A 143,736-nucleotide genomic window follows, 5' to 3' on the forward strand; every position below is an offset into this window, starting at 1 on the left:
GTATCTGTTTGTCCTTGGGTCACAGAAAATCTACCAACAGCTAGTAGATCGCAATGATTCAAATCACAAATGGCAATTAGGCAAAGTGTTTCAATAATTTGCCAAACAATTGAAAATGAATAACCATAGGATAGAAATGAATTGACTGAAAGGTCGAAACGAAATGACCTAATAGTCTGAACCCGTTTGGCTTTTCAGATGAAGGTTTAAAATATATAGGTTTAAAGACCCATATATGACGACTACTGAGATTTTGGCCATGTGGACTGGCCAGGTCCGACACAACTACTTCTCAGTCACTCGGAAATACTTTTCCGAACTTGGTAATTCTTGATCACTAGCTGCAAAAGGTACCTCTGTTATAAAATCTCCATTTTTTTTTTTTTTTTTTTTTTTTATATCTAAAATCTATCATTGAGAATGTTCTAGAGATTCTCAAGATTGAAGTCTATTTTCTATAATCAACATCATTTCCTAAAATCTTCTATGAGCGAAGTAAGACCTTTCAACAGTATTCAAACTTACTCAACAATCTAAACGATCTTAATATGTTACTTCTAGCATTGAGCGTTCATTCTCATAACGCTTGAAATGTGACCATGTAAATTGAAACACTAACGTGCCCTTGCGAAGGACCTTCTGAATCATGACATCTTTCATAATGAAATAGATTTTGCTTCTCTGAGCATCTTATTTAGTATGGATCGCTACACATAATACTAAGTCATGGAACGACTTTAGTCAACGCCTTCATTCTGGTCACTATGTTGATCGTCTAACCCGAGATGTTGTAATTGGGGCGATGTCTTTAATAGAGTAAGGTATGTATACTTAACTTGAGTATACTCTTAGGATCTCGTTAGAATCTCAATCCTTTAACCCCATCGTCGAACCGTTGCCGACATTTCAAGCTCTTATTAAACTTGCAACCATCCTTGGGAATTTATCCCATTTTATGCATTTGCATAGATTTTTCTTTTGTCAATCATAATGGTTGGTAACTGCTAGTATCCATGTCACATCTCGTCTTTTGGATTCGTAGCACGTGATCATAATCAATAAGGGTTCTCAACCATGTCTCGTGTAATGTAATAGGTAATGTAAAAGGTTCCGTATATCAGGAATTGCAAGCTGAAAGTTCTAGTCGCAATACTATATCATCATTAAACAAAGCGTTATGACCCGATGCGAGTCTAACTCTAAAGGTTGAACATAAATCATAAAGGTTCTCTTCATGCCATACTAGTGATAATCGAGGCTAGAAGTGAGTCTTAACTTATTAGGGATTAGCTAACTGATTACATAAGTCACACTCATCGCTATAAGCAATATCATACTTAAACTATCATTGAATAAGGCAATAGTCGATTAGGTGTTCCGTCTCGCGTGAACAACCTGAATGAAGAACTATGCCTGCTTCAGTGATTCGTGCGTGGCACTCTGCTTGCACTGCTTTCATTGGATTCTCTTCCTCTTTCTCAGCTCTTCACCATGGCTATAGTGAAATATAACTGAGTTTCTAGTTTCTATTGTTCTTCTCGTAACAGTGATCATGCATTCTTAACGCATCTAAGTTCATTGAGATATCTAATCAATCAATAATGCATAAACTTGAATGTAAGCATCAGTACATTCATATAAAACGTGAACTTCTCAATGTTTTAAAATCATTACCACCTTCTTTCTTGCTGAGCATGACGATGTGATGAAGTGATGAGCTTTGGCTGACTGACTCATATATACTAGTGATCATACTAGAAAAATGGGCTAACTCTAGGGTTCAGAGCAAATGAACTGCTCTGATACCACTCTGTCACGACCGGACATAATTAAGGATAATTAAGCCGGGGAAACCGTGACTAATGGAGGGAGATTAGAAGCGGGGTAGAAAGGGAAATAATCAAACAAGAAAGGATCGCAGTATCATTGTTAACAACAGGGATATTTATAATATAACGGAGTTTTAGTCGTATAGACTCAAATAACTAGTAAGTTCGGATAACTCCGACTTATCCAAAATAACATAAAACTTCTGAGTACGCAGCGGAATAAGGTTCTGATTACATGTATGAAGACATGTAACCCTAGAGTTCATTAATACATAATAAGACAAAAGAGTCCCGCTCGTCACTTCATCACCATCGGCAGCTGCTCAACCTGCACATTTAGAAATATATGCAGGGCTGAGTACAAAAGTACTCAGTGGGCACATATGCCTACTATGAAATATAACATGCTTCGTAAAGTTGTAAATTGTCATGCCATCATAAACAGTACAGCAAGGGAGTTTTTCGCTAAAAAGGCCCAAGCTTACTAAATTCATTTGTGATTCTTAAAGTTCGTCTGCAGACTAAGTTCTCTTGTAATCTATCATATATGGAACTGTGTGCCGGAGAGGTGGCCACCTCTCACGGTCACTTGACCGGCCAACCCGCTAGATGACTCACGGTCACTGGTGTACACTAGCCCTGGCAGGATAGCTATCAACTGCTCAGGACCCGAATTCGATTGCATAATAACTGGCGAAGCCACATCAGATAGATATCATACTGAAATTTAACATTTTATGGCAAGACAATATTTGAAATAACTTCAATTAATTTAGTCATGAAATAACTTGCTTGAACGTAACATTTAAACTCATTTGATATATATGAAAGTAATGCCCACCTGATAGCAAAGCTTTGCTACAGATTAGTGACTCCTTGACGAGCTCTTATTCTTGCGCTCGACCTTTAATCCGAGAAAATAACGTAAGACTTTAAATCGAGGGAAAATTCTCAATTAAATGAGAATGTGTAATTAAACTATGCATGAATCTCGTATGCATGAACTATTATTCTGAGATAATAATCAGGGAATTTCTATTGTTAATCCAGGCTATCGGATTTAAACAAAAGCTAAGTCTCGTCTCATGAAGCCGGATAATTAACAAAAATTAATCCGTTCTCTTCGGGGTGTTCTAATCCGTCAATTAAATAAACTCCGCTCCTCGTAGTCAATAGAAAATAAATAAATACTTCAGCTTATTCGCTTTATAACCTCATAATTAATCGGCTTAATAAATAGGAATAAGTAATGTTATAAGATTAAATAATTAAAAGGCTCAACATAAGGCAACCTAATAATTAAGTAAAAGTGGGCTTGAATAATTAACATGAGAGGCCCAATTGAAATAATTCATCGGCTCAAGTAATTAAATAAATCTTGGCCCAATAAATAATTATTTAATTAGCTGGGCTCAATTAAATAAATCAAAGGAGGCCCAACGTAGATAATATAACAGCCCAATTAAAATAAAATAGATGGGCTTCTATTTAAATAAATTCGGCCCAATGAAATAATGTAATAAAAGCCCATCTGAGTAAAATAAATAAATTCAGAGGCCCAATCAGTAAATAAAATCGGCCCATATAAATAAATTCAGAAGCCCAATTCATAATTTAAAATCGGCCCAAAATTAATAAATAATCCAGCCCAACTCAAGCCCACTGAAAATAAATAACAAAGCCCAATAAAATAATAACTAGAAGGCCCAAATCAATTAAATAACAAGCCCATTAAGCAAAGCCCAATTTTCATAAATGAAAGAAGCCCAATTAAAAATACACTCGGTTCTCTCTCTTTCTAAACTCACGTTTCTCTCTTTTTTTTTTCTTCAGATACATTGTCCCTCTCTCTTTCAACTCAATCCCTCTCTTCTTCTCAAAAATCATTCGACTCTCTTTCTTCAATGAGGGTTCGCCGCCGCTGCTCCGAAATCCGGCGAGGTCGACAGCCGCGCCAAGGTCCGACGCCTCCTCGCCTCTCTTCTTTCTCTCGTTCTCAGCCCACCAAATCGGGCTCCATCGATTCAGCGCCGCCGTCTTCCGATTCAGAGCAGTCGCCGACTCCCTCTCAAGATCTGTTCGTCTCTCTCTCTCTCCCGAAGTCACCGCCGTCCGAGCTCGCCGGAGCGAGCGGCGACAACCACTGCTCCTTGGTTCTCTCTTCTTTCTCGCTGAAGCAGGCCCGACATCTCTCCCTCCGCCGACCAACCCCCGCGTCCAGCCGCCGTCCACCCACTGCTCTCTCTGAATCGACGGGCAGCAGGAACACCTGGCCACTGCCGCCGTCGATTTCCCGAGCCCCGACGCCGCTGCTACTGGAAGGCCGGCTTCGCCGTGTCGCTGCTTCGATCCGCCACCGCCGCGGAACCGGCGAGCGGCGCCGCTGCTGCTGTGCAATTTCCAGCGAAAGGTGTCGCCTCGCCTCCTCCTCGGAGCCGTTCAGTTCTGATTCAGACGTCAAGGCAGGGAGTCGAGCCCTGTCTCTTTTCCACCTCCGCCACCATGGTTCTGCCGCCATCTCCTTCGCGTTCCTCCGGCGACCAGGGAAGAGTCCGCCGTTGCTATCGCTGTTCCCGGGGTCGATGAGGTTCGAGTTATGCCACGCCGCTGCTGTTGCCGTTCTCGGACTTCACCGTGACAGCAAGAACTGTCGTCTTAATCTTCGTCACAGCTCGGCTGAATAGGGCAGTCGCCCCCTTCCCATTCGAAGCTAAGTTCTACAATCCTATGATATTCTATTTTCGATCATATATTATGCACTTCGATCTGCTGCTATTCTCATAGCTCGTGAAATCATGGTTATTCTATACTCTTGTTATGAAATGCTGTGGTTTTGCTACTGATTATGCAAATTCTCAATGCAATTGAATTGTGTGGAAGCTTATAGGTTGTTGGTTATTCTAGGTGACTACCGATTATGCTGTTCTTTCTGTACTAACTCAAGCTCATTCTAGATTACATAAGTGTGTGACTTTGCTAAGTCCATTATGCAAATATACATCTATACAGTCTGCTCTTTCTAATTAATCAAGCTTATTGGATGATATGCGAACTGGATGAATATTTGGTATAGAATTAATACCTTGAAGTATAATTGTTGGTTGACTGTTGTTGCTGAGTTGAATGAATTGGAACTCCTTTGAAGTTGGCAGTAGTAAATGAAGTCTTTCTTCGATAATTGCAGGATGGTGGAGATGATGATTAATAGAGGATTGGCAAAGTATAGTGGTGGGCAAAATATAGTGGTGGGCAAAGTAGTGGGGAGCAAAGTAGTGGAAGATAAAAAAATAATAATAATGTAGTGTAGGATTAATGATGTATTTTCTATGTCTCGGTGATTCTGTAACTGTAATAAAATACTGGCTTCGATTCTGCTTGATACTGTATTTACATAAATCTCGATTTCGACATGTGATATCTCTCTAAAATCGATAAGTTATAAAATGAATTTAAATTAAATCCGTAGATTTAATTCGTTCGTTGTTCTGATATCTAAATTAAATCCGCAGATTTAATTAACTTCTTGAGTCGGAAATAACTCACGACCTAAGTAAAAATAAAATAAAATTCCATCTCGCTTAAATAAATAACGTGACTTTGCTAAGTCAGTTATAACTCTGAAATAATATCATTGACTGCTTTAACAATATAAATTCAGGATCATAAGCTGAATTCATATCAGGATAATAACCGTTTTCATTTACTGATGAACAAAAATAAACACTCATTACTGGATTTAAAATATATAAAAGAGCGGGTCACTACATAAAATGAATCATACGATGGGACATCGATCGAAAAACTAAAATAACATATACTTTACTTAACGCGATATAATAATAAGAAAATGAAATACTATAGTGTCAGTAATGAGAAAAAATAAAATAAAATGAATCATACGCATAGATTTTGCTCGTAAAACTATATTACATATACTTTATTAAAAACGATATAACAATAAGAGAATGAATGAAATAATATAGTGTGAGTAATGAGAAAAAATAAAATAAAATGAATCGTACGCATGTGATACTGCTTGTAAAACTATATAACATATACTTTATTTGAATACATTGTAATCTTGTATTGTATCGATATGAGAATAATAAAATGAACCACGATTGTGTGAGTAACGAAGTCGAATTAATTATACTCAATAAAATAAAGTTTAATTGATTAGTTGAAATTTAATTAGTGATTTTTTTTAAAAAAAAGATGAATCATATGATGCGATTTTTGCTCGAAAAACTATATAAGAAAAAAAAAACCAAAAAAAAGGAAACAAAAAAAGCAAAAAAAAAATAAGGAAACAAAATGAAAGAAAAAAAAAGGAAAACTATATCAGCAAAAAGAAAACCAAAAAAAAAGGAAACAAAAAAAAGCGAAAAAAAGGAAACAAAATGAAAGAAAAAAAAGGAAACAAACTAAACGAAAAAGAAGGAATCAAAAAGGAACATAAAAAAAGGAAACAATAAAAAAAATCATTAAATAATATGAGGGGTTAATTAGTAAATACAAAAATTCCTCTAAACCGGCCCATTTGGGTTAAATGCAAAAAAACCGGTTTTATGCAGGTGTCCAGGACACCAAGTGTCCATTTATCATCATGGAATTAAATTTTAAATACTATTCCATAGTTAGTTAGTTACTATAAATTTTGTAATTAATATGGAGTATGTCTCTCCTTTAAAAATGAGAGACCATTATACGAATCCCAATTCCTCTATCTTTCCGACCTCTATCTTTATTCGAAAAAAAACTCTATAATTACTAACATCTCATATATGATATGTTTAGTTGAACGACAATCTCTTAACTTAAAAGTTCATGAAATTGAATATCACTCTTCCTTAAGGTGTTTTAGATATAGGTTAATAACTAGATTACTAAGGGAACGTTTACTTTGTAGGATTAGACTTGATAGATAAAAATAATAAGGCTAATCATTTATTTACTTTGATGAATTGAAACTTTTGGATGTCTCAAGGCCCTTGATTATTTTTATCATTTAAGCTAGTTTTAATTTGTTTGATTCTTATTACATTTAAAGGGTGGGATTAGAGTAATCCTACTCTTGATGATAAAAATACTCAATCATGCAAAGCAAACTCCCCTAAGATGATTGGAATTTTTGAGATATCCCAATATCTTTGATAATTCTTACCATGTGAGATTGGAAATAGAAAGAAAGTGAGTTTAATTGGGAAAAAAAAAACAGTAATATCATTTGAGTTAATTTTACTTGATTCGTATTCCATTAAAAGCATAAAATTAAAATATTCTAAGAATAAAAATAAAAATAAAACTATTAAATTATATTCTTCCAATTCCATAAAAATGTATCATTTTTTTCATTTTCGTATTTCCCTAAAAATTTATCACTTCTATTTTGATACATGAAGGCCCACAACTTTTTATATTTTTATCTCTTAAAAATACTATACCTAAAAAATAATGGGGTTCTTTTTTCACTAAACAAATTATCTATCAAATAGTATTTTTTAAAATTCATGCCATTCCTCAAGTGTTACATTTTTATAGGAGGAAGAAGTATATTTTATGAATCATAAAAAATTAACTCCACTTAAATCTAAATAAAGTATCCCAATTGCGGTGGATTTCCATCCGTGAGGGAACCTCAAAATTTCCTATATTTAGGGAAGTATTGATGTTGGGCCAAAACCCATATTACAAAACTTTTTATGAGTTAAAGTGAGTGGTGCTGATTACTTCTCTTTTTTTGTTGCATGGTGATGATTGCTTTTTGAATGTGTTATCACAACAAATGCCGCGTAGGGTCTTCATGCCATGCATATGCTCAACTCTCACTTGTTATATTCGTCGACAGGGCGGATCCAGGATATGAGGTTAGGGAGGTTGAATTTATTGATCTACGACCTTTGAAGACATTTATGCGATCGAAGCAATTTTTTGAGCATTTCGTACACTTTATTTTCATGCATTTTTATAACAATCATTTAATATAACGGATAAATTGTTTGCAATTCAATAAATTCAACATCAAGTAGATTGAAAGCATACAAAAACATACTTTTATGCATTCCTTTCAAAAAATATATTTCATTTTCTAAACAAATAAACTAACTTTCATTGTTAATAATTAGTAATTTTACTTTTAACTTTAGAATGGACTCAAATTCAACATAAAAAATTAAATAAGAAAAAAAAGGATAAAAATAACATAAATGTAACAAATCAATGTCCAATGTAAAATAACAAATATGGATAGTTGGATATACTATAAATAATGTATTATATTTTTTCTTCTATTTCTTATTTATATACACATATACATATATATAGATATATAAAATAAAATGGGGTGGGCTACCGTGAGAGCACATCTTAAAATAAGAAATAAGAACAATTTTTAATGTATGAATTTTATGTAGAACACGTATGAATTCGCTGTATAAAGGTATGAATTGTGAAAAATAAATTTTTGCTACCTTTGAGATTCGAACTCAGGACCATAAATCCATCTAACAGGATTACGAATTAACCGTAAATCTTGATGATCTAAGGGCTGAAAATAATTCTTATTGTATATCTTAAGAAATGCTCTTATTTTAGCCCTTCCCTAAAATAAAATATATATCTATATTATTTTTTAAAAAACTCAAAAAATGGGAGGGGGCTTCAGCCCCCCCTGAATCTGCCACTGTTCGTCGATATATATATATATATATATATATATATATATATATGTGTGTGTGTGTGTGTGTGTGTGTGTATGTGGTTAGATTTTATTGATAAATTAAATATTTTGAGAAATTTAAAATTGTTGAATATAATTAACAATTTTGATGAATAAGTATTTTGGTTTGGGGTTTGAATCCTGGAGCGACGGGATTTTCTAAAATACGTCTGTTCATTAAAATTATTGATCCATTTCGCAAAATATCTAATTTCTTAATGAAAACCTTTCTCATTTTGAAAATGAAAGTCACTGGCACTTAAAAATAATTCTTAGGTTTTTTTTTTTTTAATTATTTTTCTTGAAGGAAAAAAGAAAATGGGTTGTTGATAGTCAAAGAGACATTTTACATGACTTTGGTCTTTTCAATTGCAGGAATCTACAAATGTTCAGAATTTTGAGTTGGATGATAATGTGAATGCTAGAAACTGTGAACTCAACCGTGTTACATATATATAATATATACTTTATGGTTGGATTCCACTTTCCGAGTCTCTAGTGCACTTTCATTGATCTTTTTACATATGTTTTCATACAAACGAATTAATCAATTTCATGTATGCATTTTTCTATCACCAAATTTATCATGATGAGTAGAAATCCACATCTACTATATATGTGGGGTGAACTCTAGATAAAACTCACTCTTATTTTTTTTGATCAATAGATAAAACTCACTCTTATACACATCAAGCTTCAATCCACATCTATCCAAAGATGAATTGTAGTAGAACTATTTTGATTGCGCAACAAATTTGATCTAAAAGATGTTGGCGATCATATTCAAATTTATGCAGTAATATTTATTGACCATTTTGAAAGTGTACATGCTCATATTAACATCAATTCCTTTTTATGATGGATTGTCTATCTGAAGTGCGCTCACATCGAGTAAATTTTTGCTCTTATATACTCCTTCGTCTACGAAAATAAGTCTTAAGGGAGGGCAACACGAGTTTTAAAAAAATGTTAACTATTTATTTAGTGACTGATCGAATAAATGATTCCACAAATTAAAGAAAAAATAGAGAGTTAGTGAGAGAGAGGACCGGCCCCACAAATTAAAAATTAGTGAATTCATGAATTACAAAAAAAGTTAGAATATATTTATATAAACAGATGAAAATGATAAATTTAGATCTATTTTTGTGGAAAAAGTAACTCGTAATCATAGAAATGGTAAATCACATTGTAATAATAATAATTATAATATCAATAATAATGATGAATTACACGTGCATCGTGCTTATTATTAAGCTAGTACTAGTATTAGTTATTTTTTCTTTTTTTAATTCATTAAGCTAGTATTAGTAATATGCAAAGAAGCAAGCAACTAACACGCACATACACTCGTGCGTCACATACACTAGTTAAAACTGATTGATCACAAAAAATTATCAAGAAATGGTAGGTCAGAATTGGCTGGTAAGCATTTAGGAGACAATGCATCAATATCTTTACATAAACACACACACACACAAACACAAAAATATGTATGTATGTATAATTAAAATAAAGGAACTGGTAGCTTAGAACTGACTTTGGGAAGAGATATAGAAGTAGCCGTGGTCAGTTGGCCTAGACGAAGTCATAGATTCGGATTATTTAATATGCTATAAATAAACATTCTGTCGGCCCCACCACTCCAAATCCATCAAAGTTTTTAATTTCTTTCCTACTCAGTGAAGAAATTAAATTCAATCATGCAAGCAATTAATCATATCACTTGAAAGTTTGTTCAAGTTCAACTAGATAAATTTATCATCAAACTACTAACTTTGATAGAGAATTCAAAATCTTGTTATTATTCTAGGCTCAATAAGCACTAAAGGATAAAACACATTAATTAATTATTTTTTTCTTAACTATTCTATAGCTACTCATGTTAATCTCAACTCATTCAAATTTGTCTATGCAAAATACAATGAATCCACATGCATGCATTAATAATAAGGGTCAAATCATAAATGTGTTCCAAACATTCAGCGTTCTTTCTTCAAAAAAAAAAAAAAAAACTCAGTATTTTTTTTAAAAAAAATTCCCCAACTTACGTGTTTAGTTCAAAAACTCTCAATTATGTGAAGAGTTTGATTTATATCCCGACTTATTGAATCCGACAATCCTCGCCAAATTTGAAATTTTATATTGAATATATAATGCAGATTATGGCAAGGTGACTCATTATTCCGTAGCTAGATTATATAAGACGTGACACAATATTTTTTTTTTAAATTGAAGATTTTTTAAGTGAAAATGCAAGTTGAATACACTTTATTTTTTTTTTTAAATAACTGTGCGACCTCCTGACACTGTATGTGAACAGTGAGGTCCCGGGTTCAAATCCCACTGCTCCCCCTCCCCAACTCCCCCAAGTCAAAAAAAAAAATATAACTGAATGTATGTGACAAAATACATCGATTAACCGTGATAGTAAACATATCCAATCTATAACAATAACTCATTTTATTAGGAACAATTCTACACTTAGTCAAGAAGTTTTATATTAGATGGAGTTAACCAAAACACGCATATAACATTAAATTATGCTTAAAAGAAAGGGGAATTTTTTCAATTTATATTTACGTAGATTAAGTTGAAAAAGTGTTACAATCATGATTACTGTTGAAAGTGTAGTGTTGAATCAGAGATGGGCCATGCTAGCTTAGTGAGTCTACAATGGTGAAGAAGTCTTGTGATGAAAAGGAAATTAATTAAGTCCTTGCACACAACTCATACTAATTTATCAAAACGGTTTAATGGAAACTTATAATAATCGATTTCCACTAACTAAATTGACGTAGAATTCCCCAAATTCCTGGACAACGATGTCATGTATGGCATCACCAATCTCTAATCTACTCAAATTTTACAACACTATATTATGCATCATTTTGGCATGTAGCTATATATATATATATATATATATATATATATATATATATATAGGGTGTGGTTATAATGAGAACCACACTTATCGTGAGAACATAAGAACCATTAAAATCAATGCATCTGCTATATAAATTAATGCATTCGCTATTAAATTTAATGCATCCGAAAATAATAAAAATTTTGCTCCCTTCAGGATTCGAACCCAGAATCTGCATTCATCCACCAAGATGATGCATCCACCGTAGATCTTGATGATCGAATGGCTTAAAATGGTTCTCCGTTCTAATTTTATTTAGTGGTTCTTATTTGAACCTCTCCCTATATATATATATATATATATATATATATATATATATATATATATGGGTACAAGATAAAATCAAATTCTATTTTAAAATATAAACTAAACAGTTTTTTTTATATTATCGACCGTAATGATTTCCGATGCAACTATCACTTTACTTAATTAATTTGTGGTCCTAGGTTCGAATCATATACAAATAAAAAAATTATTTTTTTTATGAATTTATCATTTTTCACAACAAATTTATCATATTTCACATAGAATTCATTTATCTTCACAATTCGTAGTTTATATATTAAAATGAGCATGTAGCCTAACTCTAGGAATACATCATTTATTTAGCTTGAAACCCCCAATAATTGTTATTGACATCATTAATTTTATAAATTACATAAAAATTAAAGCTCCTTTCGTTTTTCTATTCTTGTATTTGAAGTTATAGGAAAAATGAACAAATTGAGCTTTGATTTTACGTAATTTATAAAATTAATATGATTTAATAATACCATCTAAAGTGTCAAGGTGAATCGGCACTAATTTCTGGATTCAAATTCAATAACAACTCAAACTAAAATGATGTTAAATGTTGGTAACTCTTTTAGCTCCTCATATCTATCTGGGCCTCAATGGAATTAATTCCCTTGGGCTTCAAATTTCAACTTTATGTTTTATCTAGGTGAAATTTCAATTTTATGTTTGATTACAATTAGATCTATTAATATAGCTCTATATTCTCTTTTAAATAATTGTTGATGTTTGTCAATACCACCTCTAAGAAAACTCTTTTATCCCAATGAAATAAAATACTTGTTGTAAATATTTGGGCCCAGTAATTACTTTATAATTGGGCCTCTTGCTTATATAGCCCTATAGTCTCTCTTGGAAATGTTCTCTAAGTCCGAGCAATAGAATCCATTGATAGTTCCTATCACTTGGGCCCACTACTTACTTAGGTTTATAAAAAGTAAATATGGTCTATGAATAGAATCACCCTAAATAAATATATTTTGAAAACTACTATCCATCGAAATAACTTCCTAAAATATACCAAGTAAGAGGCCCAACTATTATTACACCGCTATAATTTAAAAATAAAAAATAAAATACAGCAGCTATCTTCTCTTTTGTCTTTCATAATAAATCATGTGTGCCAATACCACCTCTAAAATACCCTTTACCCCTTGGCAAAAATCACACTGAAAACGAAGTATTTATATCTATTCTTGAATATATATTTTTTAAATAATCGTGCACGTTACCTTGGGGCGGCTAATTACTTATAGTTGGGCCTTTTGTTTGGTTGTTGTGAATAATTGTTTTTGTTTGGACTCAAATACAAATAGTGTAAGTTGTATTATATGTGAAAGCCCTTTTCTTCCGAAAAAAAAAGGGAAACATATAAAATGGCAACACTTACAACGTAAGGGTTTGATATAAAGACATTTTAAGTTTACTAGCGGTAAGAACGTGCGATGCACGTTAAACACGTGTGTTTTTGTACTATGTAAATATAATTGATAGATATTATTATATAATTTTGAATATTTGTATTTTTTTATTAATTTGATTTTTACTATGTAAATAAAATTCATAGATATTTTTATATAGTTTTGAATATTTGTATAAATTCATTTGACTATAATTGTTATTTAAAAAAGGAATCAATGCAACTATTAATGAATAAATTTAAATGCAATAAAGTAATATTCATAATATACCTCTAAATAAAAATGGAAAAAATTCTACGATAAACATCCTAACTTATCTAAATACGGAGCAAGACGAATTTTAGATCTTCTCTTGTTTGATTTTGATGATTGGGGATGTCTTCTTCTTATTTTTGGTTTTCAAATGAATGTTGTTCAACGGTAGATCGTCGTCACTTGTAATCTCAATGTAGTCATCAAACTTTTTCTTGGCTACTCTTCTTTTTTTTCTTTGGCGGCTCTGTGGGTTGCAACTCCATCGTAGTTTTTTTCTTTCTAGACGGGTTTATCTTTTTTGATTTCTCGGGTGAGTGTTTCTTTTCTTCCTCTTGAGTGGGCTCTTCTTCAATATCTCCAACATTGATGCTTTCCATCGGTTGCGTCTTTTGGATTGCATTTGCTACAATATTGAGATTTCCCCGTTGATCGAATTTTATAGACTTGAGCATCATCATGAAGCGTATTTCTGTGTACGCTTGTGTGCTTAATCCTCTATAGTATGTGGAGGTTGTTTCACCCTGTGGAAATGTTTAATTGTTATAATTATGTAATGTCGAATTTTGTAATATGAATTATTTAAATTATAGTAAGTGTAAGTAAGAAATCTTAATTTACCTCTTTGATTGAAGAAAGATCGATATTCATCCATAGAGCATCCTACACATACCTCTGCCGCTTGATCGAACAGTGTAACACGAGCATTGCAGTCGCCTTGTATAACATTTATTGTGATTCTGTATCTAGAAATATATGAAATGATAAAAATTATTATATGTTTGTTATTGTGTCATTAACTAATTTTAATTGGTAGTGGGTTTAAATTTGATAATTACCTAGGCGACGTCTCAATAACTTTTTAATTGCATTTTTTGCATATTGCACTCTCATCAATTTTGGAGAAAGATGTGTTGCAATTTTTACAAGAATCATACCATATTGTTGCTTTATTTTCAACTTTGTCAATAATTCCCGTAAAGCAAAACGAAACACCCTAATATATGACAAAAAATAATATATTATAGAAATAGTCGATTATGTACTTTTGAAATGCATCATTAATTTTTTTTTATCTCGTACCTCCAATAATAAATGTTGATTGTGTCTGAGATCTTTAAGAGTGACTTCCTTTATTTGTTTTATTTTTTGTGCCATTGCTAATTTAGCAATTGCTAATGCATCATCATCAACATCAGAACACATGTATATATATTAAATGATATGTTAGAATTCTTTTTTAAAATATATAATTTATTTATTTTTTGATACGTATGATTGCATCGGCTGAATCTCTTTGCATGTTGGTGTAATTTGCAAGACGGATCTCATCGTATTTTGCAAGAGTATACCACCTAAAATATATATATATATATATATATATAATATTGTTAAGTATGTAGTATTTTTTTTTTGTTTTGAAGGGAAGTATGTAGTATTTTACAAGTAAAAAGAAGTAAGTATTATTTTAAGAAAATATATATAATATGTTTGTTACCAACATTTCTTTTTGCTACGACATAGGAAATCGCAACAGTTGGCTTCTGTGCAATTATTTGTTCAAGGTCATCTCCTTCATTTTTCGCCATATCTTCCCATAAAGATATTTCTACAATTTCAGATCTGCGAAAAATATTGAGTAAATTCAATTATAGTTATTTTTCTAAGGTTATGAATGAATTATAGTATATGAAACATTAAATAAAAATAACATATGGCTATATATATATATATATATAGGGGGCCGCTCCAATGAGACCCCCTAATTTTAGTGAGATCTAGGGCACGATCTGGTGCATTTATTTTATCAATCCTATGGCTGATATTGTATCTGGAGGGTGATTTTTTTTCGCATGGTTCGAATCCTGGAGGGAGCAGAATATTTTAAATTTTGTTATTCATCAGTATATACTGCATTATTCATCAGTATATACGGCCCTGTTCATCAGTATATATGTCTTATTCATTACGAATTTTTTAAATTTTATTTTTCATCAGTATATACATCTTGTTCATTAGATATACGTTTTGTTCATTAGTATTATATGTCTTATTCACTGTCCTAGTGTTTCACGAAAAATATGGGGTCTCATTGGAGCGCGCCCCTATATATATATATATATATATATATATATATATATATATAGGGAGAGGTTCAAGAAAGAACCATAAATAAAAAAAGAACGGAGAACCATTTTCAGCCATTCGATTATCAAGATCTACGGTGGATGTATCATCTTGTTGGATGAATGCAGATCCTGGGTTCGAATCCTGAAGGGAGCAATTTTTTTTATTTTTTTGAGTGCATTAATTTTAACAACGAATGCATTAATTTTTACAATGAATGCATTAATATATATATAGGGTTGAGTTCAACAGATTATCTTTTTCGAGAGAACGAACAAATCTATATATTTTACGAACAGATCAACATAAGTAATGAACAGACGTATTTAGTAAAAATATAGAAAAACTCGCCACCAGCAGGATTCGAACCCGGGGCAAATAACAGTTCATGGGTACATTGATCTGTTCATTAAAATTATAGATGTGTTCGTTTTTATTTTACGAATTCTCTATTCTCCACAATATTTAGCTTCTCTGTTGAACCCTTCTCTCTCTCTCTCTCTCTCTCTATATATATATATATATATATATATATATATATGCATTGGAAATTGAAAGATGGATGCGAATAATAAATAAAGAACTTACTTTTTGTTCATGAGAGTTATGTTTCACACAGCTTTTATCACTCATTTGATAGGAATCTGTTGACTTTTTTGTACTTGTACTAAAATTCCAGAAATATCTGTTACAATTTTTTTTGTTTTATTCATATAATTATATATTTAGACTTTAATGAATGTTTTATTTGAAGGAATATTTTAAACTAATTTCACTTACCAAACTCTTCTTCCTTGTCAAGCTTTTGTTCCACATCGTTGAACACCACAAAATTATATGGTATTTTATACTCGATCTCGTCGAATGCTTCCTTTATATCAGAGTATCTGTTGAGTATGAGCTCTTTTTCTCTATGGATGCTTGCATACATAGTATTAACGTTTCTAACCTCTCTATTAGAGATTAAATATGTTTTGTTGGATTCAAACTTTTTTTTTTAAATTTGCTTATTTCATTATTGAACATTGTCAGTCCAATTTGGATACCCTACAAATTGTGTGATAAATATATAAATTGTAAAAATTAATATATATGTATTTAATATGTTATATGTGTAAATAATATGTATCATAGTAAAATAGAACCAAGTTTATAAGTTGAACTAAATTTGTGACTTACCTCTTTGTCAAACATTATCAATTTTCAGAATTTTGTGCCTCTAAACACTTTAAATACAAATCAACACATTATCGATTCAGCTTATTCATAGGTAGGATTTATAGATTATGATTGAGTAGGGATTTCATTAAGACATATGCATAATGAGAAAAGTAAATAGCCTTAAGCTAAGGTGGAGCATAAATATTTGCAATTTGTAATTGTAAAATTCTGAAAATCAATTTATATTATTGTTTACATGATTAGTATACTACAGTTAATGGGTGGGAATGAAAAGAATGTTCTCTACTCATAGTGAATTATAATCTCATGATTGGAATAATATAACTTTAGAAGAATAAAATTAATAGATTAGTCCAAAAGTTTAATATTACAATTCAAATTAGTAAAATCAATTATAAACATTATAAAAATTTTAAATATGATAATTAACTAATTTAAGCATCAATCAATTTATAAAAAGTTAATAGAGATACCTTATTCTTCATTGGAGATAATATCGCCTGCAGTTATGGTTCTTGCTAATGAAGTAGAAGTAGAAACCGAATTTGTGTTATGAACCAAAGATGCTGGATCAATCTTTCTAATGTTTTGATGACAACATGTTTCGCCCATTGGAAAAATAAGTGGATATTGCAATGGATCATAACATCCATAATAATGCTTTATTCTATGTCTGTCGCCGGAATGAGGATGAAATTGATGGGTAATCTTTCAATCTTCGAAAGAATTTTGCATATGGGTTGATCTCTAAAATTTTCATGAGCATCTGTACAACTGCTTCTGACAAAACTTGATTTTGCATTACGTTAATTCTATTCTCAACCTCATTTTGTGTGTCATGAAAGTATAGCTGAAAAAATATTGGAGACGTATATTGTGGGATCAATCCCGGAAGATCATGATAAACCATGCCTTGTGCTCGAAAAGAATAAACTCCTCGTCTTGCAAATGCCAATTCTTTGTCCAATTTTACACCGAACGAAGTAAATGAGAATATACTATTATAAGCACGAATATTCCTTCTTAAATTAATAGCTTCTTCTGACTGAGCTGTAAACAATTCATCCAACTCCGGAGAAACTTCTGAAAATGTAAGTTTTACTTTTCCATTATCACAACAAAAAGTAGGAGGTTCATATTCAAATTTTCTTGCACCACAATGAATGCAATCAGGCACATTTTTCAATTCATGTAGCAATGAACCTAAATAGATAAACAATATAATTAAAAAAATATTAATAGTTATCATAATGTATTAAACATATTTTAATCTTAAAAGAATGTAATACTTACAATTCAAATTACTTGCATTTCGTTTACGTTTCTTTTGCCTTTGTAGATTTTTTCTTTGTCTATATACTTCATTAGCTATATTATATAAATATAAATATATTAATTAAAAAAATATTTTGATTTGTGCTCATGTTGTGTGATATGTGGTGATTATAACATAGACAATATATATATATATATATATATATATATATATATATATATATATATCCCTTGATATAAATACTTAGAATCTTGTGCGCTCATGCTATAGATAATACCTGAAAATGAGATTGTTTTGCGCAATGTAACTTCCATGCTCATAATTAGTGTATCCTATAAATAAATATTTATTTTGTAACACGACAATAATAAATAATAATAAATAAATAACAACAAAAAGGAATGTTAATAATAATTATAAGTATAACTATAATCATATTGATATGGCAGCAAAACAATTACTATATCATTATATTTTATTAAGTAATTAATATGTTTGATGTATTAATTTATTCTAGAATATGTTAATAATGGAGATTCACAGATGTTATGTTAATAATATAGATTCACAGATGCATGGCACTTATGCTCGAAAAGTAAATCTACCTTCATTTTTTCTTTAACATTTATTTTAATGAATTTTGTGAATTAAAGCACATGAAGGTGCTAAAGCAGGAAGCTGTAATGCCTTCTTTGCATGCTTAGACAAAGGACATCTCAGATGGTTTTGCACATCTCAGATGGTTTTGCATTGTATGCATAAGCTCTCGCATCTTTTTATCGCTGCAAACACAGAAACATGCTTTCTCATGATTTGTTAGATTCTGAGGAATTTATTCACTACTACATTTAATGGATCCAATTCTTTCTTCCCCTCTACTACATAACTGATACAAAAGAAGATTAGATGCTGGGACAGTCACCTTTAGAAATCATTCAGCTGCCATTTTACTTTATGTGAAATCGTTCTTATCCCTTTTGTCAACTGAAGAAAATCCATTATGTGGTTCTTGCTAAGCAAGATGAAGCTCTGTTAATAGGCTTCATTCTTTAACTATTCTAGGAGATGCTTTTCAAATTTCAAAGAAACTTCATAAATCAGGCTAAATACTACCAAGAATGCATCGGGTTTCGGAATATACTCACGGGAATATAGTGGAAGATGTAGAGAGAGAGAGGCAACCTCGGAGAAGGTGTGCAGTATGAATAAACCACCAAACATGATGATAGGAAGTCTCTTAGGAGCTCGAAGGGGTTAAGCAAATTAAATAATATTGAAGCATTTGTTATATTTGTGGAATGCACTCAAAGAAATCAACGTGCTCATGTCTTATATAAAGAAATAACAGTTTGTAGTTTGAGGGCTTACCTACCTGACTGGAGAGCGACATATAGAGCCCTAGACGGTTGACGGCGAGAGGGCGAGACAGCACATGGGAACGGCAGCGATTCGTTAGCCGGCCGGAGGTGCCAACGGCGTCGACGTGAGCAGGTGCGCGCTGATTGATCAATATGTGGTTTCGCCAGAATTAGATTATAAACCAAAATCACAAACTTGAAGCTTGGTTGGCGGCGAGAGGGCGAGACAGCGGATGGGAACGGCAGCGATTCGTTGGCCGGCCGGAGGTGCGAACGGCGTCGACGTGAGCAGGTGCGCGCTGATTGATCAATATGTAGTTTCGCCAGAATTATTAGAATTCTAAACTAATGCTAATCTATTTGATGTATCCGATAACTAATGCAATAAGCTATTAAAGCTTTAGAGAGAGAATCCTAATGCAATTAGAATTCTAAAGTAATGCTATGCATTAGAATTCTAAAGTAATGCTAATCTATTTGATGTATCCGATAACTAATGCAGCTATGCTAATATATTTGATGTATCCGATAACTAATGCAATAAGCTGTATTAAATTTATTTTATAAATATTATAATATAAAATATATGATAGGGGTAAAATAGGCAATCCACAAGTTGTCCCATAAAATGCTTAGGCTCTTTTTCTATTAGTATAGATTGATCATTCACTCCACAAACAAGACCACCGAACATAGCACATGGGGCCAACCGATTTCACAAAATTTACTAAAATTCATTTTGTAAACTTTACGAAAAATATCCACATATTTTACTTACGAAAATTTATTAATAGACTTATTTTTTTTGATTTGGGGGAGTTAAGGAGGGGGAGCAGTAGGGTTTGAACTCGGGACCTTACTGTTCACACACAGGAGGTCGCACCGCTTGGTGTCCCCTTGTGGACATTAATAGACTTATTAAAGATGGGCATTGTGTAAACTCTCATATTTAAGCCTATATATATATATATATATATAGGGGTGAGCAAAAACCGAGCCGACCGAAAAATGACCGAACCGATCGGTTTTCGGTCGGTTTTTTTGTACTGGGCGGTCGGTTCGGCCCAAAATATACAGAAATTTTGGTTTGGTCGGCCGGTTCGGTTTTCTCGATTTTGGCCGGTCGAAAACCGAACCGACCGACCATAATATAAATTACTAGGGTTTTTTTTTCCCCACTAATTCTCCTTCTCTCCCTTACGGACCTAACCTAATTCTTCTCCAATTTCCTCTCAGTGCGCCGCACCCCGCACGCCCTTAGCGCCAGTGCGCCACTCCCAGCCTCCCCCCCATTCCTAACCCTACCCGGCTCACCCCTACGGACAACCACCGACCGGCGAACCCGAACCCCAGCCCAGTCCGAGGCCGCGCCGAACAGCAGCCTGGAACTCGCAGCCCTCGCTGCGAAGAAGCCCACAGCCGTCGTCGCCGCGCCCAGCCCGCAGCCGTCGTCGTCCAGAACACAGGTGAGTTTCTGTTCGTCGCCGCGCCCAGCCCATTTCCTTTTCGTTTAGTTTAGTTTTTGTTGAATGTTAAGAAATGAGAATGTTAAAAAACTGCACAGGGGCGGCCGGTTCGGTTCGGTCGGCCGAAAACCGACAATTGGCCAGTTCGGTTTTCGGCCGGTTTGAATGTGGAGTTTCGGTCGGTCGGTCTGAATTTTTGTGGGCCGGTCGGTCGGTCGGCCGGCTAAAAAACGGTCGGTCGGTGGGCCGAACCGACCGATGCTCACCCCTATATATATATATATAGGGTTGGGTTCCGGTGGATCCCTATGCTTATAATAGATCCGTAGATCCAAATCTAGACCACACATTTATGACATGTGGCGCATCAAGATGGTGACACGTGGCAAGGCATTTCAAGGCAAAATCTGGAGAGGGGTAAAATTGGAATGTAATTTTCGAAATTCAAAAAAAAAAAAAATTAGATTTTCTCAAAATAGGTATATTTTAAATGCATAAAGTTTCATACGAGAATGCATGAACTTTCATATAAAAATGCATAAAGTTTCATATAAATATGCATAAGATTTCACCCCACCCCAACCCCACCCCCCACACCCCAGAACCCCACCCCCACCCCAGAACCCCACCCCCACCCACCCCCTACCCCCCCACCCACCCCCCCCCAAAAAAAAAATTTATTTTTTTTATTTTTTTAAAAACTGATTTTCTGACCACTGACCCACCCCTACCCCACCCCCCCACCAATTTTTTTTTTTTTTTTTTATTTTCTCAAAAACTGATTTTCTGACCACTGACCCCCCCCAGCTCACCCACCCCCCACCCCCCCCACCCCGCCCCCCCCCCAAATTTTTTTTTTTGAAAATCAGTTTTTAAAAAAATAAAAAAATAAAATTTTTTTTGGGGGTGGGGGTGGGGGTGGGGGGGCAGGGGCAGGGGTGGGGTGGCGAAACTACCAGATTTATTAAAATGAAATGCATTTTTTGTATAATTTAATGCATTTTTATGTGAAAACTTTATGCATTTTTGTTTGATTTTATATGCATGTGAAACATGCATATTTTTGGGGGGGTGGTAATGGGGAGGGTTGGGGGGTGGTGTGGGCTGGATTGGGGGGTGGTATGGGGTGGGGTGGTGAAAATACCAAAACTGGAAAAATTAAATGCATTTTTCTGTTCAAAGTTATGCATTTCATGTGAAAACTTTATGCATCTTTGTGTGAAACTATATGCATCTAAAATATATCTATTTTGAGAAAATCTAAAAAAATATATATATTTTTTTAATTATTAAATCCGAAAATTACATTCCAATTTTACCCCTCCAGATTTTGCCTTGGAATCCTTGCCACGTGTCACCATTTTGATGCGCCACATGTCATAAATGTGTGGTCAAGATTTGGATCTAGGGATCTATTATAAGCATTGAGATCTATATGATCTCATTCCTATATATATATATATATATATATATAGGGGAGGGATCTATAGAGAATTAGTGTATAGTAAAGAATAGAGAATTAATATATACCGTCTGATCCAGCAGATCCGATGGCTTCAATTAAATCAGCTTTTTAATTTAAAAACGCGTTTCATTAATTTCGTCCAATTTTTTATAGAGGCGAAGGGGTTATTCGGAATTTTACCACGAAGGTAAATCTGGAAGATTCTATTTCTTCCATCTTTCACGCTCAACTTATCTTTGATCTTGAGGAGTAGATTAGGGCATTCCGAACAAAAACAATTGATATGCTACAATATTTTATGCAGATTGACGAGTAGACTTGAAGTTCATCTTTGTTTCAGAAAATTTTTCAGATAATCGACATTGGTAAGTTCGAAGATTTTGCAGTAGTAAGTTTAACTCCTTATTCGAAAATAATATAATAATTTTATGTCGTTTTGAAAGTGAACGAATCTCGATCTGGAAATTCTTCTTGTTTTAAAAAGCACATTCATATCTTTCTTTACTAAACAAATCATACCATCAATATAACCGGTTATAGAAATTTCTGGAAAAAAAAAACAGAGTTATAATTCTGTGTTTACGTAAAATCATAACCCGTAACAAAATTGAATAAACAAAAAATAAAATTGAATAAACAAAAATTAAAATTGAATATCTAAACCTGTCCGCTTCATAAACGAAAACACATTAAAACTTAAAAAAAGAATATGAGATACATGCTGCAAACAGCAATAGCAATACTAAGATGTTTGTTTGTTTGGTTCATTACTGGGCATTATTACAATCCAGATTATATAATTGTTTGTTTGGTTCATCTTCAGTTTTAACTCCTATAATGATTTTTTTTGGAATGATGTTTGTTTATTCAATATTTTTGTATTTTTATTCATTGAAAAAGAAGCACAGCACAAACATTCAATATTTTTATATTTTTATTCATTAAAAAATTGTGAATATTCGTTACATATAATCACGAATAATATTACTTTATTCACCTAAACATTTTTCGTATCATTTTCGCTATTCACAATTTACGACTAATAGAAACATTATTCACCAAACTATTTTGAAATAATTATAATATTTATAAAAAGAAAAGACTAACATGAAGCTTTTTGAATAAATATAATAAAATTAAGGATAGTGATACCTGATTGAAAATTGTAAAAATATTTAAAATAAAACTTTTCGAACAAGCGTAACAAAATTACAAATATCTAAACAAAATTTTCGAACTTTTCTTGCTCGCATAAAATATTTCGAACGAGCATAAGAAAAATTACAAACACCTAAATAAAATATTCAAAATTTTCCTTTGAGATATAACTTTTCGAACAAGGGTAACAAAATTATGAACATATAAAAAATAATATTCGAATGTTTAAATAACTGAATTAAAATGTAAAAAATATGTAACATTTTTTCGAAAATAATAAATACCGATGTTCATGCATGTATCTCTGTAAATAAATTTTTCCCGTTGCGATTTTTTTTAAAAATTGAAATACATACCTATATTCATTTAATCAGTGGATGAAATATTAAACTATGTTTTAAAATTTATTCTCTGCGAATTGTGATAGAATTATTTTGATAGATTATTGAATTCACTCTAATAACGCATTAAAAATAAAAGAAAGAAGAATAAAATTTGTTCAATGATATCAGTTTTATAATTACCGAAAATAAAGAGATTTGGTTTAGATTGACAACTAGATACACGGTTACAAAAAATGAGCATTTACATAATTAGCCTTAAACATAATTAATCACTTAATTCACATACTTAATCAAATAATACACGGTTATGCTATAAACCGTTAGATCTAATAAATTCAAAGGATGTGATTAATTCTTCATTCTCAAAATACTTACCATTCTCTATGGATCTTCTCCCTATATATATATATATATATATATATATATATATATATAGGGTGTGGTTCTAGAGAGAACTACATTATTTGTGAGAACGTGAGAACCATCAAATCTAATGCATCCACTGTAAAAGTTAATGCATTCGCTGTTAAAATTAATGCACTAAAAAAATAAAAAAAATTGCTCCCTTCAGGATTCGAACCCAGCAGGATCTGCATTTATCCAACAAGATGATGCATCCACCGTAAATTTTGATGATCGAATGGCTGAAAATGGTTCTCCGTTCTTTTTTTATTTAGTGGTTCTTTCTTAAACCTCTCTCTCTCTCTCTCTCTCTCTCTATATATATATATATATATAGGAGAGGGCTAGAATAAAAACACTCTTAAGTGTATAAAATATAAATAATTTTCAGCCCTTAGATCATCAAGATCTACGGTTGATTCGTAACCCTTTTGGATGAATTCGTGGTCCTGGGTTCGAATCCCAAAGGTAGCAAAAATTTATTTTTCACAATTCGCAACCATGTTGGATGAATTCGTAACCCTATTGGATAAAATTCGTACATTAAAAAACGTTTATATTTATATTTTAAGAAGTGTTTTTACTGTAGCCCTCCCATATATATATATATATATATATATATATATATATATATATATTAGTGCGCAGACTCTTGGAATTTTATTCACTTTTAAAGGAAAAAAACGACACTAACAAATTAAATATAAAATAATAATAATAATAATAAAAATAATTACTCCCTCCGTCAAGCTTAAACAATTTCTTTTCGACACGAGTTTTAAGGAGTTAGTATTTTGTGTGTTAAGTGTGGTCGTTAAAAAAATAAAAAGATAAATAAAGGGAAAAACTTTTACCATATAAGAAAATGTTCAAATTTCGCGGAACAATTCAAAAAGAAATCATGGACAGAGCCACACTATGAGGTGGTGGGGCAATTGCCCCCCTAAAAAAAATTAGTATACTTATTATATTAATATATGTGTATAATTATTAAAAAAAAATTGCCCCACCAAAAATTTGAGAAAAAGGGGCAAAATATGGAGATTGGAAAAAAAATTGACTTTGATAAACTACATTCTTTTTCTTTTGTCTAACGTGGAGATCGAAAAGAAGATAAAGAAGTTAAATTTGTACAAATTAGGAAGTCTTGCAATGGAGATGGTGAAGACAAAAAGAGCTATTGTGTATTTATTGATGTATAATCTTATTAAATTTGCACTTGTTTTACCTGTGACAACTGCAACTGTGGAAAGAGCTTTTTATGTCATGAAGATTGTCAAAAGTCAGCTTCGAAATCGAATGGATGATCGTTTGATGAATGATTATTTAGTTACTTATATTGAGAAGAAGAAAAAATTGAAACAGTTGATATTACGTCGCTTTCAGAATATGAGTGATCGTAGGAAATTATTGTAAAAATATTTTATTAAATAATTTTTATAGAAATTATTTTAAATTTTCTTTATCATATTTTGCCCCCCTTGTCTTTAGGGGCTTGGCTCCGCCCCTGAAAGAAATACTGCTCAAATTTCGCAGGACGGAAGGAATATAACTAAGACTCTTTATATATATAATATAGGCGTAGATTTCCATAAAAACAGCGTGGGTGTATTAGCTTTTTACCAAAAAAAAGAAAGAAAAAAAAGACACAAACACAGCCTATTACTACTAGTAATAGATGAAAGGCTTTCTATGAGAGCTTTTTAATGTGAGAGGCTTTTGAGTAATTTTATATGTAACATACTAAAGAAACATTTAAGAATTTCATGTGCTAATTTTGCTTTGAGAGGGATTTCATGTAAAAGTAGACAAACAATTCAATAAGGTTTGTATCATGGGGAATTAATGACAGCTCATATCCTGTACCTACCCCCAATAATTAAGACCAAGTACGATATGCTTGGAAAACGTTGACAAAATATTTCAAGTTCGAGAAATGGAATAAATCAATTGTGATACTACTCCCTTCGTCCCATGAAGCAAGACCAAATTCTTTTTGACACGAAAATTAAGAAATTGATATTTTGTGTGTTAAGTGTGGTAGGTGAAAAAGTGAAAAGATGAATAAAGAATAAATTTTTTATTACTTATAGAAACTGGTCTTATTTCGTGGAACAGACAAAAAAAAAACTTGATCTTGCTTCATGAGATGGAGGAAGTAATTTTCTACCGAATTGAATAGCGAAGTTATCAGGTTTTGGCATCATTTGACTGCCAGGCTAGCTAGTTGACATTTCGTTTTCCCTTTAACCAAGTGTTTAAATTTAGGTATTCTCGAAAGCAAAGAAAAAAAAAGTTTATGATTGTTTAATGACTCATAGCGTGTTATTGATAAAATCAACTTTAACACATACCTGTATTCATACACCATAGTGTTCGTTTAGTAAATTAGATGAGACTTAATTTCATGATTGACTATGTCCTACACTCTCCTCAACTGAAAGCAGTGTAGGGATACTAGAGTATGCTATTCTATTCGTGGATGGTTCACCGGAAGGATAAAGCTTCTGCGATCCCTCTGTTCCCACTTCAAATGGCCGAAAACTATAGAATTATTCTATAATTTTGAACCATTTGAAATGGGACGAATGGAGTATCATGCATAAGATCAATCTTATCTTATAAGTCTTGGCTTCCCTCTTTATGATTCGAGCAATCCAACCACAGATAATTTTGAATCAACTTAATCTCGAGTAAATGAACATCTGACATTGAGTAATAAACGCTGACAAAAAGTCTCACTTTCTGTTTGTTCCATTCTATACTACTTTTTTTTTTTTATCAATTTTAATTTGTTGTGCTTTAGTTTAATTTTGTACATATTAATAAGGGTTAATTATACCAAATTAGAATATGTAATTAATTTTTTAACATTTAACTATTTTACTAATTAATTAATAATTAATTATTAGGTTGTTAAATCTATAAGTAGGGTATATTTAAAAAAAAAATCAATTTTTGATTATAAATGCTAAATGCAATTTATTATACTTCTTCGGTCCCTCATATTTATGCATACATTTCTTTTTTGGTGCGTTCCGCAAATTTATGCACACTTTATTTTTAGACACTACCCACACATAATTTTCACAATTTTACTCTTTTTAACTTACACTATTACTCATAATCTACTTAACAATATCCGACCTAATGGTAAAAATAGGACCGTAACTTTCAGGATTTTTAGAAAAATGACTATAAGTTACAGATTTTGAAAATAAGGACTATAATTTTATTTTTTAACATTTACACTCCTGTTTCGGGCCCAAAATTAATTGTTCGGGCTTTTGATGCCACGTAGAGCCCGTTGCTGACGTGGACTGCCATGTCAACTTTTTTGCAAAAAAAAATTTTGTTTCTTTTTTGTATTCTCGTTTTAACAATTAACAATTATATATTTTTTTTAGGAAAGTTAACAATTATATTTGTTTTATCTTAATTAATTTAATATCCTAAAAGAAAGCTACATATATACGTTCATTATAATGTTAAAAGACATGTATTATTTCTTTTTTACATTTAATTAGAAGAATCAATTATAAAAAAATATGCCATCAATTTTGAATAGTGAGAAGAGATTTTGCAGTATGGCAGATTTGCAAGCAAGGAAGAATTGATTAAGCTTTCTTTTAGCATTATAATGAACGTATATATGTAGCTTTCTTTTAGGATATTAAATTAATTAAGATAAAACAAATATAATTGTTAACTTTCCTAAAAAAAATATATAATGTCTTTTAACATTATAATGAACGTATATATGTAGCTTTCTTTTAGGATATTAAATTAATTATGATAAAACAAATATAATTGGTAATTTTCCTAAAAAAAATATAACTGTTAATTGTTAAAACGAGAATACAAAAAAGAAACAAAAATTTTTTTTTGCAAAAAAGTTGACAATATGGCAGTCCACGTCAGCAACAGGCTCTACGTGGCATCAAAAGCCCGAACCATTAATTTTGGGCCCGAAATAGGAGTGTAAATGTTAAAAAATAAAATTATAGTCCTTATTTTCAAAATCCGTAACTTATAGTCCTTTTTCTAAAAATCTTGAAAGTTACGGTCCTATTTTTACCATTAGGTCACAATATCCTTATGGGGCGTTTACTTTGAAAGATTAGCCTTGATAGATAAAAATAGTAAGATTAATCCCTTATTTACTGGGATTAACAATATCCTACTCTTGAGGATAAAAATACTCAATCATTAATGTGAGATTTTTTCTTCACTAATAATACTTCAAACAATTAAAACTCGTGCCGTCATCAACTATGCACATATATGAGAGATGAAGGAAATATAATATTATAAAAAAATTCTTTTACAAATATATATTATTAAAATAATAAATTTGATAGTGAGATAGGAATGAAATAACAACATGATTAGTAAGTCAACTCTACTATTTGCTGCATGCCAAAAAAGTCAATGAAAAATATAATATTAAGCCAACTTCAACCGACTAAACTTGATCTATTTAAAAGATCGAAGAGGCTGAAAGCATTGATCGACCGATCAAGATGGCGGCGGAGGCGGCAGTGTCCACGGCGGTGCTAAAGCTGGGGGATTTGCTGACGCGGAATGCGGATTTTCTACGAGGCGGCGGCGCCATCGGAGTGGGCCAGCAGCTGAAAGATGAGCTCAAAGGTCTGCAGTGTTTCCTCAGAGACGCATCGGGAAAGCAAGCTGACGACGTGGCAATACGCGATTGGATAGCCGAGACCGGAGAGGTGGCTCACGACGCGGAAGACGCCGTCGAGGTATTCATTTTTAAGGTTGAGAGAGCAAGAATTGTGCTTGCGAGTTTTGCTTCCTCTCTCAAACATAAGTATCTCCTCAAAAGATTCAGTAGATCGATCAATTCCATCCGGAAAAGGCTCCGAGGCATCGAGGGACGACGTTCGAGTCTCGGGATTCAAGATCTTTGTTGGGTATCTTCGCCTTGCCGGGATTACTCCTCTTGGTTCCCGAACCTCCGGTCCGTCTCACTTCGTGCTCAAGCACCAAATTCACTCTGAACTTCTTTAGGACTTCACTCTTCCTTTCCAGATCTTCTACCTTCAGCTCCAATTATTCTTCCGATTATCTGTACTTCAGATCTGCACAAATAAAAAGTAAAAGGAGCAAAAGGGACAAAAGAAAAAAAAAAAAAAAAGAGATAAGAAATCAGAGAAGGGAAAAGGTGTCCTCGGGACACTTGGCTCAGATTTTCCCTTTTTGCAGCAACACACTCCGGCAGCTTTTGGAACCAGGGCTCAAGGTGGACTGGAATGCAGATCAGAGCCCAACACAGCCGAACCACGCCGCCTCAATTCAGGAATCCGATGGACAGGACTCCGGCGACACCGAGAGCTCAGCAATGCCACCAAACAGGAAACCCTCTCAGGTAACCGGCGGCACAGCTCTCAACTGGGAAGAAGTTCTCAGATTCAAGCCACAGCACCACAGATCGACTGAATCAGGAGAAGGAATAGCAGAGCCTTCAATATTGTGAACTTTTCCTCTTCGAACTTCTACCCACAATTGAGGACTTTATAACCGAGATGGGGACAGAACAGGGAAGTAAAGGGAGGCATCGGGAAGGAGGGGGAGAATTGCGGCGGAAGGAGAACCGAGGAGTCGGGCGGCGGAGGGGAAATGGAAAGGCGCAGGTGAGTGAGAGAGAGAGATAACAGAGCGGCGCAAGGGAAGTGAGGGAATAAGGGTTTGGCTAAAAGGGGGTTGGGATTATTTAGGGAGATGGGCTTGGTTTTGGGCTTAAGGAGGTTTTGGGCTGGGGAGGAACAATTGAAGAGTATTGGGCCAACAATCCACATATCCACCTTTGGCACAATAGTCTTCAAGTCACCAGGGAGTGTGTTGCCTTTGATACGAGCTTATCATCACAGCCATTTTTACTATCATCCTATCACAGAGACAAGATAATAGAGGGTGAGAAAAAAATATTATACATATTTAACTCAATCTCTACACCACAGAGACCAACCCAAGGGAAATCACCATTTCTCAAACCCAAAGGGTTATCATTGAAGACACAACAGACACACACACACATGCACTCAAGCAACATCACACAAGACACACACAGAAGGGACAAACAGACCAGAGCAGACAACAAAGAAAAAACAAAGCATAACAAGGCAGTCACACACACACAGGACAAGGAGACATAAACGGAAAAACTCACACTGGACAGCAGTAGGTACACAGACCAGAACACAGCATGCAGCTCAAGGACAACAAACATCATGCAGAAAAAGAAGTAACACAGACAAAGAAGAGACAAGCAGCCACAGAGGCTGAACTTGTCACACAAAGACACAAAAGAAAAGTTAACCAGGACCAATATTCAAAGTTTCCAAGCAAGATTCCAGCTTTGCAACTGGAAGGCACTTGGTGCCCATATCTGCTGGATTGAATTCAGAGGGAATCTTATCAAGCAAAACATCTCCTTTTTCAACTACATCCCTAATGAAGTGATATTTAACAGCAATATGCTTAGTTCTATCATGGAACACAGGGTTTTTGCATAGTTGAATGGCAGATTGACTATCAGAGAAAACAATGGGTTTATCATCAATGTATCTAATTTCAGACAGCAATCCATCAAGCCAAAGAGCTTCTTTCACAGCCTCAGTTGCAGCAATATACTCAGATTCAGTAGTAGACAAGGCAACAATGTTTTGCAATTGAGATTTCCAACTAATGCAGGCATTACACAAAGTGAATACATAAGAAGTAGATGACTTCCTACTATCTATATCATTTGCATAGTTAGAATCAACATATCCAACACATTTAATGCCATCTTGAGCCTTAGCAAAATTCAGACCATAATGCATAGTAGACTTCAAGTATCTGAGCAACCATTTCAAAGCTTCCCAATGAGAAGCACCAGGATTTGCCATATATCTACTTAAACAAGAAACAGCATAAGCAATATCAGGCCTAGTACTAATCATCAAGTACATGACAGAACCTATAGCATTAGCATATGGAATGTTTCTCATTTCTTCAAGTTCAAGATCAGTTTTAGGGCATTGTTTTTTACTTAATTCAAAATGAGAACCAAGAGGCACAGTTACAGATCTGCAATTTTCCATATTGAATTTCAAAAGAACTTGTTTCACATAATCACTTTGATGCAACAGCAAGGTGGATTTCTCCCTATCTCTTTCTATGCTCATGCCCAAAATCTTCTTGGCATCACCAAGATTTTTCATGTCAAAATTTTCACACAACTTTTTCTGCACATTTTCAATGGTTTGCAGACAAGGGCCAAGTAAAAGCATGTCATCCACATATAATAACAGAAACACAGGAGGTTCAGAATTTGAGTAATACAAGCAATGATCATATTGACTTCTAGAAAAGTTCAAGTTCTGCATGCATTGGTCAAATTTGAGATTCCATTGTCTAGGAGACTGTTTAAGACCATATAGAGACTTTTTCAGCAAACACACATGATCAGGAAACTCCTCACTCACAAATCCCTCAGGTTGTTTCATATAAATGTCATTCTCAAGGTCACCATGAAGAAAAGCAGTAGTAACATCCATTTGCTTCAATTCCCAATCAAAGTGAGCACACAAGGCAAGCATAATGCGCACAGTGGTGAACTTAACAACAAGAGCAAATATTTCATTATAGTCAATGCCTTCTTTTTGAGTAAATCCTTTAGCTACAAGTCTAGCCTTGTATCTAATGTTATCAGTTTCATGCTTGACCTTAAACAACCATTTGCATTCAACAACAGAACAATCATCAGGTTTCTTGACTAAAATCCAAGTTTCATTATCATGCAGAGATTTCATTTCAGAATTCATAGCAGTCAACCACTTGTCAGACTCAGCAGAATTAACAGCATCAGAATAATTGCAGGGTTCAGAGTAATCCACATTGTTGAACACATTGAAAGCATACAAAGACAAGTTATAATCATCAAACCTAGCAGGAGGTCTGATAATCCTCCTTTCTCTATCCCTAGCAAGTTGATAGTCATTTAAAGGGTTATTATCAGGAGGTGCAGGGTTGGTGGGATCAGTGTTGAGTTCAGGGTTGGGAGTGGGGTCAGTTTCAGCTTGCTCAGTATGAGGATCATTGGGCAGAGGATCCACCTCAGGAGGATCCATGGGTGGGATGAACATAAACTCATATCTGTTGTAGTCATAGCCATGCATTTTCTCCACCTCACTTGGAGTAGCAGAGTGTGAGGATTCAAGTAAACAAGGAAAGTTAAACTCATTGAAGGACACATCTCTGCTCACACAAGTTTTGAATCCAGGAACTGACCTATCCCACAACCTATAGCCTTTTACCCCTTCTGGATAACCAAGGAATATGCATTTCTTAGCCCTAGGTTCTAATTTCCCAACATTTTGGTGAACATAGGCAGCACACCCAAACACTCTCAAATGTTTCAAACAGACAGGTTTATCAAAAAACACAGATTCAGGGAGTTTGCCAAGTAAGGGAACAGAAGGAGATCTGTTGATTAAATACACAGCAGTCATGAGTGCCTCACCCCAAAAATGTTTAGACAAACCAGATGCAACAAGCATGCTCCTAACTCTCTCAAGGAGAGTTCTATTCATCCTTTCAATCACTCCATTTTGCTGTGGAGTGTAAGGGACAGACTTATGCCTCATGATACCAGACTCAGTGCACCAATTATCCATAGCATGATTACAGAATTCAAGACCATTATCAGTTCTAAGACATTTAATCCGTTTTCCAGTTTGATTTTGAATCTGCGCAGCCCACTTTGACAATTTTTCAAACACATCAGATTTGTTTTTCATTAAAAAGACCCAAGTTTTCCTTGAAAAATCATCAATGACAGATAGAAAATACATGTTTCCACCATGAGTGGGCACTTTAGCAGGACCCCAAACATCAGCATGCAGGTATTCAAGAATCTCAGTGCTAACATGCTTCCTAGGATAAGGAACAGAAACTGGAAAGGCAGACTTATGATGTTTTCCCATCACACATGGTTCACAAAAAGGAATTTCAGAGATCTTATCATTGCCAAACACACCAGACTTTTTCAGAATTTCCATGCCTTTGTTACTCATGTGTCCTAATCTAGCATGCCAGAGTGCAGATTTGTCCTCATGGACCACATTAGCAACAGGTAAAGGAACTAATTCAGCACTTACAGCATACAAGTCCCCCTTTCTTGGAGCAGTAAAGTAAAGCATAGAATCTTTTTCAAATTGGAATCTCAAGTAGTTCACAGAACCATTTAGCATTTTATCAGCAATCTTAGACACTGAAAGCAAGCTAAATTTCAAGTTTGGGACAAATCTAACATCATTCAAGGTAAGAAGACTCCCATTTTCAAATTTCAAGCAAACATCACCCTTACCCAAAATATCACAACTTTGACCATCAGCCAAAGAAACATGCCCAGACTTGACCAACTGAAGGTTTTGAAACATATGCTCAAAAGGGGTCACATGAAAGGTACAACCAGAGTCAATCAGCCACTCATTTGAACTTACAGATTTAGACACAACATTTGAGTAATTTATAAACTGAAAATCATAGTCATGTACCATATAGACACCATCTTCTTCAAACACATTGTTTGCATGCTGTTTAGGCTCATTAGGAACAAAGTTCTTATTCTTTTTAGGCAACTTGCACCTATTTATGAAATGCCCAGGTTTCCCACAATTCCAACATACTTTTCTAGGTTTCTGATCAGGATTCTGATTCCTATTTTGATTCTGATTATGATCAAACCTATTATCTTCCCTCTGTTCATTTTGAGCAGCATTTTTATGATGATCTGACTTCTGGCCCTTAGAAAAATGATGATGAGGGTTTCTTTGATTATCTTTATTCAGATACATAACCTCACCCTGAAGAGACTTGGTTTTTTGCAGTTTAAGTTCATTTTCTTTGGTCTTAAGACCATTGATAATCATTTCACAAGAGACCTTAGACCCACCATATTTTAAAGCTGATTTTACTTCAGAAAAAGGCTCAGGAATAGAACTTAACAAAATCTGAGGGGCATACTTCTCAATATTGTCATCACCAGCAATTTTCAAATCATGCAACAGTTTGTGAAAATCATCAAGGTTTGAATCAACATCCTTTGAAGGATCCATTTGAAAATTCATAAATTGGTTTTGTAAAGACCATGCAGACTCTTCAGATGAAGTGGAGTAAATTGAGTTCAGATCATCCCATAAATCCTTAGCACATAAGTGATGAGACACTTTCCTAACCACAGAACTGCTCAGATTTAACAAGATAGTGGCCCTAGCATTATCATTCATATCATGCAGTTTCTCATCAGTCACAGATTTGTCAATTTTAGACAACAGAGCTTTATTAACCTTTTCTTTAACTAAAATGCACTCTATTTTGGTCTTCCAATCTTGAAAATCATCTCGGCCATTGAATGGCACCAAATGCATGTTGTTCATGGTTAATGCAGATGCAGCACTTAAGCAAACACACTTTTCACAGAAAACCACAACAACCACACCAGAGTAACAGGTCAGTCAGACCACAGAGCATGTAACACCACAACAAAAGGTCACTAGGACCTCAAGGAAGGAAACTTCTGGAGTTCAGGAGCAGGGAAGAGCCCAGATCTCAGCACAGATTGATCTGTGGAGCAAGGTTTCACACTGGTCCCTCCAAGAAGTTCCAAGAGGACTATCTGAGTCCAAAGAAGGGTAAAACTCTCAATCCAAGAGAGCTTTTACAGAACAAAGCAGAAACACCAGAGAGAGCAAAACAATCAGCGGAAACAGTAAGGAACCAAAGCACACACAGCCTGTCTAGATAGCCCCCTTTCTCCCTTGATTTCCAGGGTACTCGCACGAGGAGACTCCTTTAAAGGAGAATCCAGACGAACTGGACCAAATGCAAGGGAGAACCTTACTTGGCTTTGAATGCCAGGGGTTTATCGAGATGACAAGGCAACACGCGGAAGCAAAAAGGGTAACATGATCGCAAGATACCAGACAAAAACAGGTAAAAGAACAAAAAACAGCAGGCAACCCAATCCTAATGACTAGGAGTTTTAGGGTCTTAAGCCAATTTACCAGAGCCGACTTCCCAGGTAGGGAAAGAGTCGGTCTTACCAAAACCTTGCTCGTCGGGAGCGAGTCGGCGCAGCCAAAGGGCGGCGGGGTGAGAGGGATGTGTTCGGGGGGAGCCCCGGCAAGGTCCCCGTGGCTCTGATACCACTGTTGGGTATCTTCGCCTTGCCGGGATTACTCCTCTTGGTTCCCGAACCTCCGGTCCGTCTCACTTCGTGCTCAAGCACCAAATTCACTCTGAACTTCTTTAGGACTTCACTCTTCCTTTCCAGATCTTCTACCTTCAGCTCCAATTATTCTTCCGATTATCTGTACTTCAGATCTGCACAAATAAAAAGTAAAAGGAGCAAAAGGGACAAAAAAAAAAAAAAAAAGAGATAAGAAATCAGAGAAGGGAAAAGGTGTCCTCGGGACACTTGGCTCAGATTTTCCCTTTTTGCAGCAACACACTCCGGCAGCTTTTGGAACCAGGGCTCAAGGTGGACTGGAATGCAGATCAGAGCCCAACACAGCCGAACCACGCCACCTCAATTCAGGAATCCGATGGACAGGACTCCGGCGACACCGAGAGCTCAGCAATGCCACCAAACAGGAAACCCTCTCAGGTAACCGGCGGCACAGCTCTCAACTGGGAAGAAGTTCTCAGATTCAAGCCACAGCACCACAGATCGACTGAATCAGGAGAAGGAATAGCAGAGCCTTCAATATTGTGAACTTTTCCTCTTCGAACTTCTACCCACAATTGAGGACTTTATAACCGAGATGGGGACAGAACAGGGAAGTAAAGGGAGGCATCGGGAAGGAGGGGGAGAATTGCGGCGGAAGGAGAACCGAGGAGTCGGGCGGCGGAGGGGAAATGGAAAGGCGCAGGTGAGTGAGAGAGAGAGATAACAGAGCGGCGCAAGGGAAGTGAGGGAATAAGGGTTTGGCTAAAAGGGGGTTGGGATTATTTAGGGAGATGGGCTTGGTTTTGGGCTTAAGGAGGTTTTGGGCTGGGGAGGAACAATTGAAGAGTATTGGGCCAACAATCCACAATCTTGGCGACAGGTAGGGTTGTAAATGAGTCGAGTTAGTTTCAGTCTATTTAAAAAATGATTATTATGTTTTGTGTTCAACTTTCAATATTTTTAAAAAAATCTCAACTTCTGATTTCTCATAAATCTTACCAACTTTTAACTTTTTTCATAAAATGCTGCAATAGAAAATTCGGTCACTGAAAATGAGTCATCTTGTCAGATTCTTAAGTGATTTTTCTTCATCCACACCCTATTAAAACTTTGTCATTTCAACCCAAAAAAAAATAAAATCGTCACCCCTAACTCTAATACTTACTCATTAACGTAACAAAAATTCCCTCGAATTTTTTTTTTCCACCTAACAGTTCAGAGAGGTGAATCATGTTAATTTGTGTCGCCGAATATTATATCGTCGGATATTTTCTGAAAAGCTCTGAAGTTAGGGATATTTTAAGAGATGAGTTGGACATTTCTTTAGAAAAAAATAGAAAGTTGGAGCACAAACTATTTGTATTTGAACTTGTTAATTTGATCATCATAAATATTTGGCTGATAGTGTATATATGTTGGCCTAGCGGTATAATTAAGTGGTTAATATCAATAGCCAAAGGTCTTGAATTCGAGTCTATGGTAGTACGGTTTTTAAATTCCTCTCTTTACTTGTTAATTTATCAAAAAAAAAACAAAAAAAAAAAATTAGATTAACACCAAAGTCTCAAATCATGTAATTTGATTGGATTTTCAGGCCTAGCGACGGAGTAGAGTCGCCAAAGAGATTACCAAAATTGTCTGAATGGCAAAAAGACAAACACATAGTGGGCATGGAGAAAGACGTAGAACTGGTGCTTGAGAAGGCAATCTTGAACGAGGGATACGACATTTCCATCTCCGCCATCGTAGGCGAGGGCGGTACCGGCAAGTCTACACTTTCAAGGGTTTTATTTAACCACGCGGCCGTGGGGGATCGATTTGAGCGGCGTGCTTGGGCTGTGGCTTCGAAGGAACGCAGGCCAAGAGACATAATCAAGGACATATATTTGCAGGTTAAGAGTGGAGAAACGATGGAGTGGGAATTGATACTTTTGGAGAGATTGGATTTGTCGGAGATTAAACAACGGCTGGAGGGCAAAAGATATTTCATAGTTCTGGATGATATGTGGGACGATCCGCAGTGGAACGACGCCATCGCCGGAGGTTTCCCAGATGAAGGTACTTATCTACATAGAGTATTTATATGTAAAAATAGGCTATTTTTTTGGATTTATTGAACTAAATCAAATATTTTAAATTTCACATCCACGAGTTATATTTGAGCCAAATCGGACTAGGTCAAAATAGGGATGAGATTTTTATGTGTGTCACTGTGTCCCATTCTTATATCTATTATTTTAAAAATATTTTTTATAAAAATAAAATTTATTATGATACTATGAATTATATTTAATTTTTATGTAAAAAAATTAAAATTTTTAAAAAATATATACCATGACTTTGAATTTATCAACCTATTATGAACTAATAAAAGTGAAATTAAATGATAAAAAATAATTATATACCCTAGATTGATGGAATAAACCCTAGTTAATAGTCACAAAATTAAACTAAAGCATATAAAGTTGAAATTGAAAAAAAAATATATAAGAAAATAAATAAAATTGAAAGTGGGACACAAAGTGTGGTACACTGAATTTCATTCCATCAAAATATGGCTTATATATGCCGAATTAGACTTAAATGAGGCCCCAAAAACATCAAATTTAAAATAATTAACCTAAGTCTAGAAGCCTGGAAAAATAGGCTAATTTTTTTCTTATACGGTTATACCTTAGAAATCATGACTGTGGCCTCCTAGGGGATACCAAGTAGTGCGACCTCCTGTGTGTGAACAGTGAGATCCCGGATTCAAACTTCACTGCTCCCCCTCCCCAACTCCCCCAAATCTAGAAAAGAAATCATGACTGTGATTATCGAGTTGACAAATATCTTTCCGTCTTCTAAAATTGCGTATATGTTTTCCCTTTGGTATATATGTCCGTCTAATATGTGTATTTTTTATTTTTGGTCGTTACCCACACATAATTGGACATTTTTACCCTATAATTTATATTTATTTAGTCACAATCAAATTAACAATATCATTAACGTGAAACCCTTTCTCCACTATTAATACATTCAATATCTATTTATTAAAACATGTACCAAACAATTCCCCGCATAATTTTAGGGAACAAAGTGAGTATAAAAAATGAAAAATTAAAAGGAAAATGCTAATTATACTACATGTCACTGATGCTCACACCCCAGTTGTAGATGCTCTAACTTAATTTGACATAAATAGCTCAAAAAAGTTATTTTATCTTTTCAAATTTACTATAAACAACTCACTCTACACTTAAATAACTCACCTTTAATGTGCGTGTGTTGGCATGGTTAATGTCTAAGATCAAAGGTCTTGGCTTCGAGTTTCCTGTGACACGGTCTTTAAATTTTTTTATTTAATACTGTTATTTTATAAATAAAAAAAAATCACTCACCTTAATATTTGTGACTAAAATATACTTGAAACTTTGAATTATTCCAAAGCACTTCGTAATTTCCATCATTTGTCCGGCTAGCTTTACTTATCACACTAGTTTTTGGTCAGACAGATACAGGTAGTAGGTTTCTGCTTACACTTCGTACTCCAGATCTTAAAGACAACTCTGGATATGTTCATACTATGAAATGTTTAGACTCAGACGAAAGCTGGATCTTGTTCATGAACACCGTATCCGGTGGAAAATGAGTAGATCAAGATTTGGAGGATATAGGAAGGAAAATCTTGAACAAATGCGACGGCCTTCCATTAGCAATTACCTTGGTAGGAGGCCTACTGATGAAGCTGAAGAGGTCCAAGACTGAATGGGAGAAAGTTCTAGAAGAAATGGAATCTCATCTAAACAGAAGCAGCAACAACACCATGCATGCAATGTTAAAACATGGTATTATCATAATGCAGAGAAAAATAAAGAGAAGCAAATGATTGTTATTGTATTACTTGATCTATCTTCATATTACACTGATATCTATTTATAGAATACAAAATGAAGCAAAGTCCTGCAAAATCCCACTAAAGTCACACACAATATATCTTTTGACTTTTGCTAAATATTTCTATACTTCTAGATGTAGTTGTTTCTTGACTTTGATTAGTATTTTCAACACTCCCCCTCAAGTTGAGTAACGGGAATCCCGATATTCAACTTGCCAAGAACTTCTGAAAAACTCTTGGAGTTCACAGCTTTGGTTAAGATGTCAGCGAGTTGATCTTCGGATCTGACAAAGGGTAGGGTCACGATCTCTCCTTCGATCTTCTCTTTGATGAAGTGCCTATCAACTTCAACATGTTTGGTTCTATCATGTTGCACCGGATTTTCAGATATGCTGATGGCGGCTTTGTTGTCACAGAACATTTGGCATGTTTTTGTTGGATGAAGACTTAACTCCATTAGTAGCCTTCTCAACCAAAGAACTTCAGTCAGCCCACTCTTGATTCCCCTGAATTCTGCTTCTGCACTTGAGAGTGCCACTACCTTTTGTTTCTTGCTTCTCCATGATACAAGATTCCCTCCAATGAAGGCAAAGTACCCTGCTGTTGATTTCCTGTCAACTGGGTTTCCAGCCCAGTCAGCATCAGTGTAGGCTTGTATCTCGAGATGTCCAGTCTTCCTGAACAGTACTCCATAATCAAAGGTTCCTTTCAAGTATCTCACAATTCTGAGTGCTGCTTCCATATGGTCAGCTTGTGGTTGGTGCATAAACTGACTCACAACTCCAACAGCATATGCAATATCAGGCCGAGTATGGGAAAGATATATAAGTTTCCCTACCAAACGTTGATATTTTCCTCGATCCGCCAATTCAGCTCCCTTCACAATCTGTACCCCATGATTGACAGCCATAGGCGTCTCAGCTGGCTTGCAATCTAGCATCCCAGTTTCTGCAAGAAGGTCAAGAGTATACTTCTTCTGATTGATAAAAAACCCTTTCCTCGATCTGAGTACTTCGATCCCGAGGAAGTACTTTAGTCTCCCAAGGTCCTTCATTTCGAACTCCTTGAAAAGATTTGCTTTCAACTTCTGGATTTCTTCTAAGTCATCCCCTGTTATGATCATGTCATCAACGTAAATGACTAAGCAAGAAATAAGATCACCTCGTTTCTTCAAGAATAAGGTGTGGTCTGAATTGCTTTGCTGGTACCCGAACTTCTTCATAGCTGTGGTGAATCTTCCAAACCAAGCTCTGGGAGACTGTTTGAGTCCATATAAAGTTTTTTTCAATCTGCATACCTTCCCTTCCTCGAACTCATCTGAAAAACCTTGGGGTGCATCCATGTATACCTCCCGTTCTTCTTCAAGCTCACCATGAAGAAAGGCATTTGTAACATCAAACTGATGAAGATCCCAATCCTTGTTTGCAGCAATGGAGAGGAGCACCCTGACAGTGTTCATCTTTGCCACAGGCGAGAAAGTTTCTGCATAGTCGATCCCATATGTTTGTGTGTAGCCTTTTGCAACCAGCCGAGCTTTGTATCGCTCAATAGATCCATCGGGTTTTCGTTTGATTGTGAAAACCCATCTGCATCCCACAGTTTTCTTCCCTTTTGGCAACCGACACTTCTCCCATGTGTGATTCCGGTTTAGGGCTCCTATCTCTTTCTTCATAGCATTTCTCCAACGCTCGATCTTCAGGGCTTGCTCTGCTGTTTGTGGAATCTCCTCATCATATAAGGCCGCTTCATAGGCTGTGGCATTTTTGGACAAGTTTCCCTTGGCGATATTCCCAATTGAGTATCGCGAATTCCTCACAATTTTCTCTGGGGTATACCGTTTAGGAGGTACACCCCGATTACTCCTGGGTGGTAGCACATATCTCCCAGTATCTCCATCTACTGTATTATCCTCCTGTTCTTCTTCAATGACTTGAGAAATATTATCAGCAGAATCAGAAGCCACAATAGTAGGTTCAGAAGATCTTACCTCAGATATCAGTGGCGGAGAAGATATAGGCTCATGCAGCGGACTAGATTGTTCTGGAGTGGATGAAACATGCTCGGTGGTTAGGTTAACTTTTTCTGTTGGATCTGCTTCCGGGACTGGCATTGGTAACCAACTTAACAAGTCGATCTCACTCTTATTCTCACTTTCACTCTCCCCCTGACTGTTAGGGTGGTTACTGTAAAAATACTCGAGAAAGTCACAGTTCATAGTGGTCACAATTTGACGGTTTTGAGGGTTGTAACATCTATACCCTTTTTGATTGACCCCATAGCCCACAAACACACACTTGATAGCGCACGGAGAGAGTTTTGTCCGCTCATGTTTGGGAACATGAACGAATACGGAACAACCAAATATTCGTGGTTGCAGCGTAAGGGCAGTGGGTATATTAGAAACAGTGGATAATTTCTGTAAAGGAGTTTGAAGTTGGAGGGTTCTGGTGGGAAGGCGATTTATAAGGTAAGCAGAGGTGGCGACAGCTTCAGGCCAGAAGTGGGTGGGTACCTTAGACTCAAGCATCATAGCACGGGTCATTTCAAGGAGAATTCGATTTTTTCGTTCAGCAACACCGTTTTGTTCGGGAGTATGGGAACAAGTGGTTTGATGAATTATCCCTCTTTGTTGACAGAAGTCTTGCATGGATCGATTGACAAACTCCCCCCCATTATCGGTTCTAAGGGTCTGGATATGTTTTTGAAATTGAGTTTGAATCATTTTAAAGAAATGAGTGAACTTTTCAAAAACTTGAGATTTATTTTTGAGAAAATACACCCATGTCATCCTAGTGCAATCATCAATAAAGAGTAGAAAATATCTAAAACCTTGACCCCCCACAACAGGTGAAGGACCCCAAACATCAGAATGAACAAGAGAAAATATGGAGTTCACTTGTGTGTCATTAGGGACCTAATGGTAAAAACAGGACTGTAACTTTTAATATTTTCAGAAAGAGGACTATATATTATGAAATTTGACAATGAGGACTATATGTTACGGAATTTGAAAATGAGGACTATAACTTTCATTTTTTACATTTACACTCCTATTTCAGGCCGTGATGAAAGCTATAGTCCTTATTTTGATGTGTTAAATAGGAGTGTAATTATAAAAAATGAAAGTTATAGTCCACATTTTCAAATTTCGTAACATATAGTCCTCATTTTCAAATTTCGTAACATATAGTCCTCCTTCTGAAAAATATTGAAAGTTACGGTCCTACTTTTACCATTAAGTCGTCATTAGGCTTAAAAGTTTTTCGGTGGCTTTTAGCTAAAACACAAGTCTCACAAGATAGAGTCTCATTTTTTACTAATTTAGGAAATAAAAGCTTAAGATACCCCGTGGATGGATGCCCTAACCGACGGTGCCAAAGCCAGGCTTCCCGGTCAGCAGTTCCGTGAGCCAGCATCACCTTGCCTTGCTGAGCTATCTCATCCACATAGTACAATCCATCCCGCTCAGTGCCACGTCCAATAATCTCCCTCGTCCTGATATCCTGAAGAAAACAAAAGTGGGGATGTATTATCATGCTACAATTGAGCTCTTTTGTAACATGGCTAATAGATAACAGTTTATGGGAAAGAGATGGAACATATAGACAATTTGAGAGACGTAGTGTAGGAGAAATTTCTATAGTTCCGGCTCCTTCAACACGAGTCAAATCACCACTTGCAGTTTGAACATGTGTTCGGTGGGATATTGATGACTTAATAATATCAGTTTTATCAAAGGTCATCGAATCGGTAGCTCCACAATCAAAAATCCACCCTTCCTCTCTATCCCTATTATCACAAGAGGTTTGATATGCAGCGGAAAAATTTAGGGACACTACTACAAAATTACACATACATAACACTTCATACATAACGGTTTTTTTAGAAAACCGTTATGTATGAGCGCATTTTTTGAAAAGATAACGGTTTTGACAAAAAACCGTTATCTATGTACTGTTGTCCATTGAAATAGATAACGGTTTTAGTGAATCCGTTATGTATGAGCGTTATCTATTAATTGCATACATAACGGTATTATCGAACCGTTAAGCCGACCGTTATCTATGAGCGTCTTTTTATAACGGTTGTTTTAACCGTTATATATGAGTGCTTCAACACTGTTATGTATGAGTATTCTTTACATTTATCTTTTATATTTTTTTTTGATCTCCTCAAGATAATAAAATCCTAAATCTTCTTCTCTTCGTTCCCGTAAGCCCTAAAATCCTAAATCCCAAAAACACCACCTTCAGCCGCCCCCACAAATTCTCCCTCTGGCCTCCGTGGCAACGACGAGAACCCCGCCGCGACTCGCCACCTGCCCCCGCCGCGTCCTTGCTTCCTCTGCCACCCACCGCGGCCCGCCACTCCTCTTTTGTGATAAAGCCCTAAATCAAAACTTAATTCAAATTCGAGTTCAATCAAACTCGTCACTCCCCGTCGCTGCTCTGTTCTGTGGCTCTCGAAGTCGCCGGCCGCCGCTGTCCATACCTCCCCCCCCCTGATGATTCTCGTATCTCTCTCACTCTTCCCGGCGCAGCAAATTAGCTCCACTCGTCCCCGACCCAACAAGACAGTAGATCGATTCCACTCTGCCCAGTCCCGTCGTTTCCTGCGCCACTTCGGAGCTCCGATGCTCAGCCCTTTCTCGTATCCCCGCCTCCGACGCGGGTAGCCTTCAGGTAGGTTCAATTCGGTGTGTAGTATTCCAAAATTTCGGTTCATATTGAAACTCTATTATTTCGCTTGCCCCCTCTTGCCCTTTCGCCCTTGATTAATCTGTGTTGTGGAGCTGCTGATTTTTGTTGGATTACCCTTTTATGTGAGTTTTGTGTTCAGTGCTTATGTTTTGATTGTAATTAGGTTTTACTGTTTGCATTTCAAGTGTGCTCTTGGTTAATGTTTGAATGTGAGACTGAAGGTTTTATTGTATTTGTGGCGTGGCGTCTTACTGAACTTTTTCTGTGTGTATGCAATTGTGGTTACGATGATTGATTATTGCATCGACTGATCCACATCGTCATTCATGGAGTCTGGATACACTTAAGATAGGATTTATCTCCATAGGCATGTGTTTGTATGCTGCATTGCTATTTGTGAGTTGAATTTTGTGCAGAGTATCTGGAATTATATAATTATTGCTTCGTACTAATGCAGGTCAGGCTGCGGTTACTTCTTTGTCCATTTGGTTCCAATATTGTAGTTCGTACAGCATGGTGAGTTTTGAATTATATTCTCAGATGAGCGTCGATGATAAGCCAACAGGTGTAATGAGATTTTGCATTACTCCAACATAGGGTTTAGCTTCTGGCAGTTTCTAACCACATCAGTTATGTATTTGAAAGAGATTCTGTATCTGTTTCATATAAACCACGATTGCAGCTAATATATTTTCCACCATTTTCTCTTTTGACTTGTGAGTCCTTTCGTTCATAAAAATAATCTGCGTGTTTTCTTTACAGGTGTTTGAGTCATTTTCATTTTCAGGTGTTTGAGTCATTTTCATTTTTAATATCTTTCACATAAATTTTATATTCCTACATGCTGCATCACATGGGTTGTGCACATTGGAAAAAGGAAGATGTATGGTGATTCAGTTTTATAATGGCTACAATTTGATATGCATATACAGGTTGTAGTATGTGAAGGGAAAGAGAGATGCTCCTTCACATATTTTGACTTCGAAAACCAAAAATTTCATTTATTTGCTAAAATAGGGATCTTGACTTCGAAAACCTGCATGCTCATTTGTTATACCAGCAACAAATTCCCTACCGTTAGTCTCCCTCTCTCTTCCTCAACCCTGAACCCTGTTTCCCATTTTTGTATGATTTTGATTTGGTGTTTTTTGTGAATGACAGGATTATATCCCAACAGTATTTGACAATTTTAGTGCTAATGTGGCTGTAGATGGCAACATTGTCAACTTAGGACTCTGGGATACTGCAGGTATTATTTCCCCCTTTTACTATATAACTATATCCCTTTTCTGGAAACTCAAACTCCTAACATATATACATTTTTTCTTTTCTTTGTGAATTTAAAAGGGCAAGAAGATTACAGCAGGTTGAGGCCACTCAGTTACAGAGGTGCTGACATTTTTGTGTTGGCTTTCTCTTTAATTAGTAGGGCTAGCTATGAAAATGTCCTCAAGAAGGTATACATTTCATTTCCCCTTTCTGTCTGTGTGTCTTCTTTCTTTCTTGCATAAGAGCTTCATTAATCATTAATCATCTGCTCCAGTAAACAGAAAATGCATAATTCTCTGCCTTCACTATTTAAGTAATCTGCATGTGTCTAGAACTAGTCCTTTTAGAATTTGAAGTCTTGTTGTACATTTGCTCTTTGTGTGTGTGTGTTGTTTCTTGCATAATTGCTTTAATCATCTGCTGCGGTAAATAGCAAATGCATAATTCTATGCCTTCACTATTTAAGTAATCTGCATATATCTAGAACTAGGCCTTTTGCAGAATGTGAAGTCTTGTTGTGCTCAGTTCTTTAATCCAATTTTGATTGTTGTTTCTTCAGTGGATGCCCGAGCTTCGTCGTTTCACTCCCAATGTTCCAATCGTGCTAGTTGGAACAAAGTTAGGTAAGATTGTAAGTTGGTTGAATGTATAAAAGGAGACATATGTGATATAATAGGCTCACATTGGTTACACGTTTTCCCTGTGTAGATCTCCGGGACGACATGGGTTATCTTGCTGATCATATAGGAGGATCTAACATCATCACCACAGCCCAAGTGTGTACATCTTTCTTTTTTGTATTGTTGGATTTGGTATTTGATTGTGTTGACAAAGGCGGGCTCAACTTGTGTAGGGCGAGGAGCTGAGGAAACAGATTGGTGCAGCAGCTTACATAGAATGCAGCTCCAAGACTCAACAGGTTGTATCCAACAACAACTTGAATTAATTCAATTGATTATATGCTAATTTGGTTGGTTGTTTGGCAGAATGTGAAAGGTGTTTTTGATACTGCAATCAAGGTTGTGCTTCAACCTCCACGGAGAAAGGAAGTGGCGTCGCAGAAGAAGCGAAACACTACTGGCTGCTCAATTGTGTAAGTTTATTGTGCATTTGGATGAATACTTAATATATTCATATTGCAATAAACCATGAAATTTATTGTGCATTTGGAGGGTGTTTGGCTGAGCTTATAAACAGCTTAAAACTATAATTTGTTATTTTCATCGTATAACTATTTAAAGTTCATCTCTTTCTAACCAAAAAAATCTCTCTTTATAAGTTCAATTATCCAAACACTTTGACAACTTTATAAGCTCTTTAAAATAAGCTTAGCTCTTGGATGAATACTTTATATATTGATAATGAAATAAACCATATACATTCTATATGTATCATCTGGTGTAATTAAGTGATGATTTTCATTTTGGACTGTAGAGTTGATTCTGCCATAATGCCTAATAAAGTGTTTCATTATGTGTGGATGTATATATAGTTGCTAAAAAATCATGATTTTTTCTTCTGAAATTTATACAGGTATGCCTCTGGGACTACTTCAATAAGAAGAAGCAAACTATATTAATTCCATGGAGAAGATGGTGCTATTCTTGTCCCTGGTGGTGTAGTTAGTATAAAATTGGGCGATATGAAGAACCTAGTGCTTATATGGTGGGAGAATTGTTAGACATAAATGTATGTGATATTTATGAATATTTGGATGATAATGTATGAATATTTTGGATGTTATACAATATATGTTATCGATGGCAATGTCATTTTGTTGTTTTATAATTATTTCTTTAATTTTTGAGATAAATAACAGGAAAAATGAAAAAAATATATTATAATTATAAAAAATGCAAAAAACTGTTATAAAAAGTGCAAAAAAACCGTTATGTATTTCTATCAAAGATAACGGTAAAAATCGTTATAAAAAGTGCAAAAAATCGTTAACTATGATGAAAAAAATAATTTACAAATTCTAATACATAACGGTTATATCATTAATACATAACGGTAGGAACCGTTATGTATAATTGTTAAAGATAACGGTTATGTACCGTTATGTATGAGCGCATCATACCGTTATCTATACTACTATACATAACGGTTATAAAACCGTTATGTATGACTATATCATAGATATCACCACTATACTTATCGGTTTTTTGGGGTCATACATAACGGATAAAATCCGTTATGTATGAGCGTTTTTGTAGTAGTGGGACTCTCTACATAATTGGGAAGTGATTTTAGTATTATGTAGAAGATTGGGGTTTTTCTGAAATTTTCGAGAACTTAGGGGGGCTGTTTGCATAAGATGGGGTAAGTTCTGCAATTTAACAAAACCTCGGGGTAGCCTTTGTGTTTTATTGAATTTTAGGGGGGCAGATTTTAAGAGATGGGGTAATTTTTGCAAATAAAGGAAAGGAGGAGGGTTTAGTGTGAAAACACTAAACCCTATACCTAATTTTAAATACTTATTTGCAAAGCCAGGCGCCTCCCTCTCACACCTTCCATTCTGCCCAGCCGCGAGCTTCCGATACGCGGCCACAGCCGCTGCTTTCCCGGCCACCGCCGTTGTTCTCCCGGCCACCGTCGTTTTCCTCGCAGCCACCAGCTGAATGAGGTTGTTGACCTCGTCCTCGGGGTTGGAGAGCGAGGTGCTGCCGGCCATGGAGCTCTCCATTAGGTGGACGGCAGCCTCGGCAGATCTGTGGACGGCGGCCTCAGCGGCCTCGGGATGGACGGCGGCTTCGGCAGATCTGGGGTGAACACGCTGCTACAGCTGCTGTTCAACATCTGCTGTTGAAGATGGGGTGGAGAAGTTGTAGGTGAGGCCGCTGTCGGTGTTGACGGAGGTCTTCGCCTCGCACACCGCTGCCGCCTGGTGGTAGAAATGATTTTCCGGCAATGCCTCGGCGGAGGGGATCCCGAGGAACCGCATCTGCTGCGTGTTGTAGGCGGCGGCCGCAACGGTATACCCCTGAGTAATCGCGTTCATCAACTCTCTGTCTTGGTTGAGTTGTGGTGGGAAGAGATTGAGATGCCTTGCTTCAACTGCCATTGATTTGGTGGAGTTGATGCAGCGAGGGAAATTGAATTTGGTATTGCGCGCTGCCTTGTTTTTTTTTTTTTTTTTTTGGTATTTGGAACAATGATTTTTTTTTTTTTTTCTGAGTTCCAAGGATTAAACCTGCTTTGATACCATGTTAAAACATGGTATTATCATAATGCATATCATAATGCAGAGAAAAATAAAGAGAAGCAAATGATTGTTATTGTATTACTTGATCTATCTTCATATTACACTGATATCTATTTATAGAATACAAAATGAAGCAAAGTCCTGCAAAATCCCACTAAAGTCACACACAATATATCTTTTGACTTTTGCTAAATATTTCTATACTTCTAGATGTAGTTGTTTCTTGACTTTGATTAGTATTTTCAACATGCAATGCTTGAGCTAAGCTACCAAAATCTGCCTCCAGAATTGAAATCATGCTTCCTCTCTCTGGGCATCTTCGAGTTGGGCGACACGATCATGGCCCGGAAGCTCGTAGACGTGTGGATTTCGGAAGGGTTCATCCCCGAAGAAGCAGGGAAAACAATGGAGGAGACGGCCATGGCTTATCTGGATGAGCTGATTGATCGAAACATGGTTCAAATCAAGGACATATCCTTCGACGATCGTGTTAAAAACTGCATCATGCACGATCTCGTCCGAGACCTATCCACCAGAAAAGCAGAGGAGGAGATCCTGCACGAAGATGGAGAATCTTCGCACAAGCCCCGCCATCGCGTCCTCGACTGCAGAGAGGGAAGGTTCAACGATTCCATTTATGGAAACAAAGAGGCCCGGTCCCTCGTGGTCCGGCGTGGGGCCCAGCCCTACCTCTTCACACCATCATTCTCATCTTACTGGATGAGCTTCCAGCTCCTCAAGCTGCTCGACTTCGAATGCTGCATGGCAATGACACAGCTACCAGTTTCAATAGGTGCATTGATGGGATTGAAGTATCTGAATCTGAGAAACACAGGCATGAAGCATATCCCAAACTGGCTGCCTAGGCTCATTAACCTCGAGGTTCTTGACATACGGGGACTCGTGTGCATCGAGTTGTCGGATATTCTAGTAAAAATGATCCGTCTGCGCCGCCTCTACGCGTCTGCATTCTATTTCGAGAAGCCACCGGAGATCACTAGTCTGAAATTTCTCGAGACGCTGAGCTACGTCAATTTCGAGGATTCAAACATCCACAAAGTTACACACATCACCAGTCTCTCCGAGCTGGGCGTAAACGTACTTCGAATCTCAGATTCGACTTGTTTTTTCCTGTTATTGGGGAAGATGGAGAATCTTGTGCATCTCAAGTTGAAGTTCTGTGAAACCCTAAATTTGGAAAAGCTCGGATCCTTACATCGCCTCACGCGGCTCAAGCTTAACGGGGAGATAACCGTTTTCCCCTCCGCTTTCCCTCCGAATCTCTCACATCTCACTTTGGATCGGTGTCAACTCAAAGAAGATCCCATGCCGTTGCTGCAGAGGCTGCCGAAGCTGTCGCACCTCAAGGTGGACAGCGCGTATGAGGGCACGGAGATGGTGATCTCACACGACGGATTTCCCGAGCTCAAAGTCCTGATTTTGGTTTATTTGATTAGGCTAAAGAGTATACTAGTGGAGGAAGGTGCAATGCCGGAGCTGGGCATTGGAGAGGCTGCCGGAAGAGATGACGAGGAATCTTGAGGAGTTGAAGGTTGTGGCGAGCAAGAAGATTGCAGCTATGCTACGAGGTGAAGATTCCCACATGATTTCCAATATTCCTTATGTGCAAATACTTGATGCTACAACTTCATATTAACTTGTGGAAGAGTTATATATATGTTGCATATACTTTCTTGAGTTTGTGATCATTTCTATTGTAATAATCGTTCATGTTACTATCACTTGGGCCCACTAATTACTTATTTATAGTTGAGCCTCTTGTAGGATTGTGTGAATGATTGTTTTGTTCTTCGGGGAAAATGAATAAATTGAGCTTTGATTTTTACGTAATTTATAAAATTAATAATTTTAATGATAAATTTTAAAGTATTAGAATCAATATATATAACAAAGAAGTAATGATAACATGAACTATACGTGAACGTTTGAGGCTTTGAGCGATACTCACAAATAATGCTAACGATAGATATGTAGCATATCGTTCCTTTACATTGGCGGATCCTGCTCAGAACATGGGGTCCAGATGCATCCCCCCCCAAAAAAAAATTTAGTAGTATATTTATATGTGAATTATTTTATATTTATTTTTTGCACCCCCAATTAAATATATAATCTCAAAGAAAAATATAAACCCAACTTAAAAACAAACCATGAACTTTAAAATTAAATAATATTGGGTATGCTTATTTTTATCATTAAATATTTTTTACATTTATGATCATATAATTATTTATAAGAATCCCCAATTAATTTAAAATTTCTGGATCCACCATTGGTCCTTTATATACATATTCAATTTCTTTCTCCAAAAATTGTTGGGTATTCTAAATGTGTTGCATTTCTTACTTTATTGTGTAAGACCATCTCAAGGGTTTAGCTAGGTGAATCGGCACGAATTTCTGGATTCAAATTCAATGACAACTCATACTAAAATAATGTTAAATGTTTTTCTTGAAGCGTAAAGTAATGTTAAATGTTGGTAACTCTTTTAGCTCCTTTGGGTCCCAATGGAATTCCCTTGGCCTCAAATTTCAAGATTATGTTTTATCTACGGGAAATTGCAATTTCCAGTTTTATGTTTTATTACAATTATATCTATTAATTAATATACCTTTATATTCTCTTTTGCCTTGTATAATTATTGATGTTTGCTATACAACCTCTAAAATACTCTTTTACCCCAATGAAATAAAAAATTGTTGTAAATATTTGGCCGGCCCACTAATTACTTAATAGTTGGGCCTCTTGTTAATATAGGCCTATAGTCTCTCTTTTTTTACGTTGATGAAGTGGTCTCTAATTTCGACCAATGGAATACATCGGTAGTTCCTATCGGTTGGGCCAACTAATTATTTAATTAGTTGGGCCTCTTATTTGTTACTCACTCCATCCCATTACAAATGCCCTATTACTATTTAACACGAATATTAAGAAATATGTAATTAGTAGATAAAATGCTACATTACTTTTGCACACGAATATTAAGAAATGTGTAATTAGTAAATAAAGTGGATTGATGAAAATGATTTAAATATTAGGTATAGAGAAATAATATGTTGCCAAAAAAAGAATTAGACATTTATAATGAGACATTCCATTATAAAAAGTGGTACATTTGTAATGAGAGAGAGAGTATATTTTACGAAGTTATTTCGATGGATAGTAGTTTTCAAATTATATCTATTTTGTTTAAAAGTTGACGACTAACTAAAAGTAAGTTAGTATTGGGCCCCTATTATCTTTTGGGGCATTAAGAAAGTTCCTTCGGCCCTAATTAAATTCAAATTTAATGTTTATTAATTGCATCTGTATCTATTAATACAACCCTATATTCTCTTTTTCCTATAATACTAATAAATTATGTGTGCCAATACCTCCTCTAAAATACTCTTTTACCCCCAGCTAAAATCACAAGAAAAAAAACGAAGTATTTATATCTATTCTTGAATCTTCTTTTTAAATATTAATCGTTAATGTTACTTGCACTTGGGCCGGCTAATTACTTATAGTTGGGCTTTTTGTTTTGTTGTGTTAGTGATAGTTTTCGTTTGGAATCAATTACAAATATACGTATGTTCTCTTTAATTACTTATAGTTGGACCCGCCTCAGACCCAACCCGTCTGATATACACAGGGTCTGACACAAGAATTTGTGATTCAATAATTATACTTTAAATAGGAGTCTTGTGTTTATCCATAAGAATATCACTTTTGAGGAACGTGTATCACCACATGTATCAGATACCGCTTTTATAGTCTACAAAATAACAACATAATATAGAATAGTCATACTCTAACAAGAGGCTTTTGAGCAATTTTTATGTGTAACTTGCTAAAGAAACATTTAAGAATTTCATGTACTAATTATGTTTTGAGAGGGGTTTCATATAAAAGTAGACAAACATTTCATGGTTTGTATCATGGGGATTTTTTTTTATTATTATCATGGGGAATTAATGACCCTAATTCATACTATTCTGTACCTACCCCCAATAATTAAGACCAAGTAGGATGCTTGGAAAACGTTGACAATATTATCAAGTTCGAGAAATGGAAATTATGGAATATATCAATTGAGGTAGTATTAGTTTTCTACCTAATTCAGATATATTTATATTCAAAGAAATTGTATAAAACATCCACTTGCAAGAAAAACGCGTAAAAATACATATATCAGGTTTTGGCATCATTTGACTGCCAGGCTAGCTAGTTGACATTTCGTTTTTCCTCTAATCAAGTGTTTAAACTTAGGTCTTCTCAAAAGAAAAGAAAAAATAAGTGTTTATGATTATTTAATGGCTCATAATGTGTTATGGATAAAATCAACTTTACAAAAATACCAGTATTCCTAGACCATGCATAGTGTTCCATTAGACAAAACTTTGGTGTTTTGCTGTCTTATAAGCCTTGGCATCCCTCGTTATGACTTAGAGGGTGTTTGGCTAATTAAGCTTATTTTAAAGAGCTTATAAGCACTTGGAGCTTATAAGATATTTCAAGAGCTTATAAGATGTAATTTTTAAGAGCTTATAAGTTGTCAAAGTGTTTGGATAATTGAGCTTATAAGTTAGATAGAGAATTTTTTTATTAGAGAGAGAAAATATTTTTTTTAGAGAGAGAAAATCAAAGAAAAATGAACTCTAATGATATATGATGAAAATAATAAATTATAATTGAAAAATATTTGTAAAAAGATTGTTGCATATGAGATTATAAAAAAATAAGTTGGGGTAGAGGAACTTATTTTTTGGGGAGCTTATAAGCTCTTGGACCTTATTTTTGGAGCGTATAAGCTGTTTAGGAACTTATTTAGCTAAACATTTTGAAGGAGCTTATAAACTCTTAAACAGCTTATAAGCTGTTTTGAGGAGCTTATAAGCTCAGGCAAACACGCTCTTAGTATTCCTAGACCATGCATAGTATCCATTTAGCACCACTTTTATTTTTTTTTCTTCAATTTTTATTTTTTGTTCTTTAGTTTAATTTTATACTTATTAATTATACCAATTAGAATTTTTAATAATTTTCTAACATTTAATTTCTATTTTATTTATTATTAATTATTAATTAATTATTTGGGTTGTTAAATCTATAAGTATGGTATAATTAAAAAAAATCAATTTTTGATTATAAATGCTAAATGCAATTCATTATATTATATTATAAAAACTATTTGAAAAATAGATATTATTAAAACAATAAATTTAATAGTGAGATAGGAATGAGATAACAACTTAATTAGTAAGTCAACTCTACTATGTGCTGCATGCCAAAAAAGTCAATGAAAAATATATTATTAAGCCAACTTCAACCGACTAAACTTGATCTACCTAAAAGATCGAAGAGGCTGAAATCATTGACAGATCGAGATGGCGGCGGAGGCGGCAGTGTCCACGGCGGTGCTAAAGCTGGGCGATTTGCTGACGCGGAAGGTGGATCTTCTACGAGGCGGCGGCGTCATCGGAGAGGTCCAGCAGCTGAAAGATGAGCTCAAAGGGGTGCAGTGTTTCCTCAGAGACGCATCGGGAAAGCAAGCCGACGACGTGGCAATACGCGATTGGATAGCCGAGACCGGAGAGGTGGCTCACGACGCCGAAGACGCCGTCGAGGTATTCATTTTCAAGGTTGAGAGAGCAAGAATTGTGCTTGCGAGTTTCGCTTCCTCTCTCAAACATAAGTATCTCCTCAAAAGGTTCAGTAGATCGATCAATTCCATCCGGAAAAGGCTCCGCGGCATCGAGGGACGACGTTCGAGTCTCGGGATTCAAGATCTTGGCGAGAGGTAGGATTGTAAATGAGTCGAGTTAGATTCCATCTATTTAAATAATGATTAATTATGTTTTATATTCTCAAACTTTCAATCTATACATATTACTATCAATTAATTAGTCATGTTTTATAAAATTTAATTTACTTATTATATTCCTCATATATACTTAATTTAAGATTAATTTTGTAATTTGATTTATTATGTATATATATAATAAATCTAAAAATCTTTTACTGTATAATTTTTTAATTTTTTAATAATTATTTAAATGGTGGCATCCGTTAGAAACTTCATCTACATACGTTAGCATTTTTTATTCTGTAGATTTACTAATTTAGCATTACAATACAAAAGATTTATTTAATAATTTTATTAGAAGTTTAATTTAAAATACTTCTAGAATACTTGGATTTAAAATTAATAATGTCAAGATGAAACCTAGAAAATAAATATGAATTTCATATCAATCTTTTTTTTCTTTTTGGTTGTGTTTTTCTTATTATATTAAATTTAGATGATTTCTTTTTTAATTTTATGGGTTTTATATTATTATAATTTTTTTAAATTATCCAATAATTAGTTCTAAAATATATTAAAATGATAAATGCTATTATAAAATAAAATGAAATATAGATTTACACTCACAAAAAATTATGTGGGAATTATCACATATAGTCATCTTTCATAAAAACATAAGTTTTGTAGCCCTAGTTTATAATAGATAAGTTATATAGCCATTTTAGACTTAAAAGACTATAAAATCCTTTGATTTTTTTGTACTCGATGGTGTACTCGATGGCACCATCGAGTACTTCGAGTACTCGATGGTATACTGGATGGTGTCATCGAGTACACCATCGAGTAATGAAAAAACTGAAAATTTCTATAATACCATCGAGTAATCGAAGTACTCGATGGTGTATACACAATGGCACCACAGTTTGCATCATCGAGTATTTTGAGTACTCGATGGTGTACACGGTGGTGCCATCGTGTACACCATCGAGTACAAAAAAGTCAAAGGGTGTTATAGTTTTTTAAACTTAAAATGACTATATAACTTATCTATTATAAACTAGGGCTATAAAACTTATATTTTTATGAAAGATGACTATAATAAGATTTCCCTCAAAAATTATTTATTAAAATAGTTTCTTTTTACGTGCGAACGCACGCCATCTCTACTAGTGTTTTTAAAAAACTCTCAAGTTTCGATTTCTTTTAAAATTTACAAACTTTCAATTTTTTTCCCCAAAATGCAGCAATAGAAAATCCAGTCATTGAAAATGAGTCTCCTTACCAAATTATTAGATATTTTTTTCCACCTCACCTTATAAAATGATGTCATTCCAACCCTAAAAAAATCCACCTCAACCCTTATTTAGAAGTAAATCAAGTTTTCGTCATCGAATTTCTTATTGCAAGTTATTTTGTGGAAAAAACTGAAAGTTTAGAGTAATTTAAGAGAATTCATAAGTGGGGCACATTTTTTGTAGAAAAATTGAAAGTTGGGGCAAAAAATATTGTTAACACCCTTTGAAATTTGTCTTTGAACTTGTTTTGATTATCATAAATATTGGCATAAGCACCAAAGTCTCAAATCATGTGATTTTATCGGAATTTTTAGGCCTAGCGACGGGTTAGAGTCGCCAAAGAGATTACCAAAATTGTCTGAGTGGCAAAAAGACAAACACATGGTGAGCATGGAGAAAGACATAGAACTGGTGCTTGAAAATGCAATCTTGAATGAGGGAGATGACATTTCCATCTCCGGCATCGTAGGCGAGGGCGGTACCGGGAAGTCTACACTTGCCAGGATTTTATATAACCACGTAGCCGTGGCGGATCGATTTGAGCGGCGTGCTTGGGCTGTGGCTTCGAAGGAACGCAGGCCAAGAGACATAGTGAAGGACCTATATTTGCAGGTTAAGAGTGGAGAAACGATGGAATGGGAAATGAATGTTTTGGAGGGATTGGAATTGTCGGAGCTTCAGCAACGGCTTTACAAACGGCTGGAGGGCAAAAGATATTTCATAGTTCTGGACGATATGTGGGATGACACGCACTGGAACGATTCCCTCGCAGCATGTTTCCCCGACGAAGGTACTTAACAACATATGAGGCGTTTGATTTGAGTGATAAGGCATGCTGATAAAATAATTCATCTTAATTAAGTGTTTGGTTTGCATAATTAGACCCGTGATTGATAACTCTAATTCAGCGATTATTTATCAGCCCAAAGTTGGGTGAATTATTTAATCATCCCTCCAATTCTATCAATTTTATCTATCCCATCTAAAAGTTTGAGCACTTGTTTTAATTTCGATGATCAAATTAAGTGATATTCTTTAAATAAACGCTGATCATGTACTTTAGATGATTAGCTTAGACAGATAGAAGTAGTATAAGTTAATCTATTACTCCTCATGTCCGCGATGAGTGTAGTCTTTTGTCCGTTTGCGGTTTGTCATTTTAGGACATATACCCCTAGATTTAACCTAATTCACACACAATATTCACAACTAACAAGCAAACTCAATGGGACCTTTTCTCCACTTTATATATATCTTGCAATATTTTCTTAAAACTTGTGCCTTCTCATCTATACCAAATTTATCATCCAAGGTTCTTGCCAATTTTAATCATTTGAGTTAATTTTGCTTGATTCATATACCATTGAAAACTATATTTCTGATTATTTGATTACTTATCACACTAGTTTTTGGTCGGACAGGTACAGGCAGTAGGTTTCTGATTACAATGCATACTCCAACTCTTGAAGACGACTCTGGATTTGTTCATACGATGAAATGTTTAGACTCGGACGAAAGCTGGATCTTGTTCATGAACACCGTATCCGATGGAAAAGGAGTAGATCAAGATTTGGAGGATATAGGAAGGCAAATCTTGAACAAATGCGACGGCCTTCCATTAGCAATCACCTTGGTAGGAGGCCTACTGGTAAAGCAGAAAAGGTCCAAGACTGAATGGGAGAAAGTTCTAGAAGAAATCGAGTCTCATCTCAATAGAAGCAGCAACGACGCCATGCAAGCAATACTGGAGCTAAGCTACCGAGATCTATCCGCAGAACTGAAACTGTGCTTCCTCTGTCTAGGCTTCTTCGAGGCGGGAGACACGATCAACGCCCGAAAGCTCGTAGACGTGTGGATTTCGGAAGGGTTCATCCCTGAAGAAGGAGTGAAAACAATGGAGGAGACGGCGATGGCTTATCTGGAAGAGCTGATTGATCGAAACATGGTTCAAATCAAGGACGTATCCTTCGATGATCGCGTAAAGAGCTGCGTTGTGCATGATCTCGTTCGAGACCTATCCATCCGAAAAGCAGAGGAGGAAATAGGGTTAGAGATCGTAAACGAAGATGGAGAATCTTCATCGCACAAACCCCGCCATCGCGTCCTCGACTGCGGACAGGGAAGATTCAACGATTCCATTTACGGAAACAAAGAGGTCCGGTCACTCGTGGTCCGGCGTGGGGCCCAGCCCTACCTCTTCACGGCATCATTCTCATCTTACTGGATGAGCTTCATGCTCCTCAGGGTGCTCGACTTCGAAGGCTGTGTGTCAATGACGCAGCTACCGGTTTCAATAGGTGCATTGATCTCGTTGAGGTACTTGTGCTTGAGAAACACGGGCATGCAGTATATCCCAAACTGGCTGCCTAGGCTCGTTAACCTCGAGGTTCTCGATATACGGGGACTCGTGTACATCGAGTTGTCGGACATTTTAGGAAAAATGCGCCGTCTGCGCCGCCTCTACGCGTCCTCATTCTATTTCCAGAAGCCACCGGAGATCACTAGTCTGAAATTTCTCCAGACGCTGAGCTATGTCAATTTCTACGATGCAAACATATACAAAGTGAAAGATATGACCACTCTTTCCGAGCTCGGAATAAACCTATTCCGAATCTCGGATTCATGGCTGCTGTTCCACTCACTCGGGAAATTGGAGAATCTTGTGCATCTCAAGTTGAAGTACTGTAAAACCCTAAATCTGGACATGCTCGGATCCTTGAGCCGCGTCACGCGGCTCAAGCTTCACGGGGAGATACCCGTTTTGCCCCCCTCCTTCCCTCCGAATCTCTCTCATCTCACTTTGGATTGGTGTCGACTCAAAGAAGACGCCGTGCCCTTGCTGCAGAGCCTGCCCAAGCTGTCGCACCTCAAGCTAAAAATCGCATATGAGGGCGCGGAGATGGTGATCTCGCACGATGGATTTCCGGCGCTTCAAGTCCTCGTTTTGCAGTCTTTGAGCAGACTAGAGAGCATGCTAGTGGAGGAAGGTGGAATGCCGGAGCTTAGGCGACTGGAGATCATCCGGTGCTCATCGTTGGAGAGGCTGCCGGAAGAGATGATGAGGAATCTTGAGGAGTTGAAGGTTGTGGCGAGCAAGAAGATTGCAGCTAAGCTACGAGATGAAGATTCCCACATGATTTCCAATATTCCTTATGTGCGAATAATTGGTGATACAGGTTCAGATTAACGTGTGGAAGAGTGATATGTTGAAAACAGACTATGTATATACTTTCTTCAGTTTGTGATAATTTCTATAGTAATAATCATTCATATACTATCTCTTGGCCCACTAGTTACTTATTAATTTATATAGTTCAGCCTCTTGTTGGGTTGTGTGCATGATGGTTTTGTTGTCTGGGCTCAAATTACAGATAGTGTAACAAGTATGAATTTATCAACATATAAATTAATCGATGTTAATAAAAATGAGTTTTTGTAGAGTAGTTTCCAAATAATATAGAGAATCGACCTGAACTTAGATGTTGGGTATTCAGAAAAAATTAGGCATATTTTAACTGCAAAATATTGCAGGATTTGAAACTTGTTATATATGCTTTATAGTCCTGATGAAAATCACAAGTTTAATCAAAATTTGTATTTGAAATGTTAAATTTACCATAAGATAATCACTCGAAGAAACAATTCAAATTTTATTATTCATTATTAAATCACAATAAAAGAAAGAAAATCATTGTTATGCATTGCCCTTATAATAAACAATTAAACACACACAAAAAAACAAAAAAGCTTTGAAATTATTCCTTCAGACAAATCATGCAAATTAATGAATTAATTCCTGGATTAATTAGCTTTTAGGCGCAAATCTGGATTTGATCTTCTCCACTTGCTTGGTCCCAACCATGAACGCCTTGGTCAAGACATTGTTAAATCTATAAGTATGGTGTATTATATTATAAAAAAATAAAAATAGATATTATTAAAATAATAAATTTAATAGTGAGCAGGAATGAGATAACAACTTAATTAGTAAGTCAACTCTACTATTTGCTGCATGCCAAAAAAGTCAATGAAAAATATATTATTAAGCCAACTTCAACCGACTAAACTTGATCTACCTAAAAGATCGAAGAGGCTGAAATCATTGACAGATCGAGATGGCGGCGGAGGCGGCAGTGTCCACGGCGGTGCTAAAGCTGGGCGATTTGCTGACGCGGAAGGTGGATCTTCTACGAGGCGGCGGCGTCATCGGAGAGGTCCAGCAGCTGAAAGATGAGCTCAAAGGGGTGCAGTGTTTCCTCAGAGACGCATCGGGAAAGCAAGCCGACGACGTGGCAATACGCGATTGGATAGCCGAGACCGGAGAGGTGGCTCACGACGCCGAAGACGCCGTCGAGGTATTCATTTTCAAGGTTGAGAGAGCAAGAATTGTGCTTGCGAGTTTTGCTTCCTCTCTCAAACATAAGTATCTCCTCAAAAGATTCAGTAGATCGATCAATTCCATCCGGAAAAGGCTCCGCGGCATCGAGGGACGACGTTCGAGTCTCGGGATTCAAGATCTTGGCGACAGGTAGGATTGTAAATGAGTCGAGTTAGATTCCATCTATTTAAATCATGATTAATTATGTTTTATGTTCTCAACTTTCAATGCATACATATTACTATAAATTAACTAGTCATGTTTTATAAAATTTAATTTACCTATTATATTCCTCATATATACTTAATTTAAGATTAATTTTGTAATTTGATTTATTATGTATATATATAATAAATCTAAAAATCTTTTACAGTATAATTTTTTAATATTTTAATAATCATTTAAATGGTGGCATCCGTTAGAAACTTCATCCACTTAAGTTAATATTTTTTATTCTGTAAATTTAATAATTTAGCATTACAATACAAAGGATTTATTTAATAGTTTTATTAGAAGTTTAATTTAAAATACTTGCTAGAATACTTGGATTTAAAATTAATTATGTCAAGATGAAACCTAGAAAATAAATATGAATTTCATATCAATCTTTTTTTCTTTTTGGTTGTGTTTTTTTTATTATATTAAATTTAGATGATTTCTTTTTTCAATTTTATGGGTTTTATAGTATTATAATTTTTTTAAATTATCCAATAATTAGTTCAAAAAATATATTAAAATGATAAATGTTACTCCCTCCGTCCCTGAAATAAGTTCCTCTTTTTCCATTTTGGGACGTCCCCCAAATAAGTTCCTCTTTCTTTCTTTCTATTTTTGGACAACTACCCCACCACTAATAATACTTTATTTATTCTTACTTTTCACTTTTTCACCACTCCCAATACTAATTATACCACTTTTTCACCTTTTCACCACTCCCAATACTAATTATAACATATTTTTCTCCACTATCAATACACTTTACCATTTTCCTGAAAACTCGTGCCGTCCCCAAAGAGGAACTTATTTTGGGGACGGAGGGAGTATTATAAAATGAAATGAAATATAGATTTACACTCACAAAAAATTATTTATTTAAATAGTTTCTTTTTATGTGAAAACGCACGCCATCTCTACTAGTGTTTTTAAAAAACTCTCAAGTTTCGATTTCTTTTAAAATTTACAGACTTTCATTTTTTCCCCCAAAATGCAGCAATACAAAATCCAGTCACTGAAAATGAGTCGCCTTACCAAATTATTAGATGATTTTTTTTCCACCTCACCTTATAAAATGACGTCATTTCAACCCTAAAAAAAATCCACCTCAATAAATTTCATCAACCTTATTTAGATAATGTACATCATGTTTTCGTCATCGAATTTCTTATTGCAAGTTATTTTGTGGAAAAAACTGAAAATTGAGAGTAATTTAAGAGAATTCATAAGTGGGGCACATTTTTTGTAGAAAAATTGAAAGTTGGGGCAAAAAATATTGTTAACACCCTTTGAAATTTGTATTTGAACTTGTTTTGATTAACATAAATATTGGCATAAGCTCCAAATCCCCAAATCATGTGATTTTATCGGATTTTTAGGCCTAGCGACGGGTTAGAGAGATTACCAAAATTGTCTCAGTGGCAAAAAGACAAACATATAGTGGGCATGGAGAAAGACATAGAACTGGTGCTTGAAAAGGCAATCTTGAATGAGGGAGATGACATTTCCATCTCCGGCATCGTAGGCGAGGGCGGTACCGGGAAGTCTACACTTGCCAGGATTTTATATAACCACGCGGCCGTGGCGGATCGATTTGAGCGGCGTGCTTGGGCTGTGGCATCGAAGGAACGCAGGCCAAGGGACATAATCAAGGAGCTATATTTGCAGGTTAAGAGTGGAGAAACGATGGAATGGGAAATGAATTTTTTGGAGAGAATGGAATTGTTGGAGCTTCAACAAGAGCTTTACAAACGGCTGGAGGGCAAAAGATATTTCATAGTTCTGGATGATATGTGGGACGACGCGCAGTGGAATGACGCCCTCGCCGGAGGTTTCCCAAATGAAGGTACTTATCGATCTACGTAGGAGGCATTTACTTTAAAGGGTTAGTTTTGATTGATAAAAATAGTAAGACTATTCTTTAAATGAAAGTTTACGTATTTGATGAAAGGATAAAAATAGTACTTCCTCCGTCCCACAAATTTTGACACGTTTGGTTTCGACACGAGAATTAAGGAGTTATAGATTAGTGTTTTAAGTGTATAGGTAATAAAGTATAAAAGTGATAAATTAGGAAATAGAATGTGATAAAGTAGGAAACATAAGGTAATAAAGTGATGAAGTAGTAGAGAGAAGGTGATAAAGTAGGAGAGAGAAAATAATAATTGTTATTATATTTAGAAACGTGTCAAGATTCGTGGGACGTCCCAAAAGGGAATACGTGTCAAGATTCGTGGGACGGAGGGAGTATAAATTAATCTATCAATACCTCCGTCCACGATGAGTGTAGTATTTTTGCCATTTTTGTTCGTAATTTTAGGACATATACCCCTTGATTTAACCTCATTTATACACTATTTACAACTAACAAGTCAATTCGGTGAGACCCTTTCTCTAATTTATACACAATCGGGCGCCTTTTTCGTTGCCTAGGTTACACCTTCGGAATATTTCAATATTTTTTCTTAAAACTCACGCTCTCTCATCCACACGTACCACATTTATCATCCAAGGTTCTTGCTAATTTCCATCATTTGAGCTAGTTTTGCTTGATTCGTATACCATTGAAAATTATATATATGTCTGATTATTTGAATGCGAAGATGGTATTGTCTAGCTGCAGTTACTTATAACACTAGTTTTTGGTCGGACAGGTACAGGCAGTAGGTTTCTGATTACAATGCATACTCCAACTCTTGAAGACGACTCTGAATTTGTTCATACGATGAAATGTTTAGACTCGGACGAAAGCTGGATCTTGTTCATGAACACCGTATCCGATGGAAAAGGTGTAGATCAAGATTTGGAGGATATAGGAAGACAAATCTTGAACAAATGCGACGGCCTTCCATTAGCAATCACCTTGGTAGGAGGCCTATTGATGAAGCAGAAGAGGTCCAAGACTGAATGGGAGAAAGTTCTAGAAGAAATGGAATCTCATCTAAACAGAAGCAGCAACGACGCCATGCAAGCAATACTGGAGCTAAGCTACCGAGATCTATCTCCAGAACTGAAACTGTGCTTCCTCTGTCTAGGCTTCTTCGAGGCGGGAGACACGATCAACGCCCGAAAGCTCATAGACGTGTGGATTTCGGAAGGTTTCATCCCTGAAGAAGGAGGGAAAACAATGGAGGAGACCGCCATGGCTTATCTGGAAGAGCTGATTGATCGAAACATGGTACAAATGAAGGACGTATCCTTCGATGATCGTGTTAAAAACTGCGTTATGCATGATCTCGTCCGAGACCTATCCATCAGAAAAGCAGAGGAGGAAATAAGATTCGAGATCCTAAACGAAGATGGAGAATCTTCATCGCACAAGCCCCGCCATCGCGTCCTCGACTGCAGACAAGGAAGATTCAACGATTCCATTTACGGAAACAAACAGGTCCGGTCACTCGTGGTCCGGCGTGGGGCCCAGCCCTACCTCTTCACACCATCATTCTCATCTTACTGGATGAGCTTCATGCTCCTCAGGGTGCTCGACTTCGAAGGCTGTGTGTCAATGACGCAGCTACCGGTTTCAATAGGTGCATTGATCTCGTTGAGGTACTTGTGCTTGAGAAACACAGGCATACAGCAGATCCCAAACTGGCTGCCTAGGCTAGTTAACCTCGAGGTTCTTGACATGCGGGGAGTAACTAACATGGAGATGTCCGATATTTTTGGAAAAATGCTCCGTCTGCGCTGCCTCTACGCGTCTTCGTTCTACTTCACCAAGCCACCGGAGATAAGCGGCCTCAAATTCCTCCAGACGCTGAGCTATGTCAATCTCAACTATGCAGACGTCGAAAAAGTACTAAACGTGACTAGTCTTTCCACATTGGGCATAAATCTATTCCGAATCTCAGATTCATGGCTGCTCTTCCACTTACTGGGGAAGATGGAGAAACTTGTGCATCTCAAGCTGAGGTACTGTAAAACCCTAAATCTGGACAAGCTCGGATCGTTGCATCGCCTCACACGGCTCAAGCTTCACGGGGAGATACCCGTTTTGCCCTCCGCCTTCCCTCCGAATCTCACTCATTTGACATTGGATTCGCTTCGTGTGAGAGAAGACCCCATGCCGTTGTTGCAGAATCTGCAGAAGTTGTCGTACCTGAAGATGGACTGGGCGTATGAGGGTGCGAAGATGGTGATCTCACATAACGGATTTCCAGTGCTTAAAGTACTGATTTTGCATTCCATGATCGCACTAGGAAGCATATTAGTGGAGGAAGGCGCAATGCCGGAGCTCAGGCGACTGGAGATCATCCGGTGCTCATCGTTGGAGAGGCTGCCCGAAGAGATGATGAAGAATCTTGAGGAGTTGAAGGTTGTGGCGAGCAAGAAGACTGCAGCTAATCTACGAGGTGAAGATTCCCACATGATTTCCAATATTCCTTATGTGCAAATAATTGGTGATACAGGTGCAGATTAACTTGTGGAAGAGTGATATGATGAAAACAGACTATGTATATAGTTTCTTCAGTTTGTGATAATTTTTATAGTATTAATCGTTCATGTTACTATCTCTTGGGCCCACTATTAGTTTATAGTTCAGCCTCTTGTTGGGTTGTGTGAATGATGGTTTTGTTGTCTGGGCTCAAATTACAGATACTGTAAGTACTTGTATATTACTCGATTCTTATATGAAATTGTAGTGTGGTTCGGAAAAAATTAGGCATATTTTAACTGCAAAATATTGCAGGATTTGAAACTTGTTATATATATGCTTTATAGTCCTGATCAAAATCACAAGTTTAATCAAAATTTGTATTTGAAATGTTAACTTTATCCATAAGATAATCACTCGAAGAAACAATTCAAATTTTATTATTCATTATTAAATCACAGTAAAAGAAAGAAAATCATTGTTATGCATTGCCCTTATATTAAACACACCAAAAAAAACTTCGAAATTATTCTATCCAACAAATCAAGCAAATTAATGAATTAATTTCTCGATCAACTTTTAGGCGCAAATCTGGATTTGATCTTCTGCACTTCCTTGGTCCCAACCATGAACGCCTTGGTCAAGACATTGTCCGGCACCGGCGGCGTTGCGGCGAAAAGCGTGGCGGCAATGGACTGCGTGCCGGGCAGCTGGCTGTTGAAGGCGGAGATGACGGCGGCGGGAACCTTACCGTTGTTCTTCTGGAAGTGGACGAGGCCCTTGGGGAAGGCGAAGACGTCGCCCTGCTTGATGGATTTGGAGATGAGGACATTGGCGGTGGTGATGAACCCCACGTCGAGCTCCCCCTCGAGCACGAACACCACCTCGGTGGCGCGTGGGTGCGTGTGCGGCGGGTTCAATCCGCCGGGGGCGTAGTCGATACGCGCAAGGGACACGCCCAGCGTGTTCAGCCCAGGGATCCTTTGCACATTGGCGCCCGTCACCAGCGCCCCCATCGAGTTGTTGGTGGCGCCGGGCTTCGCGATTCCGGCGAAGAAGAAATCCTCCGCCGTCACGTTTGACTTGCATGGGTATCCGTTCACTTTCACACCTATTATGTTTCACCATTTATTTCCATTATCAAAATATAGAAAATAATTATATATTCCTTTTGTGTACGAAATAAGTATCTATTTGGAGACGACACGGGTTTATGAAATATATTTAGTTTGGTGTTAGTCAAATAAGAGTCCCATTTTTTAAAAGTATTAATTAAAGGATTATGGGGTATACTTGCTAAAAACATAAATGATGATACTCATTTTATTGATCGACTAAAAAGGAAATATGAGTTCTCATTTCGTGAACGGTATATAGAATACTATATATGCATACATTAAAACAAATTTGACTTATCTATTATTTTAGCAAAAACAATTGACCAAAATGAGATTACTCAACTATGAGTAGAATAATTTAAGATAGGACTATAAGTGTGTATTTGGTGAAAAGAGTTGAATTATAGTTAAAGTTAAGAAGGTAGGACAGGTGGGGCCTTCCCGCAGCTTTAATTAATGCAAATCAATAATTTGTGGAGAAGCTACAACTAGTGAACTTTTACTAATAGCGTCTGATTAATTTTCAAAAAAAAAAAACACATCTTCTATAGTAATTACAGCAAATCAAAAGAAAAGTACTATATTCATTTCAAAAAAGAAAAAAGAAAAGTAAGCGAGACAAAATCAACATAGTGTAAAATAAGGAAGCCTGGTAATTGGTAGCTTAAATGATAAATATCACAAATCTTTAAGGAAGAAATCCTAATAAATATCTACTTATTCTTAATCTTAGTTACACAGTGGAGTATATCTTAACGACTTCGAGTAAATAAGAGATGGCAACAGTATTTTAGAGAGGGAGAGAGAGAATTACCAGATGTGAGATCAGCAACACAAAGATCTTGAAGCATATCTGGATCAGCAGAAACTGTGTTGCCGAGCGTCAATAGAGCCATGATTAAAAGCAGGCTGCAAACAGCCATATCAGACATTTGGAAATTTGATTTGGCAGAAGAGATCAAATGTGTATATATAGTATGGGTGTTTGAAAAGTATGTAATAATGAGTAAGAAGTTTGAGAGAAAAGTAAAGGGTATGGGTGCAATATTTATACGGCAATTTCAGGAATTCTCACTTCTCTAGAAACTTGACAAAATATAAAATTATTATACTTGGTATTTTCTGTGAGAAGGTGGGTGGGGGGTGGGGGTGGGGTGTTTGCAAAAGCACGAAACATGCCTTCGTAGAAAGAAAGGGATGAGGTGAGGTGGATGGAATATCACAAATTTATACCCATGCTAGGTTGCGGTCTTCTATATTATAGACTAGAGACACGTGGCTTTGGTCAACTAAATACCGGTTTTCACAAAACCGGTCCGATTTTATACATATTTTATTAATTATGATTCAATACAACTCCGACACAAGCTATATATGGAGTTCTAAATTAACCAATTAAACCAACACACTATAGTACATTTACTTTATATGATTAATTATTTTTATTCTCAAGAGTAGAAAATCTCCAATCTCATTTTTTTCTATGAAATAAGAATTAAATAAAATTAATTTGAAAGATAAAAACTAATCAAGAAACTTGAGATATCTCAAAATTATAATTCATCAAAATAAATAATGAATTAACTTTACTATTTTTATCTATCAATATTAATCCTCCAAAATAAATGCACCTAATTAAGAATACAAATGGGATCATTTTTTCCCTAATTTAGTGTTTCATAGGGTGCATCACGTCTTTCTCTCTCCTATGAATTACCTCACTCATCTTAAAAAACACAACCACCGCTCATCACTCTTAACTTCCTAAACTATTTTGTCTCCTTCTTCATCATTTAGTTGCCGCCGCCTCGGCCAATAATTTCAACGGACCAATGCCGCGCCTCCTTTCTCATCTCGGTCGATCGACCAACCAGCAGCCTAAATGGCCGCCGCCTCGTCTGATTTCGACGGCGCACTCTTAGTTCTGCACCAGATCCGACAGCACCACAATCCTTACTTCAGCTTTAATTTTTTTTCTCTCAATCGAATCGATCTTAATACTGATCATTATTGATAATAAAACTAATGGCAATCAATCTTAATTTAATACAGTATGTAGCAAATCGGACCGGTTTTGTGCAAACCGGTATTTAGTTGACCAAAGCTACGTGTCTCTAATCTATAATATAGAAGACCGCAGTCTAGAATGGAAATTACCATAAATTAGTGATATAATGATATTCCATCCACCTCATCCCTTTCTCTCTACGAAGGCGTGTTTCGTGCTTTTGCAAACACCCCACCCCCCACCCACCTCCTCACAGAAAATATTATAATAATTTATATTTTGTCAAGTTTCTAGAGAAGAGAGAATTCCTGACATTACTGTATAACTATTGCACCCATTTCCACCTAATCCCTTTACTTTTCTCTCAAACTCCTTACTCATTATTACATACTTTTCAAACACCCAACATACGCAGTTGAGCTCTTCTCCCAAATCAAAATTTCAAATCTCTGATATGGCTGTTTTCAGCCTGCTTCTAATCGTGGCTCTATTGGGGCTCAGCAACACAGTTTCTGCTGATCCAGATATGCTTCAAGATCTTTGTGTAGCTGATCTCACATCTGGTAATTCTCTCTCTCTCTCTCTAAAATACTGTTGCGGTCTTTTGTTTAGTCGAAGTCGTTAAGATTTACAGCGTCTGATTAAGATTAAGTAGATATTTAATTTATTAGGATTTCTTCCTTAAAGATTTGCCATATTTATCATTTAAGCTACCAATTACCAGGCTTCCTTATTTTAGATTATGTTGATTTTGTCTCGCTTACAGAATTTTCTTTTGGTTTGCTGTAATTATTATAGAAGATGTGTTTTTTTTTTCAAAATTAATAAGACGCCATTAAAAGTTCACTAGTTGTAGCTTCTCCACAAATTATTGATTTTAATTAATTAAAGCTGCGAGAAGGCCCCACCCTGTCCTACCTTCTTAGCTTTTACTATAATTAACTCCTTTCACCAAATACACACACATGTCCAGCTAAGTCCCTAATTTTCTCTTGACTTAAATTATTCTACTCATAAGTCGTCATCTCATTTTGGTCAATTGAATATTATAAAATAATAGATGAGTCAAATTTGTTTTATGTATATGCTCAACTTTCTCCAACTTTTTGAATGCGACTTTTAAAAAATGTTAGATAAGTGTGTTGTGAATAATGTTTAGATCTCACATTAAAAGTATGGAGTAGTGTTTAAAAATGTGTGGTGGAGTGAAGTTTAGATTTCACATTAATAAATTATATTGTGAGTGAAGTTTGGGTTCTACATTAAGGGCCTGTTTGACTTTTGAATTAAGGGCATATTGTGTATTTAACTTGTCTTAACTCTCGGTTTGGTATTTTAATTTGTCAAAAGTGAAGGCCCTAAAATTAAGGCTTGGCCCGGCCTTAAACACTGTTACACAGCGCAAATAGAACCGGAGCCCTCCCCCGGTTACAGTAGCTCGATGCTACAGTAATTATTGTTTAATTTTTCGTTCACACAATTGCCCCCAATTCCCATCACCACCAACACCACTTTGCCCTCGCCGACATCGCTGTTCCTCACCAACGTTCACCGGCGGTCAGTAGTTTTTTTTGAGGGGTTTTGCAGGGGAGGGAGGGATGCAGCGGTGGGCTGAATCTTCTTGGCGGTGGGACGGGCTGGCGCTGGAGGGAGTAAGGCGGCGATGCGCCGATTCTTATTGGCGGTGGGGCGGCGCTGGAGGGAGGGGGATTCGGCGGTGGGGTGAATCTTCGTAGCGGTGGGCGAGTCGGCGCTGGAAAGAGGGAGGCGGCTATGCGCCGATTCTTATTGGCGGCGCTGGAGGGAGGGAGGGGCTGAAGTGGGAGGAGATGAGTTGTTTCTTTTTTTGGGGTTTTGCAGGGGAGGGGGAGGCGGCGGTATGAATCTTCTTGGCGGTGGGCGACTCGGCGCTGGAGAGAGGGATGCGCTGCGCCGATTCTTGTTGGAGGTGGCGGCAGGCGCTGGAGGGAGGGAGAGAGGCAGTGATGGGGGGCGGGGGGGTTGAGATGGAGGTGGCGGCAGGGAGAGAGGCGGTGATGGGGTGGGGTGGGTGGGATTGAAGATGATGGGAGAGGGAGAGGTTGTAGCACAAATTTGGTTCTACGAAAATTTAACTTCTATTTTTTAATTTAAATTATCAAACAATTAATTCATGCTATCTAAATTTTAACCTTGATTTATCAAACACTAGGTTAAATTACATGGGTTTCATTTCCTACCATGGGCCTCCTAGTTAATAATTATCACTCCTTAACCTACATAATTTATCAAACACCCCCTAAAGTTATTATTGTGGATATTGTTTAAAAATAAAAAAGAAATATTTTTTGTGGATATACAAAAATGACAAAAAGAAATATTGATTGTGAACGTAAGAGTATATAATTATTTTTTATATTTACATTATCGAAATAAATGTTGAACCATAATAGGTGTGAAAGTGAACGGATACCCTTGCAAGGCAAACGTGACGGCGGAGGATTTCTTCTTCGCCGGAATCGCGAAACCCGGCGCCACCAACAACTCGATGGGGGCGCTGGTGACCGGCGCCAACGTGCAAAGGATCCCTGGGCTTAACACGCTGGGCGTGTCCCTTGCGCGCATCGACTACGCCCCCGGCGGACTGAACCCGCCGCACACGCACCCACGCGCCACCGAGGTGGTGTTCGTGCTAGAGGGGGAGCTTGACGTGGGGTTCATCACCACCGCCAATGTCCTCATCTCCAAATCCATCAAGCAAGGCGACGTCTTCGCCTTCCCCAAGGGCCTCGTCCACTTCCAGAAGAACAACGGCAAGATCCCCGCCGCCGTCATCTCCGCCTTCAACAGCCAGCTGCCCGGCACGCAGTCCATTGCCGCCACGCTTTTCGCCGCAACGCCGCCGGTGCCGGACAATGTCTTGACCAAGGCGTTCATGGTTGGGACCAAGGAAGTGGAGAAGATCAAATCCAAATTTGCGCCTAAAAGTTGATCGAGGAATTAATTCATTAATTTGCTTGATTTGTGGGATGGAATAATTTGGAAGTTTTTTTTGGTGTGTTTATTATAAGGGCAATGCATAACAATGATTTTCTTTCTTCTGTTGTAATGTAACAATGAATAATAAAATTTGAATTGTTTCTTCGAGAGATTATCTTTATCGATAAATTATCCATTTATCCAATCATTTGAAACATGATTTATAAAGTTTTAAATAAAAGTAGTTCTAATCATATAAAATCATTTCTTTCATTTGACGTCATTGTCACATTCTATTTTGTTACTCCCTATTATACCGAACCTTTTAACCAACGACGGATCGCTTACTACCGAGACATGCCTTACATGATACATGCTTTGAATAAAACACATCCAGCCAATAACCCTTATAACGTCTCTTACATGAATTAGTGTCGGTGGAGATCAATCCACCGAATCAACTAACAAGTATATGTACACAATTCTCAAACAATGTGTTAGGTAATAAAAAATCTCGCTTGATCCATGAATTGCGAGTTTCAAACATAACAGAGCACACAAAATATTTTATTTGATAAACAGTTTGCATTTCATGAAATATTTAAAGCTTATGTAACTCATTCATACATTTAAAAAGTAAATCCACCTGATTAGGCAAAGCCTGAAGATCATAAGCATAAAAAGTTGCCTTTAGAAAACAACGCTAATCCTCTTGATCCACAAAACCTACAAGAAATTCTATCATTAATAGGTAATGTGAAGCTAACTTAATGTCTTAGAGGATGGGCTAAACATTTCTGATTCATCACGCCGAGTTTCCAAAAATTTATTATATAAAACTTAAAAACTAAAATCTTGAGTAAAGGACGCCAACAATATCCTTGCTCGACTTTTCTTTAATAATTGGATTTATGAAAATCAATTTAAATCATAATGCAAATGCACTGATTTAATGACGTGTAAGTGACGTGTTTTACTTATGCTGTAAGTGACGTATCTTACTTATGTTGGTTCGGAAACATTGTGGTTTAAAAAAATAGATAAAACGTCGTCGTTTTAAGTACTGATTTAATAAAAAACCTTATTTTTCTCTTAATTTCATATGATCCATCTGTCCCGCTATTCATGACACGTTTCTTTTCAGCACGGAGATTAAGGAGAAGGAAGTAAGTAGAATAAAGAGTGTGGTCCACATGTTTAAGTTTGTGATTAAGGGATTAATAATTATTTCTATTTAATCAATATAAATAAAGACTTTATTTTTTTCTTTATTAATTTTATGACTTTATTTTTTTATTAATTTGATTTTTAATAACCAATAATTAAATCCCTCAGATTTTTTTTAAAACTGATCTGAAAAATGAAAAAACCAAACCATCTAAAATGGCGCCACAATAAAATGATGATATTTTAGAAAATGAAAAACTGATCTCCAACAACTGATATGAAAAATGAAATTTCAGAATCTGCACTTTTACCAAATGGCGCCACAATCAACCTGAAATTTCAGAATCTGCAATTTCATTAAAAATTTCAGAATATTTCAAATTTCATACAATTTTTGATTTTGGATATAAAGTTAAGCCCTTTATAAATAGAGCATACATTTCAATTTCTACAACATTCAAAAGCTAACTCCTAAAAAAAAAGCTACAGCATGGCTAGAAGAAAATATCTTTCTTCCTTTGAGAGAGCAGCCATCCTCAATCACCTTGACCTCGATCCATGTCTGTAAAGAACCCATCCATTCTCAATCATATGAATGTCCCTCTTTCGACATCCTTCGGTTAAATCCCTTAGATTTTGGAAATAAACTCACAGAGAAAGGCGACGACAGGCGAAAGACGAAGAGAGAAATAGATCTGATTTTGGGTAAGAGTTTACATCACTTGGATTTTTCTATCGAGGACGATGGTGGAGGCCAAATTGGCGAGAGACGAATGCAGAGGGGGCGTCGGCTTACACCCAAACAAGATTCCGAGGGACGGCAGACGAAGAGAGAGAGAGGTTTCAGGCGAAACCTTGGAGAGATGGAGATAGAGAGATTTAGGGTTTGAGAGCGGTGGACATGAAGAATGTCTAAAATGGAAATGACTTTTCACAATTTCAGTCAATTTCTTAGTCAGACGCGATTTTTACATAATTAACTTTGCTTTTTAATTAGGCTTTTACTTAGTGATTTAATTACCATTAACTACCCCCTTATTATTTCCTAAAATAGAAACGAACCATTATCGGTGGGACAACCCAAAATGGATACGTGCCATCAATTGCGGAACGGAGGGAGTAATAAGTAATTACTTAAAACATGCACATAATAATAATATTATTATGCAAATTCTTCTTTAAAAAAATTAATCAAACTAATTTATAGTCTGATTAAATAATAAGCGCAGTCCATTTTCTAAAATAATAAGGGCCGGAAGATAAATGAGAGAGCAGTCCATGCTAATAAAATCAGAGGTCCAATTAACGAAAATATAATAGGCCCATCTCACTGAGCCCATTTAAGGCCTTCAGCCCGAGCCCCCTACAGCCCAACCCTTCTTCCCTCTTTTTCTCAAACTCTGGGTCTCTTTCACAGAATCTGCTCAACACCACCGCAAATCCGTTCCTCCCTCTCTCAGCCAGAAATCCGCCACACACACTGGCCGCCGCCGCTACACCTTCTTCTCCGGCGAGGAAGGCCACCGGTCACCCATCTCCCTCGTCCTCCGTCCTCCCTTGGCGACGGCAAAGGCGCTTCCCACTCCAGCGAACGCGCCACCGCCACCGCTCCTGCCTCCCTCCTTTTCTCCTCACCTTCATCTCTCTCTAAACTCACACAGGGCAGCAACGACAAGGCCGCCGCCGCCTGAACCCTCTCTCCAAATTGCCCGCTTATTCACTTAAATCCCGGCAACGACGGCCCACAAGCCACCGCCGACCTTCGCCTCCAGTTACTACCATTTCAACTCTCAATATTTTATTTGTTTTAAATTGATTAATTCATCTTTCCATATATTCATATTGCTTCGTGCTTAGCAATGTGCAGGGCCGGCCAGCATAGGCGACCGACCGCCGGCCCAGCTCCCATGACTCTAAGCAAATATAATTTTTTTTTTTACTCAAATAATAACATATATAATTAAAAAGGTTAATAATGTTTTATGTTTCAAACTTTCAACATTTTCCATGAAATGTCCCGAACTTTCATGTTCTTCCAAAAAATCCTAAATTTACAATTTTTTCCATAAAATATCTCGCTATACAAAATTTGGTGATAGAAAGATAACCTTTCTCGCACGGATGAAATATTTTGAAAATCTCCATAGTTGGAAAATCATATTAGGAACAACTGTTGGTGGAAAATGTTGAAAGTCCGGGATTTTTTGTCATCTTTCAATCACCGAATTTTGTATAGCGAGACATTTTATGGAAAAAGTTGAAAGTTCGGGACTTTTTAGGAGAAAATGAAAGTTCGGAATATTTTATGAAAAATACTGAAAGTTCGGGACCTAAAACACTATTAATCCTAATTAAAATGATATACTCCCTCCATGTAATTTCTTTTGACTCAAATAATAACATACTAAATACATAATTAAAAGAGTATACTATCTCCATCCCTCAAATATTTCTTATCTTTATTTATTTTGACTCAAATAATAACATATATAATTAAAAGAGTATACTCCCTCCGCTCCTCAAACATTTCTTATCTTTTTATTTTGGGTCGTTTCCAAAGTATCTTTTTAATCTACTTTTAAAAATAATTGCATTCGCCTGAAAAATTATATTCATTTAATTAAAATAATTTTTTTAGATGGCCCAATATTTTAAAAATAAAAAATTCATATGCTAATAGTTTGACAATTTTATGTGTTGAAAATGATGTTCTAAATTTTTTTGAAACAAATAATATTATAAATGACTTTGCAAATAAGAAAATTAGGATCAATTATTTTATATAACTAATACTATATTGTATTTTTATATAATTGTCATACCATATTTTTATAATGGTAAATAGATGGCTCATTCTTGTTGTTTCGCCCCAGACCTTATTTTTGTCAGGACCGGCTCTGGTAATATGCGCCATTTTTCTTTTCTAATTTAGTGCTCGTTTGGTTTAAGTAGAGGAATGAAAAGGGAATGAAATTAAATAAAATAGTGAAATGGTAACAATAAGTAATTTATTGAGTGTTTGGTTTAACAATGGAAAAGAATGATTAGTAATAGATTTTAAATTTTTTGTTTCCCCTCTATTCTGTGGGGTAATAAATTGGGTCATTAGATTACCATCAAGTAAAGATAATGAGGTAATGAATTCAATTAATTGAATCTATTTCCAACTTCTAAAAACACTCAATCAAACGTGGACTTATAAGTGTATTCATATATCTTGGTTACTTTATGTAACATATATAGTGATTTTTGGAGATCCTAAGAATGATTTGATTCTATAATTACAATTTAGCTAGTTATTATTATTTAATACCGCGTGGCCATATCTGTTTTATCTTAAGGAATCTTCAATCTTGAAACCCTAATCAAAATTAGGTAGCAAAATTATTTAATGTGAACATTAAAGTCTACTGACCACGATATATGCAAGGACGAAATTAAATTATTTTATAGTAATTAATTACTTTATGATAATGACTGCAACTCCATTAATTTATGTTGTTTTCGAGGACATTGTATTATAGAAATGCCTGTTGGTTTTGTTGATAAACATACGATCGATATCTTGAAAACCATTACATCAAAAAAGTAAAATAAGAGTACTTAATAAAAAAAAATCACACTTATCTTGTACATCGGGATGTACGGTGCGGGCGGTCCTATTTGAATTAGTTTAGTTTGGTTTGAACTAGGGCTGCCACCGGTTCAGGAACCGCCGGTTCCGGGCCCGAACCGGCGGTTCAGGTTCGAAAAATTCATGAACCTTAACCGGCCCGTCTAAAATTTGAAGGGCCGGTTTTCGGACCCTGAACCGGCGGATCCGGGCCGGGCCGAAAATCGGCGGTTCCGGGCCGAAAACCGGCGGTTCTCGGGCTTTTCCTCATTTTTTTTTTTTTTTGAAAATTTTTGATCAAATGTATGTTCTCTATTTATAGTGTACTACACCTTGTAGAGAATCCTACATTTTTCAATGTGGGATAATTTCAACTTAATGTAGCTTCACTATTTATAGTGTACTACACATTATAGAGAATCCTACATTTTTCAATGTGGGATAATTTCAACTTAATGTAGCTTCTTATTTATAGTGTACTACACATTGTAGAGAATCCTACATTTTTCAAGGTGGGATAATTTTAACTTAATGTAGCTTCAATATTTATATTGTACTACACATTGTAAATAATCATATATTTTTCAATGTGAGATCACTCAACTTAAATTATCTATAGCATATATAGACTTTCATTCTTAATCATTCATTGGTCTTTTTAATTTGTCTAATGGCGTGAAGGTATAATGGTTACATTTTTTTATTTGAATTGGGAGATGGGGGAAAATGAATTCAAGGCCTCTTTATTAGTATATCAAATTTTTATTCGAATGGATGTATCATGGCACACTTATTTAAAATAATGTGTTTTTTAGTAGATTTGACATAATTACTTTTATTAATTTTGAAACCCCTCTTCTCTCAATCAAATTGTTGGACTAACATTAAATTATGGGAGAAAACCCATCAAATGAATCGTCAGGTATGGCTTTCAAAAAAATATTAGTAATCAAAATCAATTAATATTTTTTTAGGCCCTCAATTAATGATTAATTAATTTTTCTATAGAGTGTTCATAAAAGGGAGTCAAGAATCAACGATGAAAAGTAACATAAAATTAATCAATTGACTCTCTATTACAAAAAATATATGTTTTCAAATGTTTGATATAAGTATATAACTAAGGCACGTTATCGAAGGCATACATATGTCAATTGATGGTGCCAGGTATATTTCTAAGTTATAAGTTATAAGTTATATATTTATAAATTATAAGTTATAAGTTATATATTGAGGCAAAATTTAAAGTGCCCTTTCTCTTATGAATAATTTGAAAAATGCCCACCCTTATCATGCAAAACACTACATGCCCTAAATAAGTGAAGAACCGAAAATGCCCTTTGAATGTGATGGATGTGCATTGTTTTCCGCAAAAGTTCTTACACATCTATGACAAAAGTTGTTAAAGTGTAAGAAAAACATCAATTCATCAATTTAAACATTGAAATCGGTCAAATATGTGTTGGAACATGTGAAATACTGACAGAGAAAATAATATTTATTTATTTTTGAATTAAAATCGAAGGTTTTACAAGTAAATCGTAGGCTAATTAATCAATGGAAAATAAATACTAAAAATTAACACAATCGATATTAGCACTCAAAACACACATTGGAAAAAAAAAACAAGCGTCCGACCGGGAAAAACAAGTGTCCGACCGGACACAAGGTTTCACCGGGCGGATACATATATGTTCCGGTCGGATAGATGTTTTTTTGGTTCCTATGTGTGTTTTGAGTGCTAATATGGATTGTGTTAATTTTTTGTATTTATATTCCATCGATTAATTAGCCTTCAATTAAGGGACATAATTTTTTTTTTTTTGAATTGATGATAAACGACAAATATGATGTGAAATAGCTTTGTCAGTAAAGTATTCATGTCAAACACTCTAATTTCATTGAAAATCACGTGAAATGAAGGAATCTTTGTTTATATATGAGTGAATTCTCTCATTCTCTCATCCTCTCATCCGAACACTCAAAGTGAAAAAACACTCAAACTCATTAGAAATTCTAATATTTTCCAAGTGGTGAAGCTATTATTTGTGAATTCTCTCATCCGAACGTTTAAAGGTATGTCATTTTACGTTTGAAATGTAATTTAAGTTGGTTATTGTTTATTTTCAATGTTTTGTTTGATCCTATATGCTTATGTGAATTATTAGCATATTATAGCATACTATGATTTAAAGCCACGTTTGAAGGAAATACATGTGAATTAGAGCAAATTCTATCATGTTTTAAAGTATTAATTAGTAATTATTAGTTGCATTTTAGTTCTATACATATATATTGCTACATAACTCATGTTATTATGCTCGAAAATTATGTATCCGCCCGGACAAGTGTCCTTGAAAATGTGTCCGGCCGTGTGTAATTATATATCATGTAATACACGGCCGGACACATTTCCTCGGCTACTTCCCCGGGCGGATAGATGTTTTTCGAGTGTATTAACATGTTATATGTTGTATTTTAACATTGTATTCCATTTACATCATATATTTATTTATTTATTATTTTTTCTGTAGATGAATGAATATGGGAGATACTTTGTGGTTAATTATGGAGGTGCCTTCAATGGTTATGAGTACATCGGCGGCTCTTCTAAGAATTTGCATATTTTCGGAGACACAATGGCCAGTACGGTGTACATGATAAATTACCTGATGATGGAGAATTCATTGAGCACTAATTACAGCTTGTATTATTTGACGAAGAGATTAAATGGCAGGGTATACAGTAAAAATATTCTTGCCGATGACAATGATTTACTTCAGTTGCTGGCGTCGCAGCCACATTTTCCTGAGATTTATGTTGTTGAAGACGATTACAGTGGAGGAGTGTATGTTCCTTCGTTCGATCTCCCTCAATCTTCCGGGTATGGAGGTGAATCCAGTGCAACATTCGAAGGTGGGGACGGATTGGAAGCAATCCAAAGATATGCTTATTTAGACCTATCAGCCGGAGATTCACCGGCGCAACAAAGTGTTGAACCGTCGGTCACTTGGGGTAATGATCAGTCAACGGGTTGGCCTTCATGGGATGAGCCAAATCCGTACCAGTACGATCGCCTAATAACTGATCGTTGTTGGGGTCCAGCTGATGATCAATATACGTACGAGCCTCAGTTCGTGGAGGATGCTGGTAATGTAGATGAAGATTATGTTCCATCGTCTGAAGCCGAGACTGATACAAGCGCCTCTGAAGACTTGTCGGAGACAGAGAACGTGAGAAGGGCGGGGATTGAATATGCAGGTTGGCAGAATTTGCAGATCGACGAGGATGATGACGAACAGGTTCCTGGAGCAGATGAACTAACTAATTGGTTAGTACCGGTTATCCCGTTGGACGCCGCAGCGGCACTTGTGGATATTGAAGATTATCAGCTATTGCCTCGGGAGTTGTCAAAGAATATGTATTTCAATAGCAAAGATGATCTGATCGTTGCAATCGGTCTGTGGAACATGAAGCAGGGCAAGGAATTTTCTGTCAGCAAATCAGACAGCAGACGAGTCTACTTCAAATGCAAGCATTCAGATACGTGCCCCTTCAAGCTCCATGCATCGTCACAAGATGGAGTCATTTGGGGAGTGTATAAGTTCACCAATGAGCACTCATGCGACGGTGAGCTAGGGCGCGTAGCGCGAATAAAGGCCCCCGCAAAAGTCGTCGCAACATATTTAGCACAGAAGATACACGACGATTGCGAGATCTTGAAGCCGAAGGCCATCCAGCTGGAGCTGCGACGTGAGTTTGGCGTACAGATCAAGTACGATGTTGCATTGCGAGCCCGTAATCGAGCCACTGAGATGGTTTATGGTCGACATGATCAGTCCTTCGAGATGCTGCCCAAGTACTTATACATGTTGAGACAATCCAATCCCGGTTCGAGGGTGGAGTGGGAAGTTGACGATGATGGCCGATTCAAACACTTATTTGTTGCTCTTGCAGCTTCGGCTACCCCTTTCATGTTCAGTTTACGGCCAGTGATTGTCGTCGATGGCACACACTTGAAAGGCAAGAATAGGGGTATTTTGTTTGTTGCAGTGACGAAGGACGGCAACGAGAGTTTGTTCCCACTCGCGTATGGTGTTGGCCCGAAAGAAAACGATGAATCGTGGAGTTATTTCATGTCACGCATTCGACGTGTTTATGGCCAAGCCGATCCACTTTTGATTGTCTCTGATCAGCATATCTCCATTGCCAATGCTATCAGGAATGAGTTACCAAATGCAACCCACGGCCTATGCTACTACCATTTGCAAAATAACCTGAAGCATTACGGTAAGGCAGTGGTCGAGGTGTATCGACAAGCTGCATTTGCGTACGAGAAGTCCGACTTCAATAGGGCTATGAACGCCCTGAAGGTTATGAAGAGAGCCGCGTACGATAAACTAATGGGGATTGGGCCGGAGAAGTGGGCTCGTTCGATGTGTCCTATGCCTGTGCGACGCTACAGTTTTATGACATCAAATGCTGCTGAAGCTTTTAATTCCAGATTGTTGTGGGCAAGAAGACTTCCTATATGCTCGATGTTAGAGGCAATCAGAATTGTTATTGAGAAATGGTTCAGCGAGCGACTAAGGGCTGCACAACAAATCGAGCAAGGCTTGACTGTTGAGGCTGGTAAAAGGGTAGCTATTGAAGTCCAAAAAAGTCGTCGATACACTGCACAAAGGTTGAGTGGCATGAAGTATAAGGTGCAAACTGCTGACAGAAGCTTCAAGGTGGATCTAGAGAAGAAAAAATGCGAATGTCGAGTATTTCAGCTAGACCAACTGCCCTGTTCTCATTCAATCGCTGCAATAAGGTACGATCATGAAATGATTACTGTCGGGTTCATTGAAATGTAAATATGTTCTAATGTTCGTTATATTGATTACTATCGGAGTTTGTTTGTTTTTATAGTGAAGCCGGTGATACGATCGCGGAGTATGTAGACTCGTACTACACGAATGACTTTCTTATCGATACTTACTCTCGCGAAGTTAATAATCTCCCGCCGAGACGCCAGTGGTTGGTTCCCGAGCACATCGCTGAGCAGGTTGTATTACCTCTGATTGTAAAAGGTCAAGCGGGGCGCCCAAAAGAAGGTAGACATCGAGGTGGTGGTGAAGGCACCAGCACACAAGCCGATGAGTCTTCTAGTATCAGGCGTCGTAAACCAAAGAAGTGCAGCATCTGCCATGAAGAAGGACACAGCAAGAGAACGTGCGCTGGCAGGGCGACTGAGCCCAGGGAGTAGTGGGATGTATTTGTGTGCTGTAACAGTTAATGATATTGATTGAATTATCTTATTATTCGATAAGCTGGAATGATTTACAGGAAATAATGCTCGTTGAATAACCAAATAGAAGCACACATTAATGTAACAATATACAAAACTATGCAAAACCAAGTCTAGTGATACGATGTGTCCTAGTTTCACACAACGAAAATATAGATCTAGCAATCTTGGCCCTGTATGCCGCCACGTTGTGGTTACCCCACTCAATGGATGGAGAGCCAGATATCAGTCGTTCTGCATACATGCAGACGAAAGGCCCGCAGCTGACAGAGTCCTGCTGGTGAAACTGAACCTCCGCTGGAGCAAACACCGCCGTCATAAGTGGGTACTTCTCCTTTGCCACTGTCGAATCAATGGATGTGTCGTCTAGCCACCTCGCCAACTGAAGGACAATTGGCAACAATCTCAGTAAAGGCAGTAGTTCACCAACTCGACCATCCTGCTGTCGAGGTGATAGCTTGTGGAATACTGGGTCATAGACCTCGCAAACCAATTCTCCTAACCGGATCCGACATAGGACAAAATGGTGGCCAATTATGACTGGCATGAGAACCTATGACAAACCACAATGAATTGATAAGAAACAACATATAAAGCACAAATGACTAATGACAAATAATTATTTAACTGATTACCTGTGTGGCATCCATCCATCCTATATGACCAGGAGGAAGTTCATGGCCCTTAACGGCTTTTCCACGTATTTGGCAGAGCCAGTCTATCCGGGGCTGCCAACCATCAGCTACTGCTCCATGCGTCAATATATGATACTCCTCTGGAGTAAACTCACTTCTTGCCCACTTCTCCAATAGAGCGTCCCACTCGCCCTGGAGGTATATCTACAGATCAATAGAAGTAATTAATAATTTATATTCGCACCAATGAAAACATACAAATAATGAAAGTTTACTTACAAACCAATCCGTGTCTAATATGATTGTGTTATTCATATCTACGTCATCCAGTAAATCTGCTGAAGCTCGAAGTCTATTTCTCAAGCTTAAGAAATACAAGTCAATATCCTGCAACAAAGTTAAAATCAATAAGTTAGTAGAAAGTAATTTAACAATGTTAAAATCAATAGATTATTTACCCCAGTTGTGAATTCCTGGCTGACATTATCCACCCGCGCGAAGTCGTCGTACTCCCGCAAACCACCACTTGCCTTGACATAAATCTCACGACCCCTACCCTCTCGGCACCTAGCCATCCACTTCTCATAATGGTCACTGCAGACTTGTGTCACTGGACGTGGCATTTGGCTATTAACCCAAGGCGATCGCTGATAGTTAGACGGACGCCTCACCCTCTGACTGCGATGCGGGGGCTCTGCTGGCGGCTGCTCTGCCGGCGGCTGCTCTGCTGGCGGCTGCTCTGCCGGCGGCTGCTCTAGGTGCTGCAGCAGCAGTACCTGTGGCTGCTCTGCCTGTGGCTCAGGCTCCTCCGTCTGAGCCTGTCCTGCCGAACTGGACTGTCCCCACTCATGTGGTGCAATAGAAGTGAGCGGTTCAACAAAGAATATCGGGGTCTCTGTTCTATACTGCGGCTTCAGGAATGGGGAAGACCAATGAGGGTAGACCTGGGTCGACCAGTCAAAAGTTTGCTCCGCCGGTGTGTAGTCGCCCTGAACAGACTGATTCATGGCCCGCCACTGCTCGTCGTAATCCTGGGTCTCTGGATGGCGTGGTTCCTCACCGCGGGGGTCGTCGTCGCAGGAACGTGAATGACGAGCCGGCTCTGAAGCGTCGGGCCCTGAAGCACTGGGTGGAGGAGACCGTCGCTGTGGAGGAGACCGTGGCTGTGGAGGATCAGGGGACCGTCGCTGGTCATCATCATCAGGGGAGTCGGGCACTCGGAAATGTTTGCTCTTCTTGCACCTATCCTTTTTACCCTTGCTCTTCAGTTTCTCCACGAATTTGCCGAAGGCCTTCTTAATCTCCTGACGGATCGTCTTCTTCACCCACTTACGATCCACCTCACCCTCGCTGGGACTGGATACAGTCCGAGATCCGCTCGACGATGAAGAAGTATGCGGCGCTGGGCGCTTGCCCGGATCTACTGAATGACGAGCCGGCTCGTGGGGTCGAGCATCCCTCACAGGGCGCGAGCCCGGATCTACTGAATGACGAGCCGGCTCGTGCTGTCGAGCATCCCTCACAGGGCCCCGGACACTGTGACTGCGAGTCGTACGAGGCTGTCTAGGTACATCCTCCTCGTCCCCGCGCTCCTCCACAACACGGGCTCCGGTGCCCTGTGGAAATTGGACACCCCGAGCTAATGGGTTGTCGGGGGGCCTGAAGCTCACCGAGAGTTCGCCCGGTGTCAGCGCTGATATGAAGTAGTGACTCGACAGATCGTCAGCATCGGGCTCCAGGGGCATGACACCATCCTAGAAAGCAACAAAGATAATATATTAGAACATAAGTAAAACCAGTAACGGTGTGGAGGATAATCTTAAATAACTGATTACCTGTCCCTCGAATAGATCGCGCAGACCGTGAAGCTTCGGCTTACCCCTGAAAGTCCATCTCAAACACCGAGGGTGCGCTGTCGGATCACCGCTAGATGCTGCGACCATGTGTCCGAAGCCCGGGACGCGCTCCAATGCCCAGACATATAAAGCCCACGAAGGACCGTAGAAGTGATACTTCTCGCCCTTTCCTGTCTCTCTCGTATAATGGCATAACATCTTATACGAATACGCGCCCCAGGGGAATCTATCAAAAGCAGCCAGATCATCCACCAAAACCCAAAGCCACGGCTGTACCCGCGCATCCAACCCAAGAACAAGGGTGTGAGCCACACACACGAGGACAGCACGAAGGTACAGGCTCCCATCCTCATCATCCACTCGACGATCCAAATCGCACACGCGTTTGATGAGCGACTGTATGGTCATGCTTCGCGTACCGCAGAATCGTTGGTATGCCTCCACGCGACTGCAGTCGTGCTGTAATGTCGCATCGAACCTCGATCCCCCGAAATTGAGCCCAGTCACTAATGCGTAGTCCGCAGGGGAAAATCTGACTCGTGCTCCGCACAGAAAGAAGCAGATCTCATTTTCTTCTGACACAATCTGCCTCGATACAATCTGGTGTAATGCTTTATTGCTCTTCGCGCCGGGCCTCCAATCAGTGAAATGCCCAAAACATGATGCTCTAAATCTTCCCAATAAATCTGAATTGCACTGTTCGCCGACCACATTTAAAGTTTCAACCAGGTCCGGAAAATGTGAATCCCTATAGTAGGTGCTGATAGCAACCTCCGTCTGGTCTATAGTGTCGCGACGAAGATATGGGACATTCGCCTATTCATTTACAAAATGAATACCATATTAAATTCAGTAAAAAAATTAAAAAATAATACAAATAGGCATAATTAAATAACTACAAGAAATCAATACCAACCAATTTAATTAAACTGCAATTTAATACTAAATTCAGTAAAATTCAGTAATATTAAACTGCAATTAAATTCCGCAAAATATTAAAATTCAATAATTCAGTAAAATACTAAAATTCGAGAAAAATAGTCAAATTCAGTAAAATATTAACATAGTAATTCAGTAAATTCAGTAATATTAAACTGCAATTAAATTCAGTAAAATTCAGCAATTTAATATTAAATTCAGTAAAATTCGAGTAATTCAGCAATTTAATATTAAATTCAGTAAAAATTCAGTAAAATATTAAACTGCAATTAATACCAAGCAATTTAATTAAATTCAGTAAAATATTAAAAAACTGCAATTTAATTAATACCAAGAAATAACAGTTTCATTAGTTAATAATTCAACAATTATAATTAAATTAAATTCAGTAAAATAGTAATAATTAACATAAACATACAGATAGACGGAAAAAAGTATTTTATACCTATATAACAACTATCCGGCCGGCGAAGTGTCCGGTAAAATGAATCCGGCCGGGTACATTTCAGATTGAAACTGTCCCGGCCGGACTCATTATTCCGGGCATAGTGCCGGCCGGGTAGTTGTTCTATCGGCATAAAATACTTTAATTTATTAAATCGCACAAACCCCACATACACAATGCAATTATAATTACTTAAACAAATATTTCAGATTGAAACAAATTCAGTAATACCCAACAAAACTCGCAATAATAATTACTTAACCAAATATAATTAAATTAAATTCAGTAAATTACTAACTGATTAATATAAACATACAGATAATTAAAATGGAATATTTTATGCTAAAAAACGATCGGTCCGGCCGGTGAAGTTCCCGGAAAACTCAATCCGGTCGTATATTTCATTTAAATAATGAATTCGGCCGGACCGATTTATCAGGCCACTTCACCGGCCGGACCGATCGGTTTTTAGCATAAATTATTCTATTCTATTCAATTTCATGAAAATTAAAAATAAAAACCTGTGAAGAAGATGCCATTGATGAGTACGACGTGCTTCAATATTTTGAACTCTCTCGGTGGGTAAAAAAAAGTGAAGAAGCCGATATGTGTGGTGAGTAAAAAACCCTAGTGAAGGAAGGTAAATATAGTGGTGTTAAAAGCTTCGAAAAAAATGTGATTGAAGCCGATTGTATCGGCTTTATGTCTATCAAAAGAGAATCAAATTTTTTAGAAAGATATTTTTGACCTTTATGTATCGGTTGTTGCAAAATTCACTTGGTAACATGCATGATTTTTTTGGGTAACACGCATGCATTTAATTGGGACGGATTTTGAGTGTGTATATATATATATATATATATTTTAAATTTAAAGATATGGATTAATTAACACGATATATATAGTGTTATATACTATATATCAACATTCAAGAATAACACAATATATACAAATAATTTCAAAGAATATATGTATTGAAATTAAGATATTAAAGGGAAAAAAAATAAAAAATTTAAGATAGATACGCATGGATATATATTATTAGCTTCTTGATTTTTTTTTTTTTTATGAAATTGAATAAACTATAATATTTTATGCCTAAATAATATCTATCCGGCCGGTAATTTTCAAGGAAAAATGTATCCGGCCGGGTCATTGTTTTTCGGAAATGTACCCGGTCGGATACATTTATCTGGCCATTTCACCGGCCGGATCGATGGTATATCAACATAAAAGTGTTTTTTCTATCTATTGCTATCTTTATATTAATTTTTACTATTTTGCTGAATTTAATTTAATATATTGTTTAAGTGTTAATTAGTGTCCGGTCGATAATATTTACACTTTAAATTATCCGGTCGATAATATATATACAGTTTAAAAAAATCATATTACACACTCAGTGTGTAATCATTTCGGTCAACATCACAAATTATTGTACAAAAATGCATTGGAACTTAAAAATGTGTAAGATTGTGTAAGAAGACCGAAATGATTACTTAAGATGTTGACCCACTCAAGGGTTAATTAGTAATTTAGGGCATGGATAGCTTGTATGATAAGGGTGGGCATTTTTCAAAATATGAATAAGGAATGGGGCACTTTTGCCTATTAACACTTATATATTTATAAGTTATAAGTTATAATATATTACATGAGAATTGAATTGAAATAAAATAAAGGAAAAATAATTAACACATTGAGAACCAAAAATTCAAATAAATTCATAAAAATAGATATCTTTATTGAATTTATTCTACGTACCAAAAGAATATTACAAGGATACAAATTACATAATCTTTAAAATTGAATAGGTAAACTAACTAATATTAACTAATTGATCCCTAGACCTTATAAGTTATAAGTTACATATTTATAAGTTATATATTTAGAAGTTATAAGTTATTACATGAATATAAGTTATATATTTATAAGTTAGGTTGAGTGATCCCATATTGAAAAATGTAGGATTCTTTATAATGCGTAGTACATTATAGATAGTGAAGCTACATTATCCCACATTGAAAAATGTAGGATTCTCTACCATGTGTAGTACACTATAAATAGTGAAGCTACATTATCCCACATTGAAAAATGTAGGATTTTCTACCATGTGTAGTACACTATAAATAGTGAAACTACATTTAGTTAAAATTATTAGGATTTGAATATAAAATTAAAAAAATAAAAAATTGGCCGGGCCCGGCGGTTCAGGGCCGAACCGGCGGGCCGGACCGGCGGTTCAGGGTTGGCAACCCTATGAACCTTAACCGGCCCGGATAACTGGCGGTTCGGCCCTGAACCGGCCCGTTGGTCAACGGTCCGGGCCGGAACCGTTGACCGGCGGGCCGGTTCAGGGTCGAACCGCCGGTTCCGGTCGGCCCTTGGCAACACTAGTTTGAACAGGTTCAGCATTTTTTTTTGGCCTTAAGCCTTCTCGAACTATTCAAGAGTATCCATTTGCAAACATGTCATTTACATGTATCAAGATTATTATTTGTAATATATCATTTATTTTTATGCAAAGTATATTATTTAATTTTTATGGAAAACATCATTTGATTTATACAAAGTACCATTTATATACATTAAAAGAATTATTTTTAATTATTAAAAATATCATTTATAATGTATCATTTGAAAAGTGCAATTTGTATTTAATAATAAAAATGTCATTTGTTAGTAAAAATATCATTTGCTTTAGTCGGAAAAATAGACCAAAAGAAAAAATTGGCGAAGAAACAATATTGGATGGACCTGGTCGGGTCAACGGGTCTGGAACTAGGACTGAGCAGGATTGATCCATTTGCACGGTGCAGACAGATGTACTGGGAGACCACCTCAGAAATGTTGTATGTTTCTTTTGTTATTATTACTCCCTCCGTCCCACGAATCTTGACATGTTTTCCTTTTTGGGCCGTCCCACGAATCTTGACATGTTTCTTTTTTGGGTAATAATTATTACATTCTCTCTCCTACTTTATTACCTTTATTATATTCTCTCTCCTATTTTATCACTTTTATTACCTTCTCTCTCATACTTTATCAATTTTATACTTTATTAATTACACACTTAAAACACTAATCTACAACTCCTTAATTCCCGTGCCGAACCCAAACGTGTCAAGACTCGCGGGACGAAGGGAGTACATTTTAGGGTCCATTTTTTTTTTGCTAAATTTGTTATCTAGACCTAGTATATAGTAATTAAAGACCAAATAAAGTATTCGAACAAAACTTATATGTATGTTACTCTGGCAGATATGGAAAGACCGAAACGCTGTGGTCTGGAAAGCCATTTATCCGACACCGACGTGGTCGGTGGCCTTGGCTACGAACTGCCGCGCTGAGTGGCGCCTTTCCCGGAGTTCCAGAACTTCGGACGGAGATTCTCCATCTTCAGCTAGTGTCTGCGTGGGTTGGCATCAGCTTCAAGCAGGCTCGATTCTTTGTGGAGTAGATGCGGCTTTCTTTAGAGAGGATGACGCCATGGGGTTGGGTTTGGTTATTCGAAACCATGCAGGTGACTTTATGATTGGGAAATCTATTAAAGTGGCTGGTGTTCGCAGCGTGGATGAGGGAGAGCTAATGGGCATCAAGGAGGCTCTCTCCTGGATAAAAAAACAGGGCTATGTGCACGGCATGCATTGTGGAGAGTGACAGCAAGCGAGCCATTGACGTTATAAGATCGAGGGTAAGAAACTTATCGGAGATTGGGGTCATTGCAAACTCTTGCTGAGAAGAACTCATAACGTTCCCTGGTTTTCTTACTCGCCATGTAAAACGTGACCGTAATGTTATTGCGCATCATTTCGCGAGAGCTGCGAGAGATATCGATTCACATCATGTTTGGAATGAACCTCCGATCTTTGTGGTGGGTCATCTCCATCTACCATGTTCTTGTGATTAATAATACTCTCTTGTCTTAAAAAAAAAAAAAAAAAAAAAAAAAAAAACTTATGGTAAAAGACACCAATTTGAAGACACCAATTTTTTTGCTATTTCATTAATTGACTTATAGCTAGTATGTAAAAGACACCAATTCTTTTGCATTTAAGTGGTATAATTTGATAATTGCAGAGAACTTGGTGAACTTAATACATCCAAGATATAAAGGTTTTTTCATTCTAAAATAATTATAAAGGGTTAAGTACCAATTCCCCCCCCCCAACGTCGACCCTTTTATCGTCTTTAACACCCTAAGCTCCTAAGCTCAGGGTAGACGCTGTTTACTATCTCAACGTGTCAAAACTGAACCAAATCCCCCTCACTCTCTTCCCTCATGTGTTTTAACGGTGTTTAACATCGTTAGAAAAATTATTATCATTTTTTAAATTATGGTGGGCCCATCCCTCCATCATTGATGTCCATCACCACCTCCACCCCATCCCTCCGCCGCCGCGCTCTCCTCCCACATAATGCCGCCGCCGCCCTCTCCAGCATCAAGTCCACCCCTGCCCTCACCATCACCCTCACCCCCACCCCCAACAACCACCCCTCCACCTCCACCTTTTCCTTCCCCTTCCCCTCCAACCTCGTCACCTCCCGCACCACCAACTTCTTCCCCTCCGCCGCCCTCATTCTTCACCCCCCTGAATCCCCACCAACCCCAACAAAATCCGAATCCCCTCATCCGCCAGCATTTTTCGCCGCTCCACTGCCATCTTCTCCTGCTCAGCTGCCTCCGTCCCCGTCAACCCTGCCTCATGATGCTTCCGCGCAAACTCCTCCTACGCTAGAAGTCTATTCGTCTCCATTGCCTGCAATTCATCCACCCCAGCCAATGCCTGTTTCTCTAGAAACACCTCCGTCGCCCGCCCCGCTGGTTCGCCGCCGAGTCCTCCACATTCTCACCGTCTCACCACCTTCGACAATTGATTGGAGGATTTCTAGATAGGGATAGAGAAAGAGGGCTGGTGGTGGAGGGATGGGTCCACCAGTTTTTTTTAAAGGGAAAAGTATCAAATAAGCCCCCGTCGTGGTGACCCTTTTCACGTCTAGCCCCCTATAGTCGAAGGGGCATCAACTAAACCCCTAAACTAATTAAAATCGAATAATTTCCCCCTCTGACCTAACGCCGTTAAGTGTCCGTTAACGTTTGGGTTTAATTGCACCCTCTACTTCAGGGGTGGATCTGTACCTTATTTTATTTTTTTTATAATTTCAGCAACCCACCCCCGGCATCAACTTAACCGCCCCCCGTACTCATCGGCTCCAACTTACACTTTGTCAGCTCGCACGCGCTCAATCTCTTGATCGTCGACTGCTTACCGCCGACATGCAGCAGCATCACCAACTCCAGATGTGGACCTTGATTGGATCCTGCTTGGTCCAAATTCATATCCGTATTTTTTTACTTAGGTCGGGATCCGGTCCAAATCCATTAGGTCAAAAAAAATGATATTTATGTCCTGATCCATTAGATTCACAGGTTCTCGAGTCCTGACCTGAAAAAGAGAAAGGTCCAAATCCATTAGGTCCAAAAAAACGAGATTCATGTCCAGATCCATTAGATTCACAGGTTCTCGAGTCCTGACCTGAAAAAGAGAAAAAGAATGGATCCGGCTCAGGACTCGAGAACTTGTGAATCTAATGGATCTGGACATGAATCTCGTTTTTTTGGACCTAATGGATTTGGACCGGATCCCGACCTAAGTAAAAAAATACGGATATGGATTTGGACCAAGCAGGATCCGATCCAGGTCCACATCTGGAGTTGGTGATGCTGCTGCATGTCGGCGGTAAGCAGTCGACTATCAAGAGATTGAGCGCGTGCGAGCTGACAAAGTGTAAGTTGGAGCCGATGAGTACGGGGGGCGGTTAAGTTGATGCCGGGGGTGGGTTGCTGAAATTATAAAAAAAATAAAAATAAATAAAATAAGGTACAGATCCACCCCTGAAGTAGAGGGTGCAATTAAACCCAAACGTTAACGGACACTTAACGGCGTTAGGTCAGAGGGGGGAAATTATTCGATTTTAATTAGTTTAGGGGTTTAGTTGACACCCCTTCGACTATAGGGGGCCAGACGTGAAAAGGGCCACCACGACGGGGGCTTATTTGATACTTTTCCCTTTTTTTAAAAAATAATTAGTATTTTTTCTAACGGTGTTAAGCATTGTTAAAACAGAGGAATATGGAGGGGGGATTTGGTTCAATTTTAACACGTTGAGGTAGTATACAGCGCCCACTCTGAGTTTAGGGTGTTAAAGGCGATAGGGGGTCGATGTTGGGGGGGGGGGGAGGGGAGGGGGTGGGGGATGGGGGATGGGGGAATTGGTATTGGTACTTAACCCTTTTATAAATTTACTTGGATCGTCAATGTGTACCATATCAATTGGTTCTTCAAAAACAAAATTATGTTCATTATGCCCAAATTGATTTTCATACTTATTTGAGTAACTTCATGTAGATCGTTCCCCATGCCATATTCGTTGATGATATGTTAAGTCTATTCCATTACTCAATAAATGCAACTTTACTAGATCAATCTTTTTCCTCAACAAATTTTCACATTTTGAGCATGGGAATGACATCTCATCTCATTACTCGGTAGATATTGCATGACAAATGGCATGAAAGACTCTACTCCTATCTTATATCAATATGTCAATATATATGTTCTTTATCATCCATAATTTATCCATTATTAGTCTAAATATACAATGTATAGACAAAACTTTTGACTCACAATTAGATAAATTAACTATCTATCCAATAAGTTGCAATAAACAAAGAAAATTTTAAATAAGCTAGCATAAATGTAGAATAATTTAGTGCAAACACATGGTAAGCTACAATAATAAATCAAAAATAAAGTTAAATTACCTAAATTGCAGACATAAGTGTGGAGCGAGAGGACATGCACAAGTGGTGAATGTGAGGTAGAAGGCACAACTCAAATACTGAAATCACAAAGTGAAACAATCACTAACCAGTATCAATACATACTTCTATAAATTTATTGAAATTTAATTTGACATATCTTAAGATTTTTGATGATTTTTATAATTTAAACTAACTTGCTTGATTCAAAACCTATTAAAATGATAAAATTAAAGACATCTTAATGATGAAAATAAATATATGAAATTATAATATACTCCCTTTGTCCATGAAAGAACTTTTCTAGGAGAGAGTGATACAAGTCTTAAGAAAAAGTTGTTGAGCGTATTGAGAGTGATGAAAAAGTATTGTAATTAGTATTATGAGTGATGAAAATTAAAGTGAAAAGTAATACTCCCTCACGAAATTGGGGCACAATTACTATATTTGACGTCCACAAAAAATGGGGCACTTTCCCTTTTAGTACATCGGCCCACCATTTTTCTTTATATTTTATTCTTACAAACACCTTTTAATTCAATCTCAACCTTTCATTTCATATAACGGCGGGACTCTTTCTACACTAACCATCCATTTTATTAAAACCCGTGCCCAAAGAATATGCCCTATTTTTGGTGGACGGAGAGAATAGTAAATAATACTCCCTCCGTCCCGTATGAGTGTATCACATATGAGATGACGCGAGTTTTAAAAAAAGGTTGGTAAGTAATGTGTTGAGTGAAAATGAGTGATTGTGGTTGAAATTATTGTGGGGTTATGTAGAAATGAGTAGAAATAAGTGGTTGTGATTAAAAGGAAAAAGTGGGGTCATGTTCCAAAATGGAAGTGATACACTCTTGTGGGACGGACGAAAATAGAAAATATGATACATTCTTATGGGATGGAAGGAGTATACTATAAGTGGTAGGATATCGTCCAAAAATAAGTAGAAAGTTTTTTATATGCAAAAGTTTTTTTTATGAACGTCTCAAAAAAAAATAAAGTAGGAAGTTTTTTATATGCACGAAGTGAATAATTTATTAGTTATGAAAAGTAAATGTCCGTCATATTTCTATATAGACGAATATACATATAATTAAGAGAGCCTACATTTAAAAGTAAGTTCAATGCAATAAAGTCAAAAATGGCATAATGATAGATTAGATGAAATAATAATCTATATACATTATGCCCGCCATGTTATAATGATAGGTTAGGTTCTAAGTCAAAAGAGGTCTCATTCTTAGCCTATTCTCTTTCTATAATGAGGGCTCATTCTTAGCCTATATATTCAACATCACCCCTTCGTCGATCGTCCAAAATGGCTTTTCTCACTGTTTTCACTCTATTATCTCTTTTCTTTGGTACATACTATTCTCTCTCTCTCTCTCATGTGTTTTTCCTCATCATATATATAAACTGACGTCTGTGTTTAATTTTTGTTGATGGTCAGGTTTTGAAGTGCATGCGGTGCCCTATGATTACTCATACACACTTGGGGTAATTAGTTAGATGCATTTTGTTACTTCCTTTACATGCATGATCATCTTCCGTTACTTGCAACTAAATGAATGAAATACTGTCAGTGTGTGGCGAAGCCCAAGCCGCCGCAATACTATGGAGGAATCGCCGTGAATTCGGAATTCGACGACGGATTGACGGGATGGGCAGCAGTTGGAAACGCTGCAATAGCCACTGCCAAGTCGCCGTGCGGCAATAGCTACGCCGTCGTTTCCGGCATTCGCACGCCGCGCTCCGACGGCATTTCTCAGGCCTTCAACGTCGACAGAGACATATTGTACACTGTTTCAGGTAGTTCATTAATTACTTTTTTGTTGCTATACCTAATTAATTGAAAAGGATACTCCCTCTGTCCCACAAAGTTTGAACAGTATTTCTTTTCGAGTTGTCCCGTGAAACTTGAGTACTTTCCTTATATAGTAAAAGTTTTTTTTTTATTCACATTTCACCTTTTCATCTATCACACTTAATACACAAAATACTAATTTCTTAAAACTCGTGTTGAAAAGAAATTGCTTGAGCTTCGCGGGACGGAGGAAGTACTAATTAACACTAATTTGCAGCATGGTTCCAAGTTAGCGTGGGAGAAGCTGCGGTGCAAGTTAAGATAGTAACGAGCGCCGGCAACCGAACCGCTAACTGGATTACTGCAAAAGCCGGTTGTTGGACCATGCTGAAAGGTGGCTTCCACGTCAAAGTGACTGAAGCAGCTGAGCTCCATTTTGAGGTTTCTCTCTCTCTTCATCTCTCTCTCTAACATTAATTTATTTACTTCTTGTGTGTGTCCAGACCAATTCCACAGGATTTGATATGTGGGTTGATAGCATCTCGGTGCAGCCGTTCATGCAAGAAGAGTGGACTCGCCACCAAGCTCTTAGCCTTGAAAAGGTTTAATTAATACTCCCTTTATCTCGTATATATAGGTTGATTGAAATTTACACAATTATTAAGAAAAATTATTAGAAATATATATGGGCTGATTGGAATTTACACAATTATTAAGAAAAATTATTAGAAATGAAAATATATAAGTAAACATTCTATTATGCCCATATTTATTACTCTCTCCGTCTACAATATCGTTTCTACTTTTGTCATTATGGTCCTTCTACAATATCATTTCCACCTCTATTTATAACAGTAGGGTCCAGTGGCGGATCCAAGATTTAATATCTGGGGGTGCGCTACATAAACGTATACTATAGTATATTCTGTACATTGTTTAATTTAAAAATGATAGAATATTTCTTTCTCCTCTAATGACACTCTACTAGTACTTGGATTATCCAAATTCATAACTTTTTCTTGAAAAACATGTTGTACCTATTTTTTTAGATCTTATTTAGATGAACAAGGAACGATGAGAAGATTTTTTTTGTTCTTTTCTTTAAAAATTTTAGTTAGTTCTTCTACAAATGGGGGTACAAATGATAAATTAAAAGCAATTTTTCAATTTTTATATATAATAATATTCTTTTTATAAAAAAATTGGGGGTACAAGTTGTACCCCCTTTGTTCTATACTAGATCCGCCCATGGTAGGGTCCACATAATACTTTATTTTTCTCCACATCTTTATTGTGTGATCCAAACTCTACTCACACTAATACTCACTATTATCAACTATTATCCATCATTTTCTTATAACTCGTGTCATCCACAATTTGGAAACGATATCGTGGATGAATGGAATATTTAATGATAAAATAAAGTTGGAGTAAAATAATGAATTAAATAGGAATATAATAGTAAACGAGTAAAAAAATTACTTTATTGGGAAAATGAGTAAATAAGAAATCTGATTAAGGAAAACAAGCCTATATAGAGAAGACGGAGGGAGTAATTAATGTGGAATTTAATCATCTTTAATAATTATATATGAGATGACACGATGATATGATAATGTGCAGGTGCGAAAGGGGAAAGTGAGATTTGAAGTCGTAGATTCATTGGAAAATCCAGTGGCAGACGCGGCTGTGTTGATCAAACAACATGAGCCGCATTTCCCCTTCGGCTGCAACATGAACCGGTTGATCCTCGACAGCCAAGCATACCAGAGATGGTTCCTGGAGAAACGTTTCAAATATTCCGTTTTTGAAAACGAGCTCAAATGGTAGTTACTTACAGTTATTTTCTTATTAGTTCTAACTCACACTAACACAATTAATATTGTTTTCTTTGTGTTAAATTCAAATTTTCAGGCTGTACACAGAAAAAACCCAGGGAGTGGTGAACTACACGGTCCCGGATGCGATGCTCGCGTTTGCGAAAAAACACCGTATCGCGCTCCGGGGCCACACCATACTATGGGAAGCCCGCAAGTTCCAGCCGGAGTGGCAGAAAAAGCTGTCGCCCGACGAGCTGCGTGAGGCGGTCCTCAAACGAGTCAAGTCGGTAGCGACCAAGTACAAGGGGCAGTTCATCGACTGGGATGTCATCAACGAGAACATGCACTACGCCTTGTACAGCAATGTCACCAACAATGGGATCGACGTCTTCAGACTCCTCCGGCAGCTCGACCCTCGTCCCATCCCCTTCCTCAATGAATTCAACGTCATCGAGGACTGCAGCATCCAATCCAAAGCCAACACGTGGCAATATCTGCAGAAGATCGACCAGCTCAGGAAAGGAGGCTACGGCGGTCCTCTGGGGATCGGCCTCCAGGGCCATTTCCAACTGGAGCCGAATTTCCCCTTCATTAGGGCGTCGATTGATATGCTTCACGCCACCGGATCGCCCATCTGGATCACGGAGTTCGATGTCAACATCCAATCCATGCCGTGGATGGTAACTGTTTTGATGCAAATGTATCCGACTATTATAATTATGAACACTGAATCACGCCCTAATTTTTTTGTATTGCTTTGGGCAGGTTAGATATGTGGAGCCGCTGCTGCACGAGCTTCACTCGCACCCCTACGTGAACGGCATTATAATATGGGGGGCGGTGTGGCCCAATATGTCATGCTTCAGGATGTGCTTGACCGATGACGACTACAACAACTTGCCGGCCGGCGACGCCGTTGACAAGTTCATGAGCGAGTTCATCAGGGTGCCGGATACTAACATGAAAACCGACCGCAACGGCGCCTTTGAAGCTTCGCTCTTCCACGGTGAATATGAGGCCAGCATCACTCTCCCCGACGGAGCTCAACCTCCCACTCCACATAGCTTTAATCTTAAGCCTCACGGAGACGTGCCCGTCATTAAGTTCAAGACTAGGGGTGGTAAAACGAGTTTGTTTAATCGGTTATAATCGTAACAGAATCGAATTTTTGGTTAATCGGTTAACCGATTCGGTTCGGTTTTAGTTATCGAACTATTCTCTAAAATTCGGTTAATCGGTTTAATTGGTAACCGGTCGCATTAAAACCATTATCCAAATTAATAATTATAATATTTTATTTTATTTTAAAAATTAAATTTAAGACAAAGTAATCGAAAATAATTACAAGTTTCTATAAAATAATTTTATGTTCTATGTAAATTTAAATGATGAGTTGGTGGAGTGGATAAGACTTCACTCTTTCTTCCTAGGGGCATAGGTTGAATCCCTTGAATAGCAATAGAATCGTATTTTTTTAAAAAAAAATTGAACAAACCGGTTATACCGATTAACTGGATCGATTAACCGAATCGATTAATCGGTTAATCGAACTACTAATTGGTTCGGTTAGCGGTTAGTAAAATCACTCTTATTCGATTCTGGTTAACTGGAAAATCGATTCTGTTAAAATCGAATCAGGCCGATTACTAGCCTCTATTTTTTCAATTTCTTGTTACAGTTAGCATTACCACCAAAGTTATGATCTGCATGACAATATTTGATTTTGCTATAGTCATGCTTATATGATTTTTTTTTTCTTTTCTCCAATCTTGGTTAATTACTCCCTTTTGCATCTATCAATACAACTCAACTTGTTTTTTTTTTTTTTTTGACGGAAAAAGAGAGAGATTTTATTAATCACACGAACATGGAACATGGAGATGACCCTCCACAAAAGACGGGGGTTCATTCCAAATATGCATCGTAGCCATATCTCTCGCAGCTTTTGCTAAGCAGTGTGCTATAGCATTTCTATCACGACGGACGTTACAAATGCGAACTCCCGGCATGGCCAAAAGCTCACGGCGGCAGTAGTCGGCAATGACACCTCTCTCATTTATACTTCTATCATTCTTCATCACGGCATCACAAGCAATCTTACTGTCGCAGTCTACCTACCCATACACAAAGCCAAGAGACTTTAGCCAAGACAAAGCCTCCTTAATGCCCATAAGCTCACCTTCCACAACGTCCCTGCTCCCCGGCATCTTCATCGATTTGCCCACAACAAACTCTCCTACATGATTTCTTACTACCATTCCAATACCCATGGACTTGTCATTCGCAAAGAAAGCGGCATCCACACCACACCTCACCCATCCCTCCTGTATATCATGCCAACCAACACACGAGTTGAGTGCCAAAGCCCCATTCCCCGCCGAAGGAGCCGACTGCTGAAGGCTTTGGGCTAGCAGCCAATCTTCTCGACATCTAGAGGCCAGCACAACAGTGCGACTAGGAGTCGGAAGAACATCCTCAAAAACAACTTTATTTCTATCTTTCCAAATGTGCCATAACAGCATACCAGCTTTTGCTGCCAAAATCCTATCTGCGTTGCTCAACAAGGAGGAAAGAGCTTCCCTAACAGATTCGCAGCTCGCCCGGATGGAGGTTAACAGCAGCGAAAAACCGCTAGCAAGCCAACATTCTTCCACAAACGGGCATGCAAAGAAAATATGCCAAAGGTTCTCGTATCCCACTTTACACACACCACATTCCCCTCCCACCAGGATGCCACGCGACAAGAATTTTTCTTTGCATGGAAGGTTATTCTTAATCGCTCGCCAAAGGAAAGACTTAACCTTCGGTGGAACAGACAAATTCCAAATGTGAGACCAAGGCCCCTCCTCACCAAATCTATTATCAAGAGTAAGAGCACTTGCAATATTATACGCGGATTTAACCGTGTAGCTGCCATTTGATGAGAAATGCCAAATGGGTCTATCCGCCCCAGAGTTTGGACACAAAGGAATACCGACAATGGCTGCCTTGTCATCCGGTGTTAACAGCTGCTCAATGAGGCTAACATTCCAGCTACCAGAATGCAACTCCATAAGTTCAGACACCCGCATATCTTCCGCCCCCGGTGGAGAAGCCGCCGACACCCAAAAATTATCATCACGCCTCAGCCACAGGTCCCTGAAAACTCTAGTCTCTGCTCCGTCCCCGATCCTCCATCGAATCCCTCGCTTCACAAGCTCTTGAGCCGAATGAATACTCCTCCAAGTGAAGCTGGGGTTATGCCTCAACTTGGCAGTAAGATAGTTCCCTTGAGGAAAATACTTAGCCTTGAGCACCCTACTAACCAGCACATCAGGCTCGTTAAACAAGCGCCAACTAGTTTTCCCCAACATGGCTGCATTGAACAGTTGAAGACTCCGGAACCCCAAACCACCAATCTTCTTATCCACACACATCTTATGCCAACTCATCCAATTTATTCCTAGCCTCTACCCTCTCCAGCCTTGTTACCCCACCAAAAGCTATTTAGTAATTTCTCCATCTCATCCGTGAGGCCAGTGGGTAGTGAAAAAATCGCCATGCAAAACGAGGGAATAGCCTGGGCTACTCCCTTAATAAGCACTTCCTTACCCGCCTTTGATAACTTCTTGCCGTTTGTTCGCTATTATTTTTACTACGCCGCAAGTGCATGGTGTAGTTGCAATAAGTGGAAGCAAGGTCGTATCCCACAAGGATTGGTGAATTCAAACTTCTAAATACTATTAATAAGTTGTTTTCAACCTATTTAGACAACCAAAGATGAAGAGATATTGATAGCTAAAATAAAGCTAAATTAAAGCAAGCAAAGTAAATAACAATAACATAAACTTAGTTAATAAATTGGGGAATGACTTGAAGGAAAGTTATCCTAGGGACTAGATTTCGATGGATTGTAATGAATTTTAATCTAAATCAATATTAATCTTGATATGGCCTACTTATCTAGGGCGATCTCCCCACTAGTTTTAGCCCCCTCCCGGACGACTAAAACAGTAGATTACAGGTCATAATTGCCGTCCCCGGTCAATTTCTAACCTATAACTCCCAAGAGCACAAAAGATCAACAAGCCCTCACCCAACTCTCAACCTCCCGGTTTATTGAGATGATATGTATCAAACTCCTAATCTATTGTAATTATCCTCTCCCGATTCAAATCACAAATTAGAAATGCACAAAAGGTGACCAACCAATCATACAAGAGATAAATCTAGGACTTGAAAAGATAACAATAAGCACAATCAAGATATATATTGAACAAAGAAATCAATCCATTACAAATCCATCTATTCTAATCCCTAAGTTAAGAGATTTTAGCCAAGCATACTCATAATAAAAGCAAATCTCAAGTCATAAGAAAACATAAATAAAGATATAGAGAGATAGAGATTCATAGACAAATCCTATAATCTTGATCTTCAATCATGTAGTCTTGATGAGCTCCTTTCCAAGTCTTCCCCTTCTTTCTTTGATTTTGGTGTTGTTCTAATATGTGGAAGAGAGAAAATGGTAGAAAATGGAGGCTAGGGTTTGGAATTGGAGAGTTGGGGAATGGTGGATGATGATAGATATCAAGAATGGAAAAAAAAAAGAGTTTTTGGGCTCAAATTCGCGATTGGGGGCCACTTGGGGGGAGCCCCGCCTTTTTCCCGCGGTCACAGCCCGTGACCGCAGCCAAGAAACGTGGGAAAATGGAAGGGGACCCGCGGTCCCACCCCGCGGCCGCAGGTGGTGACCGCGGGGGTCCTCTGGCGTCGAGGGCGAGTTTGCTGCGGTCCCACCCCGCGGCCGCGGGTGGTGACCGCGGGCTCTGGGTTCTTTGAGCAGTCTGCTCGTTTTGCTCCGTTCTCCCTCGTCCGAACTCGGATTTGGTCTCCGTTTGCGCTCACGGATTCCTCTCGAGACGTACTTCAATTTCATGTCTTCGAAATCCTCCAAGTAATCCTTGATGTTTCCTGAAATCACTCCAAAACTACACCAATGAATCAAATCTTCATAAAACTCAACATTAGGGGTACAAACACGTATTGGCAAGCAAAATATGAAGGAAAATGACAACAAATCATGTGGAATTGAGGTACAAAAACCATGTTTGTCAACCCCCCAAACTTAAAACGTTGTTTGTCCCCAAACAACAAAGAGAAGAGAAATTGAAGATAACAAACATGTGAGAATGAATTGGTGTCATTTCAAGGGCTTCAATTTTTTTCAAATAAGTGTCACAAGTCGAAATGCATTCCAAGAAGTCACAAGTGATAATGAGTTCAACATTATAGCCTCCAAGCTTGAATCCTCACAAATGTGGATGTTTCAATGATGCACTCAACTCTCAAGTGTTTAGATTGGACGTGTTTGCACTCAAATTGAATCATGTATGCAATCTACCATAGGCTTGCCATTTATCCTAACTCTCTATACTTCAATGTGTTATAAATAATGATCAACAAGGGTTTTCATAAGGTTGTAATGATGGCTCTTTGGTGAGGTGTGGTGTTTTTTAGGCAAATGACTCATATCCCACAATCTAACAATCACAATGAACAAGTCAAATTCACCATTTCTCTTTTCTAATCAATCAAAAACCAATATCCCCACATTTCTTCTTTTTCACCCTATGAATACTTATCAAGACCATGATTCTAAAGGCAAATCACTCCCCTTTATACTATTTTATTCAACATTCATTTTCATTTCTTTTTCTTTCCTTTTCTTTTTAAGCTCATAGGGAACTAGTGATTTTCACTCAATCAAAGCTTAATAAGCAATTTCAATCATTTCCCAAACCTTTTCATCAAAGCAACCACTAAAACTCTAAGTTCTACCCCTTTATCATTGGTTCATTCAAAGAAAGGCTGCAAGGCACAAAAGGGGTAAACTAGGATCATATGAGAATTTGGACACAATTTAAGTCAAGTGGCTAACAAGAATGGCCTTAAATCACTTCAATATTAACAACACATCTACTTTTATTTTCAAGAGAGGATTCATGGCAAGTTCTAGAGATCAACAAACATGCGCAATTGATTTACACTAAAAAATAAAATGAGATTGTGAATGTATGACAATCAATGACTCAAATCTTACAAGCTCATTTTCAAGTTCTTGGAGGCAAAAAATTTAGCTCATTAATCAAAAGTTCGAACTTTTCATGCAAAAATCCACATGTGAAACACAACAATTTCTCCAAAAACAAATATTATCATAAGCCCATCACACACTTCATCCAACTCATGTTTTTTCAACAATCAAGCTCAAACTCAAGAGACAAGGGAAAGCTCAAAAAAACCGAGACAAAATCTCATTATTCGAAAATTAAACTAACTAAATAATTAAACAACGGATAAACGAGATAAGTAACCCATCTTCACCCTCCCCCAAACTTATTTCACACAAAGGAGAAATAAGTTTGGATGAAGGAAAAAATGGTTACTTGTCTCGTACTCACAAACGAGGCGGAGGCTTAGGCGGTGGCCATTTCTCATCAAATTTGCATGCTCCATCCACCGCGACCCAAAAATATGGTGGCTTTGCAATTCTTGAGACATCCCGGGCGTCATGGTAATCTCGTTCACCATCTAGAGTACCACCACACTCAAACAATTCCTTATTAGACTGCTTTTATTAATAATCTGGACAACCGGTCGTGGGAATAAACAAAAGTTTTAAACCAAAAATGATACTCCCTCCGTCCCGCTTCAAATGTCTCCTTTCTTTTGGGCACGGAGATTAAGAAATGTGTAAAAAGTAGATAAAGTGGGTATAAAGTAGATAAAGTGGGTTGGTGGAAATTATTTAAATATTAGGTATAGAGAGAGAGTGTTTTGCCAAAAAGGGAATGGGTCATTTGGAGTGGGACAGCCCAAAATGGCAAATGGGACATTTAGAGTGGGACGGAGGGAGTAATAAAAAATTTGGAATTTGACAACCGGTTGTGTCTGCAAATTGCAGACCAACCTTTAGCATGACCCATGTTAATCAAATAGAAAGATGCCACTTGGCATTGTGTTATTAAAAAATATGATAATAAATAATATAAAAAGAAAAGATATTTAAATTGTAATGGATTATTAATAAAATATTAAGATTGTAGAATTTAAATAAATTATAGGTTGTAGATGTGGAAGAAAGAGAAATAAGTTTTTTATTAAAAGATTGGGTTGTTGAGGTCATTGATAAAGATAGTCTTAGACAAATCAAAGTGAAAATCAAAAGATGAAGATAAATAAAAGTGAAAGAAGTAAGCCTTCATAGAATCACCCATGTCGAGGTAAGGATCGACAAACTTTTTGACTTTGCATTCTTTAAATTAAGCTTGTGAAATCTTCATCTTTTTGGAATTGTAGAGGTTGTGTTGGAAAAGTTGGGCTCTCTACTACAAGGGGTTTGGAAAATTGATCCTCATCTCTCTTTTCTTCAACTTCGTAAGGCTCTTCACTTAGCATTGGCATTGGTTCCTCATACAAGGTTCCATTTTGTAGGCTAATGGCTATGCACAAATCATCAATTCGCTTTTGATTTTCCATAGTGGTAGCCAAAGACCTTTTTTGATCTTCTAGCATAACATCCGAGTTTGCTATACTTTTTTCTATCCAAGCTTGTGTGGCTAAGAAGCATTGTAGGAGATTGTCTTTAGAATTTGGTTTCTCCTCTTGATAGTACCAATTTCCCCCTTGGAAGCCTTCTTGAGTGGAATAAGAATTTTCATAATTCCAACTATTGAAATGATCCTCATACTCCAATGGTGATTGCCACTCCATGGCATTGCACCCCATGTCATAATACTCACCATAAGAAGGTGTTGGTTGGAAGGCTTCTTGGATCAATGGTTGCCTACAATTTCTTTTGGCTTCTAAAACATGCAACTTAAGTTGCATCATCGCCAATTGCAGTTGGAGTTCCTCAACCAACTCATTCCTTCCATCATCCATTTAATTTTCTTGGTGCCGCTTCTTCGGTTGTGCGGCAATTTTCTCTAACAAAAATAAATAAACATATAAATAAACTAATATATAAAAAAAATATCTAAATTAGACAAAAGCAACTTTACATAATATCAAAAGTAAAAACTCAACCAATCCCCGGCAACGGCGCCAAAAACTTGTTCGCTATTATTTTTACTACGCCGCAAGTGCACGGTGTAGTTGCAATAAGTGGAAGCAAGGTCGTATCCCACAAGGATTGGTGAATTCAAACTTCTAAATACTATTAATAAGTTGTTTTCAACCTATTTAGACAACCAAAGATGAAGAGATATTGAAAGCTAAAATAAAGCTAAATTAAAGCAAGCAAAGTAAATAACAATAACATAAACTTAGTTAATAAATTGGGGAATGACTTGAAGGAAAGTTATCCTAGGGACTAGATTTCGATGGATTGTAATGAATTTTAATCTAAATCAATATTAATCTTGATATGGCCTACTTATCTAGGGCGATCTCCCCACTAGTTTTAGCCCCCTCCCGGACGACTAAAACAGTAGATTACGGGTCATAATTGCCGTCCCCGGTCAATTTCTAACCTATAACTCCCAAGAGCACAAAAGATCAACAAGCCCACACCCAACTCTCAACCTCCCGGTTTATTGAGATGATATGTATCAAACTTCTAATCTATTGTAATTATCCTCTCCCGATTCAAATCACAAATTAGAAATGCACAAAATGTGGCCAACCAATCATACAAGAGATAAATCTAGGACTTGAAAAGATAACAATAAGCACAATCAAGATATATATTGAACAAAGAAATCAATTCATTACAAATCCATCTATTCTAATCCCTAAGATAAAAGATTTTAGCCAAGCATACTCATAATAAAAGCAAATCTCAAGTCATAAGAAAACATAAAAAAAGATATAGAGAGATAGAGATTCATAGACAAATCCTATAATCTTGATCTTCAATCATGTAGTCTTGATGAGCTCATTTCCAAGTCTTCCCCTTCTTTCTTCGATTTTGGTGTTGTTCTAATATGTGGAAGAGAGAAAATGGTAGAAAATGGAGGCTAGGGTTTGGAATTGGAGAGTTGGGGAATGGTGGATGATGATAGATATCAAGAATGGGGGAAAAAAATGAGTTTTGGGGCTCAAATTCGCGATTGGGGGCCACTTGGGGGGAGCCCCGCCTTTTCCCGCGGTCACAGCCCGTGACCGCGGCCAAGAAACGTGGGAAAAGGGAAGGGGACCCGCGGTCCCACCCCGCGGCCGCGGGTGGTGACCGCGGGGGTCCTCTGGCGTCGAGGGCGAGTTTGCCGCGGTCCGACCCCGCGGCCGCGCGTGGTGACCGCGGGCTACTGGGCTCTTTGCGCAGTCTGCTCGTTTTGCTCCGTTCTCTCTCGTCCGGACTCGGATTTGGTCGCCGTTTGCGCTCACGGATTTCTTTCAAGACGTACTTCAATTTCATGTCTTCAAAATCCTCCAATTAATCCTTGATGTTTCCTGAAATCACTCCAAAACTACACCAATGAATCAAATCTTCATAAAACTCAACATTAGGATACAGACACGTATTGGCAAGCAAAATATGAAGGAAAATGACAACAAATCATGTGGAATTGAGGTACGAAAACCATGTTTGTGACCGTTCCAACTTTTGATTCTTTTCCACAAACGATCCCTCAAATTTTGAAAAATCTCATTTTTCTTGCGGCCAATAAGAGATGGCAGTCCCAGGTAACGATCGGTATTGAGAGGAGACCAGACACCGAGCACGTTAGACAACGTATCCCTCTTCTCTATGTTCACATTTGAGCTGAAGAGGATACCAGACTTCTGGTAATTAATGCCTTGCCCCGACGCAGATTCATAATCCCCAAGTACCCATTTCAAATTTTCACATGCCGCCGTAGAAGCCCGATAGAAGAAAATGCAGTCATCGGCAAACATTAGGTGTGAGATCGCAGGACCCCCACGGTTGATCTGAATCCCGTGCAACGAACCCCTTGCCATCTCATAATTTATCATCGCTGAAAGACCCTCCGCACAAAGGATAAACAAATAAGGGGAGAGAGGATCTCCCTGCCTTAGCCCACGACCCGGAATAATTGGGCCAACCATCTCTCCATTCACGATAATCTCATAAGAGACATTCCGGATGCACATGGAAATCCAGCTTCGCCATTTACTGCAAAAACCCAACCTCTCGAGCACTGCTTCAAGATAATCCCAATTGACACGATCATACGCTTTGCTGATGTCAATCTTGAGAGCCACATTCCCAAACTTTCCACACGTTTTTTTCTTCATAGAGTGTATTGCTTCGAAAGCAATAAGAATATTACGTGGATAAGACGACCTTCCACGAAAGCAGACTGGGCACGATCAATAAGATAAGGCAAAGCATTTTTCATCCTGTTGCACAGAACCTTGGAAATGATCTTATAAACCACATTACATAAGGATATAGGGCGAAGCTCTCTCATATTCGAAGGGTTAGGAACCTTGGGAATAAGAGAGATGATGGTTTTGTTGAGCTGGGAGGGAAGAGCAGCGTTATTGAGCCAATCACAGCAACTTTGGAAAATATCAGCACCAATAACTCCCCAAAACTGTTGGTAGAAATTTGGGTTGAAGCCATCGGGTCCCGGCGATTTGTCAGGGTGCATTTGGCCAATAGCTTCAGTGAACTCTTTAAAAGTGAAATCCTTAGTGAGCTCTGCATTTTTGTCATCATTGACACACGGCCGAAGACGACACAAGACATGGTGAAAGTCCCCTCTTCCATGAGGGTTGTCGAACAAGGCAGCAAAATACTCTTTCGCCGTATTCCTCAGCTCCTCCGGAGAGGTAGCCCAGCTGCCATCATCGCGTTGCAAACGAACAATAGTATTAGTTTTACGGCGCGCCGACGCCATAGAATGAAAGAATTTCGTGTTTTGGTCCCCATCTTTGAGGCAGAACTGTTTTGCCCATTGCTTCCAATGCTCCTCCTCCCGCGCAAGAATAGCCGCCAAATCCTTCTTCGCACTCTTTAAATTCCCTACAGAGGAAGGGTCGTTTTTGCCTTGGAGTCTCTTGATACAATTCTCAAGCTGGCGTTTCAAAAGTTTGTCTTTACTGTTCTTGTTATAAGCCCAAACCGAGAGTGACTCAGAGACAACATTCAAACGATCAATGATATTAATGCTGTTAAGATTAGTCCAACAGTTATGGATAACATAGGGTAGCTCGGCCTCCATGCACCACTTATTCTCAAAACGAAACCGCCGCCTATGGTGGAAAGCTGCATGACCAGAACACTTTAGCAAAATAGGTACGTGATCTGAAATTGTAGCAGTAACTGTGCAGAGGGATGCTTCTGGGAAGAGGGTTTTCCAGCTATTAGAAGCCATAGCACGGTCAAGCCGTTCCTCAACAAAGCTCGGAGTACCAATCCCTCGAGACCAGGTGAACGGATATCCAACCAGAGCCACATCCGAAAGGCCACTATCAAGAGTTGCTGCTCAAAAACCATTGAATAACCAAGTGGGATGATTAACGTTACCCCGCTTATCTCCAGGATCCAGCAGATCGTTAAAATCCCCCATAACAACCCACGGGAGATTATTAGCAGCTGACAAGCGACGAAGAAGACTCCACGATTCGCGACGCCGACCACGATCAGGGAATCCATAGAAGCCTGTCAATCTCAGTCACCATTAATATAAAAAATATGCATGTCAATATGATTCGAAAAAAAACTAAGGAGCTTGCAAGAAGAAGAAAATTTCCAAAGTAAACAAAGGCCACCACTCCGCCCCACACAATCCACCACAAAGCTGCCTTCAAAGTTTAGGCGAGAGCGGATCATCTCCACACGCGAACGAGTAGTCAAAGTTTCACATAAAAAAACAAAGTTTGGCTTATGAGCTCGAACCAGCTCACATAAAGTAGGAATCGCAAGAGGATGGCCCAGCCCCCTGCAATTCCAACTTAAGGAATTCATTGGGACCGGCCGGCCCCGTGCTCGGAGCCTGCCGATAGTAAAGTGGTTTCATCCGAGCCATCTCCGGAATTTCCAGCGAGAAACATCTCCGATGAAGAAGTAGAGCCAATAATTCCCGATTCACCCCCACAGCGCCATTTTCCTTATTCGCCGCCCTAGGATCCACAATTTGCATGAGATCCGTAAAGTTAGTTTTATACTCCCTCCGTCCGCCAAAATTATGTAAAATTGCTTGGGCACGGGATTTAATAAAATTGGTGATGATTTTGATGTAGTGGAGAAAGGGTCCCACCACTTTATGAGATGTGTGGTTGAGATTGAATTTTGAGTGGTTTTTTTGTAAATAAAGAGTGTTAGTAAGGATAAAATATTAAAGAAGATGGTGGGACCATTGCCATAAAAGGAAAGTGACATAATTTTGGCGGACGCCAAATATAGTAATTTTTACATAATCTTGGCGGACGGAGGGAGTAACTGATATCTTGTAAGATATGACGGGGCACAATTTGCGGGATTGTCTCCCTAGAATCTCGGGGCGAGATAATCGCTGCAGATTGGTTCCGACTTTCTGGTTCATTCCTTTTCGGATCAGGCTGTAACGGCTGCTCCGAAACCCTAGTGTGCGCCGCCATTCCACTAGGGTTTCCTGCCACAGCGTCAGTTCGTATCCACTTATCACCGGCAAGATGCTGCCCTCTCCGATCCGCCGCTTTCAGCCATGCACCCCACTGCCTCTCTTGATCCTTTATCCCCTCAGTAAACATTAACTCACAGAAGTTCTCCGAATGGCCAAGGCGACCACACAAGAAGCAGAAAATATTGAGGCGCTCATATTTGAAGTTAACCACGAATGTTATGCCGTCTTTGTTCTTGATCTTCTTAAAACGTTTGAGCGGTTCCTCCACTCGGACTCCCACTCTAACCCTCATATATTGTCTCCAGACACCAGTTGAGTTTGCGGCATCATATTCCAAAAAATAACAAATAAAATTTCCAGAAGCTTTCCAATCCCCTCCGTTAGATACCCTGTGGGGAGGTCATGAATTTGAACCCAGAAAGGTAAAGTATCAAGAGGGACCTTCAGCGGAAATTCACCCCGCCTCAAACGATGGAGGATAAGAGGGAAATTGCCAAAGGCCCAAGGGCCCCCTTCATAGACACGCAAGAGATCGACTTCATGGAAAAACTGAAATATAAATCGACCGTCTCCTATATCTTTCACGAAGACACCTTTCCCCGGACGCCATATACTAGCGAGACGGCTCCGCATCAGATTGAAGTTCACCGGCTGATCAGTTATAAATCGCCCAACAAGACAGAGATCCGCCGACACTAACGAGTCTCCCGCAATATCATCGTCAAGAAGGAGTTCATCATCCTCTTCTTGGAGATTGAGACCAGCCATGCGAGCCTCCATGCACACTGGACAGAACAAAGAAACCAACGAAAACACAGAAGAACGAAGGCTTTCAACGAAGGAGAGAAAGACAAAGGCTCTCAACGAAGGAGAGAAACCAAATAGTTCAGCTTTTGTTAAGCCATCAGTTCAAACACTATGTTCCTACAACTCAACTTGTCAAGACTTTACTAGATGATACGAGTCGAAACCTACTTACACAAGTATTTATCATATATTATTCATTAAAAGTTAATAAATAGGTTAGCTTATAAAAATTATCTTTGAATTTTGTTAAGCCAACGAATACGATTTGATTTATTATTATTATTATTATTATTACCTTCTCAGCCCATCTGAAAAATATAGTTTACATGCATTAAAATTTGAATTGTATTCCTGCTACTAATTAACCTCAACTAATAAACATAAACACAAACGAAAAATCGCAAAAAAAATAAATAAATTGAGGTAAGTGTCGTAGTAATCTTAGCAGTACCTGAAGAAGATACCAAGGGGGGAAATCAAGCATAACCCAGACGCCAAAAAAAAAATCTTACTAGCATATTGATAAAAAAAAATCAATGCTAGCTAAATTGAAGAAGGAAATAAAAACAATATATTCACGGAAGAAAAGGGAATGTTTCTAAATTGTATAGAGCTCTACCTTTTGGTATCTCACAATACTTTATATGTTAATGTTTATGCTAGGAATTGGATTCTCGGCATATGATCGAAGATCAGATCTAAAATTCACAAAATTGTGCTTATGGAAATTCACGAAAGAAGTAAGATTTTACTTGTATAGAACATTAATAAGAATTCCCATGCACCAATCTTTTTAATTTGCTATAAGTGTGACAATATTTAGGAGATAGAAAATGCTGCACACTGATACAATAGATGACCCATCTTGGTAAACAATGGTCATAGTGGCCGGGAACTAATTGTTAAAACAAGACCGTAACTTTTACTAGTTGTTTTGAAAAAAAGGCTTATATGTTACAGAATTTGAAAATGAGGACTATAAGTTACGAAATCTGAAAATGAGGACTATAGCTTTGATGTGTTATATAGGAGTCTAAATGTAGAAAATGGAAGCTATAGTACTCATTTTCAAATTCCATAATATATAGTCATCTTTTTGAAAAATACTAAAAGTTACGGTCCTGTATTAATAATTAGGTCGTGGCCGGCTTTCTGCAGAGACAGATAGGGAAAGGGTTCGGATTAAGTTCAATGAACACTTGAGCAGTCACTTGAAAGTTGGGATTTGCCAAGCTTTCCAGCTCTTCCTTCTTATTCAGGAGCCTAACTTCAACTTTAAAGGATACTTCTCCTTGCAACTCCTCTTGTTCCTCCACCATCCTCTTCGCGCTCTTCACCAATGATTCTTTGCAACAAACCAAGCTCACGGATTTCAGCGTCGGAATCTCACCAACTTCTGCAGGAATCTCCTTCAACTGTATCCATGAAAGATGAAGGTGCTCGAGGCATGGGAAGTGAGAGCTCTCCATCATCCAGTATTCCAAATTCCCACACGACGACAGTGACAACGATTTTAGACTGGCGAACCGGCCTTCAACCGTTGCCCATTCGCCCGTTGTGAACCATCCATGTTGCAGTTTGAGCTTCTGAAGAAGGGGCAATGCACTTACCTTTTCCAATACATCATCCACACTACCATAACACATTATAATCAGACTCCTAAGAGAGTGTGGAAAGGTAAGCTTCTGCAATAAATCAACCCTTGTACCACAATCGCAGCTAAAAGATTCTAGCTCTCGCAGACACTCCATGTTGCAGACATCGCGAGGCCCAATCCCCTCATCCTCGTCATAAACCAGTCCCAGTTTCTTGATATTGGGAATTCTACCAACCGTCTCCTCATCACACTTGAAATTCCTTACACCTTTGAGCGTCTGTAGATTCTCCATGACCACAACGCTGTCGCTGGGAGGATCCGGGAGACGCAACGCTGTCATCTCCCCAAACCCGAAATAAACATGCCTAAGTTGAGACATCTTCCAAATTTCAACCGGTGCAGTTATGTCTGATCCGTAACAAGAAACAATTAAAGTCTGTAGACTCCACAAGAGGCTGATTGAAGAAGGAAGTTTGGGGAATGGATCAGATTTAACAACAAGAAGCCGCAAATTAACTAACTCAAACATTTCTCCTATGGAATGCTGGTGTCCTTCAAATCCTCCAAATCCATTTTTTAAATTGGACAACCCTCGAACTCTTTCATGATCACTTATATAGGAACGGGCATGTGGTGTGGATTTCATGGCATTGCGGACTTTATCCTCTGAAGTGCCTCTTGGAATAACTAACTCAAACATTTCTTCTACGGAATGCTTGTGTCCTCCAAATCCTCCATATTCGTATGCTTTCAATGTTCTCAACAATCTTAAATTGGGCAGCAGTCGAACTCTTTCATGATCACTTATATAGGAACGGGCATCTGGTGAGGATTTCATGGCATTGCGGATTATCTTCTTTGAAGTGCCTCTTGGAATAACTATGCGGCGTTGGCTATGTATGCCTCGAGGACTATCTCTCCCAACCACATGATAAAACCTCTCATTTTCAGCTTCTCTCAGGCATAGGTCTCTCAAAGAATCATGTATTTTGCAATACTTCATGCTCCCAGTTGAGTACCCCAACTCATGAACTAGAATAATTAGATTTCTATCAACCAATTCCTTTAAGTACTCTCTTGCAACTGTTTCCAAACTCTTGCCACTTATCGGATTCAGAAATCCTTCAGAAACCCATAGCTTCACCACCGTAGAGACTCGGATTACATTGTCTTCCTCAAACACTCCCATATACAGAAAGCACGGCTTCAGATGAATCGGCATATGGTTGTAGCTCAATTTCAGTATTTTCAAGCAGTGATCATAGTTCTCTAATCTCACTCCTGATTTTAAGCTTCTCTTGATAGATTTCCAACATTCTTTAGTTCGTTCAAGTCTTTCCAGAAGACGTCCCATCACAACAATCGATAATGGAAGTCCTCTACAACTCTCTACAATATTCCTCCCAATTTTCTCCAATTCTACTGGGCAACTTCCCCCTCCAAACACAGCTTTGCAAAACAGCCTCCAGCTACTTTCCTCATCCAAAAATCTCATATCAACAACATTATTGTTATCCAATCGGGCTCCCAAATCTGACAATCTAGTTGTCACCATTATCCGACTACTATTACCATTGTGAGGAAAAGAGCGCTCCATCCTCTCCCACGCCTCAATACTCCACATATCATCCAAAACAATTAAAAACCTTCTACTAAATAAATATTTGTGGAGTGCTAGTCCTACTTCATCTTCTCTCATTCTACTTAGCCGTTCACGCCCTTTTACAGTATCCCAATATTTATTGGCTTGAGATAGAATATCACAAAGAAGTTTTTTTATATCATAATGCTGAGAAATTGCTACCCAAGAACAAATATCAAAATGCACATTAGTAAATCGTGCATAAACATTTATGGCAAGAGTAGTCTTACCAATTCCTCCCATCCCTACAATCGGAATGACTTGGCGATGGGGTTCTCCATTAGTGAGTTTATCCATGAGTTGATGCATGAGATCATCAAATCCGATCATGGTGCTGCTCATTCTAGAGAGAGAAGATGTCGACGTTGAGATTTGTCTCTGCAGCTGAGAGTGGACAGCCGCCTGCGTCACTTCTTTCTTGATCAAATCCATATCTTGAATCACCTTCTGCAGACTCTCATACAAGTCCGCCGAAGTGATTTTTGGACCATCAATTTGGGGTTTCTTTGGACCTCGAAAGTGTTGGATTACAAGCTTGCGGGCGTAGTACAATGAAACAGAAATGTAGGAGTTTAGATTACAAGGGAAAAACTGAATTGAAATTACAGAAAACTGAAACCAGGGACCATCAATTTGGGGTTTCTTTGGACCTCGAAAGTGTTGGATTACAAGCTTGCGGGCGTAGTACAATGAAACAAAAATGTAGGAGTTTAGATTACAAGGGAAAAACTGAATTGAAATTACAGAAAACTGAAACCAGGAGAAAGCCGAGTCGAGGAGGGTCCTCTGTCCGCAAGACGAGATACGCCCCGGTAGTGCTCTCGGTTTGGCGTGTCGTCCCCAAAGATGAAACGGCTTCGTCTCGTAGGTAGCAGCACCGCACACCAACGAGCTCCGGCGAACTGGAACGAGGCCAGCGAGAACAGAACTCAACAGATGCAGTATGCAGAGTATCAGAGTGATGTTGCTTGTGATGATTTTCAGGTGAAAAATGATGCATGGAGGCTGTCCTATATATAGGCACAGTCCACATCAATAGGGGGAGCCTGCGGAGTTAATACCATTGATGGTATTCAAATGGTGTCGGGAGTTACAGGCAGCAACAGAAGTAACAGCCCTGCTATTTGAATCTGCCATGACTCCTCCGACAGCAGTTACAATGTAACAGTACGTGGGAAGCTTCCTGGGAGACCAAGGGTCCTCCCGGGCCAAGCCCTAGTGGGCCACCCAAAGACCAATTGCCAAGTCCAAGTCCAAGTCCACGGCCGCGCGTCGGGTGACGGGGACGGACCGGGACCGGGGCCGGGCGCCGGGGGCCGGGGCCGGGCGTCGGGCGACGGGGCCGGGGCCGGGGCCGGGCGGGCGGCGGCGGCGGCGCGCGCGTGTGGGCTTTGCAACCCGTCACGTGTGCACACAGTTTTATTACATCCTGTGATGTAATAGCTTTTATACTGTAATAAATGTGATCCACATTCCAATGTGGGATAAGTATTAAATCTTATTTAATGCTTATCTTTTCCCACGACTCCATGTTTCAAGTACCCAACTTTAAACAATTATTTCTCACTCACCGGAAAACGGTTTTGAGTAAATAAATATACTACGATCATCTACTCGGAACGTAGATCGATCCTGTCCCATTTAATTCTGCTAAATTAAATGTTTTCGGTACTCGAAAAATTATTAAACATTGGTTACTCACAACCAGTTTCCAACAGAAAGCAATTAAACAACCCAATCCGATTGCTTTCATCCTTAGAGACAGCGGGAAGACTTTGATCGGCGATATGAGATTCGATAGCATCTTCAGCCTCATGAGCTGCGACTGCGATGCGCATCTCCAACTGATCAGCTTCATCGCCGTCTGCAACAGGGGACTTGTAGCCTTCAAGAAATTCCTGCAAGAACTTAACCATATCAGTAAGATATTCAACTTGTTGTTTGTCCATGGAAATTGGAGGGAATGGATGATGCTCGATCATATGGATGGTTTGCATGAGAGAAACTAAAGCTGCATAAGCCGCCATCTCCGACTGATAATTTTTTTTTCAGTTGCAGAAGTATTTTTTTTTTTTTTGGTTGCAGAGAGAGAATGCAAATGCAGATAGTATTGGAAGGATGAGTGGCTGGAAATGGAAGGGGGTTTGACTCCAGCATTTATTTGGGTGAAATAATGCCAGCTATCATCGAAATTCGACCGACACTCATTTATTCGATCTGAACTAGAATGTGCATAAGAGAGACCACAGCTGCATAGGCCGCCACGAATCTCTAAACTCGGTCTTATTTCTTTTATAATGGTGAATTAATTTCAAACGGCAATACGGCATGAGAGAAGGTGACTGATTTCAGCTCAGCTAAAGCTCAGTGAGGATTATTATGGTTTTTGGATATCGACGGTTCTTATTTATTCAGCATAGGGCTAAAATCTTATCCGTTGATGTGATGAAAACAAGATTCTTTATTTTCGTTTGGGCCTCATGGTTTCGAGCTTTTCTAATTAAGGTCCATTAATTTATCGGTTATAATATTTACTCCCTTCATCCCATGAATTTTGACACGTTTGGTTTCGACACGAGAATTAAGGAATTGTAGATTAGTGTTTTAAGCAGATGAGATCCTCTGTCCCACAATATTGTGTGTACCATGTGTACCACTCTTCATTTCTTTGTTTTATAAATTGTTTTTTATAAAAATAAAAATTATTATTATATTATAAACTCTAATTAGTATTTATCATTGAAAAATTAAAATTTAAAAAATTATATACCCTAACTTTGAATTAATGAACCCAAATAATCTATTATTAATTCAAATAAATATAAAAAAATAATTATAAACCCTAAATGGATGAGTGAACCCTTGTTAATTATCTTTATATTATATAAAAGCATAATAAATTAAAATTGAATAAAAAATAATTTATAAACATAAAAAAATGAAGAATGGTACACGTGGTACACACTATATTTTGGGATAGAGGATCTCATTTGTGTTTTAAGTGTGTAGTTAATAAAGTATAAAAGTGATAAAGTAGGAGAGAGAATGTAATAAAAGTGATAAAGTAGAAAAGAGAAAGTAATAAAAGTGAAAAGTAGGAGAGAGAAGTTACCTTATTTAGCAATGGAAGCACATTTTTTTTTAAAAAAATTAAACAAATCGGTCATACCGATTAACCAGATCGATTAATCGAACTACTAAGCGGTTCGGTTATCGATTAGTAAAATCGCCCTTATTCGGTTTCAGTTAACCGAAAAATCGATTTGATTAAAACCGAATCAAATCGATTACCAGCCCTATCAAGACTCGATATAGGACTTTGTTGTAGATGGAAAATGACGCTATAGCATCTTATTAATTAAATTCCACTATCTTAATTTCATGGCCTTATTTATTTATTTATTTATGTGCGACTAAATCAATCTTTTTCATAGTGGGTACGTAAGTGCCTTTTACAGGGTAAGCTAGTGCCTGAGCATATTTTATTCAAAAGTCGAGACTTGCATTCTAGCCGCCAATACTTGTAGCATCCTTTCAAATCCTTAACCGGCCAACTTTCAAACGCCTCTATTTTTCAATTTCTTGTGATACATTTTGCTGTAGTCATGCTTGTATGATTTTTTTTTTCCAATCTTGGTTAATTACTCCGTTTTGCATCTATAAATACAACTCAACTTGTTAAGACTTCATTAGATGATACAAGAGTCGAAACCTACTTACACAAGTATTTATCACATCATCATAAATTCACACATTATTTATTAAAAATTAATAAATAGGTTAGCTTATAAAAATTATCATCGAATTTTGTTAACCCAACTAGTACGATTCGATTTATTTAACTCTTTTTAATTATTACTAGCTGAGATTACGTGCGTTGCACGTATAATCTCTTATTTAGCATCTAAACAGTAATATATTTGAAAAAAAAATGATAACACTATTAATTGTTAATGATTGATTTTAATAAATATTTGCAAGTACGTATAAGAAAGTATACAAAAAAAATGAAACAAAAGTTAATATATGTACAATTAGGACCCTCAAAATTATATGATACTCATTATATATAACTAATCTGCTTGAGAAAGATAAGAATAACCAAAGACACATTGCTCTCATCTTATATAGCCCTACTAATTCTTTAAAAAATTTCTAAATCATAAAGCTGATTGTTATTATGGCTAGCTACAATTATTATAGTTGCATATCATCCGAAAAGAGAGTTCATTATATGTCGTTCCTTCTTCAGAATTTTCACATGGTATAGACATTGATAAAGAGAAAAAAGGTTTAGATGGCTGTAAAGACTGTGTTTTTGTTTGTATTGCTTGATTCCTTTGTGTCAACTACAAGGCCCTTTTATAGGGTAGAGAAAGATTTACATAAGGAAAGAATAAGCCCTACTCTAATCAAGGATTTTAGATTGCTGATTTTTATCCTTGATTGAACTCATCCAATATTTTCCATAAATACTTTCAACACTCCCCCTCAAGTTGAGTAACGGGATTTCCGATACTCAACTTGTGAAGAACTTCTGAAAAACTTTTGAAGTACACAGCCTTGGTTAGGATATCAGCGAGCTAATCTTCGGACCTCACAAACGGGAGCTCCACAATCTTTTCCTCAATCTTCTCCTTGATAAAGTGCCTATCCACTTCGACATGTTTAGTTCTATCATGTTGAACTGGGTTCTCAGATATGCTGATGGCAGCCTTGTTGTCACAGTACATTTGGCACGTCTTTGTTGGGTGAAGGCCTAATTCCATCAACAATCTTCTTAGCCAAAGGACTTCGGTTAACCCACTCTTGATCCCTCTGAATTCTGATTCTGCACTTGAGAGAGCAACCACCTTTTGTTTCTTGCTTCTCCATGAGACAAGATTTCCTCCCACAGATGCAAAGTATCCAGCTGTTGACTTTCTGTCATTCGGGTTTCCTGCCCAGTCAGCATCGGTGTAAGCTTGTATCTCAAGGTGTCCAGTCTTTTTGAACAGCACTCCATAGTCAAAGGTTCCTTTCAAGTATCTCACAATTTTGAGCGCAGCTTCCATGTGGTCAGCTTGTGGTTGGTGCATAAACTGACTCACAACTCCAACAGCATACGCAATATCAGGCCGAGTATGGGAAAGATAGATGAGTTTCCCTACCAAACGTTGATATTTTCCTCGATCCGCCAATTCAGCTCCCTTCACAATCTGTAGCCCATGATTGATAGCCATAGGCGTCTCAGCTGGCTTGCAATCTAGCATCCCTGTTTCTGCAAGAAGGTCAAGAGTATACTTCTTCTGATTGATAAAGATCCCTTTCTTCGATCTGAGTACTTCGATCCCAAGGAAGTACTTTAGTCTCCCAAGGTCCTTCATTTCGAACTCCTTGAAAAGATTCGCTTTTAACTTCTGAATTTCTTCTAAGTCATCTCCTGTTATGATCATGTCATCAACGTAAATGACTAAGCAAGAAATAAGATCACCTCGTTTCTTCAAGAATAAGGTGTGGTCTGAATTGCTTTGCTGGTACCCGAACTTCTTCATGGCTGTGGTGAATCTTTCGAACCAAGCTCTGGGAGACTGTTTGAGCCCATATAAAGTCTTTTCAGTCTGCATACCTCCCATTCCTCGAACTCATCTGAAAAACCTTGGGGTGCTTCCATGTATACCTCCCGTTCTTCTTCAAGCTCCCCATGAAGAAAGGCATTTGTAACATCAAACTGATGAAGATCCCAATCCTTGTTTGCAGTAATGGAGAGGAGCACCCTGACAGTGTTCATTTTTGCCACAGGCGAGAAGGTTTCTGCATAGTCGATCCCATATGTTTGTGTGTAGCCTTTTGCAACCAGCCGAGCTTTGTATCGCTCAATAGATCCATCGGGCTTTCGTTTGATTGTGAAAACCCATCTACATCCCACAGTTTTCTTCCCTTTCGGCAACCGACACTTCTCCCATGTATGATTTCGGTTCAGGGCCCCTATCTCTTTCTTCATAGCATTTCTCCAATGCTCGATCTTCAGGGCTTGCTCTGCTGTTTGTGGAATCTCCTCATCATATAAGGCTGCTTCATAGGCTGTGGCATTTTTGGACAAGTTTCCCTTGGCGATATTCCCAACTGAGTATCGGGAATTCCTCACAATTTTCTCTGGGGTATACCGTTTAGGAGGTACACCCCGATTACTCCTGGGTGGTAGCACATATCTCCCATTATCTCCATCTACTGTATTATCCTCATGTTCTTCTTCAATGACTTGAGAAATATGATCAGCAGAATCAGAAGCCACAATAGTAGGTTCAGAAGCTCTTACCTCAGATATCAGTGGCGGAGAAGATATAGGCTCATGCAGCGGACTAGATTGTTCTGGAGTGGATGAAACATGCTCGGTGGCAGGGCTAACTTTTTCTGTTGGGTCTGCTTCGAGGCCTGGCATTGGTAACCAACTTAACAGGTCGATCTCACTCTCTTTCTCACTCTCCCCCTGACTGTTAAGGTGGGTACTGTAAAAATACTCAGTTTCAAGAAAGTCGCAGTTCATGGTGGTTATGATTTGACGGGTTTTAGGATTGTAACATCTATACCCTTTTTGGTTAACACCATACCCGACAAACACACACTTAATGGCACAAGGAGAGAGTTTAGTCTGTTCATGCTTGGGAATATGAACGAATACGGAACTACCAAAAACTCGAGGTTGAAGAGTAAGAGCGAGAGGTATATCAGAAAGAGTGGATAATTTCTGTAATGGAGTTTGAAGTTGGAGGGTTCTGGTGGGAAGGCGATTTATAAGGTAAACAGAGGTGGCGACAGCTTCAGGCCAGAAGTGGGTGGGTACCTTAGACTCAAGCATCATAGCACGGGTCATTTCAAGGAGAATTCTATTTTTTCGTTCAGCAACACCGTTTTGTTCGGGAGTATGGGAACAAGTGGTTTGATGAATTATCCCTCTTTGTTGACAGAAGTCCTGCATGGATCGATTGACAAACTCCCCCCATTATCGGTTCTAAGGGTTTGGATATGTTTTTGAAATTGAGTTTGAATCATTTTAAAGAAATGAGTGAACTTTTCAAAAACTTGAGATTTATTTTTGAGAAAATACACCCATGTCATCCTAGTGCAATCATCAATAAAGAGCAGAAAATATCTAAAACCTTGACCCCCCACAATAGGTGAAGGACCCCAAACATCAGAATGAACAAGAGAAAATATGGAGTTCACTTGTGTGTTATTAGGCTTAAAAGATTTTCGGTGGCTTTTAGCTAAAACACAAGTTTCACAAGATAAAGTCTCATTTTTCACTAATTTAGGAAATAAAAGCTTAAGATAACCCGTGGATGGATGCCCTAACCGACGGTGCCAAAGCCAGGCTTCCCGGTCAGCAGTTCCGTGAGCCAGCATCACCTTGCCTTGTTGAGCTATCTCATCCACATAGTATAATCCATCCCGCTCAGTGCCACGCCCAATAATCTCCCCCGTCCTGATATCCTGAAGAAAACAAAAGTGGGGATGCATTATCATGGTACAATTGAGTTCTTTTGTAACATGGCTAATAGACAACAGTTTATGAGAAAGAGATGGAACATATAGACAATTTGAGAGGCGCAGGGTAGGAGAGATTTCTATAGTTCCGGCTCCTTCAACAAGAGTTAAGTCACCATTTGCAGTTTGAACATGTGTTCGGTATGATGTTGATGACTTAATAATATCAGTTTGATCAAATGTCATCGTATCAGTGGCTCCACAATCAAAAATCCACCCTTTATCCCTATCCCTATTATCACAAGAGGTTTGATATGCAGCGGAAGTATTTAGGGAATTTCTACATAATTCAGAGATGTTTTTAGTATTATGTAGAGGTTTGGGGTGGTTCTGTAATTTATGGAAATCTAGGGGTGGTATTTGTGATACTCCAGAATTTGGGGAATTAGTGGGCAAGACATGGGGTCTTTTATAGAAATAGGGAGAAGTAGGAGGGTTTGGTGTGAAAACACCAAACCCTATACCTGAATTTTGCCTTAACACGCCTTCCCCATCCTCTCCAGTCGCCTCCCCCTCAAATCGGCCTCCTCCATTGTGCCCAATCTCCGCCGACCGGTCCACGGCCACCGCCGCTGCCTTCGCGGCTAACGCCGCTGATTCGGTCTGCTCCTGATTGTCTCCACTTCCTCGCGCCATTTTCCCTTTGGCAATTTTGTGATTCGGAGGATTCCCTGAGCGCGGTGGGTTGGCTCTGCCTATGGCGGTGTGTGGCGGTGGGTGGCGGCGAGTCCGGCTTCGACCCCTCCCAATGATGAGGCGTCGATGTCGGCGCGGTTGGTTGCCGGCTGCAAGATTTGTAGTCGGGCGGCCTCCTTTCTCACTTTTGAGAACGCCGACTCGACTGAGGGAACAAGAACTTTCTTGAGAATGTCCCGACAAAGTTTGTCATATCTCTCATCCAATCCAGAGAGGAACTGAAATAATCGGCAATTTCCGATTAGTTTTCGGTTCTTATTAATCCCTTCTTCATAGCAGCTGATTGGATTTGGGTCTCTTCGATCCATTTTTTTTGTGTTCAGGAATGAAAAAGAACAGGGGCTGGGGTTATGAACGATGATGATTCGTTTCTGAATTCCTAGGATTGAACCTGCTCTGATACCATGTTTTCACATGGTATAGACATTGATAAAGAGAAGAAAGGTTTAGATGGCTGTAAAGACTGTGTTTTTGTTTGTATTGCTTGATTCCTTTGTGTCAACTACAAGGCTCTTTTATAGGGTAGAGAAAGATTTACATAAGGAAAGAATAAACCCTACTCTAATCAAGGATTTTAGATTGCTGATTTTTATCCTTGATTGAACTCATCCAATATTTTCCATAAATACTTTCAACAATAATGTTATTAGGAAAGTCTTTTTTAGAATTCAATTCTTGATTCTCTTGTATATTGTTATTCATTACTTTCCACTCAATTGCACTATAGACCTCTACGTCTTTTCGTAAGTAAACAAACAACATAATCAATAATGTAGTAAAATCAATAAAATTAGAGAGAACACCTTTGTACGCCTTTTTAACATTAGATTCTTCTTATTGTATTTTACGCTCATTTCCACATTTACATTGATTGTGTCCTAAAGCTCTTGACTAAGTCTCGTACTTAAACCTAAATAATTTTATTTTTTACACTATGTATTTTAGACACACGATATCATTCTATTCTCATATCACATGTCAAATCTTAAGTATCTTACACCGGTCTATCCACCAAGATGAAATTATACAAATATTAAAATTAATATCAATTATTTTGCTCAACATGAGTTCCACAACAACTGGTCCTTTTTGTCAAATTTATTTTCAACTTTTGTCTTATGTGAAGTTTTTTTCCATCTTACTGTAAAAGAATAGTTTTTTTTTCTTGCTTTTTTAGTTTTCCTACTTTCATCTCTAAGACCTTTGTTATTACGCTTTAACCCAAATATTTATGACAAGAATCATCTAAAGAAACAACAATAATAACTTATGATGGATTCTGTTATATGTGAAAGATAAATTTCAATGAATGGATAGCTTGCTATTTTTGCATATATAATGTTAAGTTTTTTAAAGATCTCTTGGAGTAATCTTCAAATTTGAGTTTCAGGGCATAAAAGCATCTATTGAATAGAAAACAACTCAAGCAAATCTAGCTACATGTACAACATGAATTAATTAATTGTCATGACTTATCTTGATTGCATATATAATGTTAAGTTTTTTAAAGATCTCTTGGGGTAATCTTCAAATTTAAGTTTCAGGGCATAAAAGCATCTATTGAATAGAAAACAACTCAAGCAAATCTAGCTACATGTACAACGTGAATTAATTAATTGTCATGACTTATCTTGATAATATTTCATGAAGTCACAAAATAATGAACTAATGTTAGTCTACCTTAAAAAAATTATGTGAATAAAAGTATAATATATAATTAAGAACATTTACTTTCATATTGATAATATACACGATTGAGTATATTTATTAATCCTCATTATTAGGATTTCTCCAATCTTACACCTCTCGATTGGATAAGAATCAAGCAAATTAGCTCAAACTATAGAAATTAATTATCAAAAACCTTGGGAGATATTCCAAAGTTTCAATCCATCTTAATAAACAATGAATTAATCTATATTTTTTGCATATCAGGCTATTCCTCATTAGTAAACACCCTCTTACACTATTATGGTGCGTTATCTTTGGTTGTAAATTTATTATGGGAAAATGAGGGATAAACAAAATTTCACCATTTAAATCATTCCTTTCTTTTCCCTCATTTCCTACAAAATAGAATCTGACCCTTACTAATTCTTCATTTTCACTACAAAGGAGGGATAATATTATCCCTCCATTTTTAGTGTGATAATATCATCTCTTCTTTGTAGTGAAATGAGGAATGAGTAAGAGTCAAATTCTATTTTGTAGGAAATGAAAGAAAAGAATGATTTAAAGGGTAAAATTTTGTTTATCCATCTTTCTTGCATGACAAATTTACAAAAAGAACGCACCCTTAGAAGTAGAACTATGCATTAATGTCTTCTTTCCAACCACTGTCATGAATATTTTTATGAATTGTCTTATTCCTAACAAATGTTATGCATATATATTCCTGTAACTTGGTGAAGAAGCTATAAGGTAGCAAGGGCCTCCTGAACGTAAAATTTAGAAAACTCCTACCTATTCATACTCACTAAATCCATTAAACATATGTAATAAATCTTCAAAATGAATCATCCAAGAGCTTATAATTATTCAGAAATACTTAAGTATGAAGGCTAAAAATGAATGTATACAAAAGATTTTCTCAAACCAATGAATTAATTTAGGAAATTGAAAGTTAAAAAAATATTAATGGACTTGAGATTGGACCAAAATACATGATTACATAAGAAACGTACAATTATTAGTTAAAGTCATCATCGATTAAGTTTTTAGTATATCATAATAGTAATCCATATATACTTATTTTTTGATTCATCTCATAGGCATCAGAATGAGTTAAAATATTTTGATATAACTTAAGGTTATTCCCAATATTCAATGAAATCATTAAGCTAAATAAAGTTTGTGAAATTAAGCTTTATCTAAATTTAATTACTTAATTTAGTGAAGCAAAATATTAACAAAGTGAAATATACAAATCGTACCCATTTTCATATATCTTAATGGTAGTTAGTAGATTGGATGACATGTCGATGTCAATCCTTTGTTACAAAAGATAATGGTATTTTTTTATAATAAGAACTACTATATGGTTAGCTTATTCCCAACATAAATTGGACAAAAAAAAAAAAAAAAAACCAGAACACAATAAATAATATTGAGATATATAGTTAATTGAAATAAAAAATTAATCCAAATTCTAAAAGAATTTTAAATACAAATTTGACCCGTTTCATATTTTTAGAATAATTGGATACCGCAAGTGGTCATAACATCTATTATATATAGTATATAAATTAAAATATGATATTAAAACAATATCAAAGTGCTAATATTCAAGATCCAATTCATTATATATACTGTATTATTTTATCTGAGTTTGGAATGATTTTATGATGATAATTAGCTTACTTTTGTTAACTTATTCAAATCTTTATTTTGATGGGTAAATTATTTTTTCTTTTTGTGTACTAATTTAATGTGATCTATATTCAACATATATATTAATGTATAACATAGATGATAGATAAAATTTTAGTAAGAAATTAAAAGAATTAGAACTTAAATTAAAACCGTAGAAAATCAGTATAAAATAATTCAAGAATTCATTAATACTTAGTCAAATTTGCAAAGTAATTAGATCAATCATTTTAAATGACAATTATTCTTTATACATTGATGCATGTGCAACTTTTATATATTTATCTAATTAAAATTTTATCTAATTAAAATTTCTCTGTGATTTAATTTTACTAATATTATTTCCATGAACGGGTAACAATACTATTATGTTATATTATTATATTACCAACTTATATTTCCCTTAATGCTTAATGCGTCTATGTTTTTTTTTTTTTTTGGATATATTTGGTTTGAAAGTTATCATTTATATATAAATAGTGGGTGATTTGAAAGAGTTCAAACTTATTTAGAACTGTCATAGGAACCAGATTCTTGAATGTTTGTGGTTAGGATAATATTAGTAATATGATATTACATTGTTGCCCTTAAAATAGATTTAAAAATAAGGATAAAATAGGCAAATCAAATTTTGTAAAACAAGACACTTTTATAATAGGTATACATTGTTATTTATTTTTTATGACCCTTCTCACTCCATCTGAAAAATATCGTTTACATGCATTGAAATTCGAATTATATTCGTGAAGTGGACTATTACTAAAACCTCAACTAATAAACATAAAAAAAATCATTTGAGATGAAGGTGCTCGAGGCATGGGAAGTGGGAGCTCTCCATCATCCAGTATTCCAAATTCCACCACGATGACAGTGACAACGATTTGAGACTGGGGAACTGGCCTTCTACTGTTGCCCATTCGCCCGTTCTGAACCTTCCACGTTGTTGGAATTGTGTTAAAAATGAAAGTGGGGATTTTGTCCCACATTGGTTTTGCTATCAAAGTAGGTGGAGACCCTTAGGCTATTTAAGGAGTTCCAAGGTCTTTGATACAATTGCACCAATCACTACCTTTAGTCTTGTGATTACTTCTAGTTTGAAATTCCTTGCTCTTTGTTTTAGAGGGGTGAGAGGTTTTCAAAGGCTTGTAAGAGTGTAGTGGTTGTGAGTCGAGAGTGTGAGAAATACTGTGTGATTGTAGAAATTTATCATATAGTAATTTTTCAGTGGGTCGTGGTTTTTTCTCCGGATTTGGAGTTTCCACGTTAAATTCTTGTGTTGTTAAATTGTGTCTATTTTTATTCTTATTTCTTGCTTCTACCAAGTTTGGATGGGGAACTGATTTCCCAACAATTGGTATCAGAGCCTGGCTGAGGTCTCTTGATATTCCAAGTATGCTCTGTGGTTGCAGCATTGTCTGATCTTCCACATCAGAAAGGATTTCTTGAGAAAGATCCGGGCGGGGTGTCTCTTGCGAGACGGCTGTTCATTTTGGTGGAGAAGCGGTACGTCAAGTCAACTTCAAGTCCAAATGAAGTTCGACGTGGAGAAATTCGATGGAATAATAAATTTTGGCTTGTGGCAAGTGCAAGTCAAAGATGCGCTGATACAATCTGGGTTACACAAGGCCCTGAAAGGACGTCCGGGTGCAGTCAAAAAGCCTGGTGCAGATGATGACGCAAACAACAAGTCCGGTATGAGTGATGAAGATTGGGAGGATCTGGATCTGAAGGCGGCAAGCACAATTCGTCTCTGCTTGGCCAAGAATGTACTTGCAAATGTACATGGGATTTCGAGTGCGAAGGAGCTTTGGGAAAAGCTGGAAGCTCTGTACCAAGCAAAAGGCATCTCGAATCGGTTGTATTTGAAGGAACAATTTCATACCTTACGGATGGATGAAGGTATGAAGATTTCAGATCACTTGAGTATTCTCAATGGCATTATCTCTGAACTGGAGAGTATTGGAGCGAAAATTGAAGATGAGGATAAGGCGTTGAGACTCATCTTGTCTCTTCCACGTTCCTATGAACACATGAAGCCAATATTAGTTTATGGGAAGGAAACTCTGGTCTTTGCTGAAGTCACGGGCAAACTTCTTTTGGAAGAAAGAAGGCTGATGAGTGAAGGACGTACTTCATCGGAAAATTCAGCAATGGTGGCCTTTAGCAGAGGGAGGAAGAAAGACTCCAAGGGCGTTGTTTGTTGGAGGTGCGGAAAACCCGGCCATACGAAGCGAAACTGTCCAGGTGGAGCTCGTCAAGGTGGAGCGGATTCGGCAGAAAGCTCCGAACAAGCAGCTAACATCGTGTTTGATGATGTCCTTTGAGGACATGAATATCCTTATGGCATGTCCAATGGCCATGATAGAGGATGTGACGATGTTAGTTGGACCACATGTGCATGGTTTTTTGGCATGGATGCAGGTGTGTGGTTAAAAGTATGTCGATGGCTGATGACTTCTAGGAGGGCCAAAAGCTAGAAGGTTGCACCAAAAATTTCAGCAAGGTTTTTTCGACATGTGCCGAAGTAAAATTCTTAGAATGGTTTATTCTAAGTGTTCTACTCATTTGGTGGAGTAGGTTTATTCTCTTTTGAGGATGATGGTTCTTTGTGATAAGAATCATGATTGTCGGTGAAGACAATGGTGTTTTTTTTTTTCTTTCATTTTTAACAAGGTGGAGATTGTTGGAATTGTGTTAAAAATGAAAGTGGGGATTTTGTCCCACATTGGTTTTGCTATCAAAGTAGGTGGAGACCCTTAGGCTATTTAAGGAGTTCCAAGGTCTTTGATACAATTGCACCAATCACTACCTTTAGTCTTGTGATTACTTCTAGTTTGAAATTCCTTGCTCTTTGTTTTAGAGGGGTGAGAGGTTTTCAAAGGCTTGTAAGAGTGTAGTGGTTGTGAGTCGAGAGTGTGAGAAATACTGTGTGATTGTAGAAATTTATCATATAGTAATTTTTCAGTGGGTCGTGGTTTTTTCTCCGGATTTGGAGTTTCCACGTTAAATTCTTGTGTTGTTAAATTGTGTCTATTTTTATTCTTATTTCTTGCTTCTACCAAGTTTGGATGGGGAACTGATTTCCCAACACACGTATCAATTTGAGCTTCTGAAGAAGGGGTAATATACTTACCTTTTCCAATACATCATCCACGCTATCATCACATAGAGTCAGACTCAGACTCCTAAGAGAGTGTGGAAAGGTAAGCTTCTGCAATATATCATCCCTGGCAAGACAATAGCAGCTAAAAGATTCTAGCTTTTGCAGACATTCAATGTTGCAGACACCGCGAGGCTCAATCCCCTTATGATCATAAACGAGTCCCAATTTCCTGATGTTGGGAATTCTACCAACCATCTCCTCATCACACTTGAAATTCTTCACCCATTTGAGCGTCTGTAGATTCTCCATGACCACAACGCTGTCGCTGGGAGGATCCGGGAGACGCAACGCTCTCATCGCCCGATACCCGAAATAAACATGCCTAAGTTGAGGCATCTTCCAAATTTCAATCGGTGCATTTAGGTCTGATTCGTAGCAAGGAAGAATTAAAGTCTGTAGACTCCACAAGAGGCTGATTGAAGAAGGAAGTTTGGGGAATGGATCAGATTTAACAAGAAGAAGCCGCAAATTAACTAACTCAAACATTTTTCCTACGGAATGCACGTGTCCTTCAAATCCAAATTCAACTTTTTCGCATGCTTTCAATGTTCTCAACAATCTTAAATTGGACAACCCTCGAACTCTTTCATGATCACTTATATAGGAATGGGCATGTGGTGTGGATTTCATGGCATTGCGGATTTTCATCGTTGAAGTGCCTCTTGGAATAACTATGCGGCGTTGGCTACATGTGGCTCGGGGGCTATGTCTTCCAACCACATGATAAAACCTCTCATTTTCAGCTTCTCTCAAGCATAGGTCTCTCAACGAATCATGTATTTTGCAGTACTTCATGCTCCCAGTTGACCCCAACTCATGAATTAGAATTAGATTTCTATCAACTAGTTCCTTTAAGCACTCTCTTGCAACTGTTTCCAAACTCGTGCCGCTTATCGGATTCAGAAATCCTTCAGAAACCCATAGCTTCACCACCGTAGAGACTCGGATTACACTGTCTTCCTCAAACACTCCCATATACAGAAAGCATGGCTTCAGATGAATCGGCATATGGTTGTAGCTCAGTTTCAGTATTTTCAAGCAGTGATCATAGTTCTCTAATCTCACTCCTGAATTTAAGCTTCTCTTGATAGATTTCCAGCATTCTTTTGTTCGTTCAAGTCTTTCCAAAAGACCTCCCATCACAACAATCGATAATGGAAGTCCTCTACAAGTCTCTACAATATTCCTCCCAATTTTCTCCAATTCTACTGGGCAACTTCCCCCTCCAAACACAACTTTGCAAAACAACCTCCAGCTACTTTCCACATCCAAAAATCTCATATCAATGACATTATTGTTATCCAATCGCGATCCCAAATCTGACAGTCTAGTTGTCACCATTATCCGACTACTATTACCATTGTCAGGAAAATAGTGCTTCATCCTCTCCCACACTTCAATACTCCACATATCATCCAAAACAATTAAAAACCTTCTACTAAATAAATATTTGTGGAGTGCTAGTCCTACTTCATCTTCTCTCATTCTACTCAGCCGTTCACGCCCTTCTACAGTATCCCAATATTTATTGGCTTGAGATAGAATATCACAAAGAAGTTTTTTTGTGTTGTATTGTTGAGAAATTGCTACCCAAGAACAAATATCAAAATGCACATTAGTAAATCGTGCATAAACATTTCTGGCAAGAGTAGTCTTACCAATTCCTCCCATCCCTACAATCGGAATGACTCTGCGATGGGGTTCTCCATTAGTGAGCTTATCCATGAGTTGATGCATGAGATCATCAAATCCCATCATGGTGCTGTTCGTTCTAGAGAGAGAAGATGTCGACGTTGAGATTTGTCTCTGCAGCTGAGAGTGGACTGCCGCCTTGTCTGCAACCTCCGTCACTTCTTTCTTGATCAAATCCATATCTTCAATCACCTTCTGCAGACTCTCGTACAAGTCTGCAGAAATGATTTTTGGACCATCAATTTGGGGCTTCTTTAGACCTCGAAAGAAATTGATCAACCGAATCCGATTCCTTTCATTTTTAGAGACAGCAGGAAGAATTTGATCGGAGATATGAGATTCGATAGCATCTTCAGCGGCATGAGCTGCATCTGCGATGCGCGTCTCCAACTGATCGGCTTCATCGCCGTCTGCAACAGGGGACTTGTAACCTTCAAGAAATTTCTGCAAGAACATAACAATTTCAGCAAGAGATTCAACTTGTTGTTTGTCCATAGAAATTGGAGGGAATGGATGATGCTCAATCAGATGGATGGTTTGCATAAGAGAAACCACAGCTGCATAAGCCGCCATCTCCGACTGATATTTTTTTTTTTTTAGTTGCAGAAGTTTTTTTATTTTGGTTGCAGAGAGAGAATGGAAATGCAGATAGGATTGGAAGGATGAGTGGCTGGAAATTGAAGGGGGGTTTGATTCGAGCATTTATTTGAGTGAAATAATGCCAGCTATCATCGAAACTCGACGGACACTCATTTTATATCGTGATTTATATTTAGTTTATATTGTTTTTGTGCTAGTTTTTTTTTTTGACTTGGGGGAGTTGGGGAGGGGGAGCAGTGGGGTTTGAACCCGGGACCTCACTGTTCACACACAGGAGGTCGCACCGCTTGGTGTCCCTAGTTAAAGTATATAAAATACTGTATATATCTTTTTTTTTAAACAAAACATATTGTATATTTTAGGTATATGAATAATTTAAAATATTATATAGATTTATTGAATTATATATATGAATTTTTCATTTATTATTTATATAAACATATTCATTGTTAATTTTTCTTTTTATATTATTCGTATTTTTCAGATTTTAAATTAGTTTTGGGTTGTTTAAATATGAACTTTTAATAATAATGCAGTTTGAATTTTTAAGATCGTAATATAAAACAGCAGTTAACGGTAACATGTGTACATGTATCTCTGTTAATTTTGCCACTCATAATTTTTCTCTTCAAACAAATTCCACCAGTAATACCAACAAAACTTTTCTAAAGGACTAAAGCAATTGCAGGAAAACAACATACACATTTTCTGAAGGAAATTGACTTTTGTAATCTCTGAGAATGTGTCGAGCACTGAAAATGCAGATGGCGGCGAAGGTTGAAACATCCAGTTGAAGAAAAACTGCGAAAAAATTAAAATTTGATTTTCTTTTGTCAAAAAAAGAAAAACACAGTACATTTTATCTAAAGATCTCATCTTGAATCTATTTATTTTTTCTCTTTCTTCAATGAAAGAGGATATGGAAATCTCACCATCCTTGCTACAGCCTCGAAGCAGGGTTTACAGAGGAGATGGCTTGAGAGAAGAAAAGTGGAGCATAAATGATTTCTTTTCATGAGCTACCCAAAAAAAATAACAAAAGGTTAGGAATTCTTAAATATATTTTTATATTCTCATTTTGTAAAAAACAATACTCATTTTTTGAATATACTATGTAATACTTCTCTCCTAACATAAACTAATACGCCTGCCCTTAGACACACGCAGCAAGCATCAAACTCGAATGTCATTTTAAATAAATAAATTTATTAAACAAAAAAAAAATAAGTAAATGTGAAATATTTTTATAAATAAAATAATTCTCATCAATTACACAATAAAGAACCTGAGTAAAACATAACAATTTTTAATTTTGTATTCTCAACAGTTGAAATATCAATTTATAATTAGTAGAAATTAAAAATAATAAATTGTTATTTCAATTATTGAAGGTACAAAGTTAAAATATATATATTTTAAATTCATGTTCTTTATTGTGTAAATGGTGTGTAAATGGTGTAAATTTGTGTGCTTTCATGAGTTTTTCTTGATATTTTCAATAAGTTGCATTTTAATAAATAAATGGTGTGAATTATTTTATTTTAAAAAATAATTCATATTTACTTATATTTTTATTCCGTTTAATAATTTTATTTAAATTGTCATTCAATTTCGATATTCGCCGTGCATCGCACATTCGCACGGGCAGGCGTACTAGTTTGGAACATTTAAGATTAGTACTAATTTGTAAGCATCATCTTATCTAAAGTTTTCAAAATTTTAATTTATAAAAATTAAAAACTAAAAGCTTGAGTGAAGGACACCAACAATACCCTTGCTCGGCTTTTCTTTAATAACTGGATTTATGAAAACCAATTTAAATCATGATGCAAATGCATTGATTTAGTGACGTGTCTTACTTATGTTGTAAGTGACGTGACTTACTTATGCTGATTCTGAAATGTTGTCGTTTTAAAAAATAGATAAAACATTGTCGTTTTAAGTACTGATTTAATAAAAATCCCTATTTTTCTCTTAATTTCATATGATAAGTAATTACTTAAAATATGCACATAATAATATTATTTTTACAAATTCTTCTTTAAAAGAAATTAATCAAACTAATTTATAGTCTGATTAAATAACTTGTGCAATCCATTTTCTAAAATAATAAGGGCCCAAAGACAACTGAGAGAGCAGTTCATGCTAATAAAATCAGAGGCCCAATTAATGAAGTTATAATAGGCCTAGCTCACTGAGCCCATTTAAGGCCTTAAGCCCAAGCCCCCCAACGGCCCAACCCTTCTTCCCTCTTTTTCTCAAATTCTCGGTCTCTTTCACAGAATCTGCTCAACGCCCCAGCAAATCCGTTCCTCCCTCTCTCAGCCGGAAATCCGCCACTCACACCGGCCGCCGCCGCTACGCCTTCTTCCCCGGCGACGACGGCCACCGGTCACCCATCTCCCTCGTCCTCTCTTCTCCCGCCACACCCACACACCCCTAATTTTATAATTACAATTTAGCTAGTATTTAATACTGCGTGGCCATATTTATTTTAAATTAAGGAATCTTGAAACCCTAATCAAAATTAGGTAGCAAAATTGTTTAATGTAAAAATTAAAGTCTACTGACCACGATATATGCAAGGACGAAACTAAATTATTTTATAATTAATTACTTTATGATAATGACTGCAACTCCATTAATTTACGCTGTTTTCAAGGACATTGTATTATAGAAATACACTGTTGGTTTTGTTGATGAAATACGATCCATATCTTGGAAACCATTGCATCAAAAAAGTAAGATAATAAAAAAAATCACAATTATCTTGTAAATCTTGATGTACGGTTTAGTTAAGTTCGGTCAGGACGATCCTGATTGAATTAGTTCAGTTTGATCCATACTGGTTCAGTCTGATTTGGTCATTTCTTTTTTTTGCAATAACCATTCTCATACTATTCAAGAGTATCATTTACATGTATCAAAAAAATTATTTGTAAATTGTAATATATCATTTATTTTTATACAAAGAATCGTTTCATTTTTTTATAAGATTATCATTATTTTTATGCAAAGTATTATTCGATTTTTATACAAAACATCATTTGATTTATACAAGTATCGTTTGCATACATTAAAAAAATCATTTTTTAGTTATTAAATATGTCATTTATAATGTATCATTTGCTTTAATAAAAAGTATCATTTGAGAAGTGCCATTTGTTTTAATAAATATTTCATTTGTTGATAGTAAAAGTATTACTTTAGTCGGAAAAATGGACCAAAAGAAAAAAAAATAGCGAAGAAACAATATTGGATGGGTCTAGTCTGGTCAACGGTCTCGAAGTGGGACTGGGCAGGATTGGTGCATCCGCTTGGTGCCTACGGATGTACTAGGAGACCATGTACATTTGTTTTGTTATTATTACATTTTTAGGATCCAGTTTTTGCTAAATTTGTTATGTAGATATAGTAAGACCAAATAAAGTATTTGAACAAAACTTATGGTAAAGAAAATAAAGTTTGTTTTACTATTTTAATTGACTCTATAGCTAGTATGTAAAAGACACTAATTTTTTGCATTCAAGTTGTATAATTTGACAATTGCAGATAACTTGGTGAACTTAACATATCCAGGATATAAAGGTTTTTCTGCATCCTCAAATAATTTTATAAATTTACTTGGATAGTCAGCGTATACCATATCAATTGGTTCTTCAAAAACAAAATTATGTTCATTATACCCAAATTGATTTTCATACTTATTTGATTAAGTTCGTGTAGATCCCCATGCCACATTCATGCATGGTATGTTAAGTCTATTTCATTACTCAATAATTGCAACGTTACTAGATCATTCTTTTTCCTCATCAAATTTTCACATTTTGAGCATGGGCATGACATCAACTCATTAATGGGTAGATTTTGTATGGCAAATTGCATGAAAGACTCTACTCCTATCATACATTAATCTGTCAGTAGTATGCTCTTTATCATCCATTATTTGTCCATTATTAACCTAAATATACAATGTATATACAGAACTTTAGACTCACAATTAGATAAATTAACTATATATTCAATAAGTTACAACAAGCAAAGAGAATTTTAAATAAAATAGCATAAATGTAGAATAATTTCGTGCAAAGCGACATGGTAATACTAAATAATAAATAAAGTTAAATTACCTGAATTGCAGACACAAGTGTGAAGCGAGATCATGCACAAGTGGTGAAGGTGAGGCAGAAGGCACAACTCAATTACTGAAACCACGAAGTGAAACAATCACTAACCAATATCAATACATACTTCTATAAAATTTATTGAAATTTAATTTGAGATATCTTAAGATTTTTGATGATTATATTTTTATAATTTAAACTAACTTGCTTGATTCAAAACCTATTAAAAATGATACAATTAAAGACATCTTAATAATAAAAATAAATATATTAAATTAATTATGATATAATTTACTCCCTCCGTCCCACTGTATCTGAGACTCTTTCTATTTAAGGCGTCCCATTGTAAGTGAGACTCTTTCCTTTTTTGGTAAAAATTTTATTACTCTCTCCGTCCACGATATCGCTTCTACTTTTGTCATTGTGGTCCGTCCACAATATCATTTCCACCTCTATTTATAACAGTAGGATTCACATAATACTTTATTTTCCTCCACACATTTATTGTGGGATCCAAACTCCACTCATACTATTACTCACTATTATCAACTATTATCCATCATTTTCTTAAAACTCGTGTCGTCCATAATTTGGAAACGATATCGTGGACGAATGAAGTATTTAATGATAAAATAAAGTTGGAATAAAATAATGAATTAAATAGGAATATAATAGTAAACAAGTAAAAAAATTACTTCATTGGGAAAACGAGTAAATAAGAAATCTAATTAAGGAAAATAAGCCTATATATAGAAGACGGAGGGAGTAATTAATGTGAAATTTAATTGTCTTTAATTATATATGAGATGATATGATGAAATGTGCAAGTGCGAAAGGGGAAAGTGAGATTTGAAGTCGTAGATTCATTGGAAAATCCAGTGGCAGACGCGATTGTGTTGATCAAACAACAGGAGCTGCATTTCCCCTTCGGCTGCAACATGAACCGGTTGATCCTCGACAGCTAAGCATACCAGAGATGGTTCTTGGAGAAACATTTCAAATATTCCATTTTTGAAAACGAGCTCAAATGGTAGTAACTTACGGTTATTTTCTTATTAGTTCTAACTCACACTAACACAATTAATATTGTTTTCTTTGTGTTAAATTCAAATTTTCAGGTTGTACACCGAAAAAACCCAGGGAGTGGTGAACTACACGGTCCCGAATGTGATGCTTGCATTTGCAAAAAAACACCGTATCACGCTCCGGGGCCACACCATACTATGGGAAGCCCACAAGTTCCAGCCGAAGTGGCAGAAAAAGCTGTCGCCCGACGAACTGCGTGAGGCCGTCCTCAAACGAGTCAAGTCGGTAGTGACCAAGTACAAGGGGCAGTTCATCGACTGGGATGTCATCAACGAGAACATGCACTACGCCTTGTATAGCAGTGTCACCAATAACGGGATCGACGTCTTCAGACTCCTCCGGCAGCTCGACACTTGTCCCATCCCCTTCCTTAATGAATTCAACGTCATCGAGGACTGCAACATCCAATCCAAAGCCAACACGTGGAAATATCTGCAGAAGATCGACTAGCTAAGGAAAGGAGACTACGACGGTCCTCTAGGGATCGGCCTCTAGGGCCATTTCCAACTCGAGCTGAATTTCCCCTTCATTAGGGCTTCGATTGATATGCTTCACGCCACCTGATGAGGAGCAATATGTGCAGAGCAGAGAAATGATATAAGCCAGAGGAACGGGCTTCATCAGAGAAACGGGCTTCCGCGGAGAAGTCAAAGGGATGGGCCTTATCAGAGAAACGGTCTGTACCAGAGAAGTCATTCTCGCCAGAGAAATGGTCTTCGCCAGAGAGATCACCAAAGCAGAGCAGAGAAGTGGTATAAGCAAGAGGAACGGGCTTCATCAGAGAAACGGGCTTCCGCGGAGAAGTCAAAGGGATGGGCCTTGTCAGAGGAACGGTCTGTACCAGAGAAGTCATTCTCGCCAGAGAAATGGTCTTCGCCAGAGAGATCACCAAAGAGCGGGAAATTCTCCCGCTTAAGGGTAAATTTACTATTATGCCCCCAACTACGCACGACGCACGTTCCAACAATGAAATCACCTTTTTACCCTTAACGTATGATTTATAAATAGCCATGAGCTTGTACCTTGTAGACGAATGTTATTTTTACTCGCAATACAACAGTAATCAGATTTGGGTGCTCTCAATTTTACTTTTCTCTCTCGTTTTTCCAAACAACACTAGGTACAACTCGAAATACACCGATTAATTTTATATCCGTTTAATTATGCTTCACCAACTGGCGCCGTCTGTGGGAATTCTGGGTTAAGACGTGAGGTTCGACCGCCTGCGCATGCAGATCCGTAATTATGTTCGAATTTGCGTGCACGGGTCCCAATCCAGCTGATAATTTGATTACCCAACCGAATCCGGATCGCTACTCGTGTTGTTCATGCTGACCCACCTCCGATCCTTTAGGATCAGTGGTTGTTTATGTTTTCCTTGCATGTGCATGTGAGGGAGGGGGTGGAAAATGAGGATCGAAGTTAATCTGTGGATATTTTGCACGCAATCGTGATAAGTGTGTGCGGTTATACTGTTTTCTCGTTTAATTCTTGTTTTTCTTATGAATCTAACGTATTTCGCTAACGATCTGTTAATTGGTGCTCTATTTTTGTGTTTTTGGCATTTTCGTGGTTAATTTACCGAGTAATGCGTCTTCTTTTCTGAATTTGACTCCGAATCTATGGGAAAATCTCCACCGTTCTCTCGCCTTATGTTTTAAACCGTGCCCTGGGTTTATTTCCTAGTGCACGGGGGTGTTTCTTATGGGATCCCTTAATGGCTTTCATGCCAGAGTTCCCGACATCCTACATTTCGTGTTTCTCCGATAGCGGACGGTCCGATCTGCTTTTTGCTTGAAATATCTTCTCACATTTTTCATGTGTAGGTACTATGGGTTCTTCGGACGCTCACCGCACTTTGGAAAAGGAATTTGACAACGTTGGGCTTAACTCCGCTACTCACACAACTGAGGTTCCCACTTCGCTGTTCAACGGTATGCAGGCTAGCACCGTCTTCACCACGCCGCCAGGCTTTCACACTGTCTTAGCTACCCCGCTGACGGGGCAGAATGCTAATACCCAGAGATCTGCTCTGGTGACCCCGGGATCCGAACTACCAAGCTTGGTCCCCACATCTGGTGGTGGACCGCTAAACTTTGTGTTGGCAGATCAGATGATGGCTCTGCTCAACTACGCCGTCGTGCGCCAAGCGATGGGGACTCCCCTGTTGTCTACCATCCCCACTACTACCAGCAAGAGCCCCTTCTCCGCTGACATCCTGGCGGATACTCTGCCAAGGAGTTACAAGCCCATTTCCCTGGACTATGATGGTACCACTGATCCGGAGGTACACCTCAATCGGTTCGAAGGATTAGTCATGCTCCATATGTACACTGAGGGCATCAAGTGCCGCATATTCTCTACCACGCTAACTGGACTTGCCCAGTTGTGGTTTGGGACGCTCGCCCCAAATTCCATTCACTCGTTCGAGGAATTACAAACAAGTTTCTTGAGGCAGTTCGCGAGTTCGCGAAGGGTGGGGAAGTCAGCTCTTTCCCTGATGGATATCAAGCAAGACCAAACCGAGACATTGTGGGAATACACTGCTAGGTATAACCTCGCTGCTCTGGAGGTGCCAGAGGCGGAATCTCAGATCAAGAACTGCGCTTACGTCAGAGGGCTCAAGCCGGGGCTCTTCTTTGATGAGTTGTAAATCAGACCGGCCAAGGACTTCGATGACATCATGGCTAGATTGCCAGGATATTTGCAGTTGGAGGATGCCAGGATGGCGCGGAAAGCTGAAAATGACAAACACAAGGCTAAAAAGGCCGAAGAGGCACCAGAACGAAACCGACACCAGGATCGGGCTCCCTTCAGAGGATTGCCCCCAAGGGTGCCCCCTCCTCAAGCAGAGGCAACACCTCACCAGCAGCGCACCGTAAACGAAGTCAATCGTTTTGACGAATACACCCCGTTGAACAAACCACAGGAGGAGATTTTTCATTTGATCAAGAATCAGCCATTCTTCAGGGCACCTGGAAATTATAGAGATGGGCAGCCGCGACAAGGGCCTAATAATAAACTGTGTGAATATCACAATTCTTACGGGCATTATACCAAGCATTGTGGGCATCTTAAGCATCAGTTGGAGTTTTTAGTACGCTAGGGTAATCTAGACCAGTTTATAGTCAGAGGGAATGAAGGCCATGGTCAAAGGCCTGAGCAGGGAAATGATTGGAGACAAGATCAGGGGAATAACCGCGATCGCAGGCCATGATATAACTACAAATTGTAGATCGGATACTCTTTTTCCCTACAGGGGTTTTAACGAGAGCATTGCACATGTCACCAGAGGGGGGAGTAGGGTATATACCCATAATTCACAATTACAATCCAAATTACAACTTAGCAAGTCAAGGGAAAAATAAACATCAAGGGAAGAGCAGAGGAATCACTTCAATCGTAAGCCGCGAAAGTCGGATGCATCCCCCGGATCATCCAAACTCCGCGCAGAGGGTTACCGTTGAATCGTAAGCCGCGAAAGTCGGATGCATCCCCCGGATCATCCAAACTCCGCGCAGAGGGTTACTGTTGAATCGTAAGCCGCGAAAGTTGGTTGCACCCCCTGGGTCTTCCATGCTCCGCGCAGAGGGTTACTGTTCAATCGTAAGCCGCGAAAGTTGGTTGCACCCTCCGGGTCTTCCATGCTCCGCGCAGAGGGTTACTGTTGAACCGTAAGCCACGAAAGTTGGTTGCACCCCCCGAGTCTTCCATGCTCCGTGCAGGGTGTTACTGTTGAATCGTAAGCCGCGAAAGTTGGTTGCACCCTCCGGGTCTTCCATGCTCCGAGCAGAGGGTTACTTTTGAACCGTAAGCCACGAAAGTTGGTCGCACCCCCCGGGTCTTCCATGCTCCGTGCAGGGTGTTACTGTTGAATCATAAGCCGCAAAAGTTGGTTGCACCCTCCGGGTCTTCCATGCTCCGCGCAGAGGGTTACTGTTGAATCGTAAGCCGCGAAAGTTGGTTGCACCCCCCAGGTCTTCCATGCTCCGCGCAGAGTGTTCCAGCCTCAAAAGGGAAGCAGCAATGGAACAGCTCAAAGGGAAGCATCAGAGAAATCCTCGAAGAGGAGTCAGAGAAATCCTCGAAGCAGGAGTCAGAGAAATCCTCGAAGAGGAGTCAGAGAAATCCTCGAAGAGGAGTCAGAGAAATCCGCGAAGAGGAGTCTGAGAAATCCTCGAAACAGGAGTCAGAGAAATCCTTGAAGCAGGAGTCAGAGATCACAAACAGAAAGCATAACTAGGAAAACTGCTCAGAGGAAAGCCGACCAGAGGAATCACAAACACTTCAACAAAAATGAGAACTCTACTCTACACAACAAGAACATGCGTCACATTTCGAAGTCTTGGAATACAAGTTCACATCAACCACAACAAACAACAAAATAATATGAATGACGAATAAATGCAGAACCAACATTGAAATTAAAGGAAGAAAGGAGTCATGAGGAAATTTCATACATAAACGCCAAAGGCAGCAGAGCTGTACATTACAATTACTAGAGTGATTTACAAAAATTTTAAAGGGACAGATCTAGGAAGGAGGAGCAGGGACAGCTAAGGCTGGGAAGTTCGGGATCGGGTATCGGGTACCCGATTACCCGACCCGAAAAAATCGGGTATCGGGTACCCTATACCCGAAAAATTCGAGATTGGGGTTGGGGTCGGGTATTTAGGGTGTGAAAAAATCGGGTATCGGGTATACCCGATCGGGTATCGGGTATACCCGAATTACCCGATTTTTTAATTAATATATTTTAAATTATATAATTAAATTTATATAATTTAATTAGTCTTAGCAGTGCCCCACTGCCGTTCCCATTTCAAAGTAACCCCCAATCCCAGCCCCAAGTAATCCCCAATCCCAGCCCTAAGTAACCCCCCCTCCCTTTCCTGCCGCCGCCGCCGCCACTCCAGGGCAGAAATCCCTCCCGTCTCCGATGAGCGGCGCCCCTCGCCGCCCGTCATCGCCCAGACCAGAGCCAGTCGCCAGTGAGGAGCTCGCTCCCAGCCCCCCCAGCCGCGACCTCGCCCAGTCGCCCCTTTGTTCCGCCGCCGAGCTTGTTGCCCCGCAGCAGCCGTGCCGTCAGTGGAGCTCCGACAACGTCACTTCTTCTACGCCTTTTTTTTTTTTTTTTAAATACAGATTTTCTATGTTAATGTTGAATTTGCTGCTTTGAATTTGGTCATTGTCTCATTGAATTGGAATTGATTTGTATGATTTTCTTGATCTTTATGAATTTCGACTGAATTTAATGATTAGCCTCATTTGAATTTGCTGCCCTGCTGCTGCTTTGAATTGGCTCGGTTTAGGGAAATGGCATAAAAACTATCGGGTATTAGGGTACCCAAATACCTGACTCGGGTACCCGAGTCGGGTATTAGGGTATCCGATTTCGTTTTCGGGGTCAGGGTCGGGTATAGGGTTTAGGGGATTTTTGGGTTCGGGTACTCGATTTTTTTGGGTAGGGTACCCGAACCCGACCCGATTCCCAGCCCTAGGGACATCAGAGGCAGGAGCGGCAGGGGCAGGAGGATTCGCAGCAACCGGAATAGCGACATCGACTTCAACAACAGCTTCAGAGGCCTCGCCAGAGGGCCCCCCTTCCTCGAACACTGGCAACATGCTAGAGTCCTTCACCACGGGGAGACGAGCTTCAACGTCTAACAACTTCAATGCCTCTTGCGCATATTTTGTTTCATCTTTGTACAAGGCATAGAGTTGATCCACCGCGGCGGAGGAAGAGGCAGGATCTTCAAAGGCTGAGGCCTGGAACCCGGAAGGCAAGGGAGGCTCCATACTGAATTGTGAGAACCCCAGGGAATTGTCACCAGCCTGACCCCTCAGCTGGTTCACGAATCTTACCAGGGAGGCACAGAAGGGAGGCCAGTATACAGGGGCAGTAGGCACCGGATCAGAGCAGACCCCAAAGGTAAATTGGGGGATGACCTTCTCCAAAACTGGATACCACCACTCGGGCTTCGCCGGGGACTCTGCTGTGATCCCCAGCAGTCTATTCAGATCCTCGTCTTTGATGTTGTCCATCAAAGCATCCATGTCCAGGGCGGCGATCTGCTCCGCGGACGCGCCCACCATCTCCACCGCCTTCATCGCGGTCTACTTTATCACATAGGCGAAGATGGAGCCAAAGCCCTCCAGGTAATCCGGAGTCCGCTGAAAGGCTGCCAAAGTACCCTCCAGCATCATACCCAGGAACTGTTGGCCCTGGGGAGACAGGAAGAATTCCAGGCGCTGGTCCCAGGCCCCCAGAGCGTAGCCGCAGTTCTGAGCACCTGTACAGGCTCTCCTCCAGCCACGCTTAGCCTCCTTATACTCCTCATTGTACCTCGCCCGGAACTTGGCGAGACTATCATAGCCTTCCCTCTTGGCCCTGTCAAGCTCAGAGGCCAGGGAAGCCTTCTCCACCTCCATTTCAGCAAGTTGGGCTTTCAGCGCAGCCACATCCGCTTCAGCCTTGCTGTAGCGCTCCACCATGCCCGCGACCTCCTCGTCGCGTTCCCCTGTTCACTCTTTTTCTTTCTCCAGGTCTTTCTCCAGTGCATCGCAGTCATCGATACATTGGATGGCCTCTTCGACCCGGGAGTCCAGCTACAGAAAAACAAAGGGGAAAATGTCAGAGCAAAGAAATCGAAAGGTTAGTAATGAAATCGTCAAAACAAGGTAAAAAATGCAGGGTACCTGAAGCACCAGCTGACCAAGATGGTTAGCCAGCCCCGCCCGTTTCATCTTCTTCGTTGTTTTCCTATCCTTAGGGTGGATATGAGAAAGTAAGGTGCGGACGAAGTCTCGCCCTTTCAGAGACGAAATGGGCTTGGAACCAGAAGCCTCTGACTCCCCCGCGGGCAGGGCCAGGGCCTTGTCTCCTTCAGCATCCACGGAGATTGCCTCCGCTTCACCTGCCGACCCAGCCTCCGGATCAACAAACTTGCTGGTTTTTTGCAGGCTTTCCTTGCGCCTTTTTGCTGCAAGGGCTAGCGTGGCAGCTTCCTCTTCTTTTGGACCAAGCGGGAATCGGGAGTGGGGATGTTGTGGAGTACTTGGGAGAGGGGCACACCGTCCTCAACATCCACCACCGGAATGGCAGATTTCCCTCCGGTCTGGCCAGAGCCAGAGCCCCCTGCCCTCTGGCTGTCCAGGCTGAACATGGAAAGCACCCCCATGTCCTTCCCCTTGCCGGGGAGGGGGGAAGTGCTGCACATGAGTGGTCTCCCCAGGGGCAATAGGTATCAGCTGGGAGACGTCCACCCCGGGATCCATGATGTACGCGCGCCCATCGCCCGACGCGCGGTATCAAAATAATTTGTGTATGACCCAGACGGACAGTACACGCTCCTATTGCTCGCAACCAAAGAACAGTCTTAGCAGCAAGTATAGGGTCGATTCCACGGAGAGTGAGGAACTATTTTACTCTTCGGGTGCACAAATTGAGTTGTCACGGTCTCAACCTGTTTATCTGTACAAGTAAACTTAAACAAAGATCAAATATAACAAGGGGTAAGGTTTACGGTTGGGTCATAACTGTTGTCAATATTTATTTCGGTCATAGGCATACTGATGATCCGTCCATGATCCATATAGACTCAAGGCGTGGCCCAAAGACATTGGGGCATTTCAAGAGGCTATACTTCACATTTAGGATGGTTGAGTCCATTGTAGTCACTTGGTCCGAAGGTCACACATTCCCCGGTCACAAGGCAGTGCTTCACTTCTCCTTAGGTAGTAGTCATACCCGTTACTCACCAAGTATGACCCTCACCAACCTTCTCTTCCAAGGTCCCCAACTCTGCACTTTGAGTGACACATGCCTCCTGGACACAACCATTTCTGGCTTGTCAGCCGACCAGTCATAGACATGCTACGGCGCAGAAGTTACCTTCCTCGTTTGATAACCATGGCTTTATGCCTCGTCACAGTTGATGGGTAGTCTCTAGAGAAGCCCAAGACTAAAGAAGGACAGTGTATCCCATCAATCCTTTCCTCACCTTCCGGATCTACAACGCCTTTTGTCGACGCTGCTCAGCTACTCGGTCGTGGGTATACCGGTTGTCACGCCCTGGTATATCCTGGCCTTTGCTTGACACGGACAACGTTTTACCGAACGGAGATCACCCGTTAGGCCACTACTGTCCATGGTTTGGCACAGATCCGTCTGGAACCACGAGACTCAACCGAAAGAACAAATGCCTCACGAATGTTTACATATTGACAACAATTATTTCCACCCCTTAAACCTCACCAAGGGGACTACTCACACATATTGAAAAACATAATTGTGAAATAGAATGAACACATGAATGAAAGGGAATTCGAAATACTTAATATAAAAATACCTAAGGCAACAACCTTGGCTTTGTTCGTCACAATGGAATTGAAATACGAAAAGCAACTAAATCGTTTGGTGCAAAAAATGTAAAAGAACTGAAAATAAATTATTTCTTGGTGAACTAACTAAAATCTTAGTCTAGAAGAGTAATCATAAACTCTAGAATGTAAATTTTGCTCTCTGAAATTCGTAATACTCCAAAAAACTCTCTCTGCCAGCCACACATGCTGAAGTTTATATAGCAATTCGGTAAACCCTAGCCGGCAGACCAAATCTGGCAGATTATTTCCTTCCATAATTAGCTTGATTCTTGATTTGATTTGATAGATAATGGATCTCCAGCGGATTTGGGGTTGATTCCACACTCTTCCACATCCTTCCATTGCTAGAATTCGCCAGAATCTTCCGGGCAATCTCCTCCACACGTCTTTCCATATATAGCTCCAGTTGCTGCCTATTGTTGACGGGCATGGTCATACTAGCTTCTTTCTTCGGTTGCCCTCATGATCACTAAATTCTTAGCAACAAATATCGCAACTAACACGATGCAATTGTAGCAAATAATCAGTAACCGAGTATCGTATCCACAAGGACTATTATAACGAATCACTCTAAGTAATCCTAATTAAACTCTAGTAATATTCAGGCAAACGAAAGAAAGAAGGTTTGATTAACGCTAAACTCAAATAGTAGTAAATAAAAGCACGTAGAGAATATCAAATATAAAAGACAACTGATCCTAGGGTAGTAAATTCGTTAACTAAATCTACGCAATTAATCTATTAATCCTTTGTACCAATTTAATCCAGTTATGATGAGAGATCGCTTAATTAATCAATTACTCTCGCTAGAGCAGCAACGATCGTAGATTAGTAAATTCTCTATCTCCGTTAGGTCTCAAGAAAATATACTAACTCCCAATAGCTCCTAAGAATAGCTCCCTATGATCCACCTATCTCCGCTAGGTCTCAAGGTTAAAATCATATCATACATTCCTGAATCCGCTAAACAGTTATCTCCTCTAGGTCTCAAATCGAATAGCTAAACATGCAAACTATTGATCAGATAATTCACAAGAATTCAAGCACCAGGAATTATGAATCATAAACTGGAAGGCACAAAGGTATTAACAAATAAATCACATAAATTCAATTAACTATTTACAAACCCTAGAATCAGCTAAAGAAAACTAGCCAGACATAGCAAAATAAACGAAAGACATAATTAAATTAAACGCAATTGTAGAAACGGAATTTATATAAAAACCGAGTGAAAAACTGGAGAAGCGACTTGAATCTTCAATCTCGATCCAAACCTTGAAAAACTAGAAAAACAATAATATTCTAAAAGTTAGAAAAACTAAAGTATGAATGCTAGGGTTCGGGTCTGGTGTCCTGCCTTAGGTAAAAAGAGGACCTATTTATAAGCTTCAGATTTCCTTCGGATCACTATGGAAGTTACCATGCAAAGTA

At 37.9% G+C, this 143,736-nt stretch overlaps 14 protein-coding genes and 1 long non-coding RNA gene across 17 annotated transcripts; 10 read left to right on the forward strand and 5 right to left on the reverse strand.

The window, feature by feature from the left end:
• Nucleotides 1-18,053: 18,053 nt before the first annotated feature.
• On the reverse strand, nt 18,054-19,785 carry LOC131017710 (uncharacterized). Its single transcript, XR_009099810.1, has 3 exons — nt 19,394-19,785; nt 18,303-18,357; nt 18,054-18,117 (listed from the first exon to the last, which is right to left on the reverse strand). It is a non-coding gene; the product is annotated as an uncharacterized LOC131017710 (long non-coding RNA).
• Nucleotides 19,786-28,566: 8,781 nt separating this feature from the next.
• LOC131017604 (disease resistance protein RPP13-like) lies at nt 28,567-39,268 on the forward strand. Its single transcript, XM_057946415.1, has 3 exons — nt 28,567-29,152; nt 37,049-37,512; nt 38,952-39,268. Exons 2-3 carry the CDS (start codon nt 37,125-37,127, stop codon nt 39,086-39,088), a joined length of 525 nt encoding a protein of 174 aa, XP_057802398.1. The 5' UTR covers nt 28,567-29,152; nt 37,049-37,124; the 3' UTR covers nt 39,089-39,268.
• A 4,267-nt stretch (nt 39,269-43,535) lies between these two features.
• Nucleotides 43,536-47,070, forward strand: LOC131017595 (rac-like GTP-binding protein ARAC7). The gene is made up of 10 exons (XM_057946402.1): nt 43,536-44,016; nt 44,492-44,550; nt 44,967-45,110; nt 45,196-45,283; nt 45,382-45,491; nt 45,863-45,926; nt 46,012-46,079; nt 46,157-46,222; nt 46,290-46,396; nt 46,837-47,070. The coding sequence occupies exons 2-10, from the start codon at nt 44,548-44,550 to the stop codon at nt 46,880-46,882; spliced, it is 696 nt and encodes a 231-aa protein (XP_057802385.1). The 5' UTR covers nt 43,536-44,016; nt 44,492-44,547; the 3' UTR covers nt 46,883-47,070.
• A 1,777-nt stretch (nt 47,071-48,847) lies between these two features.
• Nucleotides 48,848-50,050, forward strand: LOC131018362 (probable disease resistance RPP8-like protein 2). The gene has a single exon (XM_057947092.1). The coding sequence runs from the start codon at nt 48,848-48,850 to the stop codon at nt 50,048-50,050; it is 1,203 nt and encodes a 400-aa protein (XP_057803075.1).
• A 3,735-nt stretch (nt 50,051-53,785) lies between these two features.
• LOC131017504 (putative disease resistance RPP13-like protein 3) lies at nt 53,786-58,905 on the forward strand. Its single transcript, XM_057946260.1, has 3 exons — nt 53,786-54,311; nt 55,927-56,402; nt 57,034-58,905. Exons 1-3 carry the CDS (start codon nt 53,899-53,901, stop codon nt 58,797-58,799), a joined length of 2,655 nt encoding a protein of 884 aa, XP_057802243.1. The 5' UTR covers nt 53,786-53,898; the 3' UTR covers nt 58,800-58,905.
• Nucleotides 58,906-59,629: 724 nt separating this feature from the next.
• On the forward strand, nt 59,630-64,714 carry LOC131017502 (probable disease resistance protein At1g58602). Of its 2 annotated transcripts, none has more exons than XM_057946258.1 (3): nt 59,630-60,140; nt 61,583-62,049; nt 62,858-64,714. In XM_057946258.1, the coding sequence occupies exons 1-3, from the start codon at nt 59,728-59,730 to the stop codon at nt 64,621-64,623; spliced, it is 2,646 nt and encodes an 881-aa protein (XP_057802241.1). In that variant the 5' UTR covers nt 59,630-59,727; the 3' UTR covers nt 64,624-64,714. The 2 variants fall into 2 exon arrangements, with proteins under 2 accessions (XP_057802241.1, XP_057802240.1); XM_057946257.1 differs by having other exon boundaries at nt 59,681-60,140; nt 62,843-64,714.
• Nucleotides 64,715-64,995: 281 nt separating this feature from the next.
• On the reverse strand, nt 64,996-66,899 carry LOC131017597 (germin-like protein subfamily 2 member 1). The gene is made up of 2 exons (XM_057946404.1): nt 66,511-66,899; nt 64,996-65,689 (listed from the first exon to the last, which is right to left on the reverse strand). Exons 1-2 carry the CDS (start codon nt 66,626-66,628, stop codon nt 65,151-65,153), a joined length of 657 nt encoding a protein of 218 aa, XP_057802387.1. The 5' UTR covers nt 66,629-66,899; the 3' UTR covers nt 64,996-65,150.
• Nucleotides 66,900-67,896: 997 nt separating this feature from the next.
• LOC131017596 (germin-like protein subfamily 2 member 1) lies at nt 67,897-70,832 on the forward strand. Its single transcript, XM_057946403.1, has 2 exons — nt 67,897-68,267; nt 70,137-70,832. Exons 1-2 carry the CDS (start codon nt 68,159-68,161, stop codon nt 70,673-70,675), a joined length of 648 nt encoding a protein of 215 aa, XP_057802386.1. The 5' UTR covers nt 67,897-68,158; the 3' UTR covers nt 70,676-70,832.
• Nucleotides 70,833-77,398: 6,566 nt separating this feature from the next.
• Nucleotides 77,399-80,756, forward strand: LOC131017508 (uncharacterized). The gene is made up of 2 exons (XM_057946264.1): nt 77,399-80,258; nt 80,357-80,756. The coding sequence occupies exons 1-2, from the start codon at nt 77,977-77,979 to the stop codon at nt 80,691-80,693; spliced, it is 2,619 nt and encodes an 872-aa protein (XP_057802247.1). The 5' UTR covers nt 77,399-77,976; the 3' UTR covers nt 80,694-80,756.
• LOC131017534 (uncharacterized) lies at nt 80,724-83,116 on the reverse strand. Of its 2 annotated transcripts, none has more exons than XM_057946321.1 (4): nt 81,829-83,116; nt 81,650-81,757; nt 81,371-81,562; nt 80,724-81,288 (listed from the first exon to the last, which is right to left on the reverse strand). In XM_057946321.1, the coding sequence occupies exons 1-4, from the start codon at nt 83,113-83,115 to the stop codon at nt 80,833-80,835; spliced, it is 2,043 nt and encodes a 680-aa protein (XP_057802304.1). In that variant the 5' UTR covers nt 83,116; the 3' UTR covers nt 80,724-80,832. The 2 variants fall into 2 exon arrangements, with proteins under 2 accessions (XP_057802304.1, XP_057802303.1); XM_057946320.1 differs by having other exon boundaries at nt 81,371-81,574.
• Nucleotides 83,117-88,973: 5,857 nt separating this feature from the next.
• LOC131018363 (extensin-like) lies at nt 88,974-89,507 on the forward strand. Its single transcript, XM_057947093.1, has one exon. The coding sequence runs from the start codon at nt 88,974-88,976 to the stop codon at nt 89,505-89,507; it is 534 nt and encodes a 177-aa protein (XP_057803076.1).
• Nucleotides 89,508-92,753: 3,246 nt separating this feature from the next.
• On the forward strand, nt 92,754-96,308 carry LOC131017537 (endo-1,4-beta-xylanase 5-like). The gene is made up of 8 exons (XM_057946325.1): nt 92,754-92,797; nt 92,887-92,933; nt 93,020-93,245; nt 93,518-93,681; nt 93,744-93,842; nt 94,864-95,066; nt 95,155-95,740; nt 95,826-96,308. Exons 1-8 carry the CDS (start codon nt 92,755-92,757, stop codon nt 96,207-96,209), a joined length of 1,752 nt encoding a protein of 583 aa, XP_057802308.1. The 5' UTR covers nt 92,754; the 3' UTR covers nt 96,210-96,308.
• A 13,249-nt stretch (nt 96,309-109,557) lies between these two features.
• LOC131018364 (putative late blight resistance protein homolog R1A-10) lies at nt 109,558-111,576 on the reverse strand. Its single transcript, XM_057947094.1, has one exon. It carries the CDS (start codon nt 111,574-111,576, stop codon nt 109,558-109,560), a length of 2,019 nt encoding a protein of 672 aa, XP_057803077.1.
• A 12,330-nt stretch (nt 111,577-123,906) lies between these two features.
• Nucleotides 123,907-128,819, reverse strand: LOC131017511 (late blight resistance protein R1-A-like). The gene is made up of 2 exons (XM_057946267.1): nt 126,346-128,819; nt 123,907-124,191 (listed from the first exon to the last, which is right to left on the reverse strand). The coding sequence occupies exons 1-2, from the start codon at nt 128,810-128,812 to the stop codon at nt 124,046-124,048; spliced, it is 2,613 nt and encodes an 870-aa protein (XP_057802250.1). The 5' UTR covers nt 128,813-128,819; the 3' UTR covers nt 123,907-124,045.
• Nucleotides 128,820-133,653: 4,834 nt separating this feature from the next.
• Nucleotides 133,654-134,370, forward strand: LOC131018365 (endo-1,4-beta-xylanase 5-like). The gene is made up of 2 exons (XM_057947095.1): nt 133,654-133,676; nt 133,953-134,370. The coding sequence occupies exons 1-2, from the start codon at nt 133,654-133,656 to the stop codon at nt 134,368-134,370; spliced, it is 441 nt and encodes a 146-aa protein (XP_057803078.1).
• Nucleotides 134,371-143,736: the final 9,366 nt, after the last annotated feature.

Source organism: Salvia miltiorrhiza, chromosome 3 (genome assembly GCF_028751815.1).
Source record: "Salvia miltiorrhiza cultivar Shanhuang (shh) chromosome 3, IMPLAD_Smil_shh, whole genome shotgun sequence".
Classification (NCBI taxonomy): domain Eukaryota; kingdom Viridiplantae; phylum Streptophyta; class Magnoliopsida; order Lamiales; family Lamiaceae; genus Salvia; species Salvia miltiorrhiza.

Excerpts from the sequence above, each read along its gene's own strand:
- LOC131018362 (XM_057947092.1), top strand. The coding sequence starts at position 48,848 with ATGGCCCGGAAGCTCGTAGACGTGTGGATTTCGGAAGGGTTCATCCCC.
- LOC131017604 (XM_057946415.1), top strand. The coding sequence starts at position 37,125 with ATGGAGAAAGACGTAGAACTGGTGCTTGAGAAGGCAATCTTGAACGAG. Across the intron at positions 37,513-38,951 it reads CGGAGGTTTCCCAGATGAAG|ATACAGGTAGTAGGTTTCTG; the intron begins GTACTTATCTAC and ends TTGGTCAGACAG.
- LOC131017596 (XM_057946403.1), top strand. The coding sequence starts at position 68,159 with ATGGCTGTTTTCAGCCTGCTTCTAATCGTGGCTCTATTGGGGCTCAGC. Across the intron at positions 68,268-70,136 it reads TGTAGCTGATCTCACATCTG|GTGTGAAAGTGAACGGATAC; the intron begins GTAATTCTCTCT and ends GAACCATAATAG.
- LOC131018363 (XM_057947093.1), top strand. The coding sequence starts at position 88,974 with ATGTCCATCACCACCTCCACCCCATCCCTCCGCCGCCGCGCTCTCCTC.
- LOC131017597 (XM_057946404.1), bottom strand. The coding sequence starts at position 66,628 with ATGTCTGATATGGCTGTTTGCAGCCTGCTTTTAATCATGGCTCTATTG. Across the intron at positions 65,690-66,510 it reads TGTTGCTGATCTCACATCTG|GTGTGAAAGTGAACGGATAC; the intron begins GTAATTCTCTCT and ends GAAACATAATAG.
- LOC131017595 (XM_057946402.1), top strand. Across the intron at positions 46,223-46,289 it reads GCAGCTCCAAGACTCAACAG|AATGTGAAAGGTGTTTTTGA; the intron begins GTTGTATCCAAC and ends GTTGTTTGGCAG. Across the intron at positions 46,397-46,836 it reads ACTACTGGCTGCTCAATTGT|GTATGCCTCTGGGACTACTT; the intron begins GTAAGTTTATTG and ends AAATTTATACAG.
- LOC131017534 (XM_057946320.1), bottom strand. The coding sequence starts at position 83,115 with ATGCCCCTGGAGCCCGATGCTGACGATCTGTCGAGTCACTACTTCATA. Across the intron at positions 81,758-81,828 it reads GCCAGGAATTCACAACTGGG|GATATTGACTTGTATTTCTT; the intron begins GTAAATAATCTA and ends ACTTTGTTGCAG. Across the intron at positions 81,575-81,649 it reads TATTAGACACGGATTGGTTT|ATATACCTCCAGGGCGAGTG; the intron begins GTAAGTAAACTT and ends ATTGATCTGTAG.
- LOC131017504 (XM_057946260.1), top strand. The coding sequence starts at position 53,899 with ATGGCGGCGGAGGCGGCAGTGTCCACGGCGGTGCTAAAGCTGGGCGAT. Across the intron at positions 54,312-55,926 it reads ATTCAAGATCTTGGCGAGAG|GCCTAGCGACGGGTTAGAGT; the intron begins GTAGGATTGTAA and ends CGGAATTTTTAG. Across the intron at positions 56,403-57,033 it reads AGCATGTTTCCCCGACGAAG|GTACAGGCAGTAGGTTTCTG; the intron begins GTACTTAACAAC and ends TTGGTCGGACAG.
- LOC131018365 (XM_057947095.1), top strand. The coding sequence starts at position 133,654 with ATGTGCAAGTGCGAAAGGGGAAA. Across the intron at positions 133,677-133,952 it reads TGCAAGTGCGAAAGGGGAAA|GTTGTACACCGAAAAAACCC; the intron begins GTGAGATTTGAA and ends TCAAATTTTCAG.
- LOC131018364 (XM_057947094.1), bottom strand. The coding sequence starts at position 111,576 with ATGGTGACAACTAGATTGTCAGATTTGGGAGCCCGATTGGATAACAAT.
- LOC131017508 (XM_057946264.1), top strand. The coding sequence starts at position 77,977 with ATGAATGAATATGGGAGATACTTTGTGGTTAATTATGGAGGTGCCTTC. Across the intron at positions 80,259-80,356 it reads CATTCAATCGCTGCAATAAG|TGAAGCCGGTGATACGATCG; the intron begins GTACGATCATGA and ends TTGTTTTTATAG.
- LOC131017537 (XM_057946325.1), top strand. The coding sequence starts at position 92,755 with ATGGCTTTTCTCACTGTTTTCACTCTATTATCTCTTTTCTTTG. Across the intron at positions 92,934-93,019 it reads ATTACTCATACACACTTGGG|TGTGTGGCGAAGCCCAAGCC; the intron begins GTAATTAGTTAG and ends AAATACTGTCAG. Across the intron at positions 93,682-93,743 it reads CAGCTGAGCTCCATTTTGAG|ACCAATTCCACAGGATTTGA; the intron begins GTTTCTCTCTCT and ends GTGTGTGTCCAG.
- LOC131017502 (XM_057946257.1), top strand. The coding sequence starts at position 59,728 with ATGGCGGCGGAGGCGGCAGTGTCCACGGCGGTGCTAAAGCTGGGCGAT. Across the intron at positions 60,141-61,582 it reads ATTCAAGATCTTGGCGACAG|GCCTAGCGACGGGTTAGAGA; the intron begins GTAGGATTGTAA and ends TCGGATTTTTAG. Across the intron at positions 62,050-62,842 it reads CGGAGGTTTCCCAAATGAAG|TTTTTGGTCGGACAGGTACA; the intron begins GTACTTATCGAT and ends TTATAACACTAG.
- LOC131017511 (XM_057946267.1), bottom strand. The coding sequence starts at position 128,812 with ATGCTCGAATCAAACCCCCCTTCAATTTCCAGCCACTCATCCTTCCAA. Across the intron at positions 124,192-126,345 it reads GAAGCTCAAATTGATACGTG|GAAGGTTCAGAACGGGCGAA; the intron begins TGTTGGGAAATC and ends TCCAACAACGTG.